The sequence below is a fragment of the Saccopteryx leptura genome, chromosome 9 (genome assembly GCF_036850995.1).
Source record: "Saccopteryx leptura isolate mSacLep1 chromosome 9, mSacLep1_pri_phased_curated, whole genome shotgun sequence".
Taxonomy (NCBI): domain Eukaryota; kingdom Metazoa; phylum Chordata; class Mammalia; order Chiroptera; family Emballonuridae; genus Saccopteryx; species Saccopteryx leptura.
Window position 1 is genome coordinate 33,818,159 of NC_089511.1, and position 122,121 is coordinate 33,940,279.

The 122,121-nt window shown below is 48.0% G+C and overlaps 1 protein-coding gene across 1 annotated transcript; it reads left to right on the forward strand.

Moving 5' to 3' along the window:
* The first annotated feature begins 928 nt into the window (after positions 1 to 928).
* CRISPLD2 (cysteine rich secretory protein LCCL domain containing 2) lies at positions 929 to 67,103 on the forward strand. Its single transcript, XM_066349092.1, has 15 exons — positions 929 to 1,077; positions 19,190 to 19,505; positions 22,403 to 22,521; positions 25,177 to 25,309; positions 25,758 to 25,873; positions 29,534 to 29,634; positions 37,230 to 37,364; positions 38,954 to 39,014; positions 42,218 to 42,284; positions 42,757 to 42,887; positions 44,819 to 44,862; positions 46,086 to 46,158; positions 49,106 to 49,181; positions 56,289 to 56,422; positions 66,235 to 67,103. Exons 2-15 carry the CDS (start codon positions 19,266 to 19,268, stop codon positions 66,287 to 66,289), a joined length of 1,485 nt encoding a protein of 494 aa, XP_066205189.1. The 5' UTR covers positions 929 to 1,077; positions 19,190 to 19,265; the 3' UTR covers positions 66,290 to 67,103.
* The last annotated feature ends 55,018 nt before the right edge of the window (positions 67,104 to 122,121 follow it).

The window sequence follows — 122,121 nt, forward strand, 5'->3', positions numbered from 1 at the left end:
CTGTGTGTGCTAGCTCACAGTAGGTCCACATGCTTTGACTAGTGAGGAGCACAGGGAGTTTTTTTTAGCTCCTCCAGCCTTTGTTTCTTTACCTACCAACAAGGGCCTTGGGCTTATATGTTTCAGTGCTAAATATCTGTGGGCAAAATGTAGTAAGAGCAAAGTTTGCTGCTGCCCACTAGCTATGGGACTCTTCTGCAGGCCTCAGTTACCCAGTCTGTGAAGTGGGGTAATTTCCATCTTACTGGATTCCTGTGAACCTGTATTTGGATACTGAAGGTAAAGGTGGTTAGCCTGGACTGCAGTTACTGCCCTCATCCAATACTGTCTGTCTTCGTTTCTTGCCACATTGAGGGAGAGAGAGAGCAAAAGGGCGCGCGGGGGGGGGGGGGGGGGGGGGGGGGGGATGAGGGGCAGAGACTGATTGAGATTGTGTCAGAATGACAGGAGTGAAGTTTTCTACCCATGTGCAGAGGATGGGAATAAATTTAACAAGTGTGTACTCTGCGCCAGTATACGGAGCCCACGCCCTTCCTGATTTTATATCCTACAATCCGGGGAGGTGACCTCCCTATTCCCATTTTCCAGTTGAGCCGCAGAGGGATGGGATTGGTAAATTTGCAAACCCTCGGTGGAAAGTGCTTGGCACCGCACCGGGCTCAACAGTAAACGCTCCATGGAACCGATACTTTTAGGGTCACGATGGGGAAACTGAGAGTGTCCTCTTCTCAAATTGAGTTCTTAAGATGCGGGTGGTCCTGGCTGCTCGCGGGGCTCGTGGGGCTGGGCGAGGAGGGGCGAGTCCGGGGGGGCGGGGCCTGACGGGCAGGGCGGGACCGAAGCCACGACTGTGCGGCCCTATCAGCTCCGGGGGCGTGGCCCCGGGCTAAGGAGCAACATACAAGAAGCGGCGCGCTGGACCCCAGGTTCACTGCTTTCTTCGGCGGCAGGGTTGTCCTGTGTCCTGCGATCGATCCTTCCTGTTCGTTCAGCTGCGCCCGCGCTGCCGCTGCCACTGCTGCCGCTGCCGCACAGCGCGGGAGACGCCAGCGAACTGGTGATTGAATCCCTGCGGAGGTAAGTGTGACTTAGATTCCTTTAACCTTTCCAAGCTTGATCCATTCCCGTAATCTCCAAGGAGTTGAAGTAACCAGAGCAGATGCCAGCTCTTAGGGCTTACTGTGTGCAAGCACTGAACTTAGTCCCTGTCTGCATCTCAGAACTCGGCTCAGCCGCTAGCCCTGTCACAGCTGGAGAAACTGAAGCTCACCAAGGGCAAGACTGTTGCTCGAGACCACAGCGAGAAAGGGAGGGAGCCGGGACTCAAAGCCATTCTGACTGGAGGCTCGTACTCCAGGAGATTGTGTTCTCATGTCTTCCTCTGCAGTTCGCTAGCATCGCTACACAACGGGCATCAATCAATGGAAAGCTGATAGTGTGGATGTGGAGTTTGAATGCGTCTACCTACATGTGCATGGGCAGGGTAGTGGGGGGCAGCGGGGGGATACTAATGGTGTGTTCATTTTGTTCTGCACTTTACAGGACCACGCTCCTTAATGTTTCATTTGCAACAAACCTGCAAGGTAACCTTCCTCTTCTCATATTTCAGATGAAGACATTGGGGGTTAGGGAGGTGATGTGAGTTGTCTAGTGAAACCCAGCTCTGCCTCTGAAGCTCCAGATGGCCATGGATATGTCCAAGCCTGGGGACGTCAGAGTCCTTGCAGGTTTGGGAACATGGTCCTGGGTATCTTCAGCCAGAATGGGCATCTGCATAACCTCCTTATGTGGAGAGAGTTGTGCTGGGAGCTGAAGGTTTGGTTTTGCAGTCCTGGAGAGATTAGCTGCCCTAGATGGACAGAACCAGGGCACAGCCCCTCATGTGGGGCAGACCCAGAGCCTCCCTGGCCAAGTGCTAGGTGGTTGGACAGCCAGAAGGGCTTAGCTGATGCCTGCTCATTGAAATCTTAATTTGAATTGGGCATCTTTCAGCCAAAGTTGAGTTGCTTCTCTGGTCAAGAGAAGGAGTTGGGGGCTGTGCCCATGCCCGGCTTGCCTTCCAACCTAGAGTGGTTTTGTGAGTTTTCACCTGGTGCATTTGGGCCCCTTATTCTGGCAGAATAGGGTGAGCTACCTTTCCCAGCTGGCTCGGGGCATCCAAGGTCCAGAGTCTGACAGGTGAGGGACCAGGGTCCTGCAGAAAAAGATGAGGGGCAGGTCCCCCTTCCAAGGGCTTAGTGTTTTGCACCTGCTTTTCTGCTTCTGCCTCTGATCTGGTTGTTTCCACATGGGTGAGGAGCAGAAGGTGCGGAGCTGTACTGCCGAGGCGGCAGGTATGAGGCTCTGTGCGTGCTCTTCACCTGCATTATCATCCCTGCGGCACACCTGGGCAGCAGGCCTCTTGACTTCATTTCAGAGATGAGAAACGGAGATTCAAAGAGGTGAAGTGCATGCCAGGGTCCCCTTGCTGTTGTGCCATGCTGTCATCCCTAGGTCTGTCTGGCTGCAGACCCTACTCTTAACCACTGGGTCCTGCCTCCTTTAAGGCAATTCTCTTCCCAACCACTAACTCCACCTCTGGGCCTGACATTCACACAAGGTGTTGTTTTGTCTGAGAGGTAAAGTCCAGGTAAAGACTTGTCAGCAGAGTTGATCCCAAGTCCCTGACAGTGTACCCTGCGAGGAGAATGAAGAGGATCAGTGTACAGAGTCTCTTAAGATGTAGGAGCTGGGATAGTAATAACAACATTTGTCATCATACCAGCCTGGCATGTACCCGGCATTTGCCATGGGTCAGCTATGCCCAGGGTTTTACACGGATGATCTCACTGACTTCTTTATGAGGTGGGCACTGGCCCATCCTCCTTTTTACAAGGAGGAAATTTGAGGCTTGGAGTGATGAAGGCATGTACCCAGCATGACACAGCCAGGGCAGGGGAGAGCTGCCATCCTGGCTGGGTCCTGTCCTGAATTCTGGAAGAAAGTGTTCATCCAGTGGCCAGCCCCTTGACTGTCACAGACCTCGCTGCTAGTTGAGGTTTCTCATACCACATGGGATCTAGGTCCCTGACTTGGGTTAGAGGTGGGTCTGACATGGGGGCTTGGGCTCCACTTTGCCGATAGGTACTGTTCTCAATGCAGAGAGCCCTGGCCCAGGAGCCAGATCAATACTGGCTCCCGAAGTCCTGCTTCCAGACTGGAGAGAAAAGCTGGCTGGCTGGGGGTGGGGATGGAGCCCCTGCAGAGGAGCGGGAGGCCTCTCTGAGCCTCACATTTCATCCCTCTCTCAAAGACCTCACCTCAGCTATCTGGCCTTAAGTCAGTTACCTTTAGTCAGCTGCATTTGAAAACTGGCTCTTAGAGGTAGGACCCCCAATGCTGACCTCTTTGGCCTTGTGGGAGCTGGAACGTTTCTTTTCTGTGTCACCAGTGTAATTTACTATGTATGGGAGGTGCCTCTGTGTCTGCTTGCTTCCAACCTAGGAGGCTTTTTATTTTCTTTTTTCTTTTGCAAACTCACTGGTTTTTGATCAGTCCCAGATGTGCAAACCCAGCATCACTCAAAGGGGCTGATGGGCTTGTCAAGAAAGCAAACTACAACACAGGCATCATTTCATTTCATCTTCAGTGCGTGGAGCTGCATAGATTCCCAGACTTTCGTGGGCTGGGGATCCGGAGCCCCTTGTACAGGCCTAAATGGACCATGCTTTGTTCTGGAACAGGGAGGATTGGGCAGTTCTGGCTGGTGGTTGGTAGGGCCAGCCATGCCCCCCCCTTTTTTTTTTTTTTAAATGGTTGTATTGTGGTAAAATATGCATAAACTTATAATTGACCGTTTTAACCATTTTAAAGTGTACGGCTCAGTGACCTTTAGTACATTTGCAATGTTGTGCAACCATCGCCACTGTCTAATCCCAGAACATTTTTATCATTCCAAAAGGAGACCCTGTAGCCATGATTAGCAGTCACTCCCTTTTCTCTTCTTCCCAGCCTCTAGCAACTACCAATCTGCCTTCTGTGTGGACTTACTATTATTGACATTTCACATATATGGAATTACACATATGTCGCCTTTTGTGGCTCGCTTCTTTCATTTAAGTTGATATTTTCAAGTTTACCTGTTCGTAGTATTGTCAGGGCTTCATTCCTTTTAATGGCCAAATAATAGTCCATTGTATGGATCGACCACATTTTGTTTACTCATTCTTTCACTGATGGAAGTTTGGGATAGTCCCACGTTTTGGCTATTGTGAATAATGCTTTTATTAACATCTGTGCACGTGTTTTTGTTTAAATGCTTATTTCCAATTTTGGAGGGGTCTACACTCGGATAGAATTACCAGGTCACATTAACCTACTGACTTTCTTCTTAAAGAAGCATCAGTTCAGGTCATCTCATTTCAGAATTGGTCAAGGTCCTCTGCCATGGGTGGAGGTTAAATCTGGCATTTGGTTTTGGGGGAGGGGTTGGCATTCCACCCAGGGTCACAGCAGCAACGGGCAGAGAATCCTGTCTGAGATGTGGCTCTGGGGAAGCCATGCTTTGTGTCCCAGGCTCGGCAACTCTGGGCACTCGCAGACAGACACCCCCATTTCAAAGCTATGAAGACAGTTTCCTGTGGTTCAGCCCAAAGGAGATTTATCCTCTCCGTTGTCTCAAGTGCTGTGTCAGCTTAGACTGAAACCACAGATTCAGGGGGAAAAGGAGAGGATTATGCAACCTCTGGGCCATCATTTTAAAAAAATTATAAATTATGAAATCCCACATTTTCAATCTGAGTATCTGGCACGTGTCCTATTACGAGTGCTGGATGACATCCTGGTAGGAAAACGAATTGAGCTTCCATTTCACTTGCAGTCAGGTGGTCCTGGCATTGCCCTTGCCCCAAGGTTCTTTTGGATTGGCAAAAACCCACCCAGAACTCTCTGGGAGGGGCTGCTGGCATGCAGCGGGCATCTGCTGAGACTGACTTGGTGAGAATTTGAGACATCCTTCTAGAGCAAAGAGGCCACATTCTCTGGCAGGGGAAGGTGACAGTGGGTGGGATGTTGGCAAGTTTGCACCAAGTGGAGGTACTGTGCATGTGCAAAGGCCCAGAGGTAGGAAGGGGCCTGGCACCCATGTAGAAAGGCAAGAAGCTCCACATGTCTGTAGTTTAAGAGTCAGAGCCAGGAACAGCAAGGGTCCGCCCTGCAGGTGGGCTGAGTTCTACTGATGTTGGATTCTTCGCTACAGGCTGTGGGGCACAGAAGGTGTTTTCACTTGAGAATAGAGCACTGTGGAATGAGCAGTGTCCCCCAAATTGTGGGGAGCCTATGCCTACTGGTCCCCTAGGTGACCGACTACACTTTAGGTGGTGCCAGCAGTTCCTAAGGTTCCCCCACCCCCATCTCCCTTTATAACAGAGAGAGTACTCTACAACAAAGCATCTGGCCAGTATCAGGGCCCAGCTGGGAGGTCCTCACTTTGTTCTGTTTTTCATTGTGTTTAATTTTAGTCCTGCTTCTATTCAGGGCAGAAGTGATCAAATTCTCTGCAAATGGTGGTGATGTGATGGAAAGTTACCCCCTATAAGTAAATTTGTTTGAACCCTCCAAGCAGGCCAACCTGAATAAAAATACAAAATATGTGCTAGTGTAAGTGGCTGACAGAGCCAGACAAGATTGAAAAGGGGCTGTGCTAAAGACTGCAGTTTGGGAAATGCTGGGTTCAGGTGGGGCATGAGGAGATTTGACAGGCTGTTATAATCTGGAGCAGTGGTTCTCCAAGTGGGGTCCCACTCAAACTGGGGGGCACAGTAGTACTTGGGAACTCATTAGAAATGCAGATTTGGCTTCATTGGAGCAAAGTTGGCCCGGGTGCTGAGGATGGCTCTGTGGCCTCCGCCTCAGGCACTAGAATGGCTCCATTGCAATGGAGCGACACCCCAGATTGGCAGAGCATCGCCCCCTAGTGGGCATGCCAGGTGGATCCCGGTTGGGTGCATGCAGAATTGTTTCTCTGCCTCCTCACTTCTCACTTAAGAACAAAAACAAAACAAAACAAAAAACATCAAAAAATAAAATAAAATAAAGAAATGCATATTCTCAGGCCCCTCCCAGATCTCTGGCATCAGAACTATGGGGGTGTTTTAATAAGGCTTTCAGCACTTTCTAGAACAGACTCAAATGTGAGACCTACTGTTATAGAAAGCTGATGAAAACTTTGCCCTAGGCCCTGGCCTTGGCTCAGTGGTAGAGCGTCGGCCTGGCATGCAGGAGTCCCGGGTTCGATTCCCGGCCAGGGCACACAGGAGAAGTGCCCATCTGCTTCTCCACCCCTCCCCCTCTCCTTCCTCTCTGTCTCTCTCTTCCCCTCCCGCAGCCAAGGCTCCATTGGAGCAAAGTTGGCCTGGGTGCTGAGGATGGCTCCATGGCCTCTGCCTCAGGCACTAGAATGGCTCTGGTTGCAACAGAGTGATGCCCCAGATGGGCAGAGCATCGCCCCCTGGTGGGCATGATGGGTGGATCCTGGTGGGGCACATGCGGGAGTCTGTCTGACTGCCTTCCTGTTTCCAACTTCAGAAAAATACAAAAAAAAAAACCAAAAAAAACTTTGTCCTTGGCCTGCTACAGATGGGGTGAGGGGAGCTCATTAGTGGGGATAGATGGGAAGCTGTGTGGAAGATTCTGCTTACAGGGCCTGGTGTGACCAGAGAGAAGTCACATGGCAAGAGTGGGGTGAGCGGCTTGGGAGCTAAAATGAGTACCAGAGTCAAGAAGCCCCTGAGAACAAGTTGTTGGCATGTCCATGAGTCTTTCTTCTGGAAGGAGGCTCAGCTTGTTGGCACTCATGCTCAGGCCTGAGCAAGTGTCCTAAGGAATCCGTCTCCTTCCTGCAGAGCACATTTACTGTCCCCGTACACCCAGGAGCTTGTGAGGGCTGTCTATATATTTGAAACCCGAAACCTCCCCTCTGGAAAAATGAATTGTTTCCGGGATAACATTTAAGATAGATCTGCAAATATGTGTATTATCTGCTAACCTTCCCTCTCTCCCTCCTGCCCCAAACCCGCTCCCAACACAGCTGGTCTGTTCTCCTGGGCAGAAGCTCCCAGCTGCTGAAAACGCCGTTTATTCCCAGAAACCTTCAAGACCTGGGCTTCACTAGGACTGGAGATATTTTCAGCTTTGGCGTCACTGGACAAAGTGCCCTCTCAGACGTGGGATGAACCGGGCCCTGTCTGGGAGAGTGTCTGTCTGCTGTCTGCTCCAGGTGGGCAGCCCCTGCTGCCACGCGGCCTTACCTGGGCTCCGACTCGCAAGTTCCTTGTGAAGTGCTGTCCAGGACGAGGCTCCACACTTGCCTTGGTTCAGGGACTCCAGTGGAGAGCTCTCTTGCATAGTGGTGTTCCCATTCCTTCTCTTTATTATTATTTTAAATTTTCATCTATTCACTTTTTTATTAGGGTAACAGTATGATTATACAGGTCTCAGTTGCCCAATTGTCAGAGAAAGACAAGTACCATATGATTTCACTCATATGCGGAATCTAAAAAGCAAAATGAACTAACAAGTAAAATAGAGACAGACTCAGATAGAGAGCAAGCTGGCAGCTGTGGAGGGAGGTGGGGGGGTAGAACGGAAAAGGACAAACAAACAAACAAACAAAACTTGTGGCCGTGGACAGAGTGTGGTGATTGCCCCTTGCTTCTCTTGGTCCATTCTTCAAACAGAAGCCAGAGAGATTTCAAAGTTAAAAACAAAAACACAACATATTAAGGTTTAACACAGTAGAGAGGACTGCATACTCATTTATGTAATGGTGGATAAATTTTTTCAAAGTGATATGTGCATGCTAGGACCCCAGACCTAACTGTGGGGCCTGGTCAGTCCCCCCAGGGGTCCCTCCCATTCCCCTCCCCCCATGGGTAACCATTTCTGGACTTCGAATAGTGTGGATTGGTTTTGCCTGGTTTTGAACTTTACATAGCCGGCTCCATGCATGTCTGATTACTGGACTCTTCCTTTGTTCACTGTTATGTCTGTGAGCTTTGTCTACCTCATTGCATGCTGACAGGCTTCCAAAGCATAAATCAGAACCTGTCACTATCAGCTTCATCCCTCCACCACCATGCTTGTCATTGCATTTACAGTAAAATCAAGACTCCTTATCGTGGTCTTCAAGGCCCCTCACCTCCTGGCTTTACCTGCCCCTGTGATGCCATTTTTCCCTCTTTCCCTCGTGCTGAGACACTGACTACCTCTAAGCCTTTGTCCTTACTGTTCCTGCTTCCTGGAGTTCCCTTTCCTTGAGATCTCAGTGAGAGCCCACTCTCTGTCCTGGCCAGAGTGGTCCCTACCCCGAGCTCTGCCCAACTTCCCCTCCTGTTCCCAGGGCTGCTTCCTCCATGTGTGTTGTCTTTATCTAGTTGCTGCTGTCTCCTCCCTTTCCCAAGAGTGGATTGTCTTTTATTATTATTATTATTGATTTTATAGAGAGAGGAAGGGAGGGAGAGAGAGAGGAGAGAGACAGAAACATCTGTCTGTTCTTATAGGTGCCCTGACCAGGGATCGAACCCGCAACCTTTGTGTTTTGGGACAACACTCTAACCAACTGAGCTATCCAGCCATGGCAAGAATGGACTGTCTTGTTTTCTTGCATATCCCAAGGACTCTGTGGCCATCTTAGGGTTTTTGCCCTGAAGATTTTCATTGGCAGAGCAATGTGGAGATTTCATAGTCTGGTGCTATAGAATGCCTGAGCCTGTGTCTTTAAGCTTGGTTCAAAATCAGTGGTCGTAACAGATACCACCCAGTACCAGTGAATCAGGCAAGAGGCTGGCCCAGGTGCTGCCAGCTCTGAAGCCTGATGAGAAATGATCTGGGATGCTTGAATTCACACAGGAAGACAAGGGAAAGAAACAGTAAGGGCCTAAGAAACTGCTAGGTCCTTAGATTCAGCTTTTTAGAACCACTATTTTTGTAAGCTTCACATCCTCCCTCCTCCAGCCCTGGAAGAAATTCAGGGCCTCATTGTGCCCATGAGGAATTGGAGACCCTGAGAGATAAAGGATCCTCCTGGGCAGCTTTACCTGGTGGAGTCAGGATTCAAACCCAGGTCTGACCTAAAGTCCATGCTTTTCCACCCTGCCTCTGGCAGCCCTGGTTGCCTTCTGGCATCCGCTTTAGAGATGACAGTTTCTAGCTGTTTATCTAAAGCAGTGGTAGTCAACCTGGTCCCTACCGCCCACTAGTGGGCGTTCCAGCTTTCATGGTGGGCAGTAGCGGAGCAACCAAAGTATAAATAAAAAGATAGATTTAACTATAGTAAGTTGTTTTATAAAGATTGATTCTGCCAAACTTAGCGAAAATCTGACATAAAGTACTTGGTAAGTCATTATTATTATATATTTTAACTTGCTGTAACTCTGCTTTCTAAATTTTATAAAGTAAAGTGACTTCCCTACTTTATAAATCACCATTACTGTGGAACCGGTGGGCGGTTAGAAAATTTTACTACTAACAGAGATACACAAGTGGGCGGTAGGTATAAAAAGGTTGACTACCCCTGATCTAAAGCTTTGTTGAGAGCATTGTTCCTAAGGAAATACCCACACATCTGCAAGACAAAAAAAGGAGCCCCAGGAGGTATGTGCCGGTGTTTTAAGACCATATTAATTAATTATCCAGTCACTTTTTAGAGTGGCTTCTTTGATATATTTTCTTGGCTTGCACTGAATACATCTGGTTTTTAGTTGTTTTTTTGTTTGTTTGTTTTGTTTTGTTTGTTTGCACAAAGTCGATTAAGAGTCTGTTGAATGAGTTTTCTTCTCTTTATGTCCAAAATTTTGTATATTCTCTGGATAGTGTTTAAAAAATGGAACGGGTGTGTATATTATACTTGTTCAATATATATTCCACAAGAACATATCTTTTGCCAAGGGACAAGAGGAAAGAAGGTGCCCTTGGGGTGGGTATTTCTCTTAAGCCAAGTGGACGGCTGGCCATCTGTCCTTGGTTGTGGGGACTCCAGGGTGCCTGTTTCCTCCCCATCCAGCCCTAATCCTGGGCAGAAGTGTTTAAGGAAAACCAAGGAGATTGCCTGCCACCCCACCCCGGGTGTCTGGTACTGACCCAGACGCTCTTCCTGAGAAGTTCTGCCCAGTCCTGGGATATGCCCGAGACATGCCTGCTGGGGAATGCTGTTCCGTCCTCCCAGCCACCACTTCATTCCTGGAATTGCTGGGTGGTATGTGGGTAGGACTGTGATCTGTGCTTGGCCTCTCTCCTACCTCGAGTTCTTCTTTGTGCTTCTGAGGAAGAGCAGAGCCCGAGGCACTCCGGCCTTGGGGTTAGCAGCTGTCCTGTGGGTGGGGTGTCTCACTGAATGTGTCTGGCTGGCATGGGGGGGGGGGGAGGTCATAACTGCCCTGACATTTTGGGGAGCTGCTGCCTGGATGAGCCAGGACTGTTAAGCAGATGGAATGTGACAGATGCATTGGCACTGTCCACAGGCATTCTGTGTGACCGCGAGCAAGTTGCTTATCCGTTTTGAGCCTCAGTCTCCTCGTCTGTACAATTGGGCTTATAATCGCAGTGGCCCCATTTGTCTGTGGAGAGGATGAATCTGAGGTGCTGGGAGTAGAGGCTGGCTGCTCTGTTCATACTCATCACGCTTTGGCTGGGTTATTGGTGATGACTGTTCATTGAACACTGAAGCCTGCTGGGGTATGAAGTTGAACAAGGCTCAGTACCAGCCAGTGGCGTGCTGGGACCGGTTCTCTAATTAAAGTTTCAGAAAAGGTTGTGAGCCAGTAAAACACAACCATCATTAAACGTTAACTTATATAAACTTCTAGTTAGATCCGTCATTTAAAATGAAGGTAACAAATAGTCAAAACTCATCATGTCCTAATTTTTTACTACACTTTACTACTAGCTCCGCTCTTGAGGTTATTCATGTGGTTGTACAATCTTTCCAAAAAACCCCGTATTCAGTACCTCATGTTGCTTGCTTGAAATTGGCTATGGTGAAAGTATTTATACCAGGACAATTGGCAAACACTACAAATCAGGGTGGGTATTTATTTATTTATTTATTTTTAGCAATGGTTGTTAAGCATTTGCCAGTAATACCACTGGTTCCAGCCCTCAAGAAGCACATAGTCTAGCTGGTGAGGCAGACAGTACAAACAGAAGCATCACAAGCTGGTGAGTTCTAGGGCATCCAGGGATCAGTTCACTCAGCTATGACAGAGCCCTGATGGAGATAGAGCTCCATGGCAGCCATGGCTTCTGAGCTGGGTCATCGTCATCAGCACAAATGACCATATTCATCTGTGCAGATGGTCCCTGGCCAGTTGGTCGGCACTAATGCTCTAGATCTGATCCATGACATCTTGGCACCTGCTTCTCCAGAAGGTGGGGAAAAAGTGGCCACAGCTCAAATCATGTGCTGTGTAAAGTGTGTTTTAAATTTAAGGGAGGGTTCTCCCTTCTCCAGCACAAGGATTAGACATTTAATAGGATTTTTAAAAGTTAGATTTCGCCTCAAGGCAGAGGTGGGGCTTTGAAATTATGTGGTGAAGAGAGAAGAGTCTTTTTCATTTCATTCTTTATCATTAATGCTAGCCTTCTAAGAATCCCTTCAGACAAATGCGGGTGTGAGGCATTTAGCAGCCTCACTGTCATTGTAATAGCTAACACTGTTAGTTCTACGCTACATAGCTGGCTGGCATGGTCATGTTTAATCTCTCTTCATTCCTCACTCCACGGCTCAGCCCTGGACCCTAACCTGCCCCTCCCTGATTTGTCCCACCCCTCCTCTGGCTCAGGCTGTGCAGATTAATCCCTGCTCTTTGGTGAAGTCTCAGCTGAATAGTCACCGCCTCCCTGAAGCCTTCTGGCGCTTAATCACGCCTATACACTTGCTGGCCTTGTTCGCCAATGTCCGTCAAACCCTCCAATTCCCCTCTACCTTATAGATGCGGGCACTGGAGCCCAGAGAAGCTACCGGGCTACATGCCATGTCTATTTTTTTTTTTTAATTGAACTTATTGGGATGACATTGGTTTGCAAAACCGTACAGGTTGCAAGGGTACAACCCAATAGAACTTCATCTGCCCACTGCACCATGAGCCCATTGCCCCAAACAGTCTCTTTCCATCCGCTTACCCACCTCTGTCCCCCTCCACCCTCCCCTACCCCCTTTCCCTCTATCACCACACTGTTGTGTGTGTCCATGTGTTATGTCTATATGGTTTATTTGCTTAATTCCTTCACCTTCTCTTATCCAGCCCCCCATCCCTTCTCCTCTGACAGCTGTCAGTCTGTTTCCTGTGACCCCGCCTCTACTTTTATTTTGGGTTTTTTTATTTTTTATTTTTTTATTTTTCTGAAGCTGGAAACGGGGAGAGACAGTCAGACAGACTCCCGCATGCGCCCGACCGGGATCCACCTGGCACGCCCACCAGGGGCGAAGCTCTGCCCACCAGGGGGCGATGCTCTGCCCCTCCGGGGCGTCGCTCTGCCGCGACCAGAGCCACTCTAGTGCCTGGGGCAGAGGCCAAGGAGCCATCCCCAGCGCCCGGGCCATCTTTGCTCCAATGGAGCCCTGGCTGCGGGAGAGGAAGAGAGAGACAGAGAGGAAGGAGGGGGGGGTGGAGAAGCAAATGGGCGCTTCTCCTATGTGTCCTGGCCGGGAATCGAACCCGGGTCCCCCGCATGCCAGGCCGACGCTCTACCGCTGAGCCAACTGGCCAGGGCTTCTACTTTTATTTTGTCCGTCAGTTTATTTCGTTCATTAGATTCCGCATATGAGTGCAATCATGTGGTATTTGTCTTTCTCTGACTGGCTTATTTCACTTAGCTTAAGGCTCTCCAGGTCCATCCATGCTGTTGCAAAAAGTAAGACTTCCTCTTTTATTTCACAGCCAAGTAGTATTTCATTGTGTAAATGTACTCATCTGTTGATGGACACTGTGGCTCTTCCAATCTTGGGAGGAGAGGGGGAGACACACATTCATTCCACAAATATTTATTGAACACCAGCTTGGCAGACGTTGGTGCTTTAGCTATGAATAAGCCGACAGGTCTGTGGACGTGGTTAAGCAGTGACCCCGGAGTTGAGTCTTGAAGTGAGGAGCAGGACTTAATCTGCCTAGCGTGGGCCGGCGGAGCGGGTAGGACAGGGTCACAGGATGAGCTGCGGGAACAGCATGTGCAAAAGCAGGGAGCTTGGCACAGTCTTGGAGCTGACGGCTGACAGGCTCAGTCCTTCGATTCATCTTTCTGGCCGACTTTCCTAAACACAGACAAAGACAGCCGAGCCAGATGATGCATCAAACTTAAACAAACCGTGTTCCTTTCTCTCACTCACTCACTCCTGAGGGTTGAGTTTGGTGGCAGCATTGCCTGGGAGGTGACCTCGAGGAGACCCCTTGTTCGATTGAGAACACGAGGACCTGCTGACCTCCTGTGTACCCGTAGAGCATCGGCCAGGTGTGGAGGGGGCAGCGACAGCTGTTGAAAGTTCCCCAAGCTTTCAGAAAGCTTGATCTCAAGGCTTGGCTCCACGGGCTGCACAACCGCTCAGATCTCTCAGATCCCAGGCAGTGTCGCCTGGACTGCGTTTTACTTTCTGTATAATGGGGTTGAAAACAGCCACCTCCTTGGCAGAGAGCAAATGCCCTTGAAAGCTTCAGGCTATGCTGCAAGAATTTGACTCCTGTGACTTTCATTCACCAGGCTTGGGTCTCCCTGTTGACCTCGGGGTTTGAAATCATTGTCGGTCCCTCCCTACCTCTCTGGTGGCCTGCTGCCTGGTACGCACCCTTGAGACCCCAATGCCTTTATCATATTTGTGGTCTGCCTAACTGTGCTCACAGAACTGCCAGGCTCGGTTTTACAACTTTGGCAAAGAAGAACGACGTCTTCCAGAAAGCATTTCTGCCGTATTATAGGGCCATCCACGGCGGATATTTCAGTCTGTTGGTAGGAGGCCAGTGGAGACAAAGCTGAAGAGGGCTTCTCTACAAAATGCCTTTGGGGATACCTCCCTCAAACCACTTTGGCAACCTTAGGAAAATTGGGGGCAGCAGTATAGAGCCAAAGAGTGTGGGCCTCACTGTCAGGGTGCCGAAGTGTGAACTCCTCCAGGGTGTTAGGAGAACAGCCGGGGCCCCAGCAGCTGGAGCGCGCTCTACAGAGAGCACCCACTGATGACAAGGGTCAGAGGTCAGTTGGTTACATTTGAGTCAAAGGCATGTCAGCAGATGGAGGTTGGAGAGGTGTCAAGCCCAGTAGTAACAGGGGCATGTTTTGGTGAAATGTCACCATGATGTAAAGGTTTCAGTCCCCTGGGGACTTCTCATCAATAGAGCTGTCGCCTGACCCTGGGGACTGATGCCTCGGCTCCACCGAGCCCAGCAGTCTGCACAGGAGGCAGAGGAGGACAAAGAGGATTAAAGAGGGAGGTGGGGTTATTGGTGGGGGGCAGCCTCCCCCGCAGGAGTGATGACAGGAAATCCAGGGGGTGGTAGTAAGAAAGGGCTCAGAGGTCAGATGAAGCTGCATCCTAACCCTGGGTTTTCTGCTGGCCGGTTGTATGACCTTGACTGGGTTCCTTAAACACCACAGTCTCCTCATCTGTAAACTGGGAGTGGGACCCAAACCTCAAGGTCACTGGGAGGTGAATTGAGAAATGCAGCAGCTGGCACACAGTAGGTCTCCCTCGGTGTAAACCCCCTGCTGGCCTGCCTGGGAGGAGCATGTGCTTGTCATTGGAAAGCTCCAGGTGGCCTGGGACAGTGTGTATGTCTCTTTGGAAAAAGGTTTGTTGTTGTTGTTTTTAATTGTAAATGGCAAAGAGACTGAAGTGCTTTAGCTCTAATTTCTGCTTGAGCTGTGTGGGCAGCAGAAGCTGAATGATTGGAACAGGCCAAGGGTGCTGGCATTGCCCATGAAGTGGGCCCTGGCCCATGGGCCTGTTGCTTTGACAGAGCGCCGACGCTGTCACTGCCAGGTTCCGGCCATGTCTTTGCCTTGGCCTCCTAATCTGCCTCCTTTTCCCCTGCCTTTCCCTCTCCCATATAGCAGCCAGCAGGATATTTGGAGCACGATCCTGTTCATCCAGTTATCTGAAGCACATACCAGTCTGGTAGGGCTGCCATAACCAAGGACCGCAGACTGAGTGGTTTAAAGAACAGACATTTGTTGCCTCACAGTTCTGAAAATCAAGGTGTCAACAGGGCTGGTTCCTTCTGAGGCCTCTCTCCTTAGCTTGTATTGTAGGCAGCCATCTTCCTGTGTCTTCACATGGGCTTCCCTCTGAGCGCGTCTGTCCTAGTCTCCTCTTCTTCTTATATGGACGCCAGTTGTATTGGATTAGGGCCCATCCTGATGACCTCGCTTAACTTCATCACATCTTTAAAGGCCCGATCTCCAAATACAGTCACATTCTGAGACGCCGGGGGTTGGGGCTTCCACCTATGAATTTAGGACAGACACAACCCAGCCCGGAACCCTGTGCCGGTACCACGCTGAGAATGCAGACACGAGTGGGACGCCAGCCCTGTTACCCCTACAACTCTGCTGTATCTTCATTGTTCTCCTGCTGCCCACACTTAGCAAGAGCATCAAGATCCGGGCCTGGCCCCTCTCCAGCATGGACCCCAGCCACCCTAGCTCCATTCGGGCCAAACCCCTTTCAGTCCCAACAGTATACTGGACCTGCCGCCCAGCCTGGTGCCGCAAATGCCATAACCCAGGGCAAGTCTGCATTTCCCAGGCCAGCAACTGGCGCAGAGTGGGGAAGTTACAGAAACCTTTTCTCTTCTCTCCTTTCACTTGTGTTCCTTGCAGTGGGAAGGTCCAGGAAGCCCCATGGTTCTCCCAACTCTAAACTCCGCCTGAGGCTTTACCAGTTCTCTTTGGAACTTTCAAGGGAAGGACCCGTTTATAGGTCCCTGAGTGCTGGGGGCACTTGTTCGGGGGAACATGCCAGAAGGATGCACTTGGGACCCACAGTTGTTTCACTGCCCTTTCGTGCATTGGCATTTTGCTTTGTTTTAAAGTAGACAAGTCCAGAGGATAGGATGCGTTCACCACCTAGGTCCAGTGTTGGAGGATGCCCTCTTTGGTCACAACTTTACAGTTTCTGCCAACTCAGCCTGTCCCCCTAGAGTGAGCAGAGGTTGACACTTCCGTATTTGTTTGAGATTTTAAATTTTAAATAACACATTGAAGATAAAGATGAAGTCCCCCACATTCTCCCTCCCAGTCCCATTGCCCTCTCCCCAGACTCAGCCACCACTGTGACCTTGGTTGGATTCAGTCCTGGGTTTACCACACACACACACACACACACACACACACACACACACACACACACACACGAACACACACACGTACACAAGCACAAACTATATACATATGTGTATATAGTTTATATATAGATATTTGTATGAATGTATACATGTATGCCCAAAAATATGCAAAATATGATTTATGTGATTTAAATTTTATATAAATAGTACAATTAGCATAATATTTTACAACTTGCTATTTTAACCCAATATATTTGACTTTTTATTTATGCTGACACGCACCTAGCTCTAGTTTATTCCTTTTACCTGCTGTATAATATTCTACCCCATGACTACCCACAATTTACTTACTGATTACCCTACTGATCGCTGTTTGAGTCGTGCCCATTGGCAGTTCCACCAGGTTTTAGTTTGGTGGAGCAACAGCTGGGTTACACGAGCAGTTCATGTTTCATGTTTTTGCAGGTGCCCTGCCCCTCCGGCTACTTTAGCGTAGAGTAAAGCACATCGAGTGCTGTCATAATGCCGGAGCGGACGCTTCTTGATGTCAGTCCTCACACTTCACTTTGCCTCAAATCTCAGCCCAGCGTCAGTGTGTTTTGGCGTCTCCGGCAGCCTGACCTTCTGCCGCTGGGAAATGTTCATATATGGTGGTGTGACTAACCTGAGAGAAGAAGTCAGGGACCCTGAGAGGTTCTGCATTACTGAGTTGACTCCCAGTGGGGCGAGTGAGCACGCAGAAGGGAACTCCGTAGGAGGGAGGCTACTGGTGGTTTACGCCAAAGAGAGCCAGGCCTCCCCTGGGGATGGCGGTTATTTTTATCTGAAGCTCGGGCTTGGTCAGGACCCTGGAGAGTTTCCAGGGTCGGAGATGGGAACTGCCTCTTTCCCAGAGCTCCTCGGCTTGGCTCTGCCTCCTGGGACTCCCGGGTTTGCCTTTCGGGCTCCTGCCCCTTCTGTGCCTTGCCCCTGAGGCTGTCCTCTGGCTGCCATTTTTTGTTTTCAGCAAGCTTGACTGGTGAGCACCCGGTGATCACTAATGTGAATGAAGACCAGAGGAGCCTTGTTGTAAGGATTGAGCTTCCCAGGGTTCCCAGCAGGTCAGCACTGAGGCACAGCTGTCACCCCCCCCCCCCTCTCGGAAGCCCTGTCCTCCAGCTGCCGGTGATGTCCTAAATCAGCCCTGTCCCACTGGGCGGGGCTGTGACCTTCCTTGCCATCTCCCCAGACCAACTAGGAGCTCTTTGAGGCCAGGGACAGTGTCTTCTTTAACTTCATGTCCCAGGGTCTATCTAGCACAATATAGGTGCCCAATAAACGTCACCGGGTGACTGACCAACTCTCCCTTGGGAGTCAGGCCGAGGCGAGAGACGTAAATGAACACACTCACTCAACCCCTGCCTTATCTTTTTGGATCAGGTGGCAGCCAGGAAGAGGCCTGCAGTTTGTAGCCCTTTAGCAGAGGAGAGACCCCGGCCTCCAGGGAGAAAGGAGCCAGAGTAGCATGAGGGAAAATCCTAAACCCTCAGAGTCATCAGACCTGGCTTCACATCTCAGCACCTGCACTTACCACTACAGCAGCCTTGGGCTCGTTGCATCACCCCTCTTAGGCCTCAGCTTCCTCACCTGTGAAATGGGAGTGATGACAGATCAACCTCCCGGGTTGTCCTGGGATTGGAAGGATGTGAATGAAGTGACTGGCCCACATAGATGTTCAGGAAGGAGTTTAAGAAGGAACAAAAGGCACAGTAGAAATTCACCTAATAAGATTGGACTTTGGAATTTTAAAGTTAGGAAGTGAGTGCCAGGGAAGAAAGGTTAGTAAGAAGATTATTTGGGGGAAGGACTTATAGCTCAAAAGCAAGTAAGGACTTCATCAAGACCCTTGATGAGTAATAAAAGTGAGAGCTTTTTTTCCCAGTCGGCACCATGGATCACTGTGAGGGGTGAATCCCAACTGATGTGACCACATAGCCCCACAGCCCTGACAAGTGTCAGAGTTAGGGTTTGGGGAAGGGCAGCTCCAAGACAGGGCGGTGAAAATCTGGGAGTCCTCCCCACCCTCTTCTTCTGCGCCCCGCGCACTGCTGTTGGTTTTGTCAACCAACAATAGGTAACCGCACTGATGTGTCCATTGGGTACTGATTACCCATGTGAACCACTATTTAGCAGCCTAAAGGGTAACACCCATCAGTGCCTGGAATGGGCTCGTGCTCGATTGTTGAGCCAGGCAGGTTCGGGGATGAGAATGGGGTACACAGCACCCCTTGGAGGTCCTCCCTCTTTCCACCATCACTTCCTCCAAGGGTCAAGTCGACAGGTGACTTGCTCGGCAGACACGTGGAGTATGTGACCAGTGTGTGGCTAGTGCCAGTGGAAGGGCAGCGATAAGGGGAATCTTGTGAAGTGATGGTTGTGGGAATGCCTGTTAACCACATTTAGTAAACTGATCTTACTTCATGGTGACCAGGAAGTTTGCTACTAATGCTGGTTCAGGGAAAATTCTTGGGTGATGTGAAGTGACCTTATCCATCTCTTTTGGGAGCAGGAGAAAGAATTTAACTCAGGCTGTAGACTCACCTGAGTCTTGAATGAGTAGAAATGCTGACTCAAAATTAGAAAAAATAGTGACAAGAAAACTTGGGTCCAGGAGAGATTGTTCCAGGATATCCTATGTGGAGGCTTGGCAGCTTACCTTGCTAGAAACCCTTTGCTTGAATCCCAGCTCCACTGGGACTTCGGTTATTTAGATCTGTGAGCCTCAGTTTGCGCATCTGCAAAGTGGGGAGAATACTACTTACTCCATTTACTGCCCATGCCAGTGCTGGAGCTGATTTACTACTGACTGACCTTGTCTCCCGCTGCCCTCTGCTTCCTTTCAGAGCCCTCAAGCACCCGGCTCTGCCTCCGGAGCCCAGGTTGCCCCGTCACCCCTGTGCCTGCTGCTGGACAGGAGCCATGAGCTGCGTCCTGAACGGCCTCATCCCCTTGGGGCTTGTGCTGCTGGTGTGTGGAGTCCAAGGCTTTCTCCTGCCCAACGTTACACACTTAGAGAAGCTGCTCAGCAAATACCAGCAGGAGGTGCCCCACGTGCGTGGCCGCAGGGCCATCCCCAGGTCGGACCAGGAGGAGATCCTTCTCCTTCATAATAAACTGCGGGGCCAGGTGTACCCCCCAGCCTCCAACATGGAGTACATGGTAAGTGCTGGCACTCCCTCCGGGGAGGGCTGTTCCCCATCTGGTCTGTCCCCAGTCACTGGGAATGTGGCAGGTTTGGGTCTTGGGCAGTAGAGCGTCCCCTGCCTCTGTCCTGACCCCTGAAAAAGAGCACCCGTGATTCCCCAGCAGAAGCTGCCTCATTGCCAGCTCCTGGTGTCACCTCTCCAGGGCTCAGCCCACATACCCACCCTGCCTATGGGGCCTTCCGGAAGGTGGGTGGGAGAGTCTCAGGACTGGGCTTTGGCGGGTTCAGTGCCTTTCCTTCAGAGGGACACGGACTAGTTGCAGGGCAAGTATCCAGCTAGGAAAGCACAAGCTGAGTGGGAGATGAGGGGCCAGGGGGGACCGGAGGAGGTCAGAGGGCTGGTGTGAGCGGGGGAACTGGGCGTAAGCATGCGTGTATTCATTAATTTATGCATGCATTATTCTGGGTGATAGTCCACACAGGTAACATTGTTGTGGAAAGGACACTGATCATTAGTGTCAGTTGTAAACAGCTCACCCCACAGCCAGACCTATGATTGCCGGTCCTGTACCCATTTGTTTGGAGAACATTGTTTTGAGGGCCTACTATGTGGTGGGCATGGCTGGAGCTGAGAGAAAGGTGGGAGGCGTGGATGGGCCAGCGTAGGGATGCTCCTCCTCAGATGGAGGGAGGGAAATCCCGGTTTGGCTGTGTCCTGTTGCATACCAGACATCAAGTCTGCATGACTCCAGCCAGAATTTCAAAAGCCTGAACCCCCCAGAGACCCTGCCTGGCCTGTCTTTCTTTCCCTAACTTGATCTTTGCCCTCCCTGCTCCCCTCCTCTCTGAGCTGTAGGAAATGTTATGGACTCAGGCCAACGGCAAGCAAGGTTCACATTGCTCTTGAACCATGGCACAGAATAAGTAGTGAGCTTCTGAGATGCCAGTGGCCCTCACAGTAGGATGGGCACCAGCCCAGGCTCTGCCCTGCCTCTCTGGACACTGGAATGTTCTTGACTGACTACTTCCAGAGTGATCTTGGTGCATGTGCAGGCTACACTCGTCTCCACTGCCCACCTCTTCCCCACTGGGAGACAAATAGGTCACTGACTTCTACTGCGGGGGAAGGGGTGATCCATGAGTCCAGAAGATAGGAAGGAGGAAGTCCAACTTCAGAGGGTCCCATGGTGCGAACTGGGTCTGCCAGGACCTGCTGAGCACAAGGAACAGCAGGTAGCTCGCCCTCCTGAAGGCGAGAGGTGGGTGCATTTATCCACAAGCCTGCCCCCCATTGGCTGAGGGTGGCCCCTGGGAGTGTTGACCCCTCCACCCCCACCTGCATTCAGGCTTTGCTTGAATCTTAGATCCCAGGCAGCTCAGGGCTTGGCAGGCACTGAAGGTGGGGCACTGTTGGCGAGGGATGAGTGAGTGTGCCCAGAATACCCACACAGCTCCCTGGGAGATGAGTCGGGTGTGAAGCACGTTCCCAGGGGCTCTGTCCAAGGGCAGGACTTGCCCCAGCCCAGCACATTGAGGAGTCTTGGTTGTCTTGGCTAGAGAGAGGCAGGAGCACAGGAGGAGGAGAGGAGAGCGGGCAGCTATATGACACTCAATGCTGGGCTTTCATGGTTAGTTTAACCGGCTTCCTCCTATTCCTGGGCAGGTTCCCGGGCTCTGCCCGGACAGACTTTCAGTGGGCACCTACTGTGTGCCAAGGGCTGGGGCTCCCCAGGATGGGGGGGCCGGCCCCTCCCTGCCTGTGAGCAGGCGCATCTGTCCAGGGCCTCGGGGAGGAGGCGTCGCAGCAGCTGCTGCACGGTCAGCACCGAGGGCCGCTCGGCGTCTGTTCCTCCGCAGGAGAGAAATGACCCCACTGGCTTGTTCTCTGTGTTCTTCCCTGAGTCCTTTGTGTTCCCTGGGCCAGCTGGGAGGCAGGACGCTGTGGAGCCTGTCTTCAGATTCTTTGGCCCAGACCTCTGTCCCTCTATCTACCCCCTGGCTTAGGGTGGGCCATGATGCCATCGGGAAACAGGGCTGGGCAAGTTGAAGGCATTTCTTGCTACTTAAAAATATAATTATGCCTGGCCTGTGATGGTGCAGTGGATAAAGCATCAACCTGGAACGCTGAGGTTGACGGTTCGAAACCCTAGGCTTGCCTGGTCAAGGCACACACAGGAAGCAACTACTATGAGTTGATGCTTCCTGCTTCTTCCCCTTCTGCCTTCTCTCTAAAAATCAGTAAATAATAAAATTTAAAAAATAATAATAAGCCTGACCAGGCGGTGGCGCAGTGGATAGAGCGTCGGACTGGGATGCGGAAGACCCAGGTTCGAGACCCCGAGGTCGCCAGCTTTAGCCCAACGTCGCTGGCTCCAGCAAGGGGTTACTCGGTCTGCTAAAGGCCTGCGGTCAAGGCACATAAAAAAATAAATAATAAATAAAATATATCCAAGATTTTAAAAGTATATATAATTATAATGGTAAAATATACATAACATGAAATTTACCATTGTAACCATTTTTAAGTGTACAATTCGGCGACATTAAGTACATTCACATTGTTGTGCGATCATCAGCACCATCATCTGCAGGACTTACTCATCCTCCCACTTCACAGGTGAAGGGACTGAGGCTGAAAGAAGAAGAGACTTAGCCAATGTCACCGGCATGTTAGAGGTGGTATAAGAGTTGTGAGGACGGCCTTGACCCCAGGTTCCTCAGAGTTCTTTGCTGACCTGCCACTCCCCGCTTCCTGAGTTAGGGACTCAATCAAGAAATGCACACAACCTAGTGCTACAGATGCCGACACCGACCTGGGGGTTTACCCAGGGCCACAGCGGGAGGTGTCACAGCATTTTTGGTTCTTACACCTATCCCTGGCTCTGAACGTGCACCCCTCTTCCCCCTGCAGACCTGGGATGAAGATCTGGCAAAGTCGGCGGCGGCATGGGCCCACGAGTGCATCTGGGAGCACGGGCCCACCAGTCTGCTGGTGTCCCTTGGGCAGAACCTGGCCGTCCACTGGGGCAGGTAAGAGCCACCATGGTTCCCCCACCCTTACTTGTGAACTGGCCACCAGGGCTGAGCACCTACTGTGTGCCGGGCTTGATGCTTGCTGTCGATTATCACATTTAGCCTCATGATTGCCACTGAGAGAGACACCACCCATGCCACTTATGGGTGGGGAAACTGAGACTCTGTGCCCAGGAACACTTCCGAGCAATTAGCGAAATGGACGTGAGGCTGGTTGCTGACTCTAGACACTGATCCCTGGGCTCAGGGGGGTTTTGCACTGTGGGTTCCCCATTCCGTCTCCTTGAAAGGGTTCTTGAGTCAGTGGCAGCTGGCCAGGAAGGAGCTGGCTGGGCCAGCTGGGAAGGTGGCAGCGTTCAGTCCGTCAGTGGCAGATCAGCACTGTCTCTTTCTCCGCAGCACGTTTCTGTTCCTCTTCTTCTTGAAGGCCCAGCCAGGTTCCACCTCGTGGGCAGGTGTCCCTCACGTTCCGTTCTCTGGCCATGGAGGGCTCGTTCACACCACTGAACCTCTGAGGCCTTCTGGCCTGGCAGTGCCTTTGTCCCCTTGCTCATAGGAGGCATTTGACAATGGTCAGTTAAATGTCATTCCCTGCCTTCCCCCAGATCAACCGGACCACATACTTTCAGCCCGGCCAAAAGTGCCCTTTAGGCTGAGGGGGCTGGTTTCCTTAGAGGAAGTGGAGGCAATGTCCTCTGACCAGTTTAGACTTACCCACAGCCAGCATGCTGTGCCCACAAGTCCTCTGAGTCTGGATCCAGCGGTGGCCGGGGTTACGGGGTCCACTCTCTCTCATTTTGTCCTATTCATCAAAAAGTTGGACTGCCCTTGAAATATCCCCTCCAAAGACAGGTCAGGGTTTGCTTTGCTCAAACCCATATATTGCCCAACTCTTGAAGTTCTGGAGTTTAATTTAGCCACGAGCAGTGACACTTTCCTTTAGGACAGTTCCTTTTCGGGACAAAGCCTGGGCAGGTGTCACGATGGAGCTAGGGAGACATGACTTCATGGAAGCAAATCGATGCAGTGTATTTTTCGCTATTGAATTCTGCTTCTTATAAAGTCAGTCTATGATAGCATTAAACGAAAATGTCTACAAGGGAAGGAATTCCTCGTCCCACTGTCCCAGCTCAACCCTGTTCACTCTCCAGGCTCCTGTGTAGCATTTGGCTGTAGGCCGGCATATTTTTACATAGTTGTAACTGTGGCCAGGACAGCTTTCAATTCATTTTTTTTTTCTTCTCATACAATACTAGACAATTTTTATATTCCATAGTTGTCATCGTTATCGTCTCATAAGGGCTGCCTATGGGTTATCAAGTTGACAGGCCAAAATTTAGCCATTCCGTTCTTGTAGCTTGCTTTTGTTGTTGTTGTTGTTGTTGGCTCGTTTGAATGGTTTTATTAGGAGAATTATGAGGACTGGGATTGATGGGTCAAAGGATGCCAAGGTTTCCCCCCTTCTGGGCGAATTCTACTAACTTGCTTTCCCAAAGAGCCCCTCCTGCATGAGGCCCCTGCGGCACCCGCCGGGCCGGGGGCTCTGGGGACAGATGGGGTGGCGGGTGTCCTTTGCTCTGGAGCTCAGCACTGTTTCTTTCCCTGGACTGGCTCCGGGCAAACAGGCCGTGTCCCAGGCCACGTCACTGACCACTGCCATTCGCTCTGGGTTCTGACAGTAATTGTTACAAGACCTCTAACTGCCCATCTCACCACAGCACTCTTAGAAACAGCCAGTTCCCCTCACCTCCTTTCTCTTTATTGAAACCGCTTTGTTTACACTGACTGGTGCTGGCGACCTGGGACTTGCGTCCGGTTTATTTTCTTTCCTGAGAAAATACCCGGTGCCAGCCTGGTGGATGGGGCCAAAGCAAGGGCCAGTGGCCACCAACGATGATGACCCTGGGCCCTCCCCATTGCTGGGGTGAGGGATGTTCAGTAAGAAATCCTAAATAAGAAGTTTTCAAAAGGGTTTGCACACTTGACTGCAGAGCTCTGCCTGCCTGCAGGTTTCTGTGCCCTGCGTGAATGTTCTGCCTTACATTTGAGTCCGTGGGTCCCCCAGGCAGCCGAGGAACAAAGCCGGTCATGACCACCTATTGGCGGGCGATGGGGGCCCATCTGCCTGGCCCCCCATTGCCAGCTACTTCCCAGCTTCTAGACCCTCCCCTGCCCCGGTGGGCGTCCCATCAGCGCGTCACCTCTGCAACTATTTACTCACTATTGTTTTTTCTGTTGACTTTAAGTGGATTTATCTCTTAAACCAAGTTTTTTCTTAAGCAATAATATCTGTAAAATAATGGGCTACACATATTTCCCTAAGTATACATAAAAATAAATACATATAGATTTTTTTTTTAAAAAAAAGGACTCATTGGGGACCCAGTAAAGATTTTTCTGAACACATAGGTGACATCTGGGCCACCTGAGGGACCCCCCTGGAACCCAGAGGGACTCCGGGGATGCTCGGGTGAGCTACTCACAAATTGGGGTTATAAGCATTCTTAGCAGGTGCTGGGCAGGACTTGGGGCTGTTGTCCCTGAAGGAGCCTCTCCTCCAGTCTGCCCCCTGGGTGGTGGTGTGGCCAGCTGAGGTCTCCATTTTTGGATGTGTGCCGGCCGGAACATGACAGGCTGATTTTGTCCCTGCAGGTATCGCTCTCCCGGGTTCCACGTGCAGTCCTGGTACGACGAGGTGAAGGACTACACCTACCCCTATCCCCACGAGTGCAACCCCTGGTGTCCGGAGAGGTGCTCTGGGGCCATGTGCACCCACTACACGCAGGTAACGCTGGAGGAACGGGCCTTGAACTCAGCCCAGCACCCCCAAACCCAGCCGCTTCCCCTGGCCCTGCAAGGTTATAGCCCAGCTGGAAGACCTCTACTGTCAATGACTTAATGCTTTTCCTTTAGCTTGGTGTTATTCAAAGCATAGCTGGTGAACTCAGTGGTTTGTGACTGGTTCACAAGTAGAACACTGAGCCTTACACACTAGAAACTTCTATGGCACTTTGACACACTGATTTTCCTTGTGTGTGGTTTGTTTGTTCGGGTTTTCTGTTTTGTTTATTTTTAAACAAACATAGATCTTCAGTGGGCTGGGGGGAAATCTGGCCCTTCGTCCCTTCACCACATACCCCTTTAACACTAGCAACTGATAGATCCAGGCCAAATCATATTCCCCTGGCATGCCTTGCCCCTTGAGTTCTGATACATGGATGTCGTCTTTTTAGATAGTTTGGGCCACCACCAACAAGATTGGCTGTGCTGTGAATACCTGCCGGAGGATGAACGTCTGGGGAGACATTTGGGAGAATGCAGTTTACCTCGTCTGCAATTACTCTCCAAAGTAAGAGCAAGTTAACAAGGTTGTATGGGTTGGGATGAGTTTGCCAGCTGTGGAAGACCCAACTAAACCTGTCTGGAGCAGTGAAATCTCTTCATTATTTCACATAACAAGGAGTACATCCAGGTTAACTTAATAGATCAGCAGTGTCAACCAGGACTCAGGTTCCTTCTGTCTTCCTGCTGTACTGTCCTCTCCTCGTGGTCCCAAGATGGCTGCAAAGCACTGTGCATCATGTCTTCCCAAGCAGGAAGGAGAAGGGTAGGAAAGAGCTCTCTCCTTGGGTGTTTTTCACCCTTGGTCCACTTTCTCCTTGTCTCGTTGGCTGACACTAGACCACTCACAGACAAGGGGGAAATAAAATTGCCCCATTTGGCTTTGACCATTGGAATTGCCCCAGTTGATTTGCAAGTCTCTGGGACTATCTGAACAAATCAGAAGAAGCAGGAATAGCTGTTGACTAGGTAACCAGTGGGGTCTACCATGGCAATGTTTCTGTTAGTTTTTCTCTGAAAACATGCAGCAGATAGTATTCTAGAAAACAGGCATTCAAGTTAAACCGAGTTTTTGCATCTTTGTATTTCCCCCTCTTCCCCCTACACCCTGATGTCATCACTGTGTCATTTATCCCTTTCCTCATTCACCTCTGTTGCTCATCAGACACACGTGTGCTAGCTCTCGGACAACTGCTTGCCCAGTCACAGCCTGCAGTTTGCACGCTGGCCACCATCCTAGCACCATGCCCTGCACGTGTGGACCCTCGAGGTGTATTTGCTCAGGGACTGAACGAAACAGGAATGACCTCATTTATTTGGTTTGGGTCAGGAGTGGCCATGAGAAGGTGTGATGAATGGAAGATCGCTGAGGTTGGGAGGAACAGAACTTCCCATCCACTATCTGGCATGCCTGTGGTGGCAGTGTCTCAGCGGTCCATGGGGAGGGGGGTGATGTCATTGATGGGAGAGCACTACACTGGTCCGCGGTGTGGGAATTCCTGGCAGAGTGGCAGGTGGGAGGATCAAGAATGCCATTTGTCTCTTTATATAAAAAAAATCCACTAGGAGACCCTATCAAAAATAGAATCCTTCTCTTCCTTAGCCGCCATTCCTTTTCTTGAAAAAGTAAAGCTTATGACAGTAAAATACATTAATCTTAAGTGTGCAGCTTGGTAAGTTTTCACACCTAAGTCATTTATTTGTCTGCTTGGGCTGCCAAACATAATACCAGAAACAAAATACCAGAAACGGGGTGCATAAAACAGCAGACATTTATTTCTGACAATTTTACAGGCTGGAAGTCGCAGATCAAGGTTCAGCAGGGCCAGTTTCTAGTGAGGACTCTCCTCCTGGCTACCTTTGCCTTGTGTCCGCACGTGGTGTTTCCTGGTGTGTGCACTGAGAGAGCGTGAGAGCGCTTGTTGGTGTCCCTTCTTATAAAGACACTAATTCCATCCAGGGTCTTGCCCTTGTGACCACATTTAACCTTTATTATGTCCTTGGAGGTCCCATCTCCACATATAGCCGCAAGGGGGGTTAGGGCTTCAGCATATGAATTTGGGAGCACACAGACTTCAGTCCATATAGTACATATACACCACCCAGTTCAAAATAGAGACTATTTCCGGTCTCCCAGGATAGCCCCAGAGTGGCCACTATTCTGACATCTCTCCTCGTCTGCCCATCAGTCTGGTGTAGACTTTCATATGAATGGACCTGACAGATGTGCCCTCATGTGCCCAATATCTTCATCTCACTACCATGTTTATGAGATTGGTCTGCAATGGTATTGTGTGTTCAGTGGGCCAGTTTCTTTGATTGCTGTGTGGTATTCCATGGTCCCTTCTTCAAATGTTTGGTCCCCTGGCCGTGTAGAGGACAGTAGTTGGGAACGGGACCCCAGGGTAGTGTCTGGGCTCAGATCCTTTTGAGCACAGGTTGGGAGGTCTTGTACCTTGATAACCTTGTGCATTAGAAGAGAACACTTACTTCATGGGGCTGTTGGAAGAGTAAAGAGATTGTCATGTACAGGGTATTGGTACAGAGCCTGGTGCCCAGCTGGCCCTCCATAAACTTGGGTGTTATTACTCCTGGAGCATCAGAGGTATGGTTTGTGTTTGAGGAAATATGGAACCTTAGATAGGCTGGGGATCTCAGCTGGGGAAGAGTGATGAGCCATCTGGGACCCATGTAGTCTGAGAAACTTCTTGAGTCTAACCCAGCAATGGGACAGGCTCCGAGACCCTCGGTCTGCTTGGCGATGGTTTGTTTGGGGGAGTCATTCCAAAGTCCTCTGTGAGTCTGTAGCCAGCCTGGCGTGTCCAAGCAGAGGAGGTCAGCTGAGTGGGGTCTGCGGCATGATTAGGACACTATCATTTGTCCCCTGTGATGTGTGAGGGTTGAAGTGATGAGCATACTAGAATGGGCCCCACTCTCCATCTTCAGGCCTGACGCCCGGGGTGATGCCATCCCGCTATTTCAAGCCAGTGGAAGTTAAACAGAGAGTGTGTTTTGTGCAGTTTGACTTCTGGCCAACAAGCAGGGCTCCTCCCTGGCCTCCCTGGAAAGCTGTCAGAAACCTCACCTGGATGAGCTTGTTGGCTTAGGAAGGGCTCAGAGCGTGTGGCCTTTGCCCTGGTCTGAGGGTGTCCACGCAGTCACTCACTTCCTCCTTACAGCAGCCTCCTGTCGTTACCCCTCACCCCGTTACAGGGCAGGCGGCCCCTCGTTCCAGGGTTAGGGAGAGCTGGGGTCACCCGGCTGACAGGGCTGGGGTCCAGACTTGGGCATCTGCTCTTTACCACTCAGCTGGAGGAGGCAAGCAGCGGGCCCGAGTCCCTTTCCTGGGCGAACCAATGGAAATTGGGTGACTATGAAGGACATTTCCTGATCAAATTATGGAGACCCTGGTCACTCATGGCTCCATTTTTTTTATTGCCAAAGAGCCAGGAGCTGTACGAAGGACTTGGCCCCTGGGAAGGTCTTACCGAATAGCCTTCAGTTGTCCTGCCCTGGGAGCTCCAGAGGGAGATGAGTGGTGCCCCACATGCTCAGACACCTACGTCCCGGAGCAAGTGTGGTCAGAGGCTCTGAGCCCCACGGCCTGGGTTCAAGTCTCACCAGGTGACCTCAGGCAAGTCGCTGAGCCTTGCTGAGCCTCGCTGAGCCTTGGTGTCTTCCCATGCAAAAGGATTGAATTCCAGCATGTCCCTCCTGGGGTGTTGGAAGGATGGAGTGACCTGGGCTGGGCATGTGGCCCGAACGTGGTAAACACAAAGTGCTCAACAAACATGTGGACTTTCACTCATTTGAAAAATGGCTTAAAAGGGAGATCCTGGCAGCTTCCCGGAACACAGGTGTTGGGGCCGGGAGGGGCAGACAGTATTCAGAGCTGTGTGAGGGGAACAACAGGGGTCAGTGTGGGGCCAGCGGGGTGTTGGCACACGCACACAAGTGACAGGGGAGGACATGTAGCTCTCAACTGCAGTCCTTCTGAAATTCTTGAGACTCTCTGTGCTCAGGAGGGCCCAGGGCAGCCCTCTCTCTCCCTCAGGCAGCCACCTTCCTCCTTCCCCGGCGGTGTGCAGTCCAGAGTGGGGCCAGGAAGGGTGTGACCCTGGGCCTTGAGCCGTGGCCCCTCCTGACAGTGTTTCTGGTCTGTCTTCAGGGGGAACTGGATTGGAGAGGCCCCATACAAGACCGGCCGGCCCTGCTCCGAGTGCCCGCCCAGCTATGGAGGCGGCTGCAGGAACAACTTGTGTTACCGAGGTAGGAAATGACTTCTCAACCGTGAGTCCCAGAACAGCTTACACAAACCACAACCCGGGAGAGGGGCACCGTGGTGTCCAAGGTGACCCCTCCCCAACCCTACTGCAGTCGTCCGCAACACTGCTCTCCCTCCTCCCTCCTTCCCTCCACCTTGCGCACGGGGAGAGTTGGGGTTCAACCCCCAGGTCCCTGGGGACCCATGGCTGCCCTGGGATGTCCCCCTAAGGGAGCTGGACTTTGAACGCAGCACACACTCAGACACATCCCTGTCTTTATTTTTTGGTGCTCATAGTTTGATATAAAACAGACAACAAACAAGGAATTAAAAACAAATAACTGGACTGTGACATTCCAGGCGAGCTCTAGGCTGGGCAGGCTTGTCCCTCTCTAGGGTATCCTGCCCATCTTTGTCCCCTTACAGGCCACCCAGCCACGTTCCCTTCTGTTCATCCTTCTCCAGGCTTGTCATAAACATGTACGTTCCCCAGCCTCTGGCGAACCTGGAGCTTTCGAAGGCTGTATCATTTCCAGCTTCTCCTCCATTTGTTTATTGTCACCTCTCAGAATGTTTCCCCTCACCCCACTACTCTAAGTCATGCACGTTTCATGCCTCAAGTGTTGATCACATTTTGGAATATTTTCTTGGGCTCCACCCCAGAAGAGGCATGTGTCTCAGCCAAAGGGACTATCCATGTTTTTGTGGTTAAAATGAGTTTTTTCATGAAACTCATCCACAGGCCTTGTGATAGCTCAGCCTTTCGGGAGAGCTGTGCACACAGGAAAGAACCACCCTCTGTGCCGGGCCCTCGTGTGGAGTCAGTGTCATGGGCTCTGGGGAGAAGAAACAGGTGGGCGCAGAGTGTGGGTCCTAGATCACCTCAGAAGTCCCGGTGCTCTGTTGTCCCGGTCAGCTGTTCACCGCTGATTGCGCCCACCGGGGAAGGGGTGGAGGGGACAGGAGAAGCGACACACCAGGTTTTGAGGCTGATGCTCAAACCATGCAATCACTCTACCCATTAGCAAAATGGGTGTGATAACACCATTCTTTCGTAACATTTCTCAGGCTCAAATGAGAGTCTGTGAATTTGGTATGAATGTAATTGAGCACCTGCTGTGTGCCAGGACATTACCAGGTGATGTTTATGTTAACAGGGATAACTATGGGTACCAGACAGTTATGGACCTGCCCTCATGAAACCAGTGTCCAGCTGGGTCATGGCCATGAGCAATGAGTCTAATCTTCCAAGGGAAGTGCCACGGCGCTTATAGCAGGAACATCAGCTGTTGTCTAATGGGGTCAGGGAGGCTAACCCCAGCAGGTACCCTTAAGGAAGAGAAGGCTAGTAATGAGAGAAGGGAAAGGTGTTTCTGGAGGGGGAACAGCATGTGCAAGGCCTGGAGGCATGCATCAGCATGGTCAGGAGAGGAAGACGGAAAGTCCCACACGGATGTGCAGATCCTGGCAGTGCCTGCCATGCAGTGCGCCCTCTGTAAGCATTCTTAAAAAAAGTTTTTTTGTTTGTTTATTTTGTTCATTGGATTCCACATATGAGCAAGATCATATGGTATTTGTCTTTCTCTGCCTGGCTTATTTCACTTAGCATACTAATCTCCAGGTCCATCCATGCTGTCACAAAAGATAAGATTTCCTTCTTTTTTACAGCCAAATACTGTTCCGTTGTGTAAATGTAGCAGGTTTTTTTTTTACCACATATCTACTGGTGGACACGTGGGCTGCTTCCACATCTTGGCTGTTGTAAATAATGCTGCAATGAACATAGGGGTGCAGATATTCTTTCAGATTAGCATTTTGGGTTTCTTTATGTTCCCAGAAGTGGGTCATAAGGCAATTTAGTTTTTAATTTTTTTTTTTTTTTTTTACTATTTTTTTTTTTTTTTCATTTTTCTGAAGCTGGAAACAGGGAGAGACAGTCAGACAGACTCCCGCATGCGCCCGACCGGGATCCACCCGGCACGCCCACCAGGGGCGACGCTCTGCCCACCAGGGGGCGATGCTCTGCCCATCCTGGGCGTCGCCATGTTGCGACCAGAGCCACTCTAGCGCCTGAGGCAGAGGCCACAGAGCCAACCCCAGTGCCCGGGCCATCTTTGCTCCAATGGAGCCTTGGCTGCGGGAGGGGAAGAGAGAGACAGAGAGGAAAGCGCGGCGGAGGGGTGGAGAAGCAAATGGGCGCTTCTCCTGTGTGCCCTGGCCGGGAATCGAACCCGGGTCCTCCGCACGCTAGGCCGACGCTCTACCGCTTAGTTTTTAATTTTTTGAGGTAACTCCATACTGCTTTCCACAGTAACTGCACCAATCTGCATTCCTACCAACAGTGCACACGGGTTCCCTCTTCTCCACATCTCCACCAATACTTTTTTGTTGATTCATTGATGACAGCCATTCTGACAGGTGTGAGGTGATATCTCATTATGGTTTTAATTTGCATTTCTCTGATGATTAGTGACACTGAGCATCTTTTTTGTATGTCTGTTGGCCATCTGTATGTCCTTTTTGGAGAAGTGTCTATTCAGATCCTCTGCCCACTTTCATTGGATTGTTTGGGGGGTTTTTTGGTGTTGAATTGTATGAGTTTTTTTTTATAAATGTTGTATATTAGCCCCTTTGCAGATGTATCATTGGCAAATATGTTCTCCCACTCAGTTGGCTCCCTTTTCATTTTGTTGATGGTTTTCTTGGCTGTACAAAAACTTTTTTAGTTTGATCTAGTCTCATTTGTTTATATTTGGTACATCAGAGAAAATATTGCTACAAGTAATGTCCAAGATTTTACTGCCTATGTTTTCCTCTAGGATTTTTATGGTTTCGAGTCTAAAATTTAAGTCTTTAATCCATTTTGAGTTTATTCTTGTTTATGTTGTAAGAAGGTGGTCTAGTTTTATTTTTTTGCACATATCTGTCTCAACACTATTTATTGAATAGACTATCTTTACCCCACTATATGTTCTTGGCTCCTTTGTCAAATATTAATTTACCAAAGAGGCACAGGTTTAATTCTGGGCTCTCTATTCTGTTCCATTGATCTATATGTCTGTTTTTATCCCCAGAAGTGTTTCTTTTAATTTTTTTTAAAAATCCTGATGAAGTGGGTTTTTTTGTTTGTTTGTTTGTTTGTTTGTTTTTACGGAGAGAGGGGAGAGTCAGAGAGAGGGATAGACAGAGACAGACAAATAGGAATGGAGAGATGAGAAGCATCAATCATTAGTTTTTTGTTGCGCAATGTGACACCTTAGTTGTTCATTGATTGCTTTCTCATATGTGCCTTGACCGTGGGCCTTCAGCATACCGAGTAACCCCTTGCTTGAGCCAAGGACCTTGGGCCCAAGCTGGTGAGCTTTTGCTCAAACCAGATGAGCCTGTTCTCAAGCTGGCGACCTCTGGGTCCCGAACCTGGGTCCTTGGCATCCCAGTCTGACGCTCTATCCACTGCACCACCGCCTGGTCAGGCCCCATAAGTGTTTCTTACACAAAGTCTCTCCTGCTTCCCCATTCATTTCCACTCAGGGCATACCTCTTCACTGTCTCCACATGCCTGTCTTTGGTGACCTGTTCCCTGATATGTCCTTTCTGATTCCTGGATTTGTGAAACAAGCATGGGTTTTAGATGCTGGCACACCTGCTTTGAGAATGTCAACCCTGCCACGTTCCAGCGGTGGGACCCTGGATGGGCCATTTCATTTCTCTGGGCTTCCATCTTCCTGTCTGAAAAGAGGCATTATTGTACCAACCGTTTGGGGCATGGAGGGAATAAGAGGAGAATGCAGGCTGAGGTTGACATTCACATAGATTCCCATCTCCATACTCCTATTCGGGCAAGTCCTGTGACTGCTCTCCGGCCACCCAGAGGGTCAAGTCTCCATCACATGTGGGGCCCATGCAGGAAGGATGCCCACTGGGGTTTCCGCTGAGTCTCCCATTGTGAGGGGCTTTGTGTGCACACGGCCCAGAGCTGTCTGGATTAAGGCAGAGCAGGGCTCTCCTTCCATCACAGGCTGTGTGTACCCCAGCGCACTGCTTGCCTTCTTTGAACCTCATTTTCCCCATTTGTAACAGTGATAATATAGTCCTGTGAATTACAGGCAAAGCAAAGCAGAGAGTTGCTATTTTCATTTGCTCGAGTGGCCTTCTCGAAGATGAATAGAGGTACATCTCTGAGGGGGGCCGTGTGTACTTTTACAGCATGCACCCTCGTCCCCTCGGATGTCTGTGGACCAGAGCTGGGAACCCCTGCCTCTGGCTCTCCCATAATGAAAACAATGAGAAGGATGTGAGTTACTAGCAAAATAACCCGCTCGTAGTCAGTGCTCTATGAAAACAACTGGTTAGCTCTGTGAAGAAGGGGAAGGCATGGCTGCACTCATCCCTGCGTGGGGTCTTCCATCGCTTGGTGGGGAATGTTGGCCCTCTCCCAACCTGGGGGTCTCATTTATCTCTGAAACTGGCAGATGCCTTCTCCTCCTTGGAAGCATAGCTCTGGTGTCACACCTCCTCCTGGAAGCCTTCCCTACTGCACAGACAGGCAGTGCACTTGCCTTCCTGCTCTTACTGCAGCCAGTCTCTCCTTGAACCTTGACTACCTGTACTTACAACTGCCGGTTCACTCCAGAGCCTCCAGGGGCCTGGAGCTGGTATGTTTTGCATATTGTCTCAATACACATACCCCCAAAGCCCACACAGAGTCATTTTCTAAGAACAAATACAAAGATACCTTAGATGCTGGCTTACCCACCCAGTGGAGCCTCTGTACTTCTTTCTTTCTTTTTGGTGGAAAATATCCAGCTTCACTTGGCAGGTGTGCCAGGTTTCTTAGCTAACTGTGCAGAAAGTCTCCTGTAAAGTGACTGATCTGCATAAGCTCCTTGGCTGCGCTGCATGGCAGGGCCTTGCCCTATAATGGAGATGGAGTAGGGATCAGCATAGACCAGAAGAGAGGTTTGCATCCCTCCATCCATGCCAGGTGCGGTGATAAAGGGCATGAGCTTCGGGGAAAGGCAGTTTGACTCTCAGCTGTGTGAGCTTGGACAGGTTGTTAGCCTCTCTGATCCTCAGTTTCTCTGTCTGTGAAAGGAAGCTTAGCATGTCTCTTAGGGCTACACAACATGAGAGGATGTCGTGAGAGCGTGCTGGGGAAGGTCCACATTCAGTAAAATTAGCTGTGAACTTTGTTACCACTTATGGACCCAGGTGAGAATCTGCAGAATGATGTAAGCGATACTGGGTGCCCTGAGACCCCTGGTCCAGAGCTGGGTGGTGCTCACAGTAACCTTGCTGTGAACTTGGGCATGGAATTTCCCCAGGACTGTGCCGGTCCACACAGAGGATCTTAATTAGGATGTGCTCAAATAGAGCCGGTCCTCTGGGCAAGCATTCCACTTTTCATGTGTGTGTCTGAGGGCGAGGACTGTCTGCCCATTTTCTTAAATAGTGAGCCCTCAAATGCTTTAGACTGCTTTACCAAACTATATTCGGCTAAATAAAGCTGCGATTATGAGGTATAAAAATCCTAAAGGCCAGTGGAAGAAAACCGGCTTATTCCACAGACAGCCCTGGCTTTCAGTGAAGAGCAAACCTGAGTAGCCACATTGACGGGAAGGCAGACCAGAGACAGCTGATCATGCCAAATGGAGTTGCAAACCTGGTGTCTTCGTAAAGATTTCGCCTAATAGCTTTTGGCTACAAATGACGCTTTCAGAATTCCCTCCCTAAATGTCTTTAAACTTCACTGGGAATATACTTTTTTCAAAGAGATCCAAAGACAGAATTCTTTGCAGGGGTTTTTGATGATCTCATTCAGCAAATTTGGTTGAGCAACTACTATGTGCTGGGAGCTGGGTGTCCAGTGAGCTATGAAATAGGATAGCTCCAGACTTCAGGGAGTTTACAATGGGTGGGAGAGGCAGATGGTGGTGAAATTGCAGCTGTGAGTGAGCTGTCCAAAGCAGCCCTGGAGGTCCCTGACCTCTTATAGAACAGACAATGGGACTCAGATTGCAGTTTACCTTCCGGCTTAAATCCTGTCCGTTCTCTGGGGACTAGGTTCGCCTGGGGTGGTGGTTGTACAGAAGAGAGGCAGAAGCAAAGAATTCTAGCCTCCAAAAGCATTGGAGAACCGGTCATTTGCCCTTCATTTGGATGTTTGTCTTGGGTAGACATGAAACACTTGGCCTGCCCTTTGGATAAGAGAGGTCATTGCCCTTAAGGAAAAGTGGGAACAAGGTCTAGGGGATGGGTGAACAACTGATGGGACTCGAATTTTAACCCGACACAAAGAGGCTTACAAGAACGCTTCATTCCTCCTCCCTGAAATCATTCTCACCCAAACACATCTGTCACTGCTTTCATTGAGGGAGGGCAGGAGTCAGGGGTTCCCATCTCTGGTCTAGAGACTTCCAAGGGGATTGGGGGTGCATGCTGTAAAGGTACAGAGGGTCCCCCGGCAGAGATGTGCATAAACTCATCTTTAAGGAGACCGCTCAAGCAAAATAATAGCATTTCTCTGCTTTGCTTTGGCTGAAATTTATAGTTTGATATCTTGATGGCCTGATTACAGATTTGGGGCAGGAGTTAATAGTTAGTTGTCTTTTCTGACAAAAACTGGAAAATAAGTAAAATAATGTTTATAAGAAATGCAATTTATTTAATTAATTAAAATGTCTTAAAATATGGGGGTCATGATCATTGTTGGAGACCTAATAATAATGGGGTGGGGAAAGATTGGGACCCAGTGAACTACCATATTTTTCACTCTATAAGACGCACCTGACCTTAAGACACACCTAGGGTTTTAAGGAGGGAAATAAGAAAAAAAATATTCTGAACCAAATGGTGTGTTAAAATATTTAATAAAATACTGTACTTTTTGCTCCATAAGATGCATGGGCATTTTCCCCTTCACTTTTGGGGGGGGAAAAGTACGTTTTATGAAGCAAAAAATATGGTGTTGTTTTTTTTAAACCTGAAGTTGAATCTCTCTGACCCATTCGAAGTAATAAGTTCAATGTTACTGGGTAGCAAAACTTCAGTGCAGAGAAAGGAGTTGTGTTTTGTTAAGTGATCTTGACTCACAGGGGCAGAGAAGGGAGCAGGAAGTGCTGGTGATGAGTGGCACTGGGCCCCAAGGCCATTGACGTGAGTCCTTGTGCACCATAATGGGTGTATAAACGAGGAAGCCCCCTCTCCCAATCAAAACTTAGGGCCAGAGGGACCTCAGGGGAGGCAGCTATGGTTTGGGGTCAGGGGATATGCTTCCTCAGGCAAATGGTGGTGCAGAAGGAGGTGGGGCCAGAACCCATTATGATAATCCAGGTATATGGGCACTGGCCCTTCTCACCTATGTTCAGTCCAGCTGCTCTGTAGTTCAAAGCCCACACAGCAAGCAGAGCATGTCCATCTCATCTTGGCTGGTAGAATTCCCCCTAGCCAGATCTGTTCTGAAATATAACTTTCTCTCTGCCACTGAAATGATTCTTTGTCAAACTAAATCTTTAGTTTCCAAGGTTTTTTTTTTTTTCTGTAAAGTGCATTTTTGTCGAATCTCCGCATTTATTTTGTTTTCCCTGTCTTCACTATGAAGAAGAGACTTACTACCAAAAACCTGAAACAGACGAGATGAACGAGGTGGAGACAGCACCCATTCCTGAAGAGAAGCACGTCTGGGTCCAGCCAAGGGTGATCAGACCCAAGAAAACGTCTGCTGTGAACTACATGAGTGAGTCGGGCTCCACCACTGCCCTCAGTCACCCCGTGGACCACCTCTGAAAGGGGGCAGTTTTCTTTGGGGTGGCTAGAGGAGGGGAGCTGGGCTTGAGATGTCTCCAAAGCCGCCAATAGTGGGAGCAGGGTGGTTGTGCCGCTTGTGAGAACACAACCCTAAGACATCCCTAAAAAATGAAAGTTTAAGTCATTTCAAAAGTGAGGTTTTAAAGGAGCTGTACTTGAGTGACATTTTCTCCCCAGGCAGGTATTTTAAGATTAGATCTTATCCTTTCAAAAAGGACCTGGATGAAACTGGGTTCCACTTGGACACACCGGCCTCCCAAAGGGGTGGAGGCTAGCTCCTGTGAGCTCCAGGCCCCCTCCCCCCAGCCTGACTCTGCATCTCGGAACCCACTTGACTCTCTGAGACCTGATTGTTCATCCATAAAATGGGGTCATAATACAAGATTGCTATGAGGATTATTTGGGAGGCTCTGGTGTCAGTAGAGATCTCCCTGGGCTTTGAGATCCCCAAGTGGCCTCAAAGAGCCACCTTGGGTGGGAAGTTGAATGTTTTCCCCCAGACTTCTGGAAGTCCCCAGAGCACTCTCACGCCCACCTCTGCTGCGCTTGCCCCTCCCCTGGTTCCCAGTGCCCCTCAGCTCCCAAGCCTTTTCATCTTTCTTCTCTCTCTCCCTGGCCTGGAGCTCAGCATTCTGGATGCCCCCCACTCTGCCGCCGGGCACCTGTGTACGTGGCGCCATTACTGAAGGTTTGGGGCTTGGAGGGGCACTTTCTTACAGACATGGCAACGGGCATGGCAGACTGCCTGCGGTCCGCTTCTCTCTGATTCTCCCCTAAGCCTTAAACGGTGTAAGACTGGACTCACCTCTGAGCAGGGCCCACCCTGTGCTCATCCTTTTCCGAAACCATCCCCTGCTTTGCAACTACTCTTCCTGCCCCCACCAGTCGCTCTGTCCTCTGGGTCTTCAGGTGCCTTTTCCCAGACTTTGTGCCTGTTTAACCATCCTGTAGCTTCTTTGACCAGAAGTTTGAAATGGTTCCATTGTTGTTTTTTTTTAATAAAGTAAAATGATAATATGTGTGATTTTGTCCAACTATAACTCTAGTCCAAGATTTTGATATGTCCCTATAAAATGAACCAAATTGGAAAGGTTGGCAAAGTCATCTTGGCTATGGGGGAAAGACACAGGTGGGAATGCCTGGGTCTCCAGTTCCCAGGCTCGATAAGGCTTAGGAGGCCTGTCCTCCAGAGCCCTGAGGGTCTCAGGGACACTTAGTGTGTGTCAGGCTCCCTTCCAAGGTTCCATAGGTACTTTCTCATTTAATGCTTATATCCGTTATTCACGTGCGGAAATTGCAGCTCAGAGAGGGAAAGTAATGTGTCCAAGGTCTGGGATTCAAACCTTACCACTAAAGCCTGCAGCCATTGGGCAATGCTCCTGCTCTCATATGGTACGAATTCCAAAATGTTCCAGAAAGTTCCTCAGAGCGGGGGTTGGGGGTTGGGGTGGGGTCTTCTAATGCTGACCCATCCTCTTGATTCTTGCAATGATGTCTACTTCTGCATTTCTCTCCTAGCCCAAGTTGTCAGGTGTGACACCAAGATGAAGGACAAGTGCAAAGGGTCCACGTGCAATAGGTAAGGTCTGGGCTGGATCCCTGTCTCACCGCGCTCCCTACAGCCCTTTGAAGCACTTGCTGTGGGTTATGGGTTGTGACATGATCAAGTCAGTTGATGGCCACCCAAACCAAGCTGGATAGAAACTTATTTTAAAAAATGGTATTCTCTACTTTTAGCAACAATGGTGTGTACTGAAAGTCACACTGGGAGGTAACTCAGCTTGCTCTGTGTCATAAATTAGGCTGACCAGAGTTCCCTCTGAGTGCCACCCTCTCTTAAGAGCACGGCACGCAGCGATGAGCCATGTCTGTCACCTGAGACCGGAGTTTCTCACCCTTGGCATGACTGACATTTAGGGCCAGATAGTCCTTTGTGGTGGGGCCGCCCTGTCGGTGTGGGAAGCTGAAGAGCTTCCCTGGCCTCTACCCACTGGATGCCAGGAGCACCTCCCTAGTTGTGATCACCAAAAATGTCTCCAGAAATTGCCAGTATCCCCGAGGGATAAGATTACCCCTTACTGATAACCTGTGGCCTAGAGGGTTGGCCCAAGTTCCGAGTCTCCTCCTGCCTGGACATATAGTCCAGTTAAGTGGGGAGGAGGTGTTCAAAGGACAGATGCTCTGTGTCATTGTTTCAAAAGGAATCTCCAAGCTATAGAAATGCCAGATTTGTGCATAGCAGATGTGCTATGGACATGAGGATCTTGACCAACATTTTTGCACAGTTGGGGGCTCCATTACACCTCTCTGTGCGAGGGGTCCCAGGGTGGCCCAGAGGTCTGTGCTGGGAGGATTAGGGCTGGAGCAGTGTTAAGACGCTTGTGGGCAGGCAGCGCTGTTCCGTTGATGGACCCAGCAAGCCTGCTGCAGAATCTGAGTCGGCTGCCCTCCGATGGGCCTCGCTGGAGGAGGAGCTGCCAGTGGAGCCCCGGGTGGTTGAATGAGTCCATCTAGCTGATGGAGTCACTGAGTATTGTCCATTCGGATGTTGAAGACTGTCTGCCAAGAAGAACAAGTTTGGTTTTGGCAGTGCTGCTGCTGGGCTGCGCTTTCTGGCAGTGAATGGCCAACAGGTGCCGCGGCCTCATGCAGAGCCTCGGTCCACGGTGGGAAAACTGTGTCATTGGCAGAGGGGTCCTTACTCGTCTTCCTATGGACTCTGGCACACATTCCTCTAAAGCTGAATCGTGTCCTTTGAAGCACATGCTAAAAAGAGAAGGTAGCAGGTCCTAGTTTATGCCACAGGGATTTGGGGTTTGGTTTGCTAGAACTCTTGGCTTGGCCTTTGGCAGGAATGTTAGGAAATAGACTTTGAGCAACCGAGGATGAGGTCGTTCAAGAGGCTCCGACCTCGTCCCATGAGCAGCTGGAAACAGGCCAGCAAGTACTACAAAGTAAACAGTCAATTTGTTCGTGAGATGAACAAGATGTGGCAATAATGGGTGGTGCAATAACGGTCCCCTGCACAATGCTGGGGACATGTGCACATCTCTGTGTGTGCTGGGAAACGGAGCAGAAAGCACCCAGCATCTGGAGGGGATATCCACTCCCTACACTGACAGGTCTAGGATTTTTGGAACGCTCCTGAGTTGCCCCTTTGTGATGATATGACTTTTGTCTCACAAGTTCACTCTGAGAGCATCGTGCCTGAGTATTCAGTGGGAAAAATATGACAAGGTTTAAAGAATAGCCCTTGTGAGATAGCATCAAAAGAGTTCCAGAGTCAGAGGCAGATGGGACCCTCCCCAGGCGGGTGGGGGGGGGAAGGGTCCATCCACATCACAACTGTTAGAGACCTCTGGTCAAGCAACATAACTCCCCGCACCTGCAGACACCAGGCTGTCCACAGTGTCTCACCTAGAAGCTGTCCCACCATCTGGCACATCTGTTTTCTGTACCTGGTGCTTTTACAGAAATAATATTTACTGGGCTTATTTTTTCTGACTTTAAAAAATGTTCTTGGCCCTGGCCGGTTGGCTCAGCGGTAGAGCGTTGGCCTAGCGTGCGGAGGACCTGGGTTCGATTCCCGGCCAGGGCACACAGGAGAAGCGCCCATTTGCTTCTCCACCCCTCCGCCGCGCTTTCCTCTCTGTCTCTCTCTTCCCCTCCTGCAGCCAAGGCTCCATTGGAGCAAAGATGGCCCGGGTGCTGGGGATGGCTCTGTGGCCTCTGCCTCAGGCGCTAGAGTGGCTCTGGTCGCAACATGGTGACGCCCAGGATGGGCAGAGCGTCGCCCCATGGTGGGCGTGCCGGGTGGATCCCAGTTGGGCGCATGCGGGAGTCTGTCTGACTGTCTCTCCCTGTTTCCAGCTTCAGAAAAATGAAAAAAAAAAAAAAAAAGTGTTCTTGTTTGTTGTAAATAATTCAGAAAAACAACCACAACAGCAACATGTAAAAAAGAAAAAAAAGTGTCCAAAAATCTACCCAGTGTTGGCTGTCATTTGATATAGCTCCAATCTTTTCTCCGTGCACCGACTAGGCTCATGCTGCTTACGTGATCTTCTGTGTTATTGTAGTCACCTATGACTTTTCAAAGGCAGTAAGCAGTCCTCACAGAATTTCACTTCTAGTGGCTGCATAGCGCTCTGATGTCTATGACTGCACCAACATGTTTGGTCATTTCTTTGACGCACGCTGGCTTAGTTCCAGTTTTTCAAAATTATAAACAGTTGGAGTAAACTGTGGGTTTGACCTTCTGATTCTTTTTTCTTGGGATATACCCTTAAAGGGAAATTGAAAGATCAACAGATTTAAGGCTTTCTGGAAGGATTAATTTATACTTTTTCATGAACATGAACACCAAAATTGAGTTTTACTTTATTAAAAAGAAACCCTTGCAAATTGACACCTTGAATTGGCACTTTATTTCAATTTGTATATACTTTTGCGATGGCTGATATTTGAGGGGTTTTTTTTTTCTCAGAGAGGGGTACCACTTGTCTTTCTTCTCTGAATTGCCCATCTATTCACTCCTCTGCTTTAGACACAAATCTTAAGCATATGAAAATAGTCCTTAAGAAGGCCACGTTGAATCTGTAATTGTGTTCATGTGACTGTAAACTTCATCTGGTGTGAATTGTGACTTACCAGCAAGCAAAGGCTTCCACGTCGCTGAAGCTTTTCTACGTGTAGTAAGAGAGCTGTTGAAGGGGGAGAATGATAATTTCATGTGATGTTGAATCATGCTTCCCTGTGAAAGTAATTTTCTTTCTTTTCCATCAGGTACCAGTGCCCAGCAGGCTGCCTGCACAACAAGGCAAAGGTTTTTGGAACTCTCTTTTATGAAAGTGTAAGTGTGGCCGGTGTTTCTTTAAATGGCTTGTGTGGAATGCTGTTGTGTGTTTTTAAAGAAGGTTGGTGGTTTTCGTGTGGAAAGACTTCCTTTCCCCTCCTTGGTCCAACCTTACATTTGTGGAGATGACCTGCGAGTATCCGTGGGCTCACAAACTGGCAAAGCCACTTTTGGGCACTGGGGCCAACCCTTGTGGAGGCCGGTGTCCGTTTTAGACAGAGCGTTAAATATGCTCCACTGCGTGGGGAGAAAGGGCTGTTTGTCACTGCTCTTCGTTCGTAAAGCACCTCGGATGGGGTTTTTTAAGATAAGCAACCCCAGGAACAAAGATGTGTTCTAGAGAGAGGCAAGAGTCAGAGGCGGGGTGAGTTGGGGCCTGCTGTTTTGGTTTTCTGTGGGTTAAAGACATTGCTGACAAAGATTGCTGACAGAGATGACCTGACCGTACTTACGGTCTTCCCTCCCCCAGTCGTCCAGTATATGCCGGGCTGCCATTCACTATGGGATCCTCGACAACAAAGGAGGCCTGGTAGACATCACCAGGAACGGGAAGGTCCCTTTTTTCGTCAAGTCTGAGAGAAATGGCATGGAGTCTCTGAGGTAACTATTCTGCGATCAGGGTTCCTTAAAAAAAATTTTCTGGTTGTAAAAGTATTGTTGAAACTTTGAAAAGTACTGAATGATATAAAGAACAGGGAAGAAAACAGAGATGACCTTAATCCCATAACTCAGAAATCGCCCCGTAGGTTAATTCAGCATATTTTATTCCAGCGGTATTCTCTCTCTCTCTCTCTCTCCCCCTCCGCCCCTCTTTATTCCTCCCTTCTCTCTCTATCTTTGATTTGATTGAGTTTCGACTTCTGCTTTGTCTTTCTTTCTTGTCTCCAAGAATTCTTCAGATACATTATCATTAACAACTGATGGTATCTTTGAGTTTATAGGCTAATTCTGGATTAGTACTTTTTCTTCCAAAGATTGAGGCTTTTCATTTTTTAAACATACTTTTTTTTTTTTTGGCAAGATAATGTTTTTCACATAAGGTATGTGGCTCATTGGTGCACCTGGCAGTCCTTACCATTCGGACTTTTTGGGGAGCAGTGAGGAGGCCATGTCTCGATGTGTCTATGGAATCAGAGGCTAGAGTAACCTGGGACCCTAGAGCCCAGTGGAGGTCATGGGGTCAAACAGACTTGGCTCTGCTTCTTCCCTGTGTATGATCTTGGTCTGGTTCCTTCATTCCTTCTGTGAGGTAGCACCCTCGTTTTTTTTGTTTTTTTGTTTTTAAATTGAATTTATTGGGGTGACATTGGTTAATAAAATTATATAAGTTTTAGGTGTACACATCACCTGTATGCTGTCCTGTGTGTTCGCCTCCTCAAGTCAAGTCTCCTATCAGCACCCTCATTTGTAAATGAGGCCCCCCTGGTAGGGCCCCCGGAAGGACACCCAGCTAAGTCACGATGACACCATGTGTCATGATCTCCATGTCAGTGCCTACCCCAGGGTTTGTGACAAGAAAAGTACTGAGCAATTGCTACTATGATTTTTACAAGGCAGCATGTCCTGTCCGAATTGTGAGGCCACTCTGAACGTCCCAAAAGTGTTATGAGTCATTCTTCCCTGAAAGGTCTGGCTCTTCAGATGGTGCTGGAATATTTCCTCTCTATCTTAGCTAAGGACCTAAGGGTATGTAAACAATACAAAAAAAAAAAAAAAAGAGCAAGGAATTGTAAACCAAAGCAAAGCAGATATTCACAGAGATAGCGGTTGTGTGACCTCAGTACTGGCCATGAATGACATGGTCAGCACAGGCAGGACGGGGCCGTGGGCTCGGCCAGGTTCAGATCCTCCACTGCCTGGGATGCTTGTCCTGCAGCCACTTCTAGTCCCTATCACTTCCATCTTTGCACCTAGAGCAGGTTCTTCACGTTTCAGAATTCAGGGAATCTGAGAACAACAACATAAAGCAACTTGGAGCTTGATTTTCCCTAACCTCTCATTGAAATGTAGCATTTCCTTCCATTATGAATGTTCCCAAACAGAGTCACAATTAGCAGGGCTGTTGATTCTCTCTCTGGTGGAAATTAATTTGCTGCAGACATCTCTGCTATCCTTCCCCTGAAATGATAGTAATTAGAAGACCCACCTCTAGACTGTTTTTAGTGCCTTAATAAAGAAGTGTGGCTATGATGCTAATGCTAATTTATTTTAATACTTTGATAATGATATTATAATAACTGATTTTCCTTTAATCTTTTTCATTTGTCATATGCATTTTAAAACTGTCACTCTGAGAAGGGGTCCATAGGCTTCCTCAGGCCGCAAGAAGGGTTCTTGGCACAAAGAAGTTCATGAGCAGTGCCCTAGAAAGTTCTCCTTCTGGATCCTGCTCTAGGTGTTCGAAGGGCTTTCAGGCTGGTAGGAGACCAGTAGGAGAATGTAAAATTGAGGCAATAAATAAAAAAGGCAGAAGCAAGTATGCACCTGTAGGAGCTATTCTGTTTGCATTTACCTTCTGTTTCCTTTTATAGCAAATACAAGGCTTCCAGCTCATTCACAGTATCCAAAGTCAAAGGTAAGCGGGTGCTCTTTTTTTATGTGACCGTAATATGTGGGTTATCTTGGGTTTCCCTGGAAATTTCGTTCCCCTCAGTTGTTAATTTTAGTGTTTATCCTGCCTGCCAACATTGCTGTTCTCAGCCTTGTAAAGGCTTTTTAAGGAGGTCCCCGAGGAGGTCAGTCCTCTAGTTCCTAAACATATCTGAACTTGGCATTGGCCCTAGAGTGCTAAATCAGAAACACAGGCCTGGCATCCCCGCTGACTGTGACAGTAATACCAATACCCGGGTCTCAGTAGCTAATGCATTGAATAGGGAGTGTCTATACATTTCTAGTGATTGATAGTGGCTACCTGGAGCAATGTGTTGAGATGGATGCTGAGGCCTCATTCTGGGCTTGGCAGAAAACAGCTTGATAGATTAGTAATGTCTGCAGTTGACAAGAAAGGGATACTTGAGGTATGTTCATTTGGAAGGGTGGGATGCAACCATGGCAGAGCATGCTATAGTCACTACCTTCTTAAGACAAAATCCCGCCTGCAGCTGTAAATAAAGTTTTATTGGCACACAGCCATGCCCATTCATGCATGCATCATCTATGGCTGGTTTCTTTGCAGCACAGACCATAGGGCCCACAGAGCTGGAAATATTTACTCTCTGGTTTTTTAAGAAAAAGTCTGCCCAGCCCTGGACTAGATGAGGACATGCTGTCAGAGACATCAATCAGGTGGTCAGTATTCGAACCACTTTCTTACATCTATTATTTACACGGAACATGTAACTTTGAAGAGTCACTGACCTCCTCTGAAAGAGCTCTAGGCTGGGAATTGGAAACCTAGTTCTCATCCAGGTCCTCTGAGATCTCAGCTTTTCTGAGCCTCAGTTTCCTCATCTGTATAATTAGAATAATAACTGCAGTGAGGATCCAACGTGACAAAGTAAGGGAAAGGTTTTAAAATAGAAAAGCAACATGCAAATGAATAGTATTGTCGGTCCACAGAGAAGCTATTACGAGCAGTAGCATCCTTGACCAGTGAGCACACTCAGGCATGGCTCTTGTCTCATCCCATGGGTGGTCTCAGGTGGAGTGCCAGGAGCGCTGGGGCTTGACACCTGCTGGGTTCCCATCCCAGCTCTGTTGGAGGGCTCAGTTGATCCCCTAGGACCCATGTCTGGGCTGATAGCCCAAGGCCCAGACTTGCCCGTACCCTGACCCTTTCCTGATGGCTCCTGTTCACAGTGCAAGACCTGGACTGCTACACCACCGTCTCTCAGCTCTGCCCATTTGAGAAGCCAGGGACCCACTGCCCAAGGTAAGGCTCATTGGCAGTTGGTTTTGCAAACACAGGGGGCTGAGGGAAGAAGGTACCTTGCTGGGTTTGGGGTCATCTCCTGGCAGTGAAGTACAGTGGAGTTCCAAATGTGACCCTTGTGCGTATACACCCGGGCAATCGGTCAATTCATGTGCCAAGTCAAGGGCTGCCTAGAACTTCCCTGGTTGCACATTGGGATACCCTGAGGGTCATTAACAGCACGAATTCCTCCGGGACCCTGCCCTGACCACTGGAAGCTGAACCTCTAGGAGTGGCCAGGAGACCAGCCCCTTTAGACACTACCAGGTGGAACCTGGCTCTGGAAACTTGACTGAGAAAACAACGGTCCTCTTGATGTTGCCTCAGCTCGGTGGACAGAGTTCTTACACTTGTACCAACGACTTCAGTTGCCACTGGGCTCCTCTCCAGGCCCCTCAGACAGACCTTGAGCTTTCATCATTTCTGGTCTCTTAGATCAACCTAGCACTCTGGAAGCTGCGTGCTGCTTGTCCCATTTCAATGGACTCGCTGATTCTTCTACTTGATCTGTGATGTTTTCTATGGACCACTTTAGAAATAGCTTATTAAAACCCAGTTTCTGAGGCATAATTTGCACACAAAATTCACCCACTGTACGTTAACAATTCAGTGTGTCTTGACAAATGCACACAAGTGTGCAGCCATGGCCACAATCAAGATAGGGAGTTTTCCTCACCCCAGAAAATTCCCTGTGGTCAGCCCCACCCTCCCCCACCCACTCATATCCCCATAAACCACCGATCTACTTACTGTCACTCTGATTTTGCCTCTTCTAGAATTTGATATAAATGGAGCCTTTGCAGTACACAGACTCGGTACTGGGCTCCTTTCTCTCTGCGTGCTTTTGAGATTCATTCATGTTGTTGAGCATATCTGGGTTACTCTTTCATGTTGCTGAGGTGGTGTTCCATTCCGCGGATGTACTACATTTGTTTAAGGACTAGATTTTACATGCATCTTCCCTTAATTTTGGAGGATGATGCATCATAACATAAAATAGTGTCCTTGGGGCACTTGTCTCTGAAGTGCTTATTAGGTCCTCTCAGGAGCTGGGTGATGAGGCATCCTGGAAGCTTGTGAATTCTCCAAGGGAAAGCCTAACCTTAAAACTAATCAGTGGAGCCCTGGCCCGGTAGCAGTTGATTAGAGCATTCTCCCACTATGCCAAGGTTGCAGGTTCAATCCCTAGTCAGGGCACATATAAGAATCAACCAGCCTGCCTGACCAGGCGGTGGCGCAGTGGATAGGGCATTGACCTGGGATGCAGAGGACCCAGGTTCAAAAACCCGAGGTTGCTGGTTTGAGTGCAGGCTCATCCTGCCTGAGCACAGGCTCACCAGCTTGAGCATGGGGTTGCTGGCTTGAGTGGGATCATAGACATGACCCCATGATCGCTGGCTTGAGCCCAAAGGTCGCTGGCTTGGCTGGAGCCCCCTGGTCAAGGCACATATGAGATAGCAATCCATGAACAACTAAGGTGCTGCATCTATGAGTTGATGTTTCTCTTCTCTTCTCCTTTCTGTCAGTCTGTCTCTCTCTCTCTCAATCTCGCTAAAAAAAAAGAATTGACCAATGGCCCTGGCTGGATAGCTCAGTTAATTGGAGCATCATTCTAGCACAGAAGTTGCTGGTTCGGTCAGGGCACATACAGAAACAGACCGATGTTCCTGTCTCTCTCTTCCTCTTCCTCTCTCATTAAAATCAATTTGAAAAAAAGAGAATCAACCAGTGAATGCATAAGTAGGTGGAGTAACAAATATGTTTCTCTCTCTCTCTCTCTCTCTCCCTTTCCTTTTCTCTAAAAATCCATTTAAAAAGACTAATAGGTGGAAACCTGTTAGGTATGAGCAGATAATAGCCCTAGGAGGGAGCCGGGAGGGAGAGAAGACTGGACATGGGTCCCTAATTAATAGATTTCCCCACATTTTAAAGAGAAGCTGAAAGAAATGATTTCAACAAAAAGCAAAGAAAGATGAAGAATAACTTGATGTAGTACAAGTATTCAAAATATAGGTTTTTAACCTGCTGTTCTAGAAGATCTAGGCAAAAGCGTTCGTTTTTACTTAAATTCTGTTTTCGTTTTTGAGATCTTTCACACACACACCCTCTTCCTCTCAGCCCACCCTGCCTCCCCCACCCCACCCCACCCCCCACCCCTGCCATTTCAATCTCTCAGTTCTTTCCCCTGACTTTCTTCCCTCCCGGAATCCTACCTGTCTTGGGGCCAGATGGCTTCCAGGCACCATCTTGGTTTCTTGGTTCCTGTTCCAGATAAAGACAAAAGACCCTTTCTTAAGTAAAGTTCGTGCCTTTCAATGGGCCCACCCATTTCCAGTATGAGTGCTCTCCCCATCCCCTATGCCCGTGGCTGGGATGTGGTAACGACATAGCAGTGATCTAACCCCTTTCTGCCTCAGGTTATCAGAGTCCCCTCCCTGGAATATTCTGTGACTCACTGAGGTGAGGGCCCTCCACCCTTTCCTCCCCCACACAGGGAAGTGACCTTTTAAAAAGTTTATTAATTATAATCTCTATTACAGTATCCACAGTATGAACTGGCCCACACTCAAGAATGGGAGGTACAACCTCTTACAATCCCATACCTTTCTTAGACATTTATTCCCTTTCACCTTGTTTGTGTGTGCCTTTTTGTATGGGGTTTTAAAATTCTCAATGAACTGTTTAAGAAGAGGAAAAGTATGCTTTAGCACTGCTAGAGTGGGAGAAATAGATATTTTTTTCTTTATTTTTGTATAAATTTTTTTTCCTTAAAGAACAAACAGTACAGTCATTTCCTTTCATCTAAGAACTTACATCTTGAAATTCAAAGCAAGAGGGCCAGCTGCTTCTCAGGAAGTTTTGTTTTTTGCTGACCATGCCCATCACATAAATGCGTCTTGTTTTTCAGAGTTCGTTGTCCGACGCGCTGCAAAGACGAGCCATCCTACTGGGCTCCCGTGTTTGGAACCAACATCTACGCAGACGTGAGTATGCTGGCATTTTCAATGTGAAGACCTCAGGAACCACGTTCCAAGGTCTGGATGCCAGAAACCCAAGATCTCATTTCTGTGCCTCCAGCTAAATTTAGACCAGTCATTTCTGCCACCGTTGCTTTCGTTTCCCATTTATAGAGATACCTGTACTGCTATCTATGTATGCTTAGGAATACAGACGCAGGTGTGCCTCGTCTTACACAAACGTTTTCATTGTTTGGTGAATGGAATCCTGCTTCCCCGTTGACATCCATTTTTAATGTGAAAGCTTTTGTGCATCACATACTTCATTTCTTCAGATATTTAGTGACCTTCCCAGCTCTCCTGATGCATTTAGACATACTGGTCCTCTCTACTCCCTGCATTTCTTGTAAGCTAGGTAAACACTTAGCTACAAGCACATAGAAGAAAGTGCAAATTGCAATCATTCTCTTCTTGCTAATAACCACTCTTATTATATTGGAGCCTGTCCTTCCATATTTCCCTCCTAAGTTTAACAAGAAAACTTTAGCCTGATTTCTCTTAAGTCAGTCCTCTAGAACATAGTCTGTTCCCTCCAGCTGTCCAGGATTTAAGGGACATGATGACCCAGAAGATAGGACTATGGTCACTACTCTGCCCAACAGTCTGAGTGATCTAGCCAAGTCATTTACCTCACTGTTAAATGAGTCAGCTGGGATTTTCTAGTCCGGGGAATCATCTAGATCGAGATTTCCATGATTAGATTAGCAGCAGTCGTTCCCCTTCAGCGTTTTTACTCAACTCTGCCTCATCTTCATTTTTGTGGTTATCTCTTACCCACCATCACCATCTTCACCTTCATCTGCCTTCCTTTGTTCCAGATTCCTGTAAATGTGAAGACACTGAGTTCTGGAAGGTCAAGGCATGCTCATGGCTAACCTTTTGTCCTCATTTTTTTTCCACTTTAAATGAGGGTTTTTTTCCCCCTCAAAAGCTATTTAGCCAAAATTGAGTTCTAAAAGTTTAATAAAGGAGTAAAATAGGGCCCTGGCTGGTTGGCTCAGTGGTAGAGCGTCGGCCTGGCGTGTGGGAGTCCCGGGTTTGATTCCCGGCCAGGGCACACAGGAGAAGCGCCCATCTGCTTCTCCACCCCTCCCCCTCTCCTTCCTCTCTGTCTCTCTCTTCCCCTCCCGCAGCCAGGGCTCCACTGGAGCAAAGTTGGCCCAGACGCTGAGGATGACTCCATGGCCTCTGCCTCAGGCACTAGAATGGCTCTGGTTGCAACAGAGCATTGCCCCCTGGTGGGCATGCCAGGTGGATCTCGGTCGGGCGCATGTGGGAGTCTGTCTGACTGCCTCCCCGCTTCCAACTTCAGAAAAATACAAAAAAAAAAAAAAAGGAGTAAAATAATATATATATATCAACTGTTAATGCTAAATGTTTGAACCAAAGTCTGCTATTAAAAAGAGAGACTTTGATTTTTAAATTATTTAAAAATAAAGGGTCAAGTGATTCCAACCAAATACAAAGAAGCAAACAAAGTAAGAATGGAGATATTTCTTTCTTATAAAGTAGAATTGAAGGTTAAGCATACTGAACGGGACAACCCAACTAATTATGCAATGACACAAAAAGTATCATATCTATGAAGATATGAAAACTAAATCTATATGCACCAAACAACGTAGCAGCTAACCATATGAAAATAATCCTCCTCCCCAAAAAAAGGTTAGAAATCAAGAATCTGATGAGAATTTAGTAATAACATAGAGCTGCCTTTCACTATATTTTAGGTTCTTTAAAAACACCATCTCTAGGTTTTGTTACCCCCATCTTTCGCAGAAGGAAAGTAAAGCTCAGAATAACCTGCCCCAAATCACACAAGCTAATACGTGGCAAAGTTAAGATGCCATGAGGGTGTGCTTTGCCTTAGGCTCTGTTCATTCCATACTCTGTTCCTCCTCACTTAAATGTACCTGCACTCATCACTGCACTGATGCTAACAGGCGTGTGGGTGAAAACCTGTATCAAATCTTGAACTCGTTCTCTAGAGTTTTGAGATTTTGGAACTATGGTGCTCATGACAGGGCTTGGCACACAAGTGTTCAATTAACGTTTGTTGAAGGAATAAAGAAATGAAGACACTACAGTAGTTGTTGCTTAAATAGCTCTCCAGAAAGTAAAAGAAGGAAGGAGGAAAGGGAGAAAGAAAATGAAAGGAGGAGACCGGGAGGGAAGAGGGCAGGAGGGAAGGAAGAAAGCCACCTCCGTTTCAGAGATTCTCTTCTGGCCTTGGTTTCTAGGTCACTCCGTATTCTGGGAAATGGTGATGCCTTTTGGAAAATGTCTGTTTGGCTAAGAGATTTATTTTGGGAGAGTTGTCTCCAGATCTTCGAAGGGCCTAATAGTGCTGCTGTCCCTGCCTGCTCACCCAGAGTGCATTACTTGGCAAACCCCTACGTTGTGGTGAGCTACAGGCTGGAGAAGCATCAGGGTGTAGCTCAAAGAGTAAAGTCTGGGTCAGAAGACATGAGTTCAAGCCCCACCTGTGACATTTACCAGTTGGAGGATCGTGGGCAAGCCCCACCCCTATCCCAATGAACCTCAGTTTTCTTCTCTGTCCTCCCTGTCCCTCTTGGTGGCTGGATTATACTCATACTTCTGTGTGAATCAGAATGCCCTGGAAGCGTTGTTCAAACAGATTTCTGGGCCCCACCCCCCAGGATTTCTCACTCAGTGGGTCTCGGGTAGAGTCAGAGTATCCGCATTCCTAACAAGTTCCCTTTTGATGCTCATGCATTTTGAGGACCACTGGGTTAGAGATGACAGTCCCCTGAGAATTTTCAATAATGGTAATAGTGAGGGTGATGATCATGGTGGTGGTATATGGCTTGGTAACTAACATATATTGAGCACTTACTGTGCACAGGCCTGCATTCAGCCGTTGATCTTACTTCATCTTCACAATAGCCCTTTTATGGGGTAGCCCCTCTAGCATAGTGTACAGCTTGCTGGCTCTGGGGGGCAGTCGGGGTTCTGCTGTTTGCCTGCTGAATGATTTGGGGCAGGTCACTTAACCTTCCTGAACCTCAGTCAGCCCGTCTGTTAAGAGGGAATAATAATAATACCTACCTTGCAGGATTATTGGGAGGTGACTAGATCGATGCATGTGAAACACTTAGGACAGGGCCTGCCTTGGTAATACTCAAAAATGTTAGCTATGATGATCCCCCAATTTATATCGGAAAATAGAGACCCTGGGGCTTCAAATAGTCCTCCGAGGCCACACGGGCAACAAGTGATGGAGGCGGGATTGGTTTCCAGGCTCACTGAGACCAGGTCTCTACTGATAACAGTTGTTAATAAATATTCACATATCCGTGTTCCATGGGGCCCAGAGAGGAAACAATGGACAGCCAGCCTGGAGCTTTACAGAAGCTTGGTGAGAGGAGAGGCATGGGAGGAGGGAGGGGGGAAAAGGGAAGAAAAACGTTTGCCCTGTATCAGGGACTGAAGATGGGGCTCGATAAGGGACAAACACTGGGCCTATCGCGTGAGAAAGATCTGGCCGTGGGTGTGAGGTTTGCACAGGCATGGCCCGTAGCTTGATGTTATCGTGGAAAACTCCTGTGCCGCTGATATCCAGCAATCCTCCGGGAACAGCGAGGCGAAGGACTGTCGCAGAGGGCACAGCAACCAGAGGAGACACCGCCTCTTGGCAACAATTAGTCAGGAGTATGTGACTCCGCAGGCAGGGTCTGCAGGAGGGCCCGTGTGGGATAACAGAGGGGTTGTTCCCTCCTGGTGCTCCTGTGGGAAATAGCCCCGGGGCCCTACTTCTGGTAACTCAGGCAGCAGCACAGTCAATTGGGAGAGAAATAAAAACAATGCCAGTTCTGCCTGCCAGCGAGAACAATAAAGGGAGAGAGTTTGTGTGCTCACTGACAAAGCTCGCCCTGCTAACAGCGAATTTAGAGGAATTCGAAAATGATCATTTCAAGTCTCCCCGCTTCTCTTTGAGATGGCTGTAAATTGACTGCTTTTTCATCTTTTAAGGGTACAAACCCTTTGGACCACTGGAAAGCTATGGGTCCTTTCTCAGGGGGGGGGGGGGTGGCAGCTTCCTTGTGCAGACTGAGGGGTTTTCTGTGCGCAGCTCGAAACCCAGGCAAGTTCTTGCTGACCCTGTGGGCTCCCACGGTTCTGCCTGCAAGTCACTTCAGGTTAAGGAATCCTGCCCTCATTAGTTTATTTATGGAAGAAGACGAGATGTGTTAGTGCAGGATTTTAAGAACTGGTTTCAGTTAAACCCAAGGGAATCAGTCATGGAAAGCAAGGGGTCCCCTGTAGTGTGCCTGCGCAGGGCTCTAGGAGCTCTCCGCCTTTCTCACAGCAACGTTAACTTTCCAGGGCACGGGCAGGGAGGGGTCTCCTGCTGGGAAGCAGTTTTCTTCCTGTGCAAAACCAGCCACTTCTCTGGGATGACCTGGTTGTTTAAGGACAAGGCGGTAGCCGAAAGGACAGAGCTGAAGGGCACAGCCCTTGAGGACGGCCCGTTGCAGTTTTTGAACAGACTGTGGGTTCTGAGAGGTAACAAGCTCAGGGAGACTTCCAACTTTCAAAGAGCCCACTTTAATCCGTTTTCTCACGTCTGGTGTTAGGAACCTGCTCGATGGGTTGCTTGTCCCTCAAAGGGCAGTTCAGGGTACAGCTTCCAAACACAGATGGGCCAGGGACAGCGGTAAGGACAGGGAGACAAAGGAGCTTAGAGGGCTGTGCCTGGGACAGAGGCTGACTGACCAGGGGGTGCACTGAGTACCTTTAGAAAGCATTCCCTCTAGGCTTGGATGTAGCATTCACTCTCTGTCTCTCTGTCTCCCTATCTCTCTCCTTCTGCCTCTATCCCTCTCTCCCTCTCTTCCTCTGTCTCTCTTTCTTTAATTGTAGTAAACTGGACACAACATAAAATTTTCCCTTATAACCATGTTTCAATGTATAATTCGGTAGTGGTGAATATATTCCCAGTGTTGGATAGTAGATCTCCAGTTTTTCATCTTGCAAATCTGAAACTCTGTGCGCATTAAACAGCAGCTCCCATTTCCCTCCCCGGGCCCCCGGTAAGCGCCATTCTCCGTTCTGTCTCTGGAGCGGACTCCTCTGGCTATACCTCCTGTGAGTGAGATCACACAGGCTTCGTCCTCTTTGTTCTCTTGCTCTCTTCGTCAAGGAGGTGCTGGCTGGGTTAACCAGCAGTTGGACTTTAGTTGCATCCCACATGCTGTGCAGAGGGGTGGCAGAAGGGACAACAAAGCCCAGACCCGCCCTCCTGCTGAGTGACCCACACCTCTGCGGTGTTTGTTTTTCCTACTCAGGACATGGTTGGCCTCTGTCCTCCGCTCCATGCACCACACAGGATGGCACAGAACACAACTCACCTGGCCCCATCTGCCCTGTCCACCCTTGACATACACAGAGTCCACGGGCTAAGCCCCCTGGGGTGGCCCCAGGGCACTAGGTTGTGAGTGAAGGCAGGACGGGAGTCAGTCTTCCTACCCTGTAGATATTGGGTCTGACTTTTTATTTTTGAATGGGGAGATTGCTGAGCTAGAATGAGTGGCTAACTCAGCCCTGGGGAACATATCATTAGATGTCACTGGGGTTATTCTCCAGGTGACTCTGGCATTTTCTATAAGCAGGTATCCCCCACTTTCTAAAAGTTTATTTTAATGTTTAAGATACTGAGTCTCGAGCTTCAGCCCAGAGCAATGAAATGCAGTGGTCGGCAAACTCATTAGTCAACAGAGCCAAATAGCAACAGTACAACGATTGAAAGTTCTTTTGAAAGCCAAATGTTTTAAACTTAAACTATTCAGGTAGGTACATTCCTTATCGAGGTAGCGCCCGCACGTGGTATTTTGTGGAAGAGCCACACTCAAGGGGCCAAAGAGCTGCATGTGGCTCGCGAACTGCAGTTTGCCGACCACTGGATGAGGGGGATCTAGGCACTGTCATCTTGCAAAGATCCCAGAGGTGGCTCCAGGTTACCATGGAGCTTGGAACCCACTGCCAAAGGTAGTGTGGGTTTTAGCGCAGGCCAGATGAAAGGGTCATAGATGAGGCATGAGGGCGTTACCTACCTGGTTCCTAACCTTGAGTGTGCATCAGAGTCACCTGGCCCTTGTTTGGGGAGATTCTGCATGTGTACAGGCCAGGCTGAGGCCCAGAAGCCTGCATCTTTGGCAAACCCCAGCCACCCAGCCCTGAATGAATTTGAGAAATGTTGATTCATTACTCCCAAACAACCCAACCCTTTTTTCTATTGGCTAAGTTAAGGCCCTAATGAATGTTTAACTCGAGGGTATTATTACTTGGTAATTGGGCTACGTGACGACTTTAGAAAACAGCACACCCTGCTCCTGCTTGAAACCCAGTGGCTCCCTCAGTACCTGGAACAGAGCCAGACTTCCACTGTGGTCTCACAGTTCCACGTGACTGGCCCCTGCTCACCTCTCCCACCTTTCCTTCCATATTCTGCCTGACTCAGCCACCCCAGTCCTCTCTCTGTTCCTTGGACAAGGTCCCCAGGACCTTTGCACAAGCAACTTCCTCTGCCTGGGATGTTCCACCGCCCAGGGAAATTCCATGGCTGCGGCTGGTTCCTTTTTGTCACTTAGCTCTAAGTTCAAATGTCACGCCAAGAACAGTCTTCCCTGATTAACTGTTCTAAAATCGCCCCCTCCAATTAGTCAATTTATATCATGATCTGGTTTTATTTTTTCATAGTCTGAGTTACTTGTTTTTGTATTTGTTTACTTGTCCGTCTCCCTCCGCTCTGGGAAGGGAAGGTCTTTATTTTGTTCCCTGTGGAATCCTCCTGCATAGGACAGTACCCGGCACATAGTAGGTGCTCAGAAAATATTAGTTGAACAAATGAATGAACGAATTCAGGTCTCTCCGTAGAGACCACTGAGGACTCAAGGTGGTGATGGTCATTTCCTTGCGGTTGGCGTGGCCAACATCCACCAGCCTGGCCACCGAGCAGGAGATTGACCCCCCCAGCAGGAGGTTGACCTTCCCCCAGGAGCCTGACTGCCTTGACATTTATCACAGCTCTTCCTGTACTTCCTGTGCTTTCAGACTTCGAGTATCTGTAAGACTGCCGTTCACGCGGGAGTCATCAGGGACGAGAGTGGCGGCTATGTGGACGTGATGCCTGTGGATAAAAAGAAGACGTACGTGGGCTCGCTCAGGAACGGGGTCCAGTCTGAAAGGTAGGACTGCGTCCTCCAACTCTCCACACCCAAGGGCAGCGGGGATGGCCCCTGGGGGGCCTGGCAGGAGGGCCCAAGTCAGAGCCCTTTAAAATGAAACTGGGTCAGACTTGTATTCATTCTTACCAGAACACCCAGGAGAAGCCTGTTCTCACCTCTTCCTTTCTTTTTTCAAAATAAGAACTTTTTTCTTTCTATTACCAATGCACGATATTTTTTAGAAAAGTTGGAGGTATCAGATGTGTCCATTGACAAGCAATCTTCCATAAGCTATCACTGGGGGAGTTAGATTTCTGTTGCATGTCCCTCTGGTCCCTTTTCTGTGTGTGTTGGGAGGCGTGCCTGCCTCCCTCCCTCCCCCACAAAACAGTGGGATCAAATTATAGTTATATAGTGGTTCTATGTGACTACATAGTAATTACATATTGTTACATAAACAAGAGCAGAAAATCTGGAGTCTAACAGACTTACATTCAGCTTCTGACTAGCTTTGAGACCTTGAGCAAGCCTCCTAATTTCCTTGAGCCTTGCTTTTCTCATCTGTGATATGGGGGTAACAACAGTCTCTATCTCACAGGGTGGCTGGGGGGATTAATTGAGATCATGCCCACTCTTTTTATAAAGACACCAGTCATTGGGTCAGGACCCACCCTAATGACCTCATTTTAACCCTTTGAGTAGTATGAACGTTCATATATGTCCTCGTGCCTCCTGACCATCCGGAGTATGATCGTACAAAAATTTTTATTTTAAAAATGTGTAAGGCAAGATTAAAAAAAGGCAAATGTATGTTCTTCTTGTTTCTATAAACTGGTTATCAAACAAACATGATTTTTAAGTTAATAAAACTGTAACTGGAAGTAATTTCATATTTTGAAAAAACACTCACTCCCGGGGGTCAGCCAGCATGAAATAAACTCACTACTCAAAGGGTTAATGTAATTACCCCGATAGAGGCCCTGTCTCCAAGTACAGTCTCATTCTGAGGGTACTGGGGGCTGGGACTGAATATGTGAATTGGGGAGGGGTCACAGTTCAGCCCGTGACAGATGGGAATGCTAAATAAAGACTTCACACTTGAGGGGCCCTCTTTAGAAAAAGCATATAAAACCAAGGACACAGCATGTGCTAAGGCTCCTTGAAACTTAAGCTTTCACGGCTCCTTGGAGCTTAGCATCTGTGCCCACCTTCCCATCCTCCTGGGGCACTTTGGTGTCTCCGGATGGTACAGGGTGTGAAGTTGCAGAATCTAATGACTCCAATCTCACGCATTTCCTCCGGGGGGGGGGGGGCACAGTCGCTGTCATCAGCCTCATGTAATCTCTCCCTCAACATTTGCAACCATAGTTTGGGGAAAGCTTAATAAAGGGAAATTCCATTGATTTAATGGGAGGGAAATGAAGCAGCTGATGAGGTGGAATTTCCTGGCCTCCTGGAAAGAAAATCCCAGGACGCCAATCTCTTGAGCTCTGTGAGAGGAGCGGTTGTGATCAGTCGGCCTTTGTTCTCTGCCTGTACCATCCTCCAGGACATCCCAGCAGCTCCCCCGGGGGCTGTGACAAGAGCTTACTGTGCGGCCCCCACAGGTGGGTGTCTGGGGACTAAGAGGGGGTCCCGGAATTGGCTTCTTTCCCATTGTTTCTCTCCTCCCCCCTCAGGAGGCCTATCACTCTTTCTCTCTTCTCAAGGAACCCGCCTGAATTCTCACTGTCATTGTATCTCCCAGACCCAGCGTGGCTGAAGCCCACTGCGCTATTCAGAAAGGTGATAGTGAGTTTCCGCAGCGACCCCACCGTGGGGACTCTGCTCCCTTCCTTCTTGGGCTCTTCCCGCCCGCCCGTGTCCTACAGGCTGGAATCTGATGATGCTTGAACGGGTTACTCCGCCTTTTCTGCCTCAGTTTCCTCACTTATAAAGGGGGAAATGAAAATCCGACCCCCTGAGAGGTGGTAAGGTTTAGGGAATCTCAGTATGGGCTCTCCTGGCCAGTAGCTTCCCTCAACCAGGATCTTATTAGAAAAGCAGAGTCTTGGGCCCACCTCAGACCTGCTGGATCAGAAACCACAGGAGTGGGCTCAGCTGACTGCGTATGACACATCCTCCGGGGGTCCTGATGCACACTGGAGGATGACAGCCACTACTGTGAGGGTGATGGAAGGTGACCATGTCCCTGGCACACGCAGTCAACCCTGCACATGATTCTGACAGTCTGCCATTAAGAGTCATTCATTTGCTCTATATGGTGCACCAGGACCTGCACTGGGGCCCATGGCACCAAGAGGGCAGGGTCCACCCTGCACATACAGAGGCAAAAGGCAAGGCCAGGCGGGCACAGAGGGCCGATGGCATCTGGGACCCTGCCACACTGTTTGTCCTTGGGTAAGCAGTCTCCCTGGGCCTCTGTCCCTCCTCTGTCAGATGGTTGCCATGATGATGAAATGAGACAGTTTGTGCAGAGCACTTACCGGTGGTTCATAGTAAGTGTCCGTAAAAACCGGTGGCTCTTCTTTCTCTGACATAACTTCTGAGGTCTGCTGCAAACCTCAAGACGCTCTGGCTCTTTATGCGTAGGGTCAAGCAGCTTGTTCCTAGGAAATAGCCTACATGGGTTATTTTTGGGGATAATGAAGGAGGCATCTTCCAGGCATGCATTCTTTTCTCCTTGCATCCACCCTTCCAATGTGCACTCACCCATCCTACGTCTCACATTTGGTGAGCCCTTCCAGCGTCCCAGGCACTGGAACCCAGCAGGGAACCCAGCCTGGCCTCTGCCCTCGTGGGACGTATCATCTAGTCGGGGGACAGACAATGTAGAAGTGACCGTAGCAGAGGGCACAGGGTGTTACTATTACAGAAGGAGGTGCAGGGAGCTGAGCACATCAAGCAGGACCCTTACTGTTCAGAGCTGCCTCTTTGGTAACGTGGCCACAGCAGATGTGTGGACGTAGTCGGCATGCCCATGTGCCGTCTTCCCCTTGTTTAGATGGGACCTCAGCGACCCTCTGCACAGAGCCCAGCGCTGAGAAATTTCTCCAGAGCCTGGTGCTGTTAGGTATTCTGGGCATCAACCTGGGACCAGAGGGTGGCTCTGTCCTTAACATCTGCTGAGACCCTAGAGTAGTCACAGTCAGTCTTAAGGGAAATATGGGCACTGGCCAGACTGCAACCCATTCATGGCAAACTGTGTTTTAAATTTAGAGAATCCTTCAATCTAGTGGTAGTCAACCTGGTCCCTACCGCCTACTAGTGGGCGTCCCAGCTTTCATGGTGGGCAGTAGCGGAGCAACCAAAGTATAAATAAAAAGATAGATTTAACTATAGAAAGTTGTTTTATAAAGATTGATTCTGCCAAACTTAGCGAAAATCCAACAGAAAGTACTTGGTGAGTCATTATTGTTATATGCTTTAACTTGCTGTAACTCTGCTTTATAAATTTTATAAAGTAGTTACTTCCCTACTTTATAAATCACCATTACTTGTGGAATCAGTGGGCGGTTAGAAAATTTTACTACTAACAGAGATACACAAGTGGGCGGTAGGTATAAAAAGGTTGACTACCCTTGCTTCAATCAATCAAACAAAAACCAAAACTCTCCTGAACAGAACTGTCAGCACACAGCCAAAAACTGGTTCTGCTTCAAAGTGGTATTGGTTTAAGCAATGATGTTTTTCTGGAAGAGGATTTCCTGAAAGTTTTGAAAGGTGACCATGCAGAATTGGGGCAACGTAAGAGGACAGGCACCTTCTCTCTCTCACGTGTGCCCATAAAGGATAGTAGAGGAAGGAAAGGGCGTCGGGAAGAGCTTTGGATGTCGGGACCAGGGTTTGTCCAAATATTCTCAGGAATAAGCTGGACATCTGGGTGAATATCAGTTCAGGGTTCTTTCTTAGACTGGGACTATTTTGTAAGACAGATTTCCCAAGGAGATTGGGAAATATATCAACAATGACACGGACAAGTCCTAGCCCCTCCCAGGACAGGTCACCCTGCTCCTGGAACTGCCAGCTGTCCTCTCTCTTTAATTTAGCCTGTGTTGTGTGGTACCAAATGGCGGCCAGTTCCTCCTGGAGTACCTTTTACCGGTGGGGGGAGCCTTCAGGTTAGCTTTGCAGCACTTCATGGCCCCTGTCTCCTGAGGGGCTCCCAGCATCTGAGCCCCCCACTGTGGTCTGAGTTGGCCAGTGACATCTTCAGGAATGACATGGCCACAGCCCATCTATTTAGGATAATGGTTAGAAAGGGGTCCCAGAACCTTGACAGACCTGAGTCCACATCCCAGCTACACCGGGAACAGGTGTTGTACCTCTCAGAGCCTTGGTTTCTTCCGTAGGTGGGAAGAGCCTCAGAGATCTCGTGGGGTAACTACAGGGTACGGGCGGGTGAGGGGACGCGTTAAAGGACTATGTTGTGTAGTGAGCATGTGTGCCGGCCAGAGCTGTGGCACGTTAGCACCTGGAGCAGGGGGCGTGGTCATCAGAAGGCTGCAAATCATTAACCAGGGCTGGGATGGGAACACCACCTGAGGCTACAGCTATGACATTTCTCAGAGCACCCTTGTGGCCGTTCATCAAGTGGGTCAGAGGTTCCTCCTGAACTGGGTCGACCAGAGAGAACTTCCCAGCAGCTTCCACGCCAATTCAGGTTCTTCCCCAGTGCTGGGGGGGCTGTTTTCCTGTTGGATTTCCCTCCCTCTTTCCCTCCTGCCTTCCTTCTCTTCCCTCCTTCGCTTCCTTTCTTTCTATGTCTCTCCCCCACTCCCCTCCTTCCTTCCATTTTTCTTTCTTTTTAAAATAAGGTTAGAGAAACTTCAAAAAATACTGCAGCTAATTTTAAGAAATTATGATCCCTGAAACTCCAACACCCAGAAAGAACCACTATACACATTCTGGTGTGTTTCCTTCCAAATTTTTTTCTGATTACACACTAATACCTTCTTTTTAATTTTCTTATAAAATGAGATCATACTCTCTGTATTGTTCTGTTAATTGTTTCTTGCAGCCAGTCACAGGTCGTGGCTGACTTTCCAAGTCATGTCCGATGTGGCCACACCATCGTTTCAATGGCTATATGCCCGCTGTTCCCTTGTGTGGAGAGACCACTGTTTCTTTACCAGGTCGCTGGGCATCCATGTTGTTTCCTTTTATCTTTTATTTACTATAATAAACAACACCACAAAGAGCATCTTTGCACAAGCCTGTGTACCTTACTGACACTTTCTATAGGTAACTTCCTTTTGGAAGACTAGCCACAGCCACCAAATCTCTTTGCATAAGGCATAGTATGTCTCTCTCCTGTTTAAACCCTGCCCTCAGTGGCTTTCCATTGCAGTAAGAACAAAATCTGTCCCCTTACCGTGCAATGTCACACCTGCTGCCGGCTCTGCCCACTTCTGTGCACTCTCTTGGTGCATTATTCCTCCTCATTACAACACCTGACCTCTCTAGCCTTCTCTTTGTTCCTCGAACAAGCCAACATCATTCTTACCTCAGGGCCTTTGCATGTGCTTTTTCCAACCCTGGATGCTCCCAACTCCTATATATTCCTGTGGCTGGGTCCCCATTGTCATTTGAATCTACACAAAATGCCACATCCCTGAGGAAGGATCCTTCTGCCACTGAGTCTACAGTGGCCTTCCTCCCCCTGGATCTGATGTGACCCTATTGTCCTGATTTTTACCTTTCTCCCAGGACCCCTCTCCCTGAAACGACTGCATACACACGTTTAGCTGTTCATTTCCTACCACCGGATGGAAGTTCCGTGAAGGCAGAAATCCCATTAGTTTTTTTTTTTTTTTAAATGTTTATTTTATTAATTTGAGAGAGAGAGAGAGAGAGAGAGAGAGAGAGACAGGAACATCACTCTGTTCCTCTATGTGCCCTGACTGGGGATCGAACCGGCGACCTCTGCTTCAGGACAATGCTCTAACCAACCGAGCCATCCGGCCAGGGCCAGAAATCCCATTAGTTTTGTTAACCTTGTGTCCCCAATACCCAACTAAGTACTGATGCCTGGTACTTAGTAGGCTCTCAGTAAATGCTGGTTGAATGACAGACAAAAACTTTGTTCAGAATGGATTGAAGGATTTTGAATCTTTATGAAAAATTGTAATACCCTGTATTAAAATTCAGTATCTTTTATAAAAATTTCCTAGAAATGCTGGGTCAGTATATACACCCTTCACATATGTATGGGAGTTACAAACTAATCCAAAAACAGCATCAGAAGGCAAGTTTTAGAAAAATAGGTCATTTTATCATTTCTCAAATCATACTTCTTCAAACATGCACGACTCTCAACTTGCCTAGAGGGATTGGTGCTCAGTCAATATTTGAGGCATGAACAAATGGACCCACTAAAGAGTTTCTTTTTTTTGTATCTTTCCGAAGCTAGAAATGGGGAGAGACAGTCAGACAGACTCCCGCATGCGCCTGACCGGGATCCACCCAGCACGCCCACCAGGGGGCGATGCTCTGCCCCTCCGGGGCGTCGCTCCGCCACGACCAGAGCCACTCCAGCGCCCGGGGCAGAGGCCAAGGAGCCATCCCCAGCGCCCGGGCCATCCTTGCTCCAATGGAGCCTCAGCTGCGGGAGGGGAAGAGAGAGACAGAGAGGAAGGAGGGGTGGGGGTGGAGAAGCAAATGGGCGCCTCTCCTATGTGCCCTGGCCGGGAATCGAACCCAGGTCCCCCTCACGCCAGGCCGACGCTCCACCGCTGAGCCAACCGGCCAGGGCCTAAAGGGTTTCTAAGCAACCCAAATGCAGGGGAATTCTTTGCTTGAGGCACTGTATGGGACCCATATCTGGCATCGTCCCATTGACACCTGTGGCAGTGGCAGCACAGTGTTTGATGTATTAAGAAATACACACCCATCTGCTGCTGTCTGTGCCCTGACCAGTTCAGTGGGCCTGCTCTTGCCTCTGAGGTGGGTGAGTTGTTCAGCGGGGCTATTTGGTAGGTCCAGGCAATATATCCAGGTACCCAGGGGTATCTGTCTGGATGACAGCCTGAATGGGCCCCTTGTCCCTGGGTTGTTCGGGGCCCTGGGAATAGGAGTTTACTGTCCCCCATCCATGGAATTTGTAGTAGTAAGTTGGAGAAGACTCAAACCCTGGTAACTTTCCCCAGTGCGGTTTGCCCACCACGGGGAAGAGCCAAGTGCCTTGTGGCTCTGGGAGGTTCTCCTAGACTATTCATTTGGGTAAAGAATCCAGGGAAATCTTGCTGCCTGGAGGGCTGAGGAAGGCCCTGGACTCTGAGCTTTCCAACCAGCAGGGCAGCCAGGGTAGCCCCAGCCCCTGAGCGGCCACTCCCTCCGCGTGGCCTGGTGAGGATGGTGGCGCCAAGGCCACCCGGCCGAGCATTGTGCCGTTTCTGGGCTCGTGGCCTTTCCTCACAGCTCCCTCTCACTAAGACTCCTATCTGATCCACATTTCAAAAGTTCAATCCCAGAGTAGCCAAAAGCCCGAAGCTGCCGTGGGGGGGGGGGGGGGGGGGGCGGGGAAAATAGGAATTCCCAGCAGCCTGTTCCCCGAGGATCACTGACCTCCCTGGGCGTCTGAGAGGGCACAGCCAGCAAGCGAGGCCGGCACTTTTCAATCCGGATCCCTCCTGCCTGGAGGCGGGACTCTAAGGAAATTATGCTTAAATCACAGCTGGGCTGTTTGTCATACACTCAAACTCATTCATAATGAGCAAAGTGCAAATTACAACTGTGTTTGGATGCCATTCCCTAGTTTAGGTTGGCCGAGAACGAGAAGCTAGATGACCTGCCCTGCCATGCTGGCCAGCCGGCGGGTTAAACAGGCCGCCTCGCGCGCGGCTGATGGCAGTTGTCAGTCAGCACGGCCTTCACGGAGGGCAGTTGAGCGAGCTGTCCAAATTACAAATGCCCACATCCTTTGACCCAACAATTTCACCTCCAGGAGCTTGTCCTCAGGTGCTCTCATACATATGCCAAAAGTCATGGACAAGGTTGTTCTCCCGGAGCATTGTTTCCCAAAACAAAAGATGTGAAAGAACTATTTATTAAAAAGGACTCAGTTAACTATATTATAATACTTTAATACAATAGACTATGCAGTTGAATGAAAAGACTGAGAAAGCTCTCTAGGTACAGAAAGCCACTAACAACAGCTGTAAAACAGACAATAACAAGTGTTGTCAAAGGGTGTGCAGACACTGGAACCCTCATGCATTACTGGTGGGAATGTAAAATGTTGCATCCACTGTGGGAAACAGATTGGCAGTTTTAAAAAAAAAAATTGAACAGGCATTTAACATGCAACCTAACAATTCTGCACCTAGGTATCCACCCCAAAGAATCGAAAGCGAATGCCCACACAGACACTTATACACAAGCGTTCATAGCAACATTATTTATAATAGCCAAAGGTGGAAAGAATCTAAATGTCTATCACCTGAAGAATGGATAAATAAAATGTGCTATATCCATATAATGGAATATTATTTGGCAATAAAAAGGGATGAAGCCGTGGCTGGTTGGCGCAGTGTGGTAGAGCATTGGCCCAGCATGTGGATGTCCCGGGTGCGATTCCTGGTCAGGGCACATAGGAGAAGCACCCATCTGCTTCTCCACCCCTCCCCCTCTCACTTTTCTCTCTCTCCCTCTCTCTTCTCCTCCCCTCCCACCATGGCTCAATTAGAGCGAGTTGGCCCCAGGTACTGAGGATGGCTCTATGGCCTCCGCCTCAGACGCTAAAAGATGGCTCTGGTTGCAATGGAGCAACGGCCCCGGATGGGCAGAGCATCCACCCTAGTGAGCTTGCCGGGTGGATCCTGGTTGGGGCGCATGCGGGAGTCTGCCTCTGCCTACCGTCCTTTCACTAAATAAATTTTTAAAAAAATAAAAAAGGAATGAAGTACCGATCACGCTACAACACCGATGAACCTCACAAACTTTATGCTAGGCCACCGAAGGCCACATAGTGTAGGATCCCATTTACACGAAATGTCTAGAACAGGCAAATCCAGAGACAGACGTTGCCAGGGCCTGGGCCCAGGGGAATTGATTGTAAATGGGCATGAAGGATCTTTTCAGGGGGTGATGGCAATGATTTGAAACTGGATTGTAGAGGTGCTCTCTCTCCCTCTTGAGAGCTCGCCAGTACCTTTCCCGCTGCTGCGCCCCTCCCCCCAGGCCAATTCCCTTTATCCTTCTCTCTCCTAAGCTCTCCAAGGGCCCCTTCCTTTGCCTCTATAACTTGTTTCCTGAGCCCATTTCTTCTACTGCTCACTTCTTCTACCTCTGTGACTTTTTACATAAACTTTCTCTTCTAGTTTGGAAAAAAAAAAAAAAATTGGAGTGTGGCATCATCTACCCGGGCCGAAAGGCAAAGGGTTGCACACAAAGGACTGCACAGCGCTCGGCATAAAGTCCGAGCACAGCCCGTGTGCCGCTTTAATAACAGCAGCATGTGCATTACTGTTATGATGCCGTTCCGTTAATCAGTCAGCCAGATGGCCACTATCTGGCTTGACAGGTGTTAGCAAAAACCAGGCAGAAGTCTTGGAGGGTGAATTCAATTCAGACAGACCGGGGCCAGTAGAACCCAGAGTTTAAAAGAAAATAACTTAACAACCCTGACCTAGATTCAGACCCAGGCAAAGAGAATGGAATTTGCCAGCTGTTCCTGGCTGGACAGATGCTGTTTCCAGCAGCTGTGGGGAAGTGTCCCTCAGGCATGGTTCTTCCACCACGGGGACCTGAGGGGCCCCCAGCTCTCCCTTCCCAGCTCAAGTCCCTATAGAAAGTCCGTCTTTAACTACAGATAACTCTCCCTTCTTTTGCAGCTTGAGGACCCCTCAAGACGGAAAGGCCTTCCGGATCTTTGCTGTCAGGCCGTGAACTTCCAGTGCTGGGGAGAAGGGGGGTCTTCCAGAGGGCTTCTGGGTTTTGCTTTTTATTTTATCATTTGGGGGTGGGCTGGGGATATGGAGTGGCAGAAAACTTCCTGTGAGTAGTGTTCGATGTCACACCTTCGTGCCTTTGTCTCATCTCTGCGCCGTGGAGAGAGAGCATCTTTCCGGGGCCGGCCTGGACAACTGGTGACTGGTCCTGCTGAGTCCTGGGGCTCTCCATCCGGTGCTCCCTGTGCCCAGTCACCAAGATGTTCTTCCCATGTGGTCTTTTGTGGAGGAATAAGGGATTCCCGAGCTGCAGAGAGAGCACCAGATAGGGTAAGGCCTTCAGGGGCGCAGGAAGAGGCATACTGAGCACTCAACTGGGGAGTTTCAGAAATGGGGTAGAAGGGAGTTATTTAAAAAACTTAAGAACACCGTCCGTCCCTACCAATGGAGGAAAATGCGGTTAATGTTTGCTGGTCAGACAAATGGGCCGGAAGAGGGGGCTGGGAAAGTGAGACTCCGGCTCTGCCCTGTCCCCTGGCCTGGCTAGCGTCCTGCCACGGGCAGGCTGGTCTCTATACAGCAGTGCTGGTTTATTTAGAGTTCAGTAGAAACTCCAGAAATTTATCTTGTTTTTGTCATTCCCGTCGTCCACATGGCCTACTTGCCGCTGTGACGTTTGGTCTCATTGAGGACTAACGAACCAGGATCCTTTCTTTACCCCCTACCCATTGTGGCTCACATGCCGGCCCAAATTAGTGTATGTGTCATGGTTCCTACCAGGGTCTTTGCTTTGCAAGCGAGTCTTTTTGAAGCCCACTGTGTTCTTAAAAAAAACTCTCAGTCTCATTTGGTTTCACTGAGATGTCTAAGAACAGCCAAAGAGGGACTGTTTGGTTGCTGCTTTTTAAAAATGACAATTAAACGTGCAGATTCATCTTCTGTCGGATGACCTATTTTTTTTTAGCAGTGGGAGGAGTGGATTCCTCAGTACCTTCTTCACTGAGGTTAGCAGCTCTGGGAAGAGGAACAGTCTGTGGTTATGAAATCGTCCTGCGGCATAATAACCACAAGAGAGGGTAACACTCTAGAAGGATTTCTCTTCCTGTTTTTGTGGAACAGCTCTTGCCAAATGTCCCTGAGGCTCCGAGGGAGTGTGGTGCTCTCTGGCTTCCATCACTTTATAAAAGTTCTTCCTAACCCCACAGTGAAATAAAATACCCTTTTGTAAATAGCATTTCTTTACAGAAGGTAAAATCCCACCCTCCGGCACCAGGCTGACCAATAAATTACTTTGTTAATGCCAGTTTCAAATCTGATTTCACTTTCCATCAAAATATTTCAAAGGCTAAGGAATCGTCAAGGGGAGAAAGCTGGTTCATTGTTGAGTGCATTCCTAATGAACTCAAGAACTGAAGGCAAATAGCTTATCCCCTCCCCCCTTTAGAGAGTTTGTATAAGCAGTAAAGCTCCTCACCAGACAGAGCTGAAATTAGTGGGACCGTGTTTTCGCTGTGTGCATTGTGGGCTTGTAGTAATTCATAGTTTCTGACTGTTCAACCCCAAATGTCAGAGTGAAGGAATTTGGCCAGCCTGTCAGATGTTGTGTCTGGTCACCTCCAGAGATCTGAATACTCAGACACTTCTGGATAGTATGTGTTGTGCTGCTAGACTTGTGCTTGTCACCAGCCTTTTGTGGCCATGACTGTGTCGAGCCTGCAAGTTTGGGATTGTAGAATGAGTGACAGTGCAGGGGGATTTCAGAGGGTTTGCTTTTGAAGCCTCCTGCCCGAGACAGAATCGGAAACTTGCAGAGTGAGTAGACATCATTTTAAATCATTTCCCTGCGTTCCTGAATGCCTCATTAAATGGGCCCATCGAACAGAAAGACCATGCCCAGAGCCTGAGCCTGTGCCTTTTCCATCCTCACAAACATTTTGAAACTGGAACCATTTTTCTTCTGAAAATAAAAACCAAGCCTACAAATTACAAGCCCTTGGAATCAGGAACCTCCTCTAATTCTCTGTGTACTAAGGCCCACTGCACCATCAGCACTTAACCCATAAAAAGACCATAAATCAGGGCAACAGTGTTTCCGGGTCTCCTGCGCCCAAAACAAAAAAGTTTCAGTTTCCTCCAGATTTTTGTCCCGTTGGTTGTATTCTGAGGTTTCATATTGTCTGTAGGCTCACTCAGCCCGCAGCTTACATGTGTGCTTTTTTTCTATGAAAAATGATGTATTTTACTACTTCCTATGTACAAACATTTATTGTAAAAAAAAAATAAAAAAATTTGTGCTTTGCATGAACAGGGACCACATTACTGTTGTTTCAATAAAACTGGTTCAATTTCTAAAACATTTCTGTGATGTATCTTTTATGGACAAATCTGGACAGTTTGTGAAATAAGGTGTCTGGAACCCCCCTCGCAGGCGGTTACCTCTTTTGTTTGCACCCTTCTACCTGGAAGGAACGCCGCACACAGGCACATAGGTGCTATTAGGAGGTGCTGATAACTGCGTTATTTCCAGAGCCTTCAGAGACCTCCGTCTGATACACAGGAAAAGATGTCACTTAAAGCAGTGGTCCCCAACCGTTTTTGGGCCACGGACCGGTTTAATGTCAGAAAATATTTTCACGAACCGGCCTTTAGGGTGGGATGGATAAATGCACAAAATAAAATTATGTGACCGGCGTAAAAACTGTGGTATTTTAAAATATAATTGTCAAACTTACGAGGCAAGCGTCAAGAGTGAGTCTTTTTTTTTTTTTTTTTTTGTATTTTTCTGAAGCTAGAAACCGGGAGAGACAGTCAGACAGACTCCCGCATGCGCCCGACCAGGATCCACCCGGCACGCCCACCAGGGGGCGACGCTCTGCCCACCAGGGGGCGATGCTCTGCCCCTCCGGGGCGTCGCTCTGCAGTGACCAGAGCCACTCTAGCGCCTGGGGCAGAGGCCAAGGAGCCATTCCCAGCACCCGGGCCATCTTTGCTCCAATGGAGCCGGCTGCGGGAGGGGAAGAGAGAGACAGAGAGGAAGGAGAGGGGGAGGGGTGGAGAAGCAAATGGGCGCTTCTCCTGTGTGCCCTAGCCGGGAATTGAACCCGGGACTTCTACACGCCAGGCTGACACTCTACCACTGAGCCAACCGGCCAAGAGTGAGTCTTAAGACGGATGTAACAGAGGGTCATTTTTAAAAAATAAAACATCGTTCAGACTTAAATATAAATAAAACGGAAATAATGTAAGTTATTTATTCTTTCTCTGCGGGCCAGTACCAAATGGCCCGCGGACCGGGGTTGGGGACCACTGACTTTAAAGTGTTCTGATCACATGGAGGGGGGGGGGTTGTCAAAATGCAGATTCTGCAGCTCTGCAGTGGGGCGTGAGAGTCCGAGTGTTTCAGGAGCTCCTGCTGGTCCCCACGTCATACTCTAAGTGGTGAGCATTGACAGACTTCAGCCTCCCTCTATCACTCACTGCCTTAGTCAGCTTGAGCTACATAACAAAAGACTGTAGACTCAGGGGCTTAAACAACAGGATTTTATTTCTCCCAGTTCTGGAAGCTGGAAGTTCAAGATCGAGATGCCGGCAGGGCTGGTTTCCCCTGAGGCCTCTCTCCTTGGCTTGTAGATGGCCACCTTCTTGATTGTATTCCTTTCCTCTGTGTGTGCATCCCTGCTGTCTCTCCTACTTACAAAGACACCAGTCCACCTGGACCAGGATCCCACCCTTATGACTCCATTTAACCTTAATTACCTCCTTAAAGGCCCCATCTGCAAATCGGGGGATAGGACTTTGACATGTGAACTTGGGGATGGAGGGACACATTTCAGTCTATAACCTTCTCCCTGGGCATCAACTCCTTTTCATGAGATTGTAGTCATGTGTCCCCACATGTTTCAATGCACTGTAGCCCACAGCAATTTCTTAGAGAAAGGTAGGAAAAGACAGAGACAGGAACATCAAGTTGATCCTATATGTGTCCTGACTGGGGATCAAACCAGCAACTTCTGTTCTTCCAGACAATGCTCTGAGCTATCCACACACGGCTTAATTTTTTATTGGTTGATTGATTGATTGATTGATTTTCTAGAGAGACAGAGAGAGGAAGAGAGAGAGGGGGAAGGGGTAAAGGAAGCATTCATTTGTTGTTCCACTCAGTCGTGCACTCATTGGTTGCTTCCCTGTGTGTGTCCTGACTGGGAATCGAACCCTCAACCTTGTCAGTTTGGGATGACACTCCAACTAAAGTAACTGGCCAGGGCCTGACTGACCTTTTCTCTCTCACCATCAATGCTTCTGCCTTTGCTTTCACAGTTCCTCTATTCAAGACACGTACCACTCTTTTTCATTGACGGTAGGGAAAGCGCTCCTCTTTAATAAATATGATGAAGGATAGTGATTTTAAAATATTAAGTAAGCAATTATGTAGATGGATTGCCAAAATTACAGAGATTAGATAATAATGACTGATGTTTGGGAAACACTGGTCTCTGACAAAAGCCTTGTCAAGTTCATAGAAAGGGCCTCCCCACTGGCAGCTTCCCCAAGGTGTTGGAGAGCCTCCCATGTTCTGATATCCCAGGATGCCACCATCCTGTGCCCCAGCTCCTCATGCCAAATGTCCAGCATGCAAAAGTTGTAGTGGCCACTGGGGGAGGCAGTGGTGGTGGAGAGAGGGCCTGGCGCTTCCTTTTTTGCAGAATTCATCTGCGATGAGGCAAAGGCATGCGAGAGTTGTGCAAGTTCAGGTTGAATGCTGTAATGCCTCAAGCCCAGGCCACGCTGCTGGGGGATCCACTGACCTTGACGGTGCTCCAACTCAAGGTGACACAGGGACAGAGAGCACCGACCTGGGAGGCAGTCCTCTTACCAGCCGTGGGACTCAGACAAGTCAACTTGCCTCTTTGGGCCTCAGACTGGTCATCTATAAAGTGGAAATTTATCACACATACCTCACAGCTGTGTAAAGATGGAATCAGGTGAGCTGTAGATAAAAAAAAAAAATTAGTGCTCAAAGCGCATGCTCAGCTAATGGTAACCAGTTGGAATACTTTTCGCTGTGGTAACAGAAACCCCATCTAATGGCCCCAGGACTTATTAGAAATGCAGACTTTCAGGCTCCGGCCCAGACCCACTGAGTCAGAACCTCTGGAGGCTGCCCAGCACCCTGAGTGTTAATAAGCCTCTGGCAGCCTCTGGTACCTGGTCCAGAAGGAGAATCATCACTCTGGAGACACAAGGTTGCCAAAGGAGGGATGCACAAGGCCTGGTGAGTTTTATAAGAACCTCATTCATGCATCTACAAACAGATGGGCTGAGACCCTAGTGGCATCAGCCCCAAGCTGCAGGGAGGGGCTGTTATAGGGACTACCGCAGGCATCTGCTGATGGGATGGGGGGGGGGGGCACCTGCACATGCTCAGATCAGCATATCCTGGTATATGGCCTTGGTCACAGTCTATCTCCTTTTCCCAACCCTGAGACTCCTCCTCCAAAAGCCATGCCCCAAGGACACATCCCAGATCTTCCTGGGGTGAGGGGATTTGCTTAAGGGGGGGGTGGGGGTCGGTCAGATGAAGAAGTTGCCCCTGTGGGAGGATGGGTGAGGGGAGTTAGTGTTTAAAAGGGCCCTGGACCCAAACCCAACACAGATTTCTCAGTATAGGAGTCGAGGGAGGTGATGATGACATCAGCTCAGTGATGTCAGGACACTGGGGAGAGTGACATCTCTACAAAGCTCTCCCCACTCTCCGTGGTCAGGACAGCGCCGTGCTACAAGCTGTTCCAACACACGGAGTCTGAGACAGGAAGACGGATGGGAGTGGAAGGACTTCTTCCCACCGCGTTCTCTAGTTTATCAGGGAAGAAAAGCCTTCCTGGTGCCACATGGTGCTTTTAAGTTTCTTTCATCAGAAACGGCAACATGTCTATTCCCAGATCTATCACAAGCAATTGTTGAAAGAGCAGGAAGGTTTAGAGTGGAAAGAGGGAGACTGGGGACCACGAGAGCTGTCTTTACATAAAGATGTGCTCTCATAGGAGGCGGCACGATGTAACCTTTTTTGGGCCACAGACTGGTTTAATGTCAGAAAATATTTTCACAGACCAGCCTTTAGGGTGGGGCGGATAAATGTATCACGTGACCTGGATAACTGTATCACGTGACTGAGACAAGCATCAAGAGTGAGTCTTAGATGGATGTAACAAAGGGAATCTGGCCCTGGCCGGTTGGCTCAGCGGTAGAGCGTCGGCCTGGCGTGCGGGGGACCCGGGTTCGATTCCCAGCCAGGGCAAATAGGAGAAGCGCCCATTTGCTTCTCCACCCCCACCCCCCCACCCCCTCCTTCCTCTCTGTCTCTCTCTTCCCCTCCTGCAGCCAAGGCTCCATTGGAGCAAAGATGGCCCGGGCGCTGGGGATGGCTCCTTGGCCTCTGCCCCAGGCGCTAGAGTGGCTCTGGTCGCGGCAGAGCGATCCCCCGGAGGGGCAGAGCATCGCCCCCTGGTGGGCAGAGCATGGCCCCTGGTGGGCGTGCCGGGTAGATCCCGGTCGGGCGCATGCGGGAGTCTGTTTGACTGTCTCTACCCGTTTCCAGCTTCAGAAAAATACAAAAACAAAAAAACAAAAAACAAAGGGAATCTGGTCATTTTTAAAAAATAAAACATCGTTCAGACTTAAATATAAATAAAACGGAAATAATGTAAGTTATTTATTCTTTCTCTGTGGACCGGTACCAAATGGCCCACGGACCTGTACCGGTCCGTGGCCCCGGGGGTTGGGGACCACTGAGCTAAGAGACAGGACTCAGACATGCCTGAGTTTGAATTCCAGTTCAGTTCTTGATCAGCTGTGTGATGCTAGGCAAGTTGCTGAACCTCTCTGAGCATCAGTGGCCTCCTCCACAAAAGGTTGATAATAACAGTGTCTACTCCGCAGGTGGTTCTGTGGATTAAATGAAGTCAAACTTGAGACTTGCTCTGCTCTTGGCGTGAATGTAGCACAGAACTAATAGCCATGGGAGCATGTCATGGGGAGACAGATTTCTATCAAATACAATAAATGGCCTTGTTGCAGCAGGCAGTTAGATGAGCTTAAGCAGAGTAAAACCGATGGGCCAGGTGCAGAGGTCACCAGGCCAGAGAGCCCCAAGGGCGTAACAACTGGCAAAACTACAAGCCCTTGCACTACCACTCCCTGAAGCATTAACCCCTGGAGATGACTTGTAGGCCTCAGCTGTGTTTCAGTTCCACACCCGAAAAGCAGCAAAACTGGGCAGAGCAATGCCATGGCTGACATCAGGACCAGCTGCATCGACTGATGAGCCCCGACTGCTGCTGACCAATCAGTGGAACCCTAAGGAGCAAGCCTGGAAAAGCTGATGAATATTCTACTGAGATCCTCAGGAAGGAGAACCCAGACCTCAGCCTATGCCCAATGCTGCCTGTGCCTTTTCTTGCCCCAAGGCATTTCTCTCTCTCCCTCTCCCTCTCTCTCCATTTCTCCCCCCCCCTCTCTCCCCCTCTATCCATCTCTCTCTCCACCCTCTCTCAACCCACCCCACCCCACCCCTCTCCCTCCTGAAAGCACTCCTGAACCTCTTCTCCCTCTTTCCTCTCTTAAGGGTGCCTCTCTCTCTCTCTCTCTCTCTCTCTCTCTCTCTCTCTCTCTCTCCCTCTCTCTCCTAAGCTCCAAGGGCCCTTCTGTTGCTGTAACTTGTTTCCTGAGACTGTTTCTTCTACTGCTCACTTCTACCTCTGTGACTTTCTAAACAAACTTTCTCTTATAATTTTAGTCTTGGCTCTGGATTCTTCTCGCAGCCAGAACTCAAGAACTGAGGTTGCTGAACTAAGGTAGACACCTGGTGCCATTTTTCCGCCGCTAACATTATAATTGGCAGAACTGTCTAAAATGGAATGGCTCACGTGAATAGGGAGTGAGCTCCCCATCTCTGGAAGAATACAAGCAGAAGGTGGATGATTCCTGGACCAGATCGACTTTAAGGCTTTCTGTCATCAGCCCTGCCCAGAGAGACTAGGAACCCAGGAATGACATGGAGCTATTGAATCCTGGATTCTCAAGCCGTGGCAACTTCATTCTATAAAGGGAAGAAATTACCCCCACAGCTAAGTAGGTGGTCCCAAAATGGTTATGTTTTATTGAGTTGATTTTTGTTTGTTCATTTATCCACCTTCCTTCCAATTTTTCACCCCAAGCCAAAACCTGTCCTAGACTGCCACTGGGGCTTAAAAAATCTTTTAGATTCTTAAAAAAATAAATTTGGTGCCGAAGGTGCAAGTTTTGAAAACCTCATGACATTCCTTTTACTCTTTCATCTTGGCCAACTGAACTGGTAGCAGCCTTCAGCCAAGAACCAGGAAGACGGGCCCTTAAACCAATTCCCTCTGTCAGCGCCTGGCCTTGGCTCCGAGGTGGGCAGAGGCCTCCCTGTGTGCCTGGGCTGCCACTACACTGGACAGAAAGGGGCCAGCTTGTTGGCCGGCAGGCTCCGGGCTCACCTGCTCTCACCTCCCTTCCCCCATCCTGGCTGTGGTGCCAAGGACATTTCCTGTCCATCCCACTGCCCCCCACCGCCCACCCCAGCTGACATAGGAAGGTGGCAATGAAATTAACTTGTGCCAAGTGCCTATTATGCACTGGAAGGGGCACCACACATGTGGTATCTCATTTAATGAGAGCACATCTCTTTCAAGAACTTATTTATTCAATTGTATTTGTCAAACATAATTCAGGGGCTATTAGATTTCATTTGTCAAAGTGTCAGTGAGAAATGCGTTTAGCTGCATGTCAGAGATCCACCCACAATGGAAGTCAGGGGTCCAGGGGGACAGTGTTTGGGGAGTCCACAATGACCAGATTTCTTCCCACTTCCTGTCTGCCATCTTCCACATGGCACATGTCCTTGTGGTTGAAGGACAACTGACTGCTTCACCACCAGCCTGTCACAGACCTCCTGGGGAAGGAGAGGAACAAATTTGAAAGCCAAAAGCAATATGGCGCTCATTCTGTCCCTTTGATTTCAGAAAAGTTTTTAAGTATAGAATGTCCAGTTGGGTCTTTTCCTCATTCTCTGCAAAATTTCTCACTCTTTCATTTATTTTGAAGAGATTTTCCTTAATGACTTTAGCATAGATATCAGCTAATTCTTGTATCTGGGTCATCATGGGGTCAGCCACTATTGATGGTCTTTTTTCTTGGGCAGGAGTTAGTAAACTTTTCCCCCTCTCACATTGGAACTGGGTCCAAAACCTACTACTACCTTATGCCATTGTTTCTTTTCAGTTTCTCATAGTTTGACCCTTTGAAACCTTCCTAATATATGAGGGCACAGGAGAAGAGCCTATAAAGCCAGTGGGTTTGAATTCCAACCCCAGCTCTGCCACTGATGACCTAGAAAATCTTAGGTTGCTTGCCTTCTCTGTGCCTCAGTTTCCTCATGTATAAAATGGGGAGAACAGTAGCAGCTACTTCATAGGGTTATTATGAGGCTCAAACAAATGACCATAGTTTTTAAAAAGCATATGGAAGCCTGGCATGTAGTAAGTGCTATATTCACGGTAGTTGTTACAGCTACTATCATTATTCTGGCTTCTCCCTCGGGGAACGGAAACCACAGCCGAACAGCAGGAACAAAGTGGCCAACGTGAGCTTTTGAGTTTCTAAACAGACTTTTATGTTGGTTTTAGCTTATTTTGACATAATTTCAGACTAGCAGAAGAGTTGTAATAGTGTAAAGAATTCCCATATACCCATCTTTATCACTCAGATACCAACCTTTCCAGCTTTTACTTGATTATTTCCTTTCTCTCTTTTCTAAATTATTTGAGGGAGTTGCAGATATGAGACCCCCCCTTTACTAATGTCTAATTACTTTAGTGTATATTTTCCTAAGAAGGACATTTTCGTAGTAAGGAGGAGACATTTTCTTACGTTTTCTGGTATAATGATCTAAATTGTGAAATGAGTATGGACGCATTCTCTGGTGTAATCTGCAGACCTCGCATTCTGATTTTGCCGATTGTCTCAGGAATGTCTCTGTTATGGCAAAAGAAAATCTCAGATCGTGACTCGCATGTTTTCAGGTCTGCTTCGTGCGTATCCTGGAATCTGAACAAGTTCCTCACTTTATGTTCTTCTTTCATGATGTTGACATGTTTTTAAGCGTTATTGGCCAAATATTTGGTGGAATGTTCCTCAAATCGAGGTTATCCAGTGTTCCTTTACTGTTTGGTTCAGGCTGCACCTTTCTGGCACGGATCGCACGGAAGTGGCGCTGCATGTTTCCCAGGGCGCACAGACGTGACGCTGCGTGCTTCCCAGAGTGCCGCAGCGGGAGGCACATGCCCATCTGTCTTGCTGCTGTGATAGCAATTTTGACCACTTGGCAAAGGTGTTGTCTGCTGGATTTCTCCACTGGGAAGTTCCTATGTTTTTTTCCCCCTATATATATTTGTAATAAATAATTACCTTATGGAAAGATAATATTGAGACTATGTAAATATCCAATACTCCATTAAATTTGTGTTCAAAAGTTTTAGCTTCTATTGATTATTCTTGCCTAATATATTTTTTTATTGTCATTGTATTAGTATGGACACGTGTGTATTTGTTTTATACTTTTTGTGAGAGAGAGATAGAGGGAGGGACAGACAGACAGACACAGACAGACAGGAAGAGAGATGAGAAGCATCAACTCATAGTTACAGCACCTTAGTTGATCATTGATTGTTTTCCCATATGTACTTTGACTGCGTGACTGCAGCTGAGTCAGTGACCCCTTGCTCAAGCCAGAGACCTTGGGCTCAAGCCAACAACCTTTGGGCTCAAGCCAGCAACGGTAAAGTCATGTCTATGATCCTATGCTTGCAGTGGACCAGCACAGCTTATAATTGTCCAGGGCTTGAGTGAGAATATTGCAGAATGAAGAAATAAACTCAGAGAGAAAAGGATGGGATTCGGGAGGTCTCTGCACAGCCAATACCTTGCGAGAGCAAGTCTTCACCCCCAAACTGCTTTATTTATAGGGCAAAGCAAAGTCATTGGCAAGTCAAAGAGATCTCTGATACAAAGTCACATTTCTAAGACAACCCAAGAATTCTCCCAAGAGCAGAAAATCCTCCACCCTGAATAACATCTTAACTTCACAAAACAAAGGATAAAAAGAAAACTGCCTCCATCCAGTCTCTTGGAGGGACATAGGGGATGGGAGAGTGGAAACATAGCTAACACAGGGGTATGGAGAACGATATGTAAATTGCATTTACCAACTTCAACAATCAGTCAGAGGTTGTGGGGAAGAACTTAGCTTTTAGCAACTTAAGCAAGTGAGGTGGGGGGATGGGCAGCCTGCCAGCTTACTGCGAGTCCCCCACACCTCTGTCCCCGAAAAATCTAAACCATAAGGACCCTATCAGCTTGTGGTCCCCAACACATACATGCTCAAGCCTTTGACCCCGTGCTCAAGCTGGTGACTTCAGGGTTTCGAACCTGGGTCCTCAGCATCCCAGGCCAATGATCTGTCTGTGGTAAGGTACCTGTTGGGCAGATAAAATATATTATGCTCACTTTGTTAAAGATGGCGCTGCCCACATGGAAGCCCATCGCCCAGGTGATATCAATGTGTGTTGGGGCTGGGCTGTGGGCAGGCAGGATCCTTGTAGCCTGGGGCTTGGTTTTAGGACTAAGCCTTTCCCACCCTTTTTAATGTGGGGTGGTACAATCCCATCATGCCTCAGATAAGTGACTTTGTATTAGAGACTTCCCTATTTTGTATATTGGATTAAAGGTTTTGATTTCTGCACTATAAAGTGGGGCAGACCAGGAGCTTGCTCTCTCGCTTCCTGAAATTAGCATTAGAGAACAGAGCAGAGAGAGGCCATGTGGAGGAGGCCAGGAGAAGCAGCCAAGATGGCGGAGTGTTGAGTGAGAAGCCAGTTTGTGTAGAGTTTGTGCAGGGAGAAGGAAGGAGATGGGGAACAGAGGTGAATAAGTCTGGTGAGCTAGAAACCTTTGATTCTAGGATACTCGGATAAGTCAGTAGCTTTGTGAGCACTGAATGACTGGGTTTTGGAGCCCACTGTGTGTTTTTACTTGCCTGCCAGGTGCAAGCTAGGATTAAAGATGATGGCCCACCAGTTCGTGGCTCTGTTGTTTCATTATCGTCTGTTTGAATCCAATGCGAACCTGCATGGGCCAGGCTGCTGTTATGGTGGCCGTGGCTACTGGCCTTACAGTACCAAAGAATTGAAAAAATTAATATTTTAGGAGGAAGAGTCAGGTTTCTTGTCCTCTTCTTTCTGTAGAGTGAGGGGAGGGAAATGTGAAAGTTTCCTGACTTTGCAGAGACCTACTGTTGTTGTAAGGTACCAAAAAGCTGAAAATTGATATTGATATTCTGGGAGGAAAGGTCAGGCTTTCCTGTCTCGTCCCTCCTTTAGGGAGGGGAGGGAGAAGAATGTAGAAGTTTCTGGCTTGCAAGAACAATAGGTCATTCAGTTTTAAATCTAAAATAAAGGTTAACCTAGAAACTTCTTCTCTTTCAATAGGAGGCAGAATGCACCTTGCATTGATTGTAGTTCCTCCCCCTTCCTGGAATCTTGAGAGTAAAATACCTCTAGGCTAGTGAGGGAAGTTGAACCCTGAAAGATTTGTAAATATCTTTGATTGTGTTACCTTGAAAGTCTTAATGTTTCTGTGTATCCCCTAAACAGATGTTGCCAGCCTATGCCAAGATGTCATGCTCTCCCCCTCCCCCGCCCGTGTGTGAGCAAGGGTATATAAACAGCCCCTGAACTATTTTTGGGACTGCACAATTTGAGCCTGCAGATGCCCCCTGTCAGCCGTATGCGGCCAGCATATTTAATAAGTCTCCTCTAATAAAACTCTTCCAAATTTATCTGGACTGGGTGTCTCTATGTGAACTCGACGAAATGAGGTACAGTGCCTTTCAGAATCTGGGATACGGTACTTTATAACACTGTGTAGGAAATCCCCTTTTATTAGGAAGCTTAAAGGGCATTTTATAATTTGGGCTAAGCATACAGAAAGATTTTGTAAATATAATTTTTATACTTGTGTGTGATCTACACCAACTCTGGATGGACGACAGCATTGTGTTACAAACAGAGATTTTGTGCTGAGTTTTGTTTTTTTTTAAATGAATTTTTATTAATGGTAATGGGATGACATTAATAAATCAGGGTACATATATTCAAAGAAAACATGTCTAGGTTATTTTGTCATTAGATTATGTTGCATACCCCTCGCCCAAAGTCAGATTGTCCTTCGCCATCCTCTATCTAGTTCTCTGTGCCCCTCCCCCTCCCCCTAACTCTCCCCCTGTCCTCCCTCCCCCCACCCCTGGTAACCACCACACTCTTGTCCATGTCTCTTAGTCTCATTTTTATGTTCCACCAATGTATGGAATCATGTAGTTCTTGTTTTTTTCTGATTTACTTATTTCACTCCTTATAATGTTATCAAGATCCCACCATTTTGCTGTAAATGATCTGATGTCATCATTTCTTATGGCTGAGTAGTATTCCATAGTGTATATGTGCCACATCTTCTTTATCCAGTCTTCTATTGAAGGGCTTTTTGGTTGTTTCCATGTCTTGGCCACTGTGAACAGTGCTGCAATGAACATGGGGCTACATGTGTCTTCACGTATCAATGTTTCTGAGGTTTTGGGGTATATACCCAGTAGAGGGATTGCTGGGTCATAAGGTAGTTCTATTTGCAGTTTTTTGAGGAACCACCATACTTTCCTCCATAATGGTTGTACTACTTTACAGTCCCACCAACAGTGAATGAGGGTTCCTTTTTCTCCACAGCCTCTCCAACATTTGCTATTACCCGTCTTGTTGATAATAGCTAATCTAACAGGGGTGAGGTGGTATCTCATTGTAGTTTTGATTTGCATTTCCCTAATAACTAATGAAGCTGAGCATTTTTTCATATATCTGTTGGCCATTTGTATCTCTTCCTGGGAGAAGTGTCTATTCATGTCTTCTTCCCATTTTTTTATTGGATTGTTTGTTTGTTTGTTGTTGAGTTTTATGAGTTCTTTGTAAATTTTGGAAATTAGGCCCTTATCTGAGCTGTTGTTTGAAAATATCATTTCCCATTTAGTTGGCTGTCTGTTTATTTTGATATCAGTTTCTCTTGCTGAGCAAAAACTTTTTATTCTGATGTAGTCCCATTCATTTATCTTTGCCTTCACTTCTCTTGCCATTGGAGTCAAGTTCATAAAATGTTCTTTAAAACCCAGGTCCATGAGTTTAGTACCTATGTCTTCTTCTATGTACTTTATTGTTTCAGGTCTTATATTTAGGTCTTTGATCCATTTTGAATTAATTTTAGTACACGGGGACAGGCTGTAGTCGAGTTTCATTCTTTTGCATGTGGCTTTCCAGTTTTCCCAACACCATTTGTTGAAGAGGCTTTCTTTTCTCTATTGTGTGTTGTTGGCCCCTTTATCAAAGATTATTTGACCATATATATGTGGTTTTATTTCTGGGCTTTCTATTCTGTTCCATTGGTCTGAGTGTCTATTTTTCTGCCAATACCATGCTGTTTTGATTATCGTGGCCCTATAATATAGTTTAAAGTCAGGTATTGTAATGCCCCCAGCTTCATTCTTTTTCCTTAGGATTGTTTTGGCTATTTGGGTTTTTTTATAGTTCCATATAAATCTGATGATTTTTTGTTCCATTTCTTTAAAAAAATCTCATAGGGATTTTGATGGGAATTGCATTAAATTTGTATATTGCTTTGGGTAATATGGCCATTTTGATTATATTTATTCTTCCTATCCAAGAACAAGGAATATTTTTCCATCTCATTGTATCTTTTTCGATTTCCCTTAACAATGCTTTGTAATTTTCATTATATAGGTCCTTTACATTCTTTGTTATGTTTATTCCTAGGTATTTTATTTTTTTTGTTGCAATCGTGAAGGGGATTATTTTTTTGAGTTCGTTTTCTAATATTTCATTGTTGGCATAGAGAAAGGCTATGGACTTCTGTATGTTAAGTTTGTATCCTGCGACCTTACTGTATTGGTTTATTGTTTCTAATAATCTTTTTGTGGAGTCCTTCGGGTTTTCGATGTATAGGATCATATCATCAGCAAAAATTGATACCTTTACTTCTTCTTTTCCGATATGGATGCCTTTTTGTGCTGAGTTTTGAGTGGAAGTGGAGAGGAAACTTGGATTCCCTCTGTTGGGCAGATAAAATATATTATGTTCACTTTGTTAAAGATGGCGCTGCCCACATGGAGGCCTGTCACCCAGATGATGTTAATGTGTGTTGGGGGCAGGCTGTGGGCAGGCAGGATCCTTGTAGCCTGGGGCGTGGTTTTGGGACTAAGCCTTTCCCACCTTTTTTTTTTTTTTCCTGTATTTTTCTGAAGTTGGAAACGGGGAGGCAGTCAGACAGACTCCTGCATGCGCCCAACCGGGATCCACCTGGCATGCCCACCAGGGAGCAATGCTCTGCCCATCTGGGGTGTTGCATCCAGAGCCATTCTAGCGCCTGAGGCAGAGGCCATGGAGCCATCCTCAGCGCCCGGGCAACTTTGCTCCAATGGAGCCTTGGCTGTAGGAGAGGAAGAGAGAGGCAGAGGAAGGAAAGGGGGAGGGGTGGAGAAGCAGATGGGTGCTTCTCCTGTGTGCCCTGGCCGGGAATTGAACCTGGGGCTCCTGCATGCCAGGTTGACACTCTACTACTGAGCCAACTGGCCAGGGCTGTCTTTCCCACCCTTTTTGATGTGGGGTGGTACAATCCCACCATGCCTCAGATAAGTGACTTTATATTGGAGACTTCCCTATTTTGTATATTGGATTGGAGGTTTTGATTTCTGCACTATTAAATGGGGGCAGAACGGGAGCTTGCTCTCTCAGTTTCTGAAATTAGCATTAGAGAGCAGAGCAGAGAAAGGCCACATGGAGTAGGCCAGAAGAAGCAGCCAAGATGACAGAGTGTTGAGTGAGAGGCCAGTTTGTGCAGAGTTTGTGCAGGGAGAAGGAAGAAGATGGGGAACAGAGGTTGTAAAGCCAGGAGGCACGGCCAGGGCCACCAACACAGCCGCCCGGTCCATGCAGGTTCGCATTGGATTCGGACAGTCGGTGAAGAAACAACGGAGCCAAAAACTGATGGGCCATAGTCTTTAATCCTAGCTTGCACTCGGCGGGCAAGCAAAAAACACACACTGGGCTCCAAAACCCACTCACATTCAGTGCTCACAAAGCTACTGACTTATCCGAGTTTCCTAGAATCAAAGGTTTCTTGCTCACCAGACTTATTCACCTCTGTTCCCCATCTCCTTCCTTCTCCAGCGTCAAACTGCACAAACTGGCCTCTCACTCAATACTCCGCCATCTTGGCTGCTTCTCCTGGCCACATGGCCTCTTTCTGCTCTCTCCTCTAATGATAATCTCAGGAACCAAGAGCAAGCTCCCGTTCTGCCCCTATTTTATAGTGTAGAAATCCAAACCTTTAATCCAATATACAAAATAGGGAAGTCTCTAATACAAAGTCACTTCTCTGAGGCATGATGGGATTGTACCACCCCACATCAAGACGGGTGGGAAAGGCTTAATCCCAAAACCAAGCCCCAGGCTACAAGGATTCTGCCTGCCTTTAGCCCACCCCCAACACACATTAATATCACCTGGGCGACGGCCTCCACGTGGGCAGCGCCATCTTTAACAAAGTGAGCATAATATATTTTATCTGCCCAACAGAGGTGAATAAGTCTGGTGAGCTAGAAACCTTTGATTCTAGGAAACTCGGATAAGTCAGTAGCTTTGTGAGCACTGAATGTGAGTGGGTTTTGGAGCCCAGTGTGTGTTTTTACTTGCCCGCCGGGTGCAAGCTAGGATTAAAGATGATGGCCCATCAGTTTTTGGCTCCATTGTTTCTTTACCGACTGTTCGAATCTAATACGAACCTGCATGGGCCAGGCGGCTGGGATGGTAGCCCTGGCTACTGGCTTTACACCCTCCCTTCCCCCATACCTGTGAGGAAGAGGATAAACACCTAGCCAGGTGCGGGGGAAGGGAAGAAAGATTAAGCCAGCCCTTTTCCTCTCCGTTCCTTCTTTAATGGATCATCCACCAACGCTTATCCCCTGGCGCCATGTAGGCTCCCCCTTCCATCCTGAAGGCATATGGTTGATATATATATATACCTCTAGACCACGGGTCCCCAAACTTTTTACACAGGGGGTCAGTTCACTGTCCCTCAGACTGTTGGAGGGCCGGACTATAAAAAAAACTATGAACAAATCCCTATGCATACTGCACATATCTTATTTTAAAGTAAAAATACAAAACGGGAACAAATACAATATTTAAAATAAAGAACAAGTAAATTTAAATAAACAAACTGACCAGTATATCAATGGGAACTATGGGCCTGCTTTTGGCTAATGAAATGGTCAATGTGCTCCTTTCACTGACCACCAATGAAAGAGGTGCCCCTTCCGGAAGTACGGCGGGGGGCCGGATAAATGGCCTCAGGGGGCCACATGCGGGGTGGGCCGTAGTTTGGGGACCCCTGCTATAGACAAAGGGATAGCAGATGAACACTAAATGATTTGGGAATGTCTTTTAATATGTAAAACAACATTTTTCACTATTGTGTTATTTTATAAATTTTAATATGTAGGAATATTTTTATAAATCCTATAGACGAATGTTATAAGCTTGCTAATGATTATGTCATCTTCTCCTCCTCCTCCTTTTCCCACCAACCTGTGTGTGATCAAGGGTATATAACCTACCTCAAGGCTGTATTCGAGATGGCATGATTTGGGTCAGCTATGCCCTGTGTTAGTTATATGCGGCTGGCATATTAATAAATATCCTCCTTTTAATAAAATTCCTTAAAAATTCATTTGGACTTGGTGTCTCTACGTAAACCCGGCAGAACATTACAACATGTCCACTGTGCCACTGTCTGGTCAGGCTGTTTTATACATTAGATTAAAATTCAACACTATGTCATTTCTTCTGTTGCTCACTTTTTCTAGCTTTGGCCATGGGGGGCTCTTTAATTTTGGCCTCTATCTTTTTTTTTTTTCTTCAGAGAGAGAGTCAGAGAGAGGGATAGATAGGGACAGACAGACAGGAAGGGAGAGAGGAGACGCATCAACCATCAGTTTTTCCTTGTGGCGCTCTAGTTGTTCATTGATTGCTTTCTCATATGTGCCTTGGCCATGGGCCATCAGCAGACCGAGTAACCCCTTGCTCAAGCCAGTGACCTTGGGTCCAAGTTGGTGAGCTTTTGCTCCAACTAGATGAGCCGGCTCTCAAGCTGGCGACCTCGGGGTCTTGAACCTGGATCCTCCACATCCCAGTCTGATGCTCTATCCACTGCGCCACCACCTGGTCAGGCTTGGTCTCTATTTTTTTTTGACATCCCTTCATCCTTTAAGAAAAAAACAATTGTTTACCTTCTGAAAATTTAAGTTGCTCCAGACTCATCTAGTATTTTCCCTGCTCCAGTCCTAGAATCGGCCATCCCTTCAAAGAGAAACTGAGCATTTAAAAAGAGTAGACCTTTATATACAAATTAATGTATAATTTTTGCAGAAAATTTGGGAAATCTAAACAAATATTTGATCATGGCTGCCAAGTGGTGACTTTTCTAATTCCATTATGCCTCCTACATGTATTAGTCACTGTCCTATAAGGAAAAGCTTTCCTTTCTCCCCTATTCACTTACTTATTCACACACACATGTATATTTTCTAAATATAAATACAATTTATATATTATATATTGTTTACATATTATGTATGTGTATGTATATATATACACATATTGATATGGATTCATTAATTCTTATTCTATGCAGTGGATTACAAGGCTTTACTATCATTTTTTTAGTTTGATGCTCAACTCATCCTCGATTTGAACAATAGGACCTCCTTCCAGCTGTCTTCTGTGCGCTTTTGACACGGCCCTGTCGGTTTTGGCACAACTCTTTGGCACAACAAGATGTTCCCGGCTCATCTTGAACTTTCCTTGTCCTGGTTTTGGAATCAACCATTTCTCCAAGAATCCCTAGTTCCTTTTAGTGAAAATTGTATCTAAATAGACATAAAACTCTCTGGCAGAGAAAAATATGATAATTGGAGGGAAAAGACGCCTGTATCTCAAAAACCAAATCTTAGGAATGCACAGCAGATTTGGGGACAGTCTGATTCCTCACCTGGCCGAGACTCTACACAACAGGAGAGCAGAAGCCTAAAACCAGGTGCTGTTAACAGTCTGAGAGGCTCCTCAACTTTGTGAGGTTGAGCCCGTGCTACTGCAGAAGTTTAGAGTTTCTGACACTTGCTTTCCTGGATTCCCTTGCAGCTAGGTTGTACGCATGTTGACATGTTTCTGTGATGTTGAATTGGGAGCCCCTGATGCAAAGAAGCTCGTGCCCAGTGGGGGTTTTATGGGTAGCAAGTCAGAGCGCCATATTTAGACATAATAAAATAATATTAATAACAATAAAAGATTGTATGAAATATACTCTTACTGAAATATTATTCATTGTTTATCTGCAATGCAAATGGAACTGGGTCTCCTGTGTTTTATCTGGCAACCCTAACGAACAGGAGAGTTCAGACTCCCGCCCCTGGGAACTGCATCAACTGTGTTGCCCAGGATTCGGCCACCCAGCAGGTGACTCCCGCCATACCATTCTGTCATATGATCTTGGGCATCATTTCTGGCTGCAGAACCTTCCTGACTGGCCTTCCAGCCCTCCCTGAGAATCTGTGTGATCCTCAACGTCCTTGTTACAAATCCCTTTTCTGCTTAAATGACTGCAGGGTTCTGGGAAGGGCTGCCTGTATCCACTACTCACTGTACTGAAATCAGGTGGGGACGAAGGGAGGAAGCTCCCAGATCAATTCTGAAAAACTGGAGAGTAGAAGCAACTTGTTCTCCACATTTTTTTTAGAATTTGCAGAATTCTCCAGACTGAAGCCATCCATCTATCCATCCATCTATCTGACATTTATTGAGTACCTACTAAAAAACAAAAAGACAAATGTGTCTATTCCCATGAGAAATTTACCTTTGTGTGGGGGAGGCAGGCAGTAAACAAGCAAACAAGTTACATATATTATCAGGTGGCAATTGCTTCTTGGCCTTTCTGCCGAGATCAAATGTAGTAGTATCAGGAGGTGGTGAGTATTATGGAGAAAAAGAAAGCAGAAAAGGGAGGGAGAATGTCAGAGCTGAGGTTGTTAGTATTTAAATCAGGTGGCCAAGGAGGTGAGGGGGGATCACTGAGAAGGTGATGTTTAAAAGAGGGGAGATGGGCCCTGGCCGGTTGGCTCAGCGGTAGAGCGTCGGCCTGGCATGCGGGGGACCCGGGTTCGATTCCCGGCCAGGGCACATAGGAGAGGCGCCCATTTGCTTCTCCACCCCCCCTTCCTCTCTGTCTCTCTCTTCCCCTCCCGCAGCCAAGGCTCCATTGGAGCAAAGATGGCCCGGGCGCTGGGGATGGCTCCTTGGCCTCTGCCCCAGGCACTAGAGTGGCTCTGGTCCCGGCAGAGCGACGCCCCGGAGGGGCAGAGCGTCGCCCCCTGGTGGGCGTGCCAGGTGGATCCCGGTCGGTCGGGCGGGCGCATGCGGGAGTCTGTCTGACTGTCTCTCGGAGGAAGCAGCAACTCCAAGCCCAGGGGAACCCAGGAGTGCTGCAAGAAGGGAGGGAGCAGAGCAAGAGACGAGACCCAAGGGCAGAGAGCTGCTGGTCAGAGATGGCCACCAGGCTCCGGGGAGAACTCGGGCATTGACTCCAGGTACCTGAGAAGCCATGGGAGGGTTCTGAGCCCAGGAGAGACCGCTCCGACTTCCATTTTTAAAGGAATGCCACCTTCAGGAGAGGGGGAAGGGATGGCGAATCCAGTGAATTCACTGGTTTAAACTCAAAAGAAAAACCAGGATGCTTTTATCAGAATGACCAGTTTTATTCTGCCGAGTTCATTAGAGATGGGGAGTGGGCAGGACTTGAGAGCTAAAGGTCAAAGTTTCTTATAGAAAAATAAAGATACAATATAGATGCTTCTTTTCTTGCACACCTGAGCATGTGGCTCAAGCATCCATGCATCCTCTTAGTGAATCCTCACCCTGAGCTGACAAGGCGGGTGTCGATACCCCCATTTACTGGCGAGGAAACTGAGGCCTGGTGGGCTAAGCACCTGGCCCAGGTCTCCGGGCCACAGATCCCACCCCAGGCCTCTCTGACCCTGAGCTGACTCCCAGGTCTACCTTCCCATGTGGTGCCTTCGTTGTCAAGCTTCCTTCCAGCTTGCTCTGCCTCTGGCTTGCCTTTGCATTCTGTGGGACTTGGAGGATCAAGACAGAAAATACCAAAAGCCCAGCCCACTCTTCTACCTACTTGTGCCCCATCCTCCCTGTTGGAGTTGGCTTGGATGACCCACTCTGGGCAAATGGGTCCACTGAGACAGAAGCACAGGCTGATGGGCATGGACATGTGCTAACTGGTTTTGATCCCAAATAAGATAGCCTTGTCATACGGGGGTGGGGGGTGGGGTGGGCACAAGTACAGTTTGAATGTTCCAGAGAAGTGTCAGGCCAGGGTCTGCAAGGAGTGTCTTCCTCCCCTGGCTGGCCTGGTGGCTCAAGCAGGCGTGGAGCCGGGGAGATGTTCAAAAACTACCTTCCCTGGCTCCCAAGGCCACTGGGATGACATTCCCACTTCCGGAGGAGGTTGGCCAAGCCATGAGACATCTGATCCCAAATGGAAAATTGAAACCACGCTCCTCCGTCACTACTGCCATTTGTCACAGGACGAGGACACACATAAACAGCTTAATTTAAACCATACCACCACCCTACTCCCCTCTCTCCTGGCTCACTCATGAAGGTAACACACAATGTACAATATCACAATGAAGGGCCCGTTTGCTACTCCCGACTGAGCTGAGCCAGCTAAAACATTGTACCTTCCTTCACAACAACTCCATGACATGACAACTATTATTCTGGCCGTTTGTCAGATGAGGAAACTGAAGCTTGGATTAAATCATTTGGCCAAGGCCATGCAGACAAGAAGTGGAGGCAAGTCCTCAAGGCTTCCTGCAGACCTAGCAGCCCTCTGTGAATGGGCAGTTGCCCTGGGGACACACAGCCCTAGCTTGCACAGCACCCAGATGCACAGCAAGGACCCAAACACCTGCGCTGTAGCCCACCCAGCGCCGCCCAACCTGCTCAATGTAGTCAGTCACTGGGTTCCCTTTCTGAGCCCCAGTGGGAGACTCGCCTGCCTCAGAGGCTTGGCACACGCTGATAGGTGCTTGGGACAGGTTTCACCCCACAGCGTGTGACCTCTTCAATACTTCCCCACCATCTCGCCAATCCCCACACTTCCACCTTCCAAGGATGTCCTTAAGGTCCCCAAGTCCTTAAGCTTTCATTTTCAGCCCCACTCTGGACTCTTTCTCATCCCCAGCATCACCCTCAGTATCCCACAGGTTAGAGTCCTGGCCTGGTCCCTTCTAGCTGTGTGATTTTGGGCAAGTGCCTTTACCTCTCTGTGCCTGCACTTCCTTATCTATACAAGGGGGGCAAGGATAGTTTCTAGTTCATAGAGTAGTTATGGGGAGTCAGTGAGATAGTGTGTGTAAGGCGCTTAAAACAGCACCTACACTGCTGAATAAAGACTGGTTAATGGTATAATAACAGTGTATTCGTTAATATCACAGTAATAGGCAAACAGTTATAAAACTAGCTGAGCAAGGAAGAGTTCTTGTACAGTAACACTTTGATGAATGAACGAGTGATTGAGTGAATACAGGACTGACTAGACCAGGGGCAGTCAACCTTTTTGTACCTACCGCCCACTTTTGTATCTCTGTTAGTAGTAAAATTTTCTAATTGCTCACCGGTTTCACAGTAATGGTGATTTATAAAGTAGGGAAGTAACTTTATAAAATTTATAAAGCAGAGTTACAGCAAGTTAAAGCATATAATAATAATTACTTACCAAGTACTTTATGTTGGATTTTCGCTAAGTTTGGCAGAATAAATCTCTATAAAACAATTTACTATATTTAAATCTACCTTTTTATTTATACTTTGGTTGCTCCGCTACTGCCCACCATGAAAGCTGGAACGCCCACTAGTGGGCGGTAGGGACCAGGTTGACTACCACTGGACTAGACTAACCCCCGAGACACACGTGCGAAGCCTGGTCCTGCCCCTGGGGGTCAGGAGCTTTGGATTGCAGGTCAGGGTGTGTGTGGCTGTACACCCAGATCCACATGACGGGAGTGAAGCGTGAGTTCCTGGGCTGGAAACCCGTGAGCCACTCTCTCCACCCTGTGAGAGGAGTATTTATTTCTGCAACAGCCCCTTACCAATTTTCACCCTGCCCCCCCCATTCAATGACAGGGGCTAAAATTGGGAAGGAAGACAAGAGGGGTGGTCATTTCTCCTGGGAGTTGTCTGCCACACCATGACCAAGCCCTTTCGGGTCAGGGTCTCAGAAGGCAGTTGACGATGTCCCTTATCTGGCATCCTGGGCTTAGAGAACCAGCAAGGAAAGATGCTCTTTGTCTCCTCTCATATGTGTGTGTGTGTGTGTATGCATGTGCATGTGTGTGCTCATGTATGTGTGTGTTTGTGTGATAGGAGGACCCAAGAGGAAGGAAAGGGAAGGATGTTGGGGGGAGGGGGAGCATGAATACATTTCATGTGACTGAGCCACTGTGCCCAGAATTAGTGTGATGCAAGCTGCATTTTTAAGATTGCGTGATTGAAATCAGATGGCCACTGTATTTTTAAAATGTTCCTTATTTTATACATGCCAAGCACTGTTCTCAGCTTTTTATAAATACGAACTGGTTAATCCTCATAACAACCCCATCAGGTAGGTACCATTATTATCCCCATTTCATGGATGAGGAAACAGAGGCACAGAGAGGGTAAGTGATTTACCTAAGGTCACACAGGCTAGACAGAACAGAGCTGGGATTTGAGCCTGAGCCTGAGCTTGAGCTTGCACACTCCTAACTGCTAGGCCACGTCACCCTCGGAGGGAGACCCTGACCTAGAGAACAAAGTGGAGGTCCCAGCCACACTTTGAGGTCACGTGACAGGTCATCTATTTCATAGTACACATAATTCTCCAAAGTTGGCTCAGAATGGCTTTCATAGTTCCCAACTCATGGGTCAAAAGAAGAAGTACGCTCTTCGAAAACAACAAGAAAGATGCCTGACCAGGCGGTGGCACAGTGGATAGGGTGTTGAACTGGGATGCAGAGGACCCAGGTTCAAGACCCCAAGGTTGCTAGCTTGAGCTTCGGCTCATATGCTTTGAGCAAGGCTCACCAGCTTGAGCCCAAGATCGCTGGCTTGAGCAAGGGGTTACTCACTCTGCTGTGGTCCCACGGTCAAGACACATATGAGAAATCAATCAGTGAACAACTTAAAGTGCCACACTTTAAGAAAAACTAATGGTTGATGCTTCTCATCTCTCTCCGTTCCTGTCTGTCTGTCCCTATCTATCCTTCTCTCGGACTCACTCTCTCTGTAAAACAAAAAACAACAAGAAAGACAAAGGCTGAGAAACTTCCCACTTAGAGGAAACAAAAGGGATGTAATAATGACCCCGGCTGAATGCTGGACCCAGGGAAACAGGAGCAGCGCTTTACAGGGACAGGTGTGGAAGCTTGAACATATATGTGAGTTAGCTAACAGTATTGTAGTATATTAGACTAATGACTGTAACCTAAGAATAGTGGTTATCTAGGTAAAGTGTCAAATCTCCTGATTTGGATCATTGTACTATAGTGAGGTAAAAGAAAGTTCTGTTTTTAGGAAATAAATCTGAAATACTAAGGGATAAGAGGGACTGATGTCTGCTATTTACCTACACATATGATATTTATCTATAGTACGTTACATATGAAAACACGTATAGAGAAAGAACGATAAAGCAAATGGGGCAAAATGTGAGTGACTGGTAAATCTGGGTGAAAGGCACATGGGGATAACTTATGTTCTTCTTGCAAGTTTTTTGCAAGTTTGAAATGATACCAAAATAAAAAGCAACAAAAATACTAACAAAAGAACAAAAAGTTAAGTAGCGCCGAATCCGGAGCATCAGCTGTGCCTCCCTCCCTGTGACGGAAGACGCACCTGTGCCCCGGGGACTGCTGGGAAGTGTCAGTCAGGTGGGCGCTCGCTGCCCAGACTGCCCGAGAGGCCACAGGTGCCCTAAATATCCTCACCTCCCCAGCCCACCTCCGGCGATGGCAAAGCACCTCCTGAATGCCGGGCACTGGAGTTGGCCCTGGTGGCTCTATGACCAATAACACACGGACCTGCCCCTGCCCTCCGGGAACCCACAGAACAGGCATTACAAAGGTGAGGTGGGTCAGAGGGAAGCACGAGGTGCTATGGGAACCCACTGGCTGGGGCAGGGTGGGAGCTGGGGAGCCGTCCAGGTGGAAATAGTTTATGCCGAGGCCTGAAGGAAGAGGAGAAAAGCTAGAGGGAGAGGAAAGGAGGCAAAATGGTTTCCAGCAAATCTGTGAGTTGGGTCGTATTCACCCATTTTATAGGTGGAAAAACTGAGGCTCCGTGGGTATAATCAACTTCACAGTCTTCTACCGGCTGGAGTGGCCTGGCTGTAGGGAGAGCAGGGGAGCACTACAGGCATTGGCGAGCACTACAGGCATTGGCGAGCAGGTAAGGAAGTGTCGTGAGGTCCAGCTCTGCCACCTGTAAGCCCCGTGATCTTGAGTCTAAACCCCCATGTTTGTGTCTCTTAAATATAGACATTAATGATGCCCAAGGCTCTGGCTCAGTGCTGGGCAGCCTTTATAATGATGGCAGTGATGCTGATCAGAAGGACGGTCTTTACGAGGCGGAAACACTTCATCAGTCTTTCCACTCACAGCCCAGCTGTGAAGGAACTGGGCCCAAATCTTACTGTTTGGCCAACTCCTTTCCTTCCAGACTGTGTGGGTTGGTTTCTCCTCTTGTCCCTCGCCAAAAGTGGAAGGAACCAACTCCACCACCTGCCTCTTTAGTAAGAGAATTATTATTTTAACCAAAAGGACACTGATTGCAGCAGGAAAACCCTGAGGTGTCGGCAGCGATGGGTCACAGCTTGGGCTGACCTCAGACTCTCCACATTTCACCCACAGTGACCTCTTCCTTTGTCATTTCTGCATCGTCTCCAGGGGCTGGGTGACCCAACCCTAAAGTATCATCCGGGAGAGGGAGCTTATAGGGAGCACTTGGGAGATTCTGACAGTTCATTTGGGCTGCACCTGTGGCTTCAACGTACCAGGCAACTGTCTTTCCCAATGGCCCTAGCAAGGTAGGATCATAAGAAGCTAGGAAAATTCCCGGACAAATGGAATGGGGAAACTGAGACAAGATTGTTAAACAAGGCCAAACTAATTTATAAGCAGCTAATAAATTATAAGACCTTATCTTACCTAACAGAGGACACTTAAGAGCAAGTGGCTTAAACTGCTCCTCTCTGACCAGGGAGTAAATAGCTTGAATCACCCTGGTCAAGGAGATAGAGGACAGAGACCCAGTTAGTGCCATTTGTGCCAGCCAAACTCGAGGATGGATGAGGTCAGGGGAACCAATAACACCCCGATTAGAGCCAGACAGACCCAAGATAAAAGTAAAGTAGTAAAGCCGACCGAAGAATAATCCCAAACTCCCCTCTGTGCTCATTTTGATACACCAACATATATATTTAAACTGCAGCTGAAAAGCTGGTGAATATTCTGCTGAAACCCTCCCCTAAGACTCCCCCCACCCCAAAGAAGAGATAAAACCCAAAACAAAGACCCAGTCAGGGCTGGCTCTAGAACAGTGGTCCCCAACCTTTTATGGGCCACGGACCGGTTTAATTTCAGAAAAAATATATTTTCACAGACTGGCCTTTAGGGTGGGATGGATAAATGCACAAAATAAAATTATGCGACCAGCGTAAACACTGTGCTATTTTTAAATATAATTGTCGAACTTACGAGACAAGCGTCAAGAGTGAGTTTTAGATAGATATAACAGAGGGAAACTGGTCATTTTTTAAAAATTAAACATCATTCAGACTTAAATATAAATAAAACAGAAATAATGTAAGTTATTTATTCTTTCTCTGCGGACCGGTACCAGTCCACAGCCCGGGGGTTGGGAACCACTGCCCTACTAGAGCACACCTTCTCGGGCATGAACTTTTTACTTCCTTTCTCCTAAACTCTAGAGGTCTCCAGGAGACTTACAACCAGGGAGCAGTGAGCAGCGGCAGCAGCAGCAGGTCCTGGGCTAACCCCCAAACCTGTCTCCCAAGCCCCCTTTCCTCTGACTTCCCCGGGAGCTGACAGCAGCCCCACCCTGGCTCACTTCTCCCCCCCCCCCCCCCCCCGCAGTGTTTCTAAGGAGCGCAGGCTGAGCACCACAGAGCCTCTCTCCTGCTGCTGCCTCCACCCTGAGAAGAAGCTGTTTCTTAAAGCTGCCCCCAGCTTTAATCAGTGCATTCTCAAAATCACCCGGACTCCTGTTGTGAAATCTTTCCTGCACAAAGAACCCACATACAAGACCTGCTCCAGGCCTGCTGCCTGTCCGGTGACACCAGGAGGCTCACTCATTGAAAAGAGCAGGAAGTGATCAGTGTAGTTCAGGTGACAACGGCATCCCTAGATTCCAGGGAGCAAGGAGAGAGGACATCCTGTGCTCCTTCCCACTCCCCACGGCCAGGAGTGCAGATAACCCAACAGGATCCTCAGAGGAAGGTTACCTCTGGTCTCCACTCTTCACCATGCTATTTTCCCAGAAATTCTTTAGATTGAGAACCAGATCTGTTTCCCTGACAAAATCGGAGTGATTCTGCTGTCTCAGCATCAGGATGGCGGATGCCAAAACCTTGTGGCTGTATAGATTGGCATTGTGCGGGGTGATCGCATATCCTGAATTCCGACAAGAAGGCAGGGCTTCAGGGAAAAGTGATGGCTCCACAATGTGAATTATAATGCGGCTCTAGGGCTGTGTTTACGGACTTGTGGAGACAGCTTTCTCATTCATTCCATCCACAGACGTGGTTTCAGAGTGAATCTCTTAGTTGATTACTGGGTAGAGTGGTTCTTAGAAGTGCCATGATTCAGGGGAGGGCCCACAACCCCTGTGAGAATGGCAGGCTGTGGCATTTATTGTGCCATGAAGTAGGTGTTCATATGGGCAGTCAGGGAGGCTTCCTGAAGGAGGAATCTGGTCTTGATCCTAGGAGCAATGGGCTCTGACCCTTGAGGTTTTAATCAATCGGGGTGCAATGTGATAAGACTTGCATTTTGAAAACTTGTTCCGGTGACACTGTGCAAATGAACTGAAGGGGTCCGGAGTAGGCAGTGGAAACCAGAGCATCACAGCCTAACCCTGTGTGAGGCCTTCGGCCAATCATTTCTAAAGTGCTTCTCTCTGTGTGTGACCTGGCGGCCGATCAGGGTGGTGGCCATGGGCCTGAAGAGAAGTGGGTGGATTGAGAATGCTGAAGCAGCCACTGACAGGACATGGGGGTACATGGCTTTGGGGAGAGGGAGAAGGCAGGTCAGAGTCACCCCTGGCATGTCTGGCTTGGTGAAACTGGCTCCAGTGGTATCTGTCAGTTCAGGAACTTGGTCAGGGAGAGAGGGAGGAAGAAAAATCTTTGTCACAGTAAGTTAAAAAATACAAAATGTAATCGACACTATATTATCTGTGTTTTAAAATGTAGAGAGAAGACTGGAAGGAAATTCACTAAAGGTAACAGAAATCCTCTCTGAACATGGGATCGTGTGCTTTCCACTTTCTCCATTTCCCAAAGGTTCATTAATGATCAGGTACTAATGCCAGTGGGTGGGATTCAGCCGGTTTGCACCGGTTCAGCAGAACCGATACCTAATTTTTTGTTGAGTTTGGCGAACCAGTTGTTAAAATAGCACTTGTCATCAGGGTTCTCTCTAAGGTGGGCGCCTGGGCAGCCACCCAATGTGGAAATCACAAATTTAATTCCTCTTTTTAACATTCATCTGCACGACAGCATAGTCTAAACACCTGTAGTAATGTTCATTTCATCCATAGGTGAAGAAAATTGCAAGTGAGGCCGTCAATCAAGAAGCTATATGGAAATATCTTAAATAACAGTTTTATTTATTTTTTGTTAGGTATTATTTAATATTTTTTTATTAATATTTTAAAACTATCTTACAACATAATCTAGTTTTGTGTACCTCTTTTATTGTTCTTATTCAAGTATTAAATGCATGAAGTGATAAACTACCTTTCGGTGTATAATTTTTTTTTTTTTTTTTTTTTTTTTTACAGAGACAGAGAGAGAGAGATAGGGACAGACAGACAGGAACAGAGAGAGATGAGAAGCATCAATCATTAGTTTTTTTTTTGCGACACCTTTGTTGTTCATTGATTGCTTTCTCACATGTGCCTTGACCGTGGGCCTTCAGCAGACCGAGTAACCCCTTAGCTCGAGCCAGCAAACTTGGGTCCAAGCTGATGAGCTCTGCACAAACTAGATAAGCCCATGCTCAAGCTGGCGACCTTGGGGTCTCGAACCTGGGTCCTCCACATCCCAGTCCAACGCTCTATCCACTGCGCCACCGCCTGGTCAGGCCATTTTTTTATACTTAAAACAGTTATTAGGGCAGAGAACTGGTTGTTAAACTATCTGAATCCCACCACTGACTAATATTATGGTTAGGGAAAACTACACTTGAAAAAATGCATGTTTGATCTATTTCAAGTCTCTTGTAGAGTTAATTTTTCAGCTTTTTTCAGAGCATCACTCTGGCTGGTGAGAGCAGGGAGGGAGATCTCCAGGCCCGGAGAGTCGATGGCCTTTGGTTTAACCCCACCCATGTCCACTAGGATTTGCAAGCCAGTCTGAGCCCTCACCACTGGGAGCCTCCCAGAAGGAGATCTGTGCTCCATTTATTAAATCTGGGTTTGCGAACTATGTTCTGAATTTTAAAAACTAGTTATAAATTTCTTTTTTTAAAGTTCCACATTATATTTTCTTCCTTTCTCCTCAAGAAACATGCAGAGTAAACCCCAGCTTGGTGGGGCTGACCTCTTCTACAGCACGGGCCTTCCAGAAAATGAGGGACGTTCCCTTCCCCGGCTTCAAAGGCCAGAAAGATGCTCTGGTTTTGTTTCGTTTCTGGCCTCAAGAAGATAGGATTTGGGTAGGGAAGAACCACTTTGAAGAAACATCCACCATAAATCTTGTCTGTTTTCTTGGGAAGGACAAAAGATTGGCCGAGGTCCTTTTAAAATGTCAGCCTGAGAGGCCAGGCATGGCACGGTGGTGGCTGGGCATGGCATGGTGGTACCCTGGCATTCAGGGAACCCACTGGGGAGAACGCAGCGGCATTCCAGGGGGAGATGAGGCACGGAGGGAGGGTGGCCCAGCCTCTGCCACCTCCTGCCAGTGATCTCCGAAAGCCTCCCTCTGCCTCTGAGTGGGTCCTGCAGCGCTGTGGCCCAGAAGGCTCTGACCCCTGTGCGGTTATGATTCTGCAGAATGTGGGGCTTTTAATTGAGTTTCTGTCCCAGTAGCCCAGAAATCAATCAGCGGGCAGTAGAGATGACTGTCCCTCCCTGTAGAAGTCTGGAGGACAAAGTTCTTCTGCCTGGACAAAGCAGTAATGGTAGTAGTATTAATGAGAGTAGTAACACTAACAATAACAGTAATACTAATAGAAATTATAGGCCCTGTCCAGGTGGCTTAGCAGTAGAGCATCAGCCTAGCATGTGGAAGTCCCAGGTTTGATTCCTGGTCAGGACACACAGGAGAAGTAACCATCTGCTTCTCCACCCCTCCTCTTTCTCTCTCTCTCTCTTTCTCTCTCTCTCTCTCTCTCTTCCTCTCCCACAGCCATGGCTTGAATGGCTCGAGCAAGTTGGTCCGGGGTGCTGAGGATGGCTTCATGTCCCTGCCTCAGGTGCTAAAATAGCTCAGTTGCTGAGCAATGGAGTAAGCCCCAGATGGGCAGAGCATCCCCTCATAGAGGGTTTGCCGGGTGGATCCCAGTCAGGGCACATGCAGGAGTCTGTCTCTCTGCCTCCCCGCCTCCCACTTAATAAAAAAAAAAAAAGAAAGAAAGAAATGATAATAGTAATGGTAATAGTAGTAATAATGGTAATAGTATCAATGGTACTAGTAATAACAATAGTTATAATAAAAGTAATAGCCGTACTAAACATAGTAATTATGATGTATATAGTATTAACAGTGATAATAGTAGTGAGAGTAGTCGGGGCAGTAGCTATCACAGTAATAATGATAGCAGTATTAACAGGAGTGGTAATCATGGTAGCAATAGTAATAACAATAGTATTAATAGGAGTGCCAGTAATTATGGCAGTAATGGTAGTAAAATTAATAGTTGTAGTAGGAATAGCAGTGGTCATGATAGTAGCAGCAGCAATAATGGTGGAGATAGTAGTAGTCATAGTAGTAATTGTAAGGTTTGGGTTCAGGGTGCCTTTAAATCCAGAGCCCCCAATGGGAGGTTGTAGTTAATTGACTTACTATTTTCCTGTTTCATGGCTTCTTGGCCTTCACTTTGAAATGTAGTAAAAAGTTTATCTTTATAGAAATGTCAGGGAAAGCTTACATTGAAAGAGACCTGACAATGAGGGGAGTTTAAATCAAATTAGTAGTTTATAAAAGCCTAGCTACAGGCCCGGAGACACTGCAAACCCATGGGAGGAGTGGGGATTGTTGTGGTTTTTTTTGAGTGGGGATTATCTTGCTTGAAGCCTCAGCGGCTTGGCCAGCCCGGGACCTTTTGAACTAGCACAGGCCTCCTTTAGACAGTTGAGCCGGGAGATAAACAATTTGGAGAAACTGTGGTGCCTCTCCAATCCACCTACAAAAAAATATTACCTTGTACCTATAGCAGCAATGACATCAGCAGTTTTTCCAAGACCCCTGACTAAACTTTAAATACCCTACTCCAACCCTCCCCGTTGCCAACATAGCTTTGGTCCGTCTCGGTATGCTTGCATACAGGCGTTTTAAAGAAACAATCCTTTTAGAACACATCAGCTTCGTGTTTCTGGGTCGTTCTGCAATTTCTACCTTTCGGTAATATTAATTCTAGCAGTAATATGAATCATAGGAATAACCACAATAATAGTAATAGCAATATTACTGCTACCAATAATAGCGGCTCCTGCTTATTATTCACTGTGTCCCAAACATTGTCCTAAGCATTTGATAGAAATGAACATAGGAATTCCCACAACACCTAGGAGGCAGGTGTGGTTATTACTATCCTCGGTTTGCAGATGAAGAAACTGAGGCACGGGGCTCTAAGTGACGGGCTCAAAGTTGCTCAGATATTAAGAGGCAGGGTCAGGATTTGAACCCAAACCCACATCACTTCACACGCCCAGTGTGCCCCTTTATTGAAACCAGTCAATCTCCACCCAGGTGTCCAGGAGAATCACTGGAAACATCTTATGCCTGCCCACCTCCAGGAACTCGGATCCAATCAGTCTGCAGTGGGCATGGGTTTGGTTGGCTTGGGCTTTATCCCTGGGGAGCATGACTAACCTACAGCCAGGGCTGAAGGTCATGTACTGCTAAGTCCCCAGTTACACTAATGCTGCCAGTCCAGGGAGCACACACTGAGCCCCCTGCTATGTACAAACTCTTCCTCCTGGTAGAAACCCCGTTCATGCACACGTTCCTTCAACAAAGGTCTGCTGAGCACCTACTACGTGCTAAGCCCTAGCGTGAACACTGTGGGTGGTAAAGCAAGCTGGCGACCCTGCCCTAGTAGAGATAGTGTTCCCTTTCTCTGCTTTTCTGGCCTTGACAACCTGGAGCAGCACTTTGGGGGCTGGTAGGGGGAGCTCGAGGAACAGGAGAAGGTCACTGTGGCCAGGACTGGCCTGGAGGTGCCACCACAGCACCACCCTCCAGCCCCGGGTGTGGAACACTCAGTTTGTCCTGGGCCCCGAGCTAATCCGTCCTCCAGACCTCCCCTCTGAAACAGTTACATAAGTGTTCCTGGAGGCCCGGAAACTTCCAGATGGCCCTGCGGCCCACTCCATCAGCTGTTCCTGCGATGTCAGCCCCAGGCACTTTCCTGGGCCCCGGAATTCCCGGAGCTGCCCAACACGAAGCAGCTGCTGGAACTGCTGGAAAGCCAAGTGAACGAGTGCTAAGGGCCGCCCAACAACAGGCTTTTTGTGTTCCTGGCTCTTCCACCAAGCAGCTGGGCCCAGGGCAGAGCTGGGTCCCCGTGACCCCAAACATCTGGCCCACAACACAAACCAGCCTCAGGGAAGGCACATTAGTGACCTCCCCTCAGCCAGAGCCGCCTCCCCCCTGCCTTCAAGACATCCTCACAGCCACATCTGGTGTCCTAGGCCTCTTGGTCCATCAGAATCACCTGAAAATCTGATTCAAAATGCCTATCTGGGGGCCGTACCCAGAGGGTTGAATTCCATAGGCCAGGGAGTGCGCCCAGGAGCTCTGTTTTCTACAAGGTCTGTAAGGCAGACTTAATGCAGGGGTTCCTTGGGCCACACTTTGAAAAACACTAAGACATGTTATATTTTCATTTATATGACATATGATATATGAAAGGGAGGATATCTATTTTTATATCTCTATATGTATATATAGACAACTCTATATAGATAGACATAAATTTAGATGTTTTAGTTATAAATAGTTATAAATATGCTGATATATATTATGAGTCTCCCAGGACTGCCATATCAAACTGCCACAAATTGGGTGACTTAAAACAATAGAAGTGTATTCTCCCATAGCCTGAAGGTTTTAAGAGAAAATGCTTCCAGCTTCTTCCAGCTCCTGCTGGCCCCAGGTGGTGCATGGCTTGTGGCCACCTCACTCCCATCTCTGCCTCTGGTGTCACACGCCCCTCCTCTGTGCCTGTGTCTTCTCCTTGTCTGTCTCTCATAAGCACATGTGTCCGAAGATTTAGGGCCCATCTGGATGATTCAGGACAATCTCCCCTTGAGATCCTTAACTTAATTACATCTGTAAAAACTCTGTTTCCCAATCAGGCCGCATTCTCAGTTTCAGGAGTTCAGGACGTGGACATATCTTTTTACAGGCCACTGTTCAGCCCACTACATATTGTATATTTTCTTCTTTCATAAATTGGCCTCCAAGCAATGGACAGAGAAGGAAACTGAGTTTAATTCCACCTTAGGGTTAGAGCCTCAGGCTGTGTGTCTGGGCCCCTCCCTAAAGTGGGCGGGGCTGGCACTACAGCCAGCAAAGCAGCAATCAAATGCATTTTTCTTAGAGCCCACACACTTCCCGTAGGAGTCTGCCTGTCAGCACTGGTGATCTACACCTTCCGTCTCCCTCCCTCCTGGCCTCTTGTTTTTCTGTACCCTTTGACAGCTGACCCTGGGCCTCTTTCCTTTTCATTGGACCCGCACTCCCTGGGAGAGCTCACCCCACCCCAGGTTTCAGGTGCATGGACGCGCAGTACCCCACACCCAACTTCAGCTCTTGCCTCCTCTGAATTCCAGGTCCATGAGGCCAACTGGTCACTGGCCTCTCCACTCAACATCTCCCAGTCACTTCCCCTTACCAGCTGTGAAGGTAGCAAGCCCTTAGCCTGTCTGAGCCCGTCACTTTGTCCGTAAAGTAAGGATAATGGTAACTGACACTGGAGGGCTGCTATAAACGTGCAGAAAGCTACAGAACTACAGCGTAGCACAGGGGGAGTGCTCAGAGTTGAAGGCTAATGTCCTACAAGGCGAGTACAAACTTCAAACGCCATCCCTCCGGGGAGGGCGCCCAGGACTGACAGCAGAGCCTTGGCCAGGTTCTCCCACTTTCCAGGTCAAGGGGACAGCTGTTCTCCAAGGTTCTCAGAAGAACTACCCCATTGCCTGTTCCTTCTCTGGTGCATACAGCTTAAATCCAAGGGTGAAACCTTCCAGCCCTTCAGTGATGAGCTTTGGGATTTAAATGGAAATCTCCCCTGGTGAGGAGAATCAAGGACTTGAACTTACCCTTTCTAAGGTATAAATGACTGCTAGCTGGTCAGTTCCCAAGACAGAGTAAGTATGTAGAGCCTGCCCCGGGGGGTTCCTGATTTAGTACCCCCAACTTCAGGCAGCAATCAAGGGGAACTTCCCAAAGGAGGCGGTGCAGAATTTCCCGCCACTAGGGGGCAGCAGAGCACCAGGGATCAATTTTTAAACCGAGGGGTCTAAATTTCTACCCTGATAAGTTGTAAAACTCTTCCCCCACCCTGTCTTGGAAGCCCCCCTTTTCCTTTCCGGTTGAATGCCTGCTCCATCCATACTTCCTACACAGAACACCAGGCGGAGATCCCAAAAGGTCCTATGTGAAGCAGGAGTCATTTCTTTCATGTACAGTGTGTCCGTAAAGTCATGGTGCACTTTTGACCGGTCACAGGAAAGCAACAAAAGACGATAGAAATGTGAAATCTGCACCAAATAAAAGGAAAACCCTCCCAGTTTCTGTAGGATGATGTGGCAGCTTGTGCGCATGCGCAGATGATGACGTAACACCGTGTATACAGCGGAGCAGCCCACGGCTATGCCAATCCAGATGTGGACGGTACAGAGGAAAGTTCACTGTGTTCTGTTGCTCACTAAATTCGAATCTGTGACCAAAGTGCAAGGTGAATTTCAGCGCGTTTATAACGAAGCGCCACCACATAGGAATGACATTACTCGGTAGGATAAGCAGTTGAAGGAAACCGGCAGTTTGGTGGAGAAACCCCGTTCTGGTAGGCCATCAGTCAGTGACGACGAGTCTGTAGAGGCTATACGGGATAGCTACCTAAGGAGCCCTAAAAAATCTGTGCATGAGCCCACATCGAACTGCACTGAATAGGTATGAAACTGGGAGAGTTTTCCTTTTATTTGGTGCAGATTTCACATTTCTATTATCTTTTGTTGCTTTCCTGTGACTGGTAAAAAGTGCACCATGACTTTACAGACACACTAGTTTCATCCAAGTAGAGACTGAAGCACTTTATATGTTATTTAAGGAAGGGTCGATTCTATGGGACAGCCCCAATAATTCAGACTTCTTTTTTTTTTTTTCTTTTTTCCGAAACGGGGAGGCAGTCAGACAGACTCCCGCATGCGCCCGACCGAGATCCACCTGGCATGCCCACCAGGGGGCGATGTTCTGCCCCTCTGGGGTGTCGCTCTGTTGCATCCAGAGCCATTCTAGCGCCTGAGGCAGAGGCCACAGAGCCATCCCCAGCGCCCGGGCCATCTTTGCTCCAATGGAGCCTCGGCTGTGGGAGGGGAAGAGAGAGACAGAGAGGAAGGAGAGGGGGAGGGGTGGAGAAGCAGATGGGCGCTTCTCCTGTGTGCCCTGGCCGGGAATCGAACCTGGGACTCCTGCACGCCAGGCTGACGCTCTACCGCTGAGCCAACCAGCCAGGGCTACTTCAGACTTCTTGATAAACCTTGAGACATTATGCTGAGGAAAATAAGTCAGTCACAAAGATCTAATATTGTAGGGTTCCATGTATATGAAATAGCCAGAATACTACTCATATCGAGACAGAAAGTAAATTAGCTGTTGTCAAGGCTGGGCTGAGGTTGGGGGGACTGGGCTGATGACTTAAAGGTACAGGGTTTATTTTGGGGGTGATTTTTTTTTTAGAGAGAGAGATACAGAGACAGGAAGGAGTAAGGGAGGACTGGAAAGCATCATTTCATAGTAGTTGCTTCTCTATGTGCCTTGACAGGGCAAGCCCAGGGATTTGAACCCACAACTTCAGCAATCCAGGTTGACACTTTATTCACTGTGCCACTACAGGTCTGGAGGGTGATTAAATGTTCTAAAATTGATTGTATTAATGTCCGCATGACTGAATATGCTAAAAAAAAAAACCAACACATAAATCATACACTTTTAACAGGTGAATTGTGTGGTATATGAATTAGATCTCTAAAGAGCTGTTAAAAAAAATTTTTTTTTTAAAAAGACATTTTCCCATGAGAGGCCCTAACATTATTTTTATTGTTCATGGGAGGGGAACAGGATGAACTATGAACATTTTACATTTTCCAAAATTGACCCCTAAGCAAAAAAAGTTAGAGAAGATATTTAAGTTCAATTTCATCTCTGAATTAGAGGTTCTGTCATAGTGTTCCTCATTCAAGGCCAAACCTTAACACAGCAAAACAAAGCTGTGGGTTGTATTTTTTTTTTAAGGCTGCAGACTTTCCAGTTGGATTTTGTTTGTAAACACTGAACATGACTTGAGGAGGGTTAAGCCCCTAGGATCTTCAGGAGTTTGAGGCTAACTTATTATCAGAAAAATTCCAGCATCTCTACACGCAGAGAGCCAGGCTCTGAATCACAGCCGCCCTTGATGGCGGCAGCCAGGGAGGCCTGCCCCGGCCTTGTCGCCAGGAGGAAACATCCCTGCTCTGCTCCAAATGTTTGTCTGGAAGAAGAGAGCTCAGGCAGAGTGTCAGTGGGCAAGGCGGCCCCACATCCCCAACCAGACAGAAGATTACCCTCCCCTCCCTGTTGGAGAGAGTCACACAGGGAATGGGCAGGGTTTCTGGCACACGGGCTTCTTCCTGAGGAACTGAAGGATTCTGCATCATTTGCCTCCTCCCCAGCCCAGAACTTCCCTCATCATCCTATGTCCTTTACATGGCCTTCAGGCTTAGGGGTGGGAATGGGGGTCCTCAGGTCCCATGGCCTGATCCCTTCAACATCAGACTTGTTGACAGCCCTGCCACTTCTCCCAGATCCCTTGCACCCCAGGGCCTTTGCACTGGCTGTTATTAAAAGGTTCCATCAGATTCTAGCTTCATGATCTTGGGCAACTCACTTCCTTCAAGGCCTGGAATCCCATCTGTAGTTGAGGAGCTCCCTGAGTCATTTCTGAAGACCCAAGAGATAAAGCACCCCAGCCCAGAGTCGGAGGCTTGGAACTCAGGGGTGAGCCAGTATTCAGATTGGCTCCCAGCTGTAGATTGCTCCTCCTCCAGAGTTAGCCTGCTAACTATACAGTCATGCTTCCAGCCGTAGCTCCTCTCCCCCACTCCCCCCAGAACCTTCCAGAATGCCCAGGTACTCCTGGGCTATAAAGGTCTGGTGGCCTATTTGCTTCCTGGCCACATCAACTCCTGGAGAGCTGGGCTCACGTTGTGGTTGCTTCTATATGGCCCTCCCTAGCCTGGTCCATTGCAGGCTCTCTACCAAAGAGTTTAATGGAGTGAGTTAGTTTCTAAAATACTTTCTCTTCCATTATCTCATTTGGTCCTCACTGGTATCTGGAAGCCTTTCTTGATATCTGGAAAAATTAAAAAGCAATACCTCAAACAAAATGCTTCAAAAATTATAATCGTCTTCAGTTCATCCAGTCCCATATAATTCATTGATCCTTATTTATCCAAATCATTTCCCAGTATTTCAGGAATCCAGTTATTCCGTAGAGTTCTATAAATCTTCATCCAGTTTATAGGTATTATCTGAAAATTTATTCTCAGAAAACTCAATTTTAGAACAAATCACAGTCCTTCCCATGGGCTTTTCCTAAGGTGAAACGTATTTGCAAAAACATCAGGGTTTAGCAACCATCTGTAAATGACAAAAAAACACACAGAAACTTAAAGCGACCTGGTTATTGATATGGTTATAATGTAATTGACAAAGAACTTTACTTTTCTGTAACATATAATTTTTAAGCTAATAGTTATAATTACAAATGAAATTATATCAGAGCTTTATAGACCAGTGGTAGTCAACCTGGTCCCTAACGCCCGCTAGTGGGCGTTCCAGCTTTCATGGTGGGCGGTAGCGGAGCAACCAAAGTATAAATAAAAAGATAGATTTAACTATAGTAAGTTGTTTTATAAAGATTGATTCTTCCAAACTTAGTGAAAATCTGACATAAGGTACTTGGTAAATAATTATTATTATATGCTTTAACTTGCTGTAACTCTGCTTTATAAATTTTATAAAGTAAAGTGACTTCCCTACTTTATAAATCACCATTACTGTGGAACTGGTGGGCGGTTAGAAAATTTTACTACTAACAGAGATACAAAAGTGGGCGGTAGGTATAAAAAGGTTGACTACCCCCTGTTATAGACTATTGGAGATTTTAATAAAATCTCTGGAACATTAACTTTAGAAATAATAATGCATGTGTGGAAATACAACAAAATCATTTTTTTGACAAAGCTTCCCATGCAATTTTAGTATATCAAATTGGCTTAGTTTAAAATTTCTCTTTTAAAAAAAGAGAGAAAACAAATCTTTGAGGTATTCCAGGGGCCCAATAAAATAACCCAAAGCCATTTCCAAGTTAAGAAAAGTTTTCTTTTAAAATTGAAACCCTTTGGCTCCGTGGTAGAGCATTGGCCCAGTGTGTGGAAGTCCCAGGTTTAATTCCTGGTCAGGGCACACAGGAGAAGCGACCATCTGCTTCTCCACCCCTCCCCCTTCTTTCCCACCCCCCCCCCCTCACTCCTGCAGCCATGGCTCAAATGGTTAGAGCAAAGTTGGCCCCGAGTGCTGAGGATGGCTCCATGGCCTTGACTCAGGGGCTAAAATAGGTCAGTTGCTGAGCAACAGAGCAGCGGCTCCAGATGGGCAGAGCATCACCCCAATTGAAGGCTTGCCAGATGGATCCCGGTCGGGGCACATGCGGGAGTCTGTCTCTCTGCCCCCCCCCCACCTCTCACTTAATAAAAATAATACATAAAATAAAATAAAATAAAATTGAAACCTTGGAAAGTTCATCAAACATACTTGACCAAAAAAATCCTATATCATTATGAAACAATATTAAATTATTCATTTACCCAAAGTTACAATAAAACAATCAAACATATGCCTGACCTGTGGTGGCGCAGTGGATAAAACATCTATGTGGAATGCTGAGGTCGCCGGTTCAAAACCCCGCACTTGTCTGGTCTAAGGCACATATGGGAGTTGAAGCTTCCTGCTCCTCCCCCTTTCTCTCTCTCTCTCTCACTCTCTCTCTCCTCTCTAAAATGAGTTAAAAAATTTTTCAAAAACAAAACAAAAACAACTATCAAATATAAATAGGTTAGTTCTTAGCATTGACAAGATTGCTTTCTTCAGGAATCAAGGGCCTGATTATGACAAAATCACACAGAACTTTTTTTTTTTTTTTTTGTATTTTTCCCAAGTTAGAAGCAGGTTGGCAGTCAGACTCCTGCGTGCGCCCGACCGGGATCCACCTGGCATGCCCACCAGGGGGCGATGCTTGGCCCATCTGGGGCGTTGCTCTGTTGCTGCCAGAGCCATTCTAGTGCCTGAGACAGAGGCCTTGGAGCCATCCTCAGCGCCCGGGCCAACTTTGCTCCAGTGGAGCCTTGGCTGTGGGAGGGAAAGAGAGAGACAGAGAGGAAGGAGAAGAGGAAGGGTGGAGAAGCAGATGGGCACTTCTCTGTGTGCCCTGGCCAGGAATCGAACCCAGGACTTTCACATGCCAGGCTGATGCTCCACCACTGAGCCAACTGACCAGGGCCCAGAACTATTTTAATGAAACAGAATATTTGCTTTTGAGGCAGATATAGGAAAAACTTTCCCCCCACAGACTGAAAAAGAACAAATTCTGATTTTCCATCAGCTTACATTTGCTATTTAAATTCATTTTACTTTATTATATTTATTCCAACCTTATCCAGCTTAACGGTACATAAAATTTCCTCGAGATTTCTTTTCAAAAACCCTCTACAACTGTCCTTGTTCCTTTTAGTTTGCCTCTTACTCAGAAATAACTAACTTTAGGACTAAACTACTTTTCTGTAATTTTCTTCAAAGGAATCTGCATATCTTATAGCTTTTATTACCAAAACATACAGTTTCTTTCCATCTCAATTGGAATTCTTAACTCTTAAAAACCTTAATTCCTAGTGACAACCAAAAAGTAAATAATTAGCATTCTTTAGATTGGCAAACTCATGGATACCTTCCATAACCTTTAGAAACATAGGCTATTTCACTGGCAAATAAATTCACAATTTTTAAATAAACATATATTTAATTAAATGCAACACATATTCATTAAGAGAGCCAAATCTATCTTTTAGCTTTCCATAATAAGAAGCCAAAAGTAGGTGAATTTAGATTATTAATGTTTCAGAATAGTATGTTATTTTTAAATATTTAGATATTCAATAATTTTTTAAAAATTTCTTTAACTTATTGATTTTAAAGAGAGAGGTAGAGAGAGACAGAGAGATAGGAAGAACGATCTGTTCCTGTATGTGCCCTGACCGCGAATCAAACCAGCAACCTCTGTGCTTCAGGATGATGCTCTAACCAACTGAGCTATCCGACCAGGACTATATTCAATAATTTTTATCATTTAACTTGTCTTAGTGAAACTCTAAAGTCTCAAGTTACCAACAGATTTTGGAAAACTATGTTTAAATATATATATATATACACACACACACACACATATATACTATAATTATTACTAAAAGTTTATTAAAACCTTTCACTTTATATCTATTTATTAGTTCTTAATAACTCTATAAGATTTCAAAGTCAATTATTATCCAAGCTACTTTCTTAACAAATTTTGTAACAGAGAGAACATGAATTTATTCTGTAAATCCAGGTAAAAGAAAAATATTTAATGTTAATAATGCTAAAAGACATGTCCATTGAACCAAACCAAACTTAAACTAGCTTTAATATCAAATCTTTTTTTCGATCATTTGATCCTGAAAAACATTCGTGTTTATTTCTATTATATTTCCTAATTTATATAAGCATTTAATTCCTTTAAGCCAATAAAATATTATAAATCAGTAACATCATCAGGAGGTAGAAAACATGATACCATATATAAACATAGACAAACACAGATGTCACAGAGATCATACACCTAAACTGAATTACTAATAATTGTCGATAAGACAAGATTTTTCATTTGCACTTTCCAATTTTTTTTTTTTTTTTTTTTTTTGTATTTTTCTGAAGCTGGAAACGGGGAGAGACAGTCAGACAGACTCCCGCATGTGCCCCACCGGGATCCACCCGGCACGCCCACGAGGGGCGAGGCTCTGCCCCTCCGGGCCAGCCATCGCTCTGCCGCTACCAGAGCCACTCTAGCGCCTGGGGCAGAGGCCAAGGAGCCATCCCCAGCGCCTGGGCCATCTTTGCTCCAATGGAGCCTTGGCTGCAGGAGGGGAAGAGAGAGACAGAGAGGAAGGAGGGGAGGGGGGTGGAGAAGCAAATGGGCGCTTCTCCTATGTGCCCTGGCCGGGAATCGAACCCGGGTCCCCCACACGCCAGGCCGATGCTCTACCGTTGAGCCAACCGGCCAGGGCCACACTTTGCAATTTTTAAGGAGGCTGAAGAAGGGGAGTGGGTATCTGGCCACAAAGGGGTCTTTTAAGGCTCTGGACGGCCTGGTGGAAGCCAGGGCTCAGACCCAATGCTCAGGGCAGAACCCATGGGAACAATAAGGAGTCCAGGGCACTGTCAGTGTGTGTTTCAAATGAGAGGGACCCAACTAAGCTGAACAGGGTGTTCATTCCTGAACACTGTGAGTTAGTTTTTCCTGGCTGCTGTAACAATCTGTCACAGACTCAACAGTTTAAAACAACATAGATGTCTTCTCTTACAGTTCTGGAGGCCAGAAGTCCAAAATGAGTCTTACGGGCTGAAGTCAAGGTGTTGACAGGGCTGCATTCCTTCTGGATGCTCTAGGGGAGAATCTGTTTCGTTGCCTGTTCCAATTTTAGAGGCCATCTGCTTTCCTTGGCTAGCAGCCCCTTCCCTGTCTTCAGTGTGCATCCCTCCAACCTCTGCTTCTGTCATCACATCTTCTTCTCTGACTCTGACCCTTCGACTCCTTTTTATAAGGGCCCTTGTGATGACATTGGGCCCATCCTGATAATTCAGAATGACTTCCTGTCTCAAGGTCCTTAACTGAATTCCACAAATTCTGGGGACTGGAACATGGACATCTTTGGGGGCATTTTTCTACCTACCCCATGTTTATAGTTGCACAGATGGAGTAGGCAGCCTTTGTCTAATAAAATTATTGGAATATCATTCAAACAAATTCCATTTTAGAGTTTTAATATAGTAATAACTTCTCTTCTTATAGATGTAGCCAATATCCATACCCCCCATACCTCCTTTAACGATAGAATGCCTCAGCTTTCATTGGCCAGAACACTGCTCATTTCCCAGCCTTCTTTGCAGCTAGGAATGACCACATGGATGTATCTGGTCAATGGAGTGTGCACAGAAGCCACTGCTCTATTATGCCCTTAAAAACAATGGGCATGAGCTCCCTTTGTCTTTCTCTCCTTCCCATTATGTGGGATGTAAAACATAATGGCAGGAGCTGCAGCAACCCCTTTGGATTTAGAGGTAAAAACCAGGTGTCGGAGCTAGCAAAGCTGTCCTACTAGTAGTAATCTCCCTCTGGACTGTGAGAGAAATAAATGTCTATCTTGTTAAAGCCAATAGAATAGGGAGCCTCTTTGTCACAGCAGCCTACACAGTACTCTAACTCGGACATAGGAAGTATAGATCCAAGAAGCTGCCTCATTCCTCACATTGCTGGTGACTCCACAGGCCTCTGCTGCCTTTCTCCTACACCTCACCACTCCTGAGCCTATGGAAATTATGTAGGCAAGATTATCAAATTCTTCCTGACTCAGGCAGAGAGGGGAGACTTTTCCAAATGCACATGCTCAAAGCCTCAACCACAGACCATCGGAATCACCTGGATCTTATTAGAAATGTAAAGGCTCTGGCTCCAGTCCAAACCTTCTGCGCCAAATTGCCTTTAACAAGGCCTGCAGCTAATTGGTGTGCATGTCACTGAGAAGTTCTGGTCTCAGCTCTTTAGAGCTTTGTATCTGTCTGGATGCTAAGCTGCCCCCAAATTTCTAGGTTGTCCTTTGCCCTGCCCCCCATGAGGGAAATGGGAGCAGTTTTTATTTTGCCTGTCTAATAAAAGCAAACCACATCTTTTATTCTTATTGTTATTTTTATTTTGTGACAGAGACAGAGAGAGGAACAGATAGGGACAAACACACAGGAAGGGAGAGAGATGAGAAGCATTAAGTCTTTATTGTGGCATCTTAGTTGTTCATTGATTGCTTTCTCATATGTGCCTTGACCGGGGGCTACAGCAGAGCAAGTGACCCCTTTCTCAAGTCAGCGACCTTGGGCTCAAGCCAGAAACCTTGGACTTTAAGCCAGCGACCTTTGGGCTCAAGCCAGAGGCTATGGGATCATGTCTATGATCCCACACTCAAGCCAGCGACCCCATGCTCAAGCTGGTGAGCCCACACTCAAGCTGACCACCTCAGGGCTTCGAACCTGGGTCCTCTGCATCCCAGTCTGACACTTTATCCATTGCGCCACTGCCTGGTCAGGATTTTTTTTTTCTAATATTTTATTTATTGATTTTACAGAGAGAGGAGAGAGAGGTGGGGGAATGAGAAGTATCAACTCATAGTTGCTTCACTTTAGTTGTTCATTGATTGCTTATTGTATGTGCCTTGACCAGGCAAGCCCTCGGTTTTGAACCAGCAACTTCAGCATTCCAGGTCGATGCTCTATCCACTGTGCCATGATGGGCCAGGCCATTTTTGGTTTTATTTGCTATGGTTCTACATAGGTAAATTTGTAAGGTGGAGGTGTTTGAAAGTACTGGTCCTGGGCCATGCCTCCTCTAATGTGACTTCAGGGATTGACAGAGGCTCGCCAGCATGAAGCCATAGAGACGGCTGTCAGAGACCAGTGTCTGAAACCCCGGCTCTCTCCCAGGCATCCACATTTGACAATTCCACAGTTTCCTTTGGAGGAAGTAATCACCATGGATGGAAAGGCCTGGAATCTCATCTCCAGGTGCATTTTAGACCATTATTTCTAGTTTATGTGGTTTTAAGATCATTTTTTTTAAAGAGCTTTTTTTAAAAATTATTTTTATTTTATTTTATTTTTTTACAGAGACAGAGAGAGGCTCAGAGTGAGGGATAGACAGGGACAGACGGACAGAAACAGAGAGATAAGAAACATCAATCATTAGTTTTTCGTTGCACATTGTGACACCTTAGTTGTTCATTGATTGCTTTCTCATATGTGCCTTGACCATAGGCCTTCAGCAGACCGAGTAACCCCTTCCTTGAGCCAGCGACCTTGGGTCCAAGCTGGTGAATTTTTGCTCAAACCAGATGAGCCCACGCTTAAGCTGGCAACCTCGGGGTATTGAACCTGGGTCTTCCGCATCCCAGTCCGACACTCTTTCCACTGCGCCACCGCCTGGTCAGGCTAAGATCATTTTTATAGATGTATTTGTATGTTTACGCTCAAACCCTGCACTGATCATGCCCGACAGACTTCCTTCACAAAGATTACATTATACTACTGGCGTGTCCAGGGCAGAGATTTCCAGGCAAAGGGAACAACCTGTGCAAAGGCCCTGAGGTCAGAGGTGCTGGCGGGAGTGTTTGTGGAACGTCATGGCTGGTAAATAAGAAGAGGCAGCAGGAAGGATGCTGGGGTGAGATAGTTGCTGGTTTATGGGGGTGGCTGATCTGTGTAGCAGATGCTGCTGGCTGTCCCTGCCCCCTCTCCTCTGAACTTGCCATGTGGTTCATGACAATAGATTCTCAACGTCCTTGCCAAGGGCATTCTCTGGTCACAGGAGTAAACTCAGCATGTGTCCGGGGTCCCCAGAAGGGCCAGAGAGTACAGTGGCCAACTTGTGCCAGTTTTCCCAGGACATTCCTGGCACTAGCAGTTAAAGTCCCACTGTCCAGAAAACCCCTCAGTCCCAGGCAGAGGGGATGGATGGCCACGTTAAGGAGGAGTAATGTCTCGAGAACAGCCGTCAAGCAAGGAAGGACAAGCCTGGATGTATAAACCCCAGGTCCTGCCCCTCATATGGTAAAACTCTGAGGCATGTTCCAAGTCTCCCCACCCCGGGTCCCCAGCAGGACCCACTCAGGACTGCTCTGTTGTCTTCCTGCTCACCTCCCTTCCACACTCCCTCGCTTGTGCTTCCTGGGAGCACCCTATTTGAATGAAACGATTCGAACCAAATGCTTGTCTCAGATTCTGTGTCTTGAAGACCCAACCTAAAACATGGGGCAGAGGAGCTTATGAAATTTGTGGGGGGACTATGCCATCCCTTTGAGCTGCTCTTGACTTGCTGGGAAGACTTTTGGAATTTGGGCGGTGTTCCCTCCCTAAGCCCCCCTCTCTGCCCCACCAGGCCTGTGATAAAGCCTGGCCTTGAGCTAAGAAGCCAGAGTCATGGGGTGCCCCCTCCCCAGACACCAAGGTCATCCCAGAGGCTCTGTCACGGTGCCTCCCCCTCTGACCTTCATTTGCACCTCCCCAACAGAAGGCAGCCAAGGTCAGAGCCAAGGGTGAGCAGTCTGTGTCCTCAGGCAGCAGTCTGGGTCACTGCCGGGAACCCCGGGGCTGAGAGGCAGCTCCCTGCCTATGGCCAGGCTCTCCAAGGCCTGGTCAGCATCCCTGTGCTGGCTCTGGCCCGCCCGCTCGGCCGCGGCTTGGTTTTGAGCGCAGGGGGCAACACCACTTGCTGGCCTGGCCTGCGCTTACTCCTCCTTCATTGGGCTCTGCCAGTGCTGACCTCAAATCATTTTCTTGGCCCCCAGCTCCTGGCCTCTGTCGTCTGATTGCCACTGGCTGCCCAGATATGCTGATGAACTTCCCAGGGCGGCAACTGCCCTTCTGTGTGCTCTGACCTACAGGTCCCTTGGCCGGGCTGGCGGACTGGGGCCAGGGTAGCCCTCCCAGGCCAGCGTGGTGGCCCCGGCTACTCTGGGCTGAGGCCAGGGGGCTCTACTTACACTGCATCCCATGGAAATGGCGGCCACTGGAGCTGTGCAAGTGGCGAGTGACCATGTCACAGCCTCCTCATCACACTCAGGGCAAAATCCAAACCTCCTTCCAAACTGCCCCAGACCCACACGCACTGCCAGAAAACCTGCTCTTTTCTAACTCGGACAGGCTTTCCAGAGCCCCTTGCCTGAAACCGGAATTTCATCCTGCCCCCGTATCAGCTCTTGGAAAGGTTTTTGTTTTGTTTTGTTTTGTGTTGCTCCTACTAGCTTCACAGAACTGACTAAATAATGTTTTTTTGTTTGTTTGTTTTTTGGTTTTTTGTCATGAAAGAATGACTCGATTGTGAGGTTGGAAAACCACTTTTTTCTAAAGGAGGGTCCCTCTTCTTTCAGATGAAAAGACTCTTTTAGATTCAAAAGACACCTGCAGTGGACTGGGAGCCCCTGAACCAATGACTCCCTCTCCTTTCTTGCACCTGGCTTGTGTCCTCTGTAATAAGTCACCTCCGTGTCCAAACCTCGAATCCAGGTGTCCCCAGGTCCCGCCGGAGCCCTTGCAGTACACACCGACGTGAGGGAAAGTTCTTTCTGCTTCCGAATGTTTCTGTTTTATAAGAATGGTAACTGCGACCGTGTTAAGTGTTTAGGATACACCATGCCCAGTCTCAGATAATGCTCACAATGTCCCCGTGAGGAGGTAGGTCCAACTACTGTCCCCATTTCATAGATCTGGAAACAGGGACTCCGGAAGGTTAGGGAATCTATCCAAGGACAGACCTCAGGACTCAAGTCTAGGTCCCTCAGTGGGCCAGAGGTGCCCTGGGTGACTCATTCCACAAAGTCTGAAGATTCTTCTAGTATCAGCATTTATTTTATTCTTCTGTCTTCTTGTGGGTTTTGTTGTTCCAAATCAAACCCAGTTGTTGTTGTTTTGATTGAGCTGGGCTCCGGTCAGACCTCCCCAGAGCAGGAGCAGATGCCTTTCCAGAATAAATGGAAACCATTTACACAATAGTTGTCAAATGCTTTCGCAGGAAATAAATCATATAGAATAACGCTTGAAAAGCTGAAATGAATCTATGTGGGCAGCTGGGTTTAACCCCCAAATTGATTCCAGCCTTTTAAAAACATATTTGTTTGTTTCAACCTTTTTTTCCCCCCCTTGATCAAACTTTCCAGACCTGGCTTTCTGCGAGGCTCTTGATGAGTCAAACTATTCTGTTTATCTAAATCAGGGGTCCCCAAACTACGGCCCGCGGGCCACATGCAGCCCTCTGAGGCCATTTATCCGGCCCCCGCCGCACTTCCGGAAGGGGCACCTCTTTCATTGGTGGTCAGTGAGAGGAGCATAGTTCCCATTGAAATACTGGTCAGTTGGTTGATTTAAATTTACTTGTTCTTTATTTTAAATATTGTATTTGTTCCCATTTTGTTTTTTTTTACTTTAAAATAAGATCTGTGCAGTGTGCATAGGGATTTGCTCATAGTTTTTTTTATAGTCTGGCCCTCCAATGGTCTGAGGGACAGTGAACTGGCCCCCTGTGTAAAAAGTTTGGGGACCCCTGATCTAAATGCTAATGAGGGTCCAGCGCTTCCCAGTGATCTTCCTTTAGGCAAAACCATCCACATGGGGCATGTGTACCTGTGTTAGGACTCCTTGGGGCTCCAAACCCTGGGGCTCCAGATTCGGGCCCTCTCTAAGAAGGACACAGGCTATTCCATCAGCCGGAGCTCCTCCAAGCCCCTCCCTTCCAGGGGTCCCACCCCGGACCTCCAAGTCAGCAGGGTCCAGGAATTGCCTTTGGACGCGTGCTTGCATTTCCCTAGAAGTACAGAATCCTGTACCACAGTTCCTAAAGCACAAGGAGGAACCTGAAGCTTCAGCTTAAGTTCATTCACCCGAGGAAAGAGTCCTCTAGAATGATGCAGAATTCTAGCCACCCCAGCCCAGTGAGCAGCTGCGTCCACCTCGGGGCTGCAGACCTTTGGAGGTTTAAGAGCAGCTGAAGAGCTGTGAAGAGAGTCCATGACAACTTCCACAGGTCGTTTCAACACTGACACGTAGCTTTTGCTTGTTTCTCTTTCCTTTTCCTTTAAAACATCAAAAGTGTATCTCAGAAAAGTTAGGAATTCTGTCATCCATGTGTTTCTAACACGTTTACAACAGGAGAAAAAACAGTCGGGAGTCTAGAAAAGCCCTTTATCAGCAGTTTTCAATGGTCTGACCATTTATTCACCGAATTCTTTACTGAGCTTCTATCGCATACGGGGCACAGACACAGACGTGAGCTAGACAGACACTCCCCCGACTGCCCTGGGCTGACAGCTGGGGAGACAAACCATGTGATTTATTATTTCATCGAGGGCTCCAGGAGCCCAAAGCAGGCTCCGATCCAGTTCAGGATGGTGGGGAATGTGTCTGGGAAGTCTGAAGGGGGAGGAGGCGGTGGGGATGGAAGGGTCTGGGAGAGCGTGCCAGACAGAGGGGCAGCAGGGGAGGCCCACAGTGGGAGCGGGCTTGGTGCATGTTAGGAAATGAAGCGAGCCCGGGGGCCAGTGAGAGAGCCTGAGGTCAGGCCTCTTGCACCACACTGAAGACTCTGGAACCCCCTGCCCCTCCTCTCCGTGTCTGGCCTCACATCGGACATAACCCAGGCACAGATCTGTCCCTTAGCTGGCCCTCTGGCCCTCAGATGTGACATTCCTTAGGCGCTTGGCCCTTGTCAGCTGAGCCTGCGGGGAAGCCCTCTCCTCCACACGCTGGTCCGCCCAGGGCATCCTTCCCACAGCCCCGAGAGCCAGCAGCAGAGATTGGGAAATAGGGTAATGTTTTCCAGATGTCCACAGCAAATCCGGGCCTGGCTTCTGAGAGGCGCTGTTTGTTTGGCGTTCTGAGGCTTACAAACAGCAGGATAAGGTTCCCCGCCTCCCCCTTGTGAGAGGTCGTGTGTGTGTGTGTGTGTGTGTGTGTGAGAGAGAGAGAAGGCCAAGGGGTTCAGGAACATACCCAACCAGCCTCACCTGCTGCCCGTATGGCAGCCTGGGGCTACTGACATGGACCCTTCCCAGGCTCAGACGGGCTTGTTTGATGGCGGCAGCGACTGGCCTAGGTCCAGTCTCCACCCTCAGGCCCTGCTGCCCACCTCCTGCTGCCCTTAACCCCCAGGAAGCAGCCGCCCACTTTCCCTGCCCACACCTGGGCACACAGACAGCTCCTCGCCTCTCCCTCCATTATCCTGCTGCAGTATGCCCGGGGGCCTGCTCTGCCCAGTCCCCATGCCTGCTACATGGCTTTCCCATGACCCTGAACTTTCTGAAGCGAACAGGGAAGTCATTCTGCGGCCACCCGGGTGTCGCCCCCCCCCCCCCCCACACACACACACACACAGAGCACACGAGGCCAGCTGCGCTCACAGCTGAGGCTTAGCTCTGTAGGCTCCCAAACCCTGGGGCCATTTCAAGGAGGGAGCCTTCTAAAATGTATTTCCAAACAGTACGTAGGTAGTAGGTTGGTTGTCAGGGGCTTGTGGAGGAAAGAAAAGCACGTGAGTTTTGAAATCAGGCAGATGTAACCTACTCCCTAATGACCCCTGAACTGAACCTCTCTTTCTTCCCCTAATAAAATGGGCAGAATTGTCATTACCGCAGACAGGGGTTGGGAGGGAGATTAGGGAAAGCTTGGCTAGCGCCTCGGCATATCCGACAGCGTAAAGATCACCGCCGGGAACTACAGCCATGTGTGCTTGGTGCCCAGTGCATCACAGGCTTCTCACGGGGCGAGCAGGCAGGTACCACTATGGCCCCAACCTGCAGGAGGGAAAAGAGGCACAGGGAGGTCCGATGCTAGTGAGTGGCACCAATAGCCAAGTCCATCTGACCCCAAAACATGCCACAGTGATTACTGTTGTCCACTCGCCCGCCTCCTTAAATAGGGGTTTGCATCACAGTAATTATTGCTTAGACTAGTGCCATCCCCCTGCTGATGAAAATGCCATCCATTCTGATCCCCAGTGGTCTCTAACTTCTGGGTATTTTCCAGAGTAGGAAATGGCCCTGTCTGGTACCCAACTGGCCAGATTTCAGCCCTAAAGAGAAATGGATGGAGCCAAATTCTACAAACTCTAGGGAGGTTCCTCTGCAGTTTGAGCAAGCACAGGAGATCCCAGGGCATGCCTTTGACCTGAGCACAGCCCCCCACCAACCATAAGCACCCCGCCCCACATGGCCCCCATCCTGCAACCCCCCCCCCCAGATACATTCACCAGTCTGCTGCCAAACCGGGCTAAAGCTCCAGCCCTCTGACTCTGGGGCTCAGCCCCCGGAATGTGGTAGGGAGGGATGGTTTCAGATGACAGGACACACTGCCTGTTTTTCTAGATAGATGTTGTTCGCACACCCTCCCTCTGACTCATTTGTGGAAGATGCTCACATGAGCAGCCCCCAGAGGCTCCCCAGAACCACAAACACAACACACGAATAGCTTCTTGGTCCTTCTTACAGAAGCTTCTGGGGGCCTTGGTGTTCCAGACCCTGCTGACTCTCACCATCCACCCATCCCTCAGAAGCCGGGCTGTCTCTGTTCTTTGCTGTCCCGCTGACAGCTACAGGTGGTGCCAGCGGTCTAAACTCTCTCAGCACCTTGATTTCCTCGCCAGCCCTGCCCTCTGTCCGTGTTCCTTCTCCTGTATCCACTGTAGGAGCTCTGGCTGGTCTCTGAGTTCAATCTTGCCCACTGTGGTGTTTTGGGGTTTTGTTTTTTGAAATAATTTACTGAGATGAACTCACATAACAGAACCTAACCATTTTGAGTGATCAGTTCAGTGGCACTTTGTATATTCACAATGTTATACCAATACCACCTCAGTCTAGTCCCAGAACATTTCCACCACCCCAAAGTCAAACCCTGCACCCATTAGACAGTTGTTTCCTATTTCCATCACCCCGCCAGCCACCAATCTACTTCTTGTCTCCACGGTTTGTTCTAGGCTAGACATGTCATATACATGGAATCACACAATATGTGACCTTTTGTGTCTGGCTTTTGTCATGTAGCACTAGGATTTCTTTTCTTTTTTTCTTTTTTCTTTTTTTTTTTACAGAAACAGAACCAGAGAGAAGGACAGACAGGGACAGACAGGAATGGAGAGAGATGAGAAGCATCAATCATCAGCCTTTCATTGCAACACCCTAGTTGCTCATTGATTGATCTCTCATATGTGCCTTGACCGCGGGCCCTCAGCAGACTGAGCAACCCCCTGCTCAAGCCAGTGACCCTGGGTCCAAGCTGGCGAGCTTTTTTGCTCAAACCAGATGAGCCCGCGCTCAAGCTGGAGACCTCGGGGTCTCAAACCTGGGTCCTCCGCATCCCAGTCCGATGCTCCATCCACTGCGCCACCATCTGGTCAGGCTGTAGCACTAGGATTTCAAGGTTGATCCACTCAGTAGTGCGTGTCAGTGCTTCGTTCCTTCTATGATCGAATGATATTCCATTGTATGAACAGAGAATGTTTAGGTTATCCATTTGTCAATTGATGGACACTTGAGTTGTTTCTACCTTTTTGCTGTTGTTAATGATGTTGCCATGAACATGCATGTACAAGTATTTATTTGAGTCCCTGTTTCATTCTCTGGGTTTATACCTAGGAGGGGGATGTCTGGGTCATCATGTGATTCTGTGTTTAACTTTCTAAGGAACCCACAAATGCCTGCACCTTCTCTGACCTCCTCCTTTTAAAAGGCGGAGGCTAATTCCCTATCCCTTCAGCCTAGGCCAGACTCACTGAGTCTCACTTCTAACCAGTAGAAAGACTGTGGTGACAACTGTGCTGTGCCACCTCTAAGGGCAGGTCCTGGGAAGGACAGCCTCTGCCTGGCTCTCCCTCTCCTGGGCCACGTGCTCTGGGAAAGCCAGCCGCCATGCTGTGAGGACACTCAAGCAGCCTGTGAAGAGGGACTGAAGCCTCCCACCAACAGCCAGGATCGGCATGGTACACGTGAGTGGATCCTCTATCTGCAATGAAGCCTTTGGCCCTGCATTTTGACCCCCCAAAACCCCAAACCAGAACTGCCCCTCTGGGCTGTTTCCAAGTAACTGGTCCACAGAGATAACAAACCTTTACAATTTCCCTTTTGGGGAAATTTGTTACACAGCAATAGCTGACTAATATATCCACCTCCATCCATTTTCCCCACAGCAGCTAGAATGATCCTTTCAGGGATGAAACACGCACGTCATGCTGACAGAAATAAATGAACAAATAAATAAATGAGGGATAAGGGAAAGATGTCTTTGAAACAAAGCTTCTCTTTGCCAGCTGTCTATCTGCCAACTAATGTGTTTTCCAGCTAACAAATATGTTCAGAATGATGGCGTTAGATCATCAATGGATGCTGAAAACTAGTGAGTTATTATTTTTGGAGGAATAGGATATTTGTGGTCTCAAAGCATTTCCCCACAAATGACTTATTAGTGACAAGGGAGAAAATAGTAACTTCTCAGTGGAGAAAACAGGCAGATGCAAGTGTATCAAGTGATCAAAACTAACACCCACAACTTTTCAGCCATCCTCCTCAGCCCCGGACAGCATCCAGCATGCATGTCCAACCCCCATGGTGCCAACTCGGGCTCCTTAGGCAGGGGCTGATCCCCTAGGGAAAAAAAGGACAATTTCTTTTATTATTATTATTATTATTATTATTATTATTATTACTATTAAAGTGAGAGGCAGGGAGGCAGAGAGATGGACTCCCACATGCACCTCGACTAGGATCCACCTTGTAAGCCTCCTGTGGGCAATGCTCTGCTTATCTGGGGTTGTTGCTCCATTGCTCGGCAACTGAGCTATTTTAGTGCCTGAGGTGAGGCCATGGTGCCATCGTCAGTGCCAGGGTCCAACTTGCTCTAATGAGCCATGGCTGCGGGAGGGGGAAAGAGAGAGAAAGAGAGGGATGAGGGAGGGGTAGAGAAGCAGATGGTTGCTTTTCCTGTGTGCCCTGACTGGGAAGCAAACCTCGGACTTCCACACCAGGCTGTTGCTCTACCACTGAGCCAACCGGCCAGTACCAAAAAGGACAATTTCCAGTGTGAAATGTAGGCAGCAGGACAACCCTGGCAGGCACTGAGGGGATGTGAGGACTCAGCGCAGAAGATTCACCTGGCTGAAGGCAGGCCTGTTTCAGCACTGCTTGTGAGGCTTCTGCTCGTCACATCTGTGTTTATGTTGCACATCTGGGGCAATAAAACTTGTTTATTGATACAGCTACACTCATCTGTCGTCTGTAGAAGAAGGTAAAAAACCAACACATCTTGAACCAAAAGCATAGGGAGTTGGGGTTTTTTTTGTTTATTAATTTTTATTTATTGATTTGAGAGAGAGAGAAACATCTATCTGTTCCCTGACCAGGAAACCTCTGGGCTTCAGGACAATGCTTTAACCAACTGAATTATCCAACCAAGGCATGATTTTCTTGTGTGTCTCTGTGTGTGTGTGGTTAGATATTTTAAAACAATAGTCATTTTCTGTTCATGAGAGAGAATATTTTGTATGCTCACTGTTTTGCAGGGAACTTAACAAAGGTTGATTTTGAGAAATCAATTTTTTTCTAGAGCTAATCAACTTTTAAATTTTAAAAAAATTAACATATGCCAAAACAATTAACATATGCCTATTGAAACAAACCAACATCATGTGCCTCTAACTAAGAGGCACACAAAAGGACATAACATCACTTCTGTGCTATTCCTGCCTCCAATGCAGAAACTAAGTCCAACTGTGAGACAGACCTAAAGCGAGGGGCATTTAAAGAGAGAATCTTAAAAGCTGCAAGAGAAAGACAGTTACCTACAAGGGGGTTTCTATAAGACTGTCAGCTGATTTCTCAACAGAAACATTTCAGGCCAGGAGGGACTGGCATGAAATATTCAAAGTGATAAAAAGTAAGAACCTACAACCAACACTTATTTACACAGCAAGGCTATCATTTAAAATTGAAGGACAAATAAAAAACCTCCCAGATAAGCCTGACCTGTGGTGGCGCAGTGGATAAAGCATCAACCTGGAAACACTGAGGTTGCCGGTTTAAAACCCTGGCTTGCCTGGTCAAGGCACATATGGGAGTTGATGATTCTTGCTCCTCCCCCTTCTCTCTCTCTCTCTCTCCCCCTCTCCTCTCTAAAAAAATAAAATTAAATTTTAAAAAATAAATAAATAAATAAATAACTTCCCAGACAAGAAAACGCTAAAGGAGTTTGTTTCCACTAGACTAGTCTAAATGTCAATACCGTGGAAGACAAAAGAGAAGAAAAAGGCCAAGTATCCATTTCAATGAAAGGAGATAAAAGAGACATGACTAATATACTTCATGATCCTGAACCAGATGTTAGATGAGAGAAAATATATATACTTATAAAAGACATTATTGGGATAGTTGATGTATTTGCATATGAACTCAATTAGATTATGAACTAGAACTAGGATGAATTAGATCCTAGAATTGTACTAATGTGTTTCCTGGGTTTGATCTTTCCACTGTGATTATGTGAGAGAATGTCCTTTTTCTCAGGAACTGCCACCGAATTCACCACTTTATTGAGGTGTGATTGACATTAAAAAAGCTGTGCAGCCTGACCAGGTGGTGGTGCAGTAGATAGAGCGTCAGACTGGGATGCGGAGGACTCAGGTTTGAGACTCCGAGGTTGCCAGCTTGAGTGTGGGCTCATCTGGTTTGAGCAAAGCTCACCAGCTTGGACCCAAGGTCACTGGCTTGAGCAAGGGGTTACTTGGTCTGTTGAAGGCCCACTGTCAAGGCACATATGAGAAAGCAATCAATGAACAACTAAGGTGTCACAACGAAAAACTCATGATTGATGCTTCTCATCTCTCTCCGTTTCTGTCTGTCTGTCCCTATCTGTCCCTCTCTC

What these genes read in the sequence shown, in the direction of transcription:
- CRISPLD2 (XM_066349092.1), top strand. Translation starts at nt 19,266, where the DNA reads ATGAGCTGCGTCCTGAACGGCCTCATCCCCTTGGGGCTTGTGCTGCTG. An exon ending in AAAGGGTCCACGTGCAATAG is followed by an intron (nt 39,015 to 42,217) that starts GTAAGGTCTGGG and finishes CTTTTCCATCAG; the next exon opens with GTACCAGTGCCCAGCAGGCT. An exon ending in AACGGGGTCCAGTCTGAAAG is followed by an intron (nt 56,423 to 66,234) that starts GTAGGACTGCGT and finishes CTTCTTTTGCAG; the next exon opens with CTTGAGGACCCCTCAAGACG.